Source organism: Girardinichthys multiradiatus, chromosome 4, assembly GCF_021462225.1.
Source record: "Girardinichthys multiradiatus isolate DD_20200921_A chromosome 4, DD_fGirMul_XY1, whole genome shotgun sequence".
Classification (NCBI taxonomy): domain Eukaryota; kingdom Metazoa; phylum Chordata; class Actinopteri; order Cyprinodontiformes; family Goodeidae; genus Girardinichthys; species Girardinichthys multiradiatus.
In genome coordinates, this window is record NC_061797.1 from 45,414,675 (window position 1) to 45,536,570 (window position 121,896).

General features: G+C 37.8%; 4 protein-coding genes across 5 annotated transcripts; 1 reads left to right on the plus strand and 3 right to left on the minus strand.

The window, feature by feature from the left end:
* Positions 1-15,566: 15,566 nt before the first annotated feature.
* hsd17b12b (hydroxysteroid (17-beta) dehydrogenase 12b) lies at positions 15,567-47,785 on the minus strand. Its single transcript, XM_047363124.1, has 11 exons — positions 47,463-47,785; positions 32,599-32,645; positions 32,201-32,276; positions 31,515-31,622; positions 29,486-29,550; positions 29,094-29,138; positions 28,196-28,230; positions 21,688-21,769; positions 20,725-20,790; positions 20,415-20,564; positions 15,567-16,771 (listed from the first exon to the last, which is right to left on the minus strand). The coding sequence occupies exons 1-11, from the start codon at positions 47,638-47,640 to the stop codon at positions 16,664-16,666; spliced, it is 960 nt and encodes a 319-aa protein (XP_047219080.1). The 5' UTR covers positions 47,641-47,785; the 3' UTR covers positions 15,567-16,663.
* Positions 47,786-64,482: 16,697 nt separating this feature from the next.
* On the minus strand, positions 64,483-84,654 carry ttc17 (tetratricopeptide repeat domain 17). Its single transcript, XM_047362744.1, has 25 exons — positions 84,444-84,654; positions 83,074-83,163; positions 82,784-82,953; positions 82,578-82,689; positions 81,663-81,794; positions 81,132-81,241; positions 80,890-81,037; positions 80,314-80,453; positions 79,711-79,871; positions 79,037-79,149; positions 78,052-78,204; positions 76,700-76,815; positions 75,896-76,052; positions 75,708-75,779; positions 75,211-75,435; positions 73,365-73,584; positions 69,652-69,771; positions 67,815-68,098; positions 67,557-67,710; positions 67,357-67,477; positions 66,942-67,101; positions 66,503-66,586; positions 65,882-66,001; positions 65,639-65,782; positions 64,483-65,482 (listed from the first exon to the last, which is right to left on the minus strand). Exons 1-25 carry the CDS (start codon positions 84,612-84,614, stop codon positions 65,351-65,353), a joined length of 3,609 nt encoding a protein of 1,202 aa, XP_047218700.1. The 5' UTR covers positions 84,615-84,654; the 3' UTR covers positions 64,483-65,350.
* Positions 84,655-84,700: 46 nt separating this feature from the next.
* Positions 84,701-92,881, plus strand: traf6 (TNF receptor-associated factor 6). 2 transcript variants are annotated; one of them, XM_047362743.1, is made up of 8 exons: positions 84,701-84,871; positions 87,268-87,598; positions 87,875-88,025; positions 88,584-88,742; positions 89,872-89,943; positions 90,229-90,306; positions 90,393-90,686; positions 91,494-92,881. In XM_047362743.1, exons 2-8 carry the CDS (start codon positions 87,297-87,299, stop codon positions 92,097-92,099), a joined length of 1,662 nt encoding a protein of 553 aa, XP_047218699.1. In that variant the 5' UTR covers positions 84,701-84,871; positions 87,268-87,296; the 3' UTR covers positions 92,100-92,881. The 2 variants fall into 2 exon arrangements, with proteins under 2 accessions (XP_047218699.1, XP_047218698.1); XM_047362742.1 differs by having other exon boundaries at positions 84,702-84,871; positions 90,393-90,710.
* Positions 92,882-95,378: 2,497 nt separating this feature from the next.
* trpm5 (transient receptor potential cation channel, subfamily M, member 5) lies at positions 95,379-120,637 on the minus strand. The gene is made up of 25 exons (XM_047362509.1): positions 120,579-120,637; positions 116,939-117,092; positions 116,641-116,821; positions 113,883-114,049; positions 113,582-113,759; positions 111,679-111,743; positions 111,145-111,330; positions 110,750-110,849; positions 110,500-110,618; positions 108,487-108,828; positions 107,689-107,832; positions 105,013-105,136; positions 104,645-104,790; positions 103,851-103,963; positions 103,658-103,759; positions 103,278-103,536; positions 101,970-102,088; positions 101,466-101,598; positions 101,175-101,349; positions 100,788-100,956; positions 97,214-97,392; positions 96,875-97,007; positions 96,607-96,679; positions 96,416-96,506; positions 95,379-96,316 (listed from the first exon to the last, which is right to left on the minus strand). The coding sequence occupies exons 1-25, from the start codon at positions 120,635-120,637 to the stop codon at positions 96,183-96,185; spliced, it is 3,645 nt and encodes a 1,214-aa protein (XP_047218465.1). The 3' UTR covers positions 95,379-96,182.
* Between the last annotated feature and the right edge of the window lie 1,259 nt (positions 120,638-121,896).

A 121,896-nucleotide genomic window follows, 5' to 3' on the forward strand; every position in this document is an offset into this window, starting at 1 on the left:
TGATGTTGAACATCTCCCATGGCCTGCACAGTCACCAGATCTAAATATTATTGAGCCACTTTGGGGTGTTTTGGAGGAGCGAGTCAGGAAACGTTTTCCTCCACCAGTATCACGTAGTGACCTGGTCACTATCCTGCAAGAAGAATGGCTTAAAATCACTCTGACCACTGTGCAGGACTTGTATATGTCATTCCCAAGACGAATTGAAGCCGTATTGGCCGCAAAAGGAGGCCCTACACCATACTAATAAATTATTGTGGTCTAAAACCAGGTGTTTCAGTTTCATTGTCCAACCCATGTATATTCACTGAGATCATCACATAGACAAATGTTTGGTAGACGGCCCAGCAGAGCCTGTACGTCTTGAGGCAACTCAAGAAGTACAACCTTCTACATGAGCTGCTGGTCATCTTCTACACTGCCATAATTCAGTCGGTCCTGTCTTTTTCAACCTCAGTGTGGTTTGGCTCATCCACAAAACAGCACATGCAACGGACAATCAGGCCTGCAGAGAGAATCATCAGGGCTGACCTTCCCTCCATCCAGGACTTATTCAGGTCTAGGGTCAGGAAAAGAGCAGCTAACATCTCTGCAGACCCCACACACCCTGCACACAAACTGTTTAGGCTTATTCCTTCAGGTCGGCGCTACAGAGTGCTGTCTGCTTAAACCAGCCGCCACAGAGATAGTTTCTTCCCCCAGGCTGTTTCTCTGATGAACACTTGACAGTCCAGAACAATACCATGAATACTTGGACTGATCTCACATTATATTCTGTTGTAAAGTCAATTGTGTATATATGTACATTTAAAATCCACTGTTATTTATACAAAAATTAAATACATAAAATCCTCACTGAGAGCAAAGGGTACTGGAGTGAAATTCCTTGTTTGTCTGTACAAACTTGGCAATAAAGCTGATTCTGATTCTGATTCTGAATTAACACGAAAGAAGAATTTAGTAGGCAAACATATACAAATTATCATTCAATTCAAAACTAATTGATTAATAGAATTTGATTATATAGTATATACATACAGTTGGTGGGGGTATTGCACAGCTTGAGGTTTTTCTGCTAACTGCCAATAAACTCCAGAAGAAGATCAACAACAAGGAAAGCAAAAATACATACACAAAAGAAAAAACAAATACACTAAAAACACAAACAGAATTGCTTTAAAATAAATGGCATCACATAACCACTTAGTGAAGAGTAAAAGAAAGGCTTGTTGAGTTATCATTTATATTCTCAGGAAAATTTTTAAATAAACTAAAATTCTGCCGGGGTATGTTAACTTATGAGTCCAGCTTTAACACTTAAAAACTGTTACTTGTACACACCAGTTTCCATGAAAATTCTTCTATAAATATGCTGACATTAAATGACTTTAATTGAGCTGGTGTTTGAAGCAAACATTCTCAAATGTAAATTTGGGGCTAGCATTTTAAAGTCACATTAAACAAACAGCAGGAAATGTGTGTCATTTGAATTGCGGTCCTTACTAAATTAATCTTCATTTGTGTTCGGTCACGGGTGCAAACATCACATACACCTATGAATACAACTCCAGCTGTGCAACATTAAACTTCAACTCAGTGCAGAGCTCAGCCTGGTGTATGAAACTATCCCCCTGACTGTGACCAATTGATCCTTTTGTCTTGATTTTCTCCTGTAGTTTTTCTTTTAATAACGTCACCTGTTGAGCTTAACTGCAGAGTCTGGAGTAAAAACAAACCCCTCTTAAAGGGACCCAGGAACAGTGCATTATTTTGGACATGCAGATTTGAGCGAGCCAATTTTTCCCTCCATATTTTATTTTTAAAAAGCTATCACTGTCTTTTGCATTATAAAACACAGAGACATATCATGGAACTTTCCATAGGAGAACAGACTAAGACAGATAATACTACCTACAAATATCTGACTTCAAAGCAGCTTTCTGAAGGTTAGAGTAACATGGTAAAACGTATGTACCTTTAATAATACATATGTTGTCAGGTTTTTTTATTCTCTTTTTGAGCCTTTTTTTCCTGTAAGCTTGCTTTTCTCCCACTGCTTTCTTCTAGCAAAGCAGAATGGATGATTACTCCTGGGCGGTCCAACTCCCACAGAGTAGCTCAATTATTGACTTTGCTAAGTCAAGCTGTAACGAACAAATCCTGCTCACACTCTTGTCCTTGTGGTGGCCGAGGGCCCACTGAAGGCATGCTCTCAGCCTGCGGTCCAGCAGACATTAATTCCTCTCAATCTTCACACTCAATTTAGTCTTGAATGTTGCTGCCAATATGACTGAGCCTTGGAATTAGAAGTAGTAAATTATACAAATAACCTGTAATAGCGTGCCAGGCCTAAATGAAGTGAACCTAACAACACACGAGTGATTTGCTGGTGAAATAGAAGGGTAAGTCCAATTATGTAGGTACAAACATACTGAGGCTGTGGAATAATGACAGATGCATATGATACCCAAGTACTCATTGTCTATTGGATTGATTTGAAGCATTGCATTTTGACAAAGCAACACCCAGTAAGGCTCAAGGCTCTATGCAGTAAGCACAACAAATAGACAAGAAATGTTGCTGGGTAACAAAAATCGATAAACACATAAAGGTGTTATTGTAGCTGGACAAAAGAGGCAGCAAACCAAAAAGCTAAGATGCAGGTCACACCTGAAGTTGCTTTAGTACATGAAAATGAGTATTCACAAACTGGGAGCATTACAAGGATTTATTTGAGAATATATATAAATTATTAAAAAGAATTTTGCTGCTCTCAGTGAAAGTGTGTATTTTATAATGTATCTACTTGTTTCTCTCAAGCACACATAGATCCAGTTCATTACATATGAAAAGGAGAATGCTGAGAACTGATATTTGCTGCTAGTTCCTTAGGTTGTCAGTCAGCACAAGCAGATACAAACCTCATCACAGCAACAACTTAACAGTGATGACAGTAAACACCCCCAGGAAAACTCAAAAGCCTAGAGGTGAATGCTATGCAATGCTTTATGCAGTGTTACAAGAAGGCAGCTGCAAGTTTTTGCAGTAGAGTAAGAACTAACGCCAGAGGCGTCAACCACCATGTGGCCATTCCCCCCTGCAGGGCACCTGAAACCATGAGAGGGAGAAACTTTTAGTGAAATGAAGAGGATAAATCTAAGCTCAGCAACCCATGTGATTGACAGCAGAGGCAGTCTGAGTCATAAAAGCTTCACAGAAACTAATTATGCATGTTTTCTTCAAATTCATAAGACCCAGAGCTCTAAGCAGACAGCTTCCTTTTATGAAATGCAACAATGAATAGGTGATGAGCAGATATTCTTGTACATAAAGCCTACAATAGGAGGGGTTAAACAGTCTTACTGTGTACAGTTTTAGTTGTGAGCAATCAAATAGCATGCAAGAAAGGTAAGCAAAGTTTTCTGTGAATATCTTTTGTGATGATAGTTTGTGCCCCCAAACTGATTCTATCCTCCAGTTTGAATAAAACCAGTATAAAAATTAACTGGATGTAAGCACGTAAATCAAGGGGGAAAATGTTCAAAAACGTATGCATACCATTGGGAAATTTAGATTTAAAATTATTGTCATTCAGCACTGAGTTTGTTTCTAATTGAAAATGGGACAGCCATCTGTTAAAAGGTAATCAAACAATGTAAAAGGGGTCCGTTTTGGAAAAGAACATTATTTCAAAATAATATATTGACAAAGTGGAAAAATCCTTATTGGCATCACAGTTACGAAATCCATTTTAATTTGACAATTTATCAAGTCTTTAAGCTTGGAAGGCCTCCTTGCCATTATTCTGATCTCTAGCCTCCTTTATATATTTTTTATTAGAAAACGGTTGTTTCTATGGCTGGGCATATCTAAAACATTAAAAGTATTTACTGTTAGAAGAAATATGTTGTTAAAATTAAAAGTTTCCTTTAAAAATGAATCTGCCAGGGTAATCAAAAATTTTGGACTTTTGTTAACTGTAAACTTAACTTAAATGTAAGATTAACTGTAAACTTTGACTACAGAACAAGTGTTAGACACAAACTACATGAGGACTTTCTTTATTTTGAACTGAACTTCATTAAATCATGATAAAAAGTTAAACATAGTTCTAATAACTCTCTGACATTTAATTTAGATTCTAAATGGTTGGCCAATCCCATGCCAAAAAAAGACTTTATGAAAAACAACAACTTCCTCCAATCCATTAAAACCACCAGCATTATCAAGAGGAAAACACAAATATAATTTATTTGCAAAGCCAAAGGCACATACGGTATTATAAGCCTACATCTGAAGGTTAAATAGGCTGACCTGGTGTCCATTTAGTGGCTTGTTTTTCGAGCGCTTGTTACTTTTAAAAGGATTGTGGGAAACAAACACAACAAAAGAAACAATAAGCTCTGAGCAGACCTCAAAAGAAACCTGAATTAAAGTTATCTCAAATCATTTCTGCTTGTCCAATGAAAAAATGAATTATATTTGGAGTAAGATAAACTTTGCAATCGTATAAATAAATTAAATCAATTTTTCTGTGACTGCCGGCAGTTTACTTTCAAATTTCAATATCAAACATACCAAAAACTAGCTTAGCAAAAATAGCTTAGCAAAAGTAGCTTTACATTTGATTGAAAACTTAGAACTGCACAGGGCAAAGTCTCCAATTTGTTATGTGGTTTAACATTAATGACCAATGCTTATCACATCTGTGTTTTTGTCTATAAATAAGACCTCTTTCAGTGAGCATTGATCAAAAATTCATTATTTCTTTCCAAATACATTGCAATCCATCTTCTATACCTGTGTAATCTTTGCAGGGCTGCAGGTGTCCAGTTCATCAAAATGAGACCATGAATGCACACTGAGAATAATCTAGAGTAGCCAAGTGATTTGAGTAGTGAAAGGAAGTATCTAGGCAAGAAAACACACACAAAAGACAGCACTTAAACACAACTGCACCAACATGCAGTCTGAAATTCTGCCTGTTATTTTTTATTTTATTCTTCTTAACCAACTAAATCCTCATTCAGTGCAAAAATGTTCAAACTACTTCATAATTTGGACATGGAAATACAATAAAATGTATTCTGTTTGATATGTTTCTGGGTGAAATAACAGAACCCCATTCAAAGTCTTATTTGCATTCTCATCTCACAATATTTACAAAGAAATATATCTTTACGTTAAAAAAAAAAAAAAACATCTAAGAAATGCTTTACCGCTTCACAGTAAAAAAAAAAAAAAACTCTTCTACAAATATTATCTGTACCGTTTTCTTTTAGTGTCTGTTGGGACCCCAGCCATGGATTACAACATTTAAAGGCCAGTTTGATCTTTTCTGGAATTTTCTAAATAAATCACAGTAACCTACTTCCAGCACAGCCAGCAACAGGAACCGGAGTAACAGCAGACTTCCCGTAACGTCACTGTTTAAATAAAAAGCCCGCGTTCCAACAAACAGACCACTTCCACACAGGTTCCCAGCAGAGCTGGAAGTAGAGACACACACGGTGCGCTAATGTCTCCTTGCTGGCAAGCAGACATAACTCTTCAACTTGGACCCAGAGTGACTACGATCACATGCAACAAAGTTAAGTAAAGATTTGCTGTTCGAGTATCTGGCATTCAGGCATTCATTCATATAAAGGGTGTAATAAGACATGCTTGACTTGGCTTTTATTCTGAGGCCTACAGACGCAGCCCTATATAAAGCAGATTTTCCCCAGGGTTCTGGAAAAGAATGAAGGGACTGCATTGAAGCTAGAGCTACCCCATCTCATCGCAGCCACTGAAGGAGCCAAACTTGCTTTTGGCTCCTCGGGCCAGCTAAAAGCCCTTCCCCACAGCTACAGATGTTAGCTGCAAGTTAAACCTTTGTTTACCCACAGTTGAATGTTTTTCCCAATGCCCAGGACAACTTCTCCTCGGCACAGTTCATGTAAGAGGTAGTGTTTGGGCAGAGAAGATTAGTTTAGAGTTAAATAATCTAAATAGTGTTTGTTTAATGAGGTTTGTTATGTGTTGATAAACTCAGCTACAGTAAGTGCTAGCAGACTTGCACTCAGCTAATGATGTGTTCTGTGTTGTGTTTTTAAAGTTAAGATAAGCTTTATTTAAAGGGTGGTTTTTAAACACAGACCGGCCATAACGCTCTGTTTCTCTTATGCATTTCAACCCTTTTATTAGTGGAATTTAAATGTATGTGTTTGATTCTGGTAACCAGCTATAAGCTTCTTTTGTTAGCCCCAACCACTAACAGCTAAGGACACGTGCTCACCCACTTTCTGAGTGAGCTGAAGATCATCTACACAGAAACGTTATTAGTTTCCAATCTAGGAAGTAATATTTCCCTAAATATTATTTTACTAAATGTGATAACTAATTAAACACAATTAAGACCATTTATCCAAAAGGTTTGGTTCTTATTCAAAATAATATTTTCATAAATAATATTTTTATAAATAAAGGTAGCTAATTAAACACCGTTGAGAATTGATCATCCAGAAGATTGATTTTATTCAGCAAATCATTCTTTAAAATGTTGTTTTATCAAAATAATGTTTTATCTGATCTTGCATTCTAAATGGTTGTTTGAAGGTACACCAATTATTGCCTAAGTTAGTTCCAAGACTAATGTAACTTAATTTCTTCAAGACAGGCATTGGTCCTCAAACATAAATAACATTGCATGGTAATGTTGCGTCACTCTTTTGGTCCTGGTTTTCAACCATCTTTGATTCACTTGTTCATATTGTACATAGCCCATTAGTCTTCCTTATTCTTTCATTGTGCTTGGTAGTTTAGTTGGGTTGTTTATGCATAGTAAAGAGTTTGTTGATTGAAATATGTTTGACTTTGAGTTGACTTATTTTTGAGAATAAATTCTAGTATTTTAAGAAATTGTGTGAGTTCATTCTGTGTGTGACTTTTGCTGTTCAATAATGCCAGAGCTAGGCTCATCCCTTTCAATTTTGTCTTAATACCACCGCCTTATTGGGCTGGTATTAACAGGACAATCCTTAACAGACCAAAATATTATTTAATAAAATTAAGTATTAATATTAAATAATATATTCATATTCATAATCACAACATCTCATTACTTTGAAACTTCCTATAAAAGAGAGTTTAAAGAACCCTGCATTTTTCTCTTTAGATCAGCGTGTTTCAAGCTGTCATGTCTGCAGCTGTCTTGTTAACTCACAAAACAACAGAGTTTGTGTGTTGGACTGCTTAAAGAAAAACATTTCAGAAATGCTTGAAAACCTTCAACATTTGCTGTGGAAATTTACATCAATTAGACTGCAAGTGAAAAAAAAAAAAAAAACCGCTGAGCATCCACATGAATGGATACTAATCTTGTAAAAAAGACTGCAGAAAATTAAATGTTCAAATTAAAACAAATCTACCGTTATAATTTGCATTGACAGTTTTTGAATTTCAGCAAATACATGCTTTTACTTGTAAAAATTTTGTTTTTTTTTTACAAAAAATTAATTTTTTTTATAAATTATGGCAAATTAAGTGGCGAGCCTTATTCTATTCAAAGGCAGAAAAAGAAACAAAATTTGCTGCAACTGCAACTCAGAGGTGATTACTTAAGTAGAAGTGAAAAAGTACTTTTCTAGCAGAAAATTAATCAGAGCAGGTATTTACCAAACAAGCAAATGTTAAACAGGTTCCAGATGGTGCTGAATATTTCTTACTGAATTGATTCGTGGAGCAGGCATCTGCAAACCTCTCTGGCTATTTTCTTAAAATTAGCAAGAAATGGGGAAATTGCAATCTAATATGTGCATGATTGGAGCAACATTCTTTCTATAATAACTTGTTCAGAATATTTTTGGGGATTTTATGATGGAAAGTATAATGTACAGATGTGATGCAAATGTGAAGCTAGGTTTTGCAGAAAACATGTTAGTCACGATGGGCCTTAAATTAGCCACATTATGAAAAAAAAGAAGAAATTGATTGTTTGAGACAAAAGGCAGCATTTTTGTCTCATTTAGAGGGTCACTATAAAAAGTGAATTACTATTGTAAACTTGTGCTTGCTCCTTTTGTTTGATAAGAATATCATCTAGCAAAAACAACAAAGGATTTAAAAAAAAAATTGAAAAAGGTGAGAAGTTTATTCGAACAATTGGAGAAGTTACTATGCAGTTTTGTTGTCCAGTAAACTAACACCTCCCTCCTACTTTCTTTTTCTGAGAGGATTGCTTAATCCAGATCTCCATGCAACGGGTCCGGACTTGATAGGTCTTACTAAACAGGTTTACTGAAAGATCTGTTTAAGCTGGGGTCGGGAAATGACAAGCCTAACCTCTAACAGCCTACATCCAGAAGTCTCACCTTTTTTGACAGGTGGTTTGGACAACCAAGTAGCCTGCAGCAGTCATTCAACACTCAACAGTCACTTCTGTTAACGGTTGCCCACTCCCTAATTAGGTTAGGTTAGGTTAGGTTAATAGGGTTAGGGTGTTGTTTGAACAAGTTTGGTTTAATGCAACATTTACCTCCTTAAACCTCCTAAAATCATTTAGAACCAGCCACCAATGCTTTTTATCACCAATGAAAAACCAAAAATAATGTGACTCCAATAATTGACCGTCTACAACTTATCTAGAGTTTTATATGCTTTCTTTAATTAGCAACACTTTTGCAGGGGTCAGTAACAACATAAAATAAAACAACACATAATGACTGAATAATTGAAATGAATCAGTCAACTTAAGCTATCTTTCATTGATGCTCAAACTGATGAGTTTGAAGAGGAGGTTTTGGAGACAGAGACTCATCCATTTACCCGATGGAGAAAAATTCTTCAGTTTTCTTCAGTTTTCTTCCTCTAAGCAGACAGGGACTGATGCTCCAGGTTATGATGGTCTGTCACTGAAGTCTTAGGTCAAGTATAGTCAGAAACACTGATGTCATACGTCTCTTTGGTCAGTAACTTTCAGAGGCTGAAGGGTTGAAGGAAACCCTTGAGGTATAACAGAGGTTGCTTCAGGACTTTAGATGCCCAAAACTCAGAGCAGTCAGTTGTTCGCTGTTGTTGGGACCTCAGCCATGGTTACATGAAAGTCCAGTACGAACCTTTCTGGAACTTTCAAAATAAATCGCATTAACCTACTTCCAGCACAACCAGGAAAAGGAGTAACAGCGGACTTCCCGTGACGTCACTGTCCAAATAAAATGACAGCTTTCGCTACATCTTGTCTCTTCTACGCGGGTCCACCAGGGGAACTGGACAGAGGGACACAGCGTGCTAATCTCTCTTTGCTGGCAAACAGACATAACTCTTCAAACTGGATCCGAGAGTGTCATACGATCACGCGATCATATGCACTAAGTTAAGTACGAATGAATTGCTGTTTGTGTATCCGGTATTCATTCATGAACGGGGGTAATTAAGGTACAAGCGTTGCTTGACTTTTCTCTCTGAGGTCTACAGAACCAAAATGTGTTACAGAGTTCCCAGCAGAGACCTTGTCTCTACGATGACGAGTGGAGCAGTTTTCCCGGTCTGAAGGAAGGACAACAGGACAAATCACCATGGTTACAGCAGTAACGTGCAGTTGGGCCGGCCGACAGAGCGAGCCGCCCCTACCCACAGCTACGGAGGTTAGCTGCAGCTAACCCTTTGTTCACTGTGGATGCCTTCTCCAACTTCGTCGCCCGGACGACTTTTCCTCAGCACGGTTCACATAACAGGTTAGGTTTGGGCAGAGAGAAGCAATTTAGAATGAAATAATCTAAACATTTTTTTCATTTGATGAAGTTTGGTATTGTTTCTGTTGAAACTCAGCTATCTTAGTGCTAGCAGATTAGCTGTTCAGCACACGTGCTCAGTTTGTGTTCTATGTTTGTGTTTTTTAAAGTTAAGACAAACTTCATTTAAAGGGTGATTTTAAACACAGAAGATCGACCACAACTCGCTGTCTGCGCTTATGCATTTTAACCCTTTTATTAATGGTATTTTATAGGTATGTGTTTGATTCTGATGATAAGCTATAAGCTTCTTTTGTTAGCTTTAACTGCTAACAACTAAGAACACGTGCTTGCTTGCTATAGATAATTTACCCAAAAGGGTTGTTAGTTTTCAATCCAGTAAAATATTTCCCTAAATATTGTTTTACTACACTTGATAACTAAGAAACACAATTAAGCCCCATTTCTCCAGAAATATTTGGTTATTTTTCAAAATAATATTTACTTAAATATTATTTTACTATTTCCTTAATATTTCTTTAAATATTATTTTAATAAATAAAGGCAGCTAATCAAACACCGTTGATAATTGGTCATCCAGAAGGTTGGTTTTATTTAGCAGATCATTCTTTAAAATATTATTTTATTAAAATAATATTTTATCTGATCTTGCATTGTGAATGGTTGTCTAAAGGTATGCTGATTACTGCCTAAGTTAGTTCCAAGACTAACTTAACTTCACTTCCAGATTCTTCAAGATAATCCTTGGTTCTCAAACATAAACATTGCATGGTAATGTTGCATCACTACTTCGGTCATGACTTTCAGTCATCTTTAATCAACTTGTTTATATTGTACATAGCCCATTAGTCTTCCTTATTATTTCATTCTGCTTGGTAGTTTAGTTGGATTGTCTTAGCATGGTAAAGAGTTTGTTGATTGAAATATGTTTGAATTATTTTTGTTAATAAATTCTTGTATTTTAAGAAATTGTGTGAATTCATTCCATGTGTGTACAGAGTTTTACTGTTCAATAATGTCAGAGCTCGTCTCATCCCTTTCGATTGTGTCCTATTACCACTGCCTTACTGGGCTGGTATTCACAGGACAACCCTTAACAGACCGAAATATTATTTAATAAAACATTAAAATATTAATATTACATATTAAATAATATAATATACATATTAAATAACAATGGAGCGGGAGATCGACAGACGGATCGGTGCGGCTGCCGCAGTAATTGGGGCACCGTGCCGATCCGTTGTGGTGAAGAGAGAGCTGAGCCGAAAAGCAAAGCTCTCGATTTACCGGTCGGTCTACGTTCCTACCCTCACCTATGGCCATGAACTTTGGTTCATGACCGAAAGAACGAGATCCCGGATACAAGCGGCAGAAATGAGCTTCCTCCGTAGGGTGGCCGGGCACTCCCTTAGAGGTAGGGTGAGGAGCTCGGCCATCCGTGAGGAGCTCGGAGTAGAGCCGCTACTCCTCCACATCGAGAGGAGCCAGTTGAGGTGGCTCGGGCATCTATACCGGATGCCTCCTGGACGCCTTCCTCGGGAGGTGTTCCAGGCACGTCCCACCGGGAGGAGGCCCAGGGGACGGCCCAGGACACGCTGGAGGGACTATGTCTCTCGGCTGGCCTGGGAACGCCTTGGGCTCCCCCCGGAGGAGCTGGAGGAGGTGTCTGGGGAGAAGGACGTCTGGGCGTCTGTGCTGAGTCTGTTGCCCCCGCGACCCGGTCCCGGATAAAGCGGAAGACGACGAGTACGAGTACATATTAAATAATATATTCATATTCATAATTACAACACTGACCAAGTTCTCTCAGTTCTATGGGTAAAATGCAACCGCTGGCACCAGATACTCAAATTGGAGCCACAGTCAAGGCACACAGGTTGATCTTCTTTTTAAAGCAGATTATCAGTGGGGCTGTGTCTCTGGTCCTTTGATTTATCTGAAGCATCTTTGTCCGATCTTGTTTGCTGGTCTTCTGCGAGGAAACAACCGACTAGTTCTTCTATTATTGCCTATTTAATAGACCATTTTTGGCAAACCTTTTTGTGCTAATTGACCAGTGGTTGTTGCCATGGCTGTCCCATTGGTCACCCATCACATAAAGTGATCTTTTTCTTGGAATTCCCAGAGTCATGTGCTTCACACCAGACATGCCATCTTCATCTCAGTCCTGAGCCGTCTGCTGAGCTCTCCCTTGATCTGCACCCTCGCCTCAGTCATCAGCCTTGTACTGTAAGCCATGGCTCTCATTTCCCCAATTCCTCAACATCTGCTCCATTCATGCCTCAGTCAACATTACACTTCCTCTCAAACAGTGGTTTTAATTCTTACATTGTTGCTGCTAAAACGTACACCATTTCCTCCACTTACAGTTTGAAACCATTACCTCAACTTCATCCTTTCTTATTTATACACCGCAAGTGATTATCAGTACTTTTCTTACACCTACAGTTTATTAACAAAATCCAGTATCACTTATTATTATAAAAAAACAAACATATTGAATTTCTATTCATCAATCATAAATGTGAGAATCATAATTCCATCCACAATCATTGATTTATGGTTAACATGATTTTTAAAGAAATCATCCTTCATTCTCCTTTTCATGACATCTTATCCATGTAGTATGATCATTATTCATTTGATACTCATTTCATCATGTATTTTTTTTATTGATTAGATTGTGAGGGTTTAATGAATTTCTGCAAGGATACATTGAAGGATCTCACCATTTTGACAACAGTTAAAAGAAGATATTTTGGCTTTTAAACACCAGAAAGTGTATCAATAGTGCCCCCAAATGGAAGGGCCAGACACATTTTAAGGGATTTTTACATGTCATTGAAACAAACTGTCCAGTAATGATAATAAATATTAATAAGACACAAAATATGTAAAAAGTGTTGCCTAAGCATTACATTTACCACCTTTCTGTTGCATATGCCCCAAGAGCAAAAATACAGAAAAACAAATAAATCTTAAAACATAAACTTTATGAAACTTAATACCATAATAGCATGCAATATAAACATTAACTTGTAGAGAAACCACACAAATCTTCATAATGTGAAGGTTATCAAATAAGGTGAAAGCATTGCTTTGCCAAAATTGACAGTACCACACAGCCAATTTACTTTGAACATACATCATATGCCGAATGCTAATAGTGCATTTTGAGTTGCTCTTTTAGGCACTCTGTTGATGTCAGGACTCATCAGTCTCATCTGTTGCCTCATAGTCAGTCCTTATCCAGTGATGGAAATTTGAGCACATCACAACTCCCAGAGTCCACTTTCTGACATTTGCTGGTTTCCAAACTGTTGTAGGCAAGCCAAAAAGGTTGAAGATGTCAGGGTAAACGTTTCTCTGGAGGAGTTCATCTAGTACTCCTTCTCAGCCTTTCCAGTGTCTGCAGGAATGAACGCTTGGCCTGGTCCTCCTCCAGGATGGAGTAATCCTCCTCCTCCTCCTCAATGATGCCGCACTGAACACAGCGGAGGCGGGGCTCATGTTGTCCAGCCCTGCAAACGCAAGCTGTGGCCAGAGAATGAGGGAACTCCTCCATCGCTAAAGGCAGCAGATGGGCAGGAACAGTGTCCATGCTGGTCGCCATGGAGAAAAGAGGGCCAAATGTAAGGATGATGAGCTGCAGACAGTAAAGCTCGAGAATGGATGCAGCAGAGGATGAAAGATGTAAAAATCTGATCAGCAGTCCTAACTGTTCTGAAACAAATGATGCAAAAAATGACAAAAAACTTGTGTAACAGTGTGATTGAATCAATGAGGGCTGTTGAAAAGATCCGTCGGGAATATGTTTGATAAGATAGCTTAAGAGATCCCGTTGAGCTCCTTTTCCAAATATTTTTTCCTTAAAAACAGGGAAAATTGCACAAGTCTGAGTGCGCTGCTGTGTCTGAGCACCACTGAGCTCTTCTTTTATACATTTCAGCAACCCACTCACTTCTTCCTTTGGGCATCCCTCCACGCACAGAGCGCCTTTCCCCTCCTACATCCTCACCGATGACACATTTCCGCAGCTTCCATACCAGTGCACCGGAATAACCTCCCAGAAACTGTTGGCATGGGAACCGGATTGGGATGTTTAGGAGGGAGTAGGCGGAACAGTGAAAAAAGCAACATACTGATACAGACTGTGAACATTTGTAATAATTGTACAATCACTTAAGACAGTTATGTGATTATGTGATTGATAGGCTACAAATACTACTCAGTAAAGGGTACAAAGAACATTTTTACAAGACACGAGTCCTGTAACAGTTTGACTGTAATAAATGAATTTATTAATTAAAAAATGTATTCTATTTATAAATCACAAAGAAAAGACTTGATGCCCTATTTTAATGGCCCAACCCAAAGCGTAATCCTTCGTTTGTTTAGGAACTTTACCGTGTAACTGTATAAATGAGTAAATCGCCAGCCTACTTCCTGTAAGTAGCTTTAATACACTTCTCACAGGTATGATTTTCAAATAGATTTTAGGCTTTTAATGATTTAACTGTTATTTTCCCAGGGTGGACTAATTGTACAATAACTTTATTTCAGGTTTTATATACAATGCATGAAGAACAGCTGCTAAAATAGCTATTTAACACATCAACCATTTCTTCAGTTTAAATATTTTTAATGGGGCCATAAATATCAAATTTCCACCAAATGTCTTCAACGACCCAAGTAAACCATACTCACCTCATGTTCAGATTCTTATCAAGAATGTCCAGGTATGTTTCTGGAGTGTTCATTGGTGATTCTGCATAGAAGCCATTGTGGTTGAATGCGTTATTTGTTTTTGAGGGGGAAAAAAAATGTTTCTACCATTTCCAGGTCTTTCTGAAGATCTCTGTGAGTGCCCCTTGCCTCTTGGACAACAAAATTATTCTATAGACTCCTTTCAGAAATTATGCGAGGGGCACCTACTCATGGCTGGTTTATAATGAAATTATGTCTGTTTCTCTTCCAGATTATGGCTTCAGCAGGGCTCACCCAGAAGTTTAGAAATGCAGCTGTACCCATTGCCATTCATGTATTTTGTAAAAGTAACACTGTTGAGAAGATCTCTTTGATTTTACCAATAGTACCACTTTGTACAATACTTTCTTAATGATAAAACGTTTAATGGGCCATCTGATTAAATTAGACCAGCTAATATTAAAGTGGTTGTAGCAGCAGCAATGTTTTCTTATTACTGAGAGATTTCAGCTAGTTTCTTGGCTTTTATGCCTTTTTGCACATCCTTTTCCTTACATGTTCAATACTTTTTCCATGTACCATTCCACCTCATTAAACATAACTTAATTTATGAACTGATTTGCTTTGATTTCTTTGTATGTGTTGATTACTTGGATTATTGCCAGAACCAAGTGCAAATTTGATGTCAATAGTTCCATTATAAATATTTAGGTAAATAAAAACATTGACATGTTCAATATGTTTTTACCTGCTGTTAATCATTAATAAAATTTATTTAATTAAAATTTTTCAACTGAAATTGAAGTATTTTAATTTACTGAGACGGACTGGTTTCTAGTAGAATCACTCCACCCTAAAAAAGAACCGTTCAAATAAATCATAAGACAAAGAGATTGTCAGTGATGAGATGAAAATCAAGCGTGAGAAAATAACCTGGGCTCTTTATAACTGGATTAGATATTTTTTTAGTACTAATCAAACTTGGAAAAAAACAGTTCAATTAAAAAATACTTTATTAATCCCAAAGGGTAATTAAATTAAGCTTTGCTCTGAATTTAAAATGTACACAATAGAAAATAAAGTTAAAACGAATGCAAAATGCAATATAACAGCAGATTGGACAAATTGATCTGAAAAGCATGTTTATTGATGGCAGGATGAACAAATGCAATCCAGGTTTCAACATTAAATCAATCATCCAGGGTAACTCCCAAAACTACATGGAGCTGCTACTGCTAGTTATTTAGTGACAGAAAGTAAATCGTGAATGCAGCGCTTATGTTTGAATGTTAGGTATACATTTCCCAGAGACAAACACAAAATAAGGTTAACTGAACTGAAATGGCAAATGTTAAATTGTATAAGAACACCCAATTTATATAAATCTGTATCAATAGTTTGGTAGAACAACCACCATTATACATGCAACAACTCAAAACACAGCAGGTTAAAATACATTTATGAAATTTCTGAGTAGATGGACACAAAACGAAATGTGTTGTAGGACGTTGGATGTTTAATTTTTAAACAAATCATACATTGCATATTTTCATACAATTTTATCTTTGCCGGTAATTAAAACAGATTATGTTCTATAACTTTCATTAACTGTTTGGCTCAACTGGACAAAAATCTTTGTCACAAACACTAAAACCACTGAGACATTACTCCAAATAAACCAAAAAAGCTAAAGCTGAGGAATGATTTTGTGTTAGTGCTTTATAGAAAAGATTTAAATCAATGTTCTGAAAACTAGACACTAAAAAAAAAAAAAAACTGGAAAGGTTAAAGGTTTTTTTAACCCAGACGGAAGTTACTCTTTCAGTGTTTTAGCAAACAGGAACCACAAAACACACGTTCAGAGACATCATGCATCTCACAATTCCAAATTTACATTACTTTCTCATACAAGATTAATTTGTTATTCCGTTTCTAAAACAGATGGTCTGGTTTTAGTTTTTTTATGTTTAATTTAAGCTGTTTACTGAACGCACCAATTAGTCCAATGATTTCTTTATAAAACTGTTTGGGTTGAGCACATGTAATGTGCATAGAGACTGGCTCATATCATCTATCACTTGCAGGAGGAAAACTGAGATGTTGCCCAGAAACTGTCACATTCTCTTTGCCTGGTCCATGATGATGATGGCAGTTGGACACGACATTAATACAGCTGGTCCCATCCGTCTCTTGCTGCGGCTCCCAGCGTCCATCTGATCCCCCTACCCCTGCTTCTGCTTCTTGAGGTAACGAGCACGCTGGGACAGATTCATCCCCATCACGTAGCTGTTGAGCATCTTGGCTGGGAGCAGAGCTGTAGTCACCCAACCCTACAGAGGGAAATTACATGGTCAGATGGTGGCATTTACAAATAACAGATTAGCATTCATTATTAATCTACAACCCGCAAGAGCAACAAACGTGGCAAGTGTGTTTGTACAAGGGCAAATTTAAGCAATTGTGCCATCTTATTGTATGTGCCCTTTTCAAATTGTGTCTGAACTACATGCAATTTGTTAAAGTCAGAGATCACAAAACTCATGTCCTTATTTGGGAAGTATTTGAACCTTCCTTAATGCCACTCTAAAAAGAAAAATACGTTTTTTGTTGTTAAAAGGTCACATTCTCTAGGGTTTATGGATAAATTTACATGCCTCTGCATTATTTAGTACTTCAACAACAATGGAAATTGCAGTACCAACGAGAGGTTTACATATTCTTCCAACAGCATGGTTGTCATCAATATGGGCCTTACTGATACTGATGCCTCTGAACCATTCATTCTTTCATAGTAGAAGTCTGATGAGCTTTTAAAAACAAGATTTCCTTGCACAAATATAAATTTATAATGGACTTTCTCTGGTCCACATAGAGTCAACATTGTACATACAGGTACTGCAGAACTGAATTACATGCTGACAAGGGAATTCAGCCAGTCCACAAATCTATACAACGTTGAGGCCAGGGCTTTAGGAAGGCCATTTCAGAAGCTAGATTTGTCCATTCATTAAAAGGCTTCTTGGACCTCTGGTACCATTGTTCTGTTGAAACACCCAATTATATCCAAATTTTAACCTTTCAACCAAAATCGTCACTCTGAACTGTAAGGGAATTGGTTAGGATGTTCAAGAACAACCCAGAAATAACAATGTTCAAGCTAATCATTTACTGGAAGATATGTGAACACAAGTGTATTGATCCATGGTGAAAGTAGCTTAACATCAACGTTGACTGAGTGGTGGCCAACCAAGAAAAAAGCCAGCCTTCTTGACTAAAATCTGCCAACTCCTGCCAACAACCTTCTGTTGAAAAAACGTACAGTCAGACCAGAAAAGGATTGACATATTTGGCAACAAAGACAAAAATAATGTGATGAGAGAAGGTAATGTGAGGCTTTCAAACCCTAAGAAAAGTGTGGTAAAGCATGGCATCGTCAGAATTATGGTGAGGGTCTGTTTCGCTGCCAGCGTTACTGTTTCATCACACAAAGTGGGTGAAATAATGTCAGAGGGTTTCCTCCATGTTTTTCAGCTTCTGAAGGCTAACATTAGGCTTCTGAAATGGACCCAAGGTCTATTAATAATTTGCGTACTTTGCTTAAATGCTCAGGAGAAAATCCAAAATAAACTCTCAAACATCATTGTAGTTATTTGTTGTGTAACTACTTCACCCTGAAAGAACAATGGTTTAAATACCTAACAAAAAACTCCAAATTAATGACATCCATGCTCATGGCATGTAAACTTTTTACCTGTCGTGTAAGTCAACTTTAATTTTAAAGTATCGTTTTAAAGAGATCTCAGCAAAATCAGATGACTGTATATAATATTTTAGTCATCTTTCTAAGTGAGGAGCAGGCTTATGCAGTCTAATCAGCAGTTTTACGCAGACTAACAGAACACATAATGAGCTCATTCTTCCAGCATGTTGAGAGCTGAGGAGAAGGTATGTGATTACTGCTGCTTATCTGTTTGCTGGCTTGATTATGCAAACAAAAAATACGGCCACGTTTAATCACATGGAACTTCACGGAGAGGCAGCAAAGAAAGAACCCATTAAATTTCTCTGTAGATCCGCTTTCTTTTAGCGTGTAAAAAGGGAAATTGGAATAGACTTTAAATTGCTTCTTTAACTTAAAACCCTCAAAGAATTTTATCTTATTTTTCATAACCCCAATTCATTTTGAGCATTTTTTTACCAGTACTTTGTTCTTTGACTAAAATGATGTATCACTCAACCTATCGTGGCTACAGTAATGGGACAAAAGTGGTTTACTGTGATGTTGTTAAAGACTACAAACCCAGTAAATGAGAAGCTGATTGGGTCCAGTTAAAGATGACCAAGATGTTCAGCACCATTGAAGTTTATTTACATCAACTGGTTGGTCAAAAACTGTAGGAACAGGATGGGATTTCACACTCCACTCACTTATCCATTTAGTTTTATTATTTGAAGTGTGTTACTATGTCATTCTAATTGCACAACAAAAGCAAAATAAGCTGCAGCACAGTTAACCGAACAGATGTTGTTTTTCCCCAGAAAGGTGCAGATTGCAGTTTTACAGCAGTCTAAATTAGATACAAGTGAACTGTGGCTTAAAACTGTGAAACGTGCAGAGCACTGAGACACAGCTGAACAGAGAGGGATTATCAGATAAACAGCAGCACTGCTTGTCCGCCGCTTATGGACTGTTGAAATACTGTGGCTAAGGGCAGACAAGATCTGTGCTGAATTGATGTTATCTGCACAAAACTCAGTGATTGCACAGGACTATTAAAAACCTTTTTATGATGAATATAATTCATTGACCACCAGTGTGCTGAAATAAATAGTGTTGTTACCTTAATGTATAATCAATAAACATGTTTGTTGATATTTAGGTCATATAGTCGTACGTTGACACTGACATATGTTTGTGACCTCTGATAAGTGAAGGCACACACTAGAAAATCGGGCCAGGCCTGGAGTTTCCGCCTCATTTCTGATAAGGTGTCATTAGGATGCAGATAATGCTGAAAGGCAGTGAAGCATCCCACTCCATTATTTTGGAGGATGTTTACTTCCAAACAGATGCTAGGAGCAGCTGTTGTACCAACATTACCTTAGTGGATAGAGGTGAGCTCGTAGGAGGCTCTTTTGTATAATGTCAAACCTGCGCAATATGAGCTTTTAATACAGTTGCCATGGCATACCTTCTCCATGCTGCGTATGTTTTATGCTGTCCCAGTTCTATAATGTTGACAAAGAAAGATTCATTAAAAAAAAAAAAAAAAAAAAAAAAAAGCTAGTTTAAACCCCTGTCTAGCTTATATTTTAGCTTTAATTGTATTTTTAAAAGAATTTTAGGTTTGAAAGAAACAAGGTGAGTTACTGCTGTGTGTGCAACCTAACTACAGATATTAACAAGTTATTGAGTTAATATTACACATTTTCTTAAAGGTTTAATTCTGTTTTAGAATGCAACTAATAGAAATAGAAAGACAGATTGAGGTTTGTGACTGTAAAATGTTTGTGATGCTGGTTGGACATCTCCTTCGTCTTTTCCATGCCTCAAATGTGAGTGAAAGCAGAAGTCTACATCAATGAAATACATTTAGAGCTTGTTACAGTTACACCTTGAATGGTATTGAAAGTGACTTGACATAAGTTAAAGTGCACCCGCTGTGAAAGAATAATCAGGTAGTTTCCTTGTTAAGAATCGTGGCTTTTTATTGTTACAGTAGAAGCCTTCCGTTTCCTCTCTTCCACTCTAGATGTTGGGAACTTTGCAATTAATTTAAAACATTTGAAAGTTACAAATTTCCACAAAGTCCAAGTGCTTTTAGAAATGTTTCAGACTGTAACTGTTGAGACCCGACAAGTGTGATGCTTTATCGGTCTGACTTCGCCACCACCACCACCACCACCACCGGAGGTAAGTCAATAAACAGGTTGTGGGTTTAATAGAGACTTCTTGTTCATCCCAAGACATACCATAATAGCGTGCGGCAGGTATCCATTGGTCTGTGTCTGCAGCCCCACAGTGTTGAGCTCAGCTGCAACATAGCGCTCTGGACTAGGCTTGTCCAGTGTAGGGCGACGAATTTTACTCAGCTTGGTGGCAACAAAAAACGGCAAAACGCTCTAAAAAAAAAAAAAAACAAACAAAAAAACATGATAAAAACAGCAATGTGACTAACCTTATTATCTTTGCCTAATTTCCTCTCACTCCACCCAACGTAAGTTGTTACCCAACAGCAACTGATATAAGCATATGAACCCTTAGATTAGATTAGTCAATTACCTGAATGATGATTCCTTTGCTCTTATATTCAGCTTGCAGTCCTCGGGAGAAGAAGTCCACAAATGCCTTTTTAAGCAAAAGAATGTAATTAAATACACCTTATCAAAATAGGTTATCCAAGTTCTTGCGGTCATATTAATGAAGTTAATAATAGTCTATTAGCAGGATTCCTACACATGTTGGTGTAAAAACACCTGACTTTTGCCGACTCAAAATTCTATAGAGTTCTCAATCATTTAAACAAATTAAATTTAAATAAAATTAATTAATCAAATAAACTGCCAAAAAACAGACAAACATGAAAGAAGGGAGGAATGACAGGAAAGACTGAAGGAAGGACACAAGAAAGAGTGGAACAAAAGGATGGAGTAGATAGAAAGAATTTAAAAGGTAGGATAGGAAGAAGGAAACTAATAAAACAAAGAACTTAAGGCAGGAAGGAAAGAAAGACAAGGGAGGAAGGAGATAATGGCAAGAAAACAAAGGAAGGACACAAGGAAAATGAAGACAATGGTATATGCAATAAAATCTATAAATACAACTACTTATCATATGTATTTTCTTTTTCCATTATTATCCAGACCTGGAAAATGCTAAATGTCTCTCCAGTTTCCAGTGGACTGATTATTTAGTTGAAAATTTAAACTGTGGATAATGGGATTTAGTGGAAAAGATGCCAAGAAACTTAACTGTAACAGTGAGGAACAGACTGTTTTCCAGCTACCAAAAGGAACATTAGACAGATAGACATTAATCCTGGTCTATTCCTACACATATCGATTAGGTTTTCCCTCAAGGAATGTTGGTCAATAAAACAATAATTCGTAAAATGAGAACACGGCGGCCCTCACCTCAAAGGCTACAGTGTATGTTAACAAATTGTTTATGAAGCCAAGATGCACCCACAGGTATTCCTTCAAGTAACATTTGATGTGAAGGTCATAGACCATGTACTGCAATTACCTTGGAGGCAGAATAGACGGTCAGGAGAGGAACCGGGTACATCCCACTGGCAGATGAGATGTTTAGGATGGCTCCCTTTTTCCTAGAAACCACATAAGATGACAAAAAATGTTCTTTTACACCAGAAAGAAGGGAAAAGAGGCTGGTAGGTGGGGGGCAGCAGACACTTCAGCCTGAAATCAATCCCGGCAAGATAAAAGAATACGGTATCACATGTATTCGCATGCTGAGCCAAAACTCCACTTGTAGTACATCAAAGTAAAGCTGGTGGATAATGATAAGATCAAAGATACAGCAACATCAATACTTAAATGTTTACATTCTGATGACATTTTTGCTTCAGCTCTTGGTACCTTAATTCAGATTTCCCCCCCTTCTGAGAATCAAAATTAGTGTTAGAAAAAAAAATTAGAAAGGCATAAATCCTTAGCATTGTAAAAATATTATAATATAATAATGTACAACAGTCAACAGCATGTTATACATAAATACAAAATCAGTTGTTGCAGAATATTAAGCGTCCTTACATCTCTATCAGTCTCAATTCTAATTGTATTTGATGCTGAATAAAAGAGTAAATCAAGATGAAAAAGTTGTCTTTTTCTATAGTTTTCCACATAATTTATTTCAAAATACTTCTATCTGATGGCTTCGGCGTCTTCAAGCTTCAAACAGAAAAAGCAACACTGTCTCCCCCTTTTGGCTGTAGGAGAGCTTACCCAATGCCACTGCCATTCGGTTGATGCCACATTTGTTGAAATGTGTTGGCCAACTGTCGCAGTTTAGTTGCTCCCCGAGCCACATCCTGGAACTTATTGAATTTATTGTTTTTTTTTAAAATGACCAATTACAGAAGAGCAGGAATTTTATCACAGGCAGGAAAATGTAAAGATTTGGTATGTGTGGATCAGAAATTAACCTAAGCTCAGGAATCTGATTATCATTGTGTGATACTGAAGGTACTAACCTGTTTTAAACTGATGTTCATTTATCAATAAATAAAATATACAAAATTATTTCTTCCATTAATCATGCCTAAAACAAATAAGGATGACTTGGATCTTGTTTGCATGCATTTGACTTAGTGTTGTAAGAAATGATTTGCCTACTTACAGATTTCTTGTTTGCTTTTTTGTTACACTAAAACATTTCAGAAAAAAATTAATTAAATGGAGATACCCAGAGTAAATAAAAAAAGTATTTCATTTATTAAAGGGAGAAAGGCTATCCAAAACAACCTGGCCTTTAGGATGTTGTACTGTGACATCTGGCATAAAGCCAAAACAATTTCAGAAAATAAAACATATATCAATAGTAAATCATGGTGGTGGTGGTAGGAGTAGGATTTTCTTGGTTACATCTGATTCTTCATCATTTGAGACAACATGCCATTATTAATGGACCATGACTTCTGCTCTCTACCAAAAGATTCTGAAGAAAATGGTCAATGTCAATAGTCAAAGGTAGAGCTGAAACCCGTTTCAGATGCTGTGGAATGACCTTAAACAGGCCGTTTCTGCTCAGGAACCTTTCAGTTTGGCTGAATTACAAGAATTCTGTAACAAAAGGTGGACCAAAACTCCTTCACATAAATGTAAAAGGTTCACTGCCAGCAATCACAAATGTTAATAAATAATTCTGCCGCCAAAGGTGGCCCAACCAGTTATCAGGTTTTGGGATCAACTACTTTTCACATAAGGCCAGTTAAGTTTGGAATGACAGATGTGAAATCAACACTGAGTTTTGTATTTACTGTGGTAATCTTTGTCTAATATTAAAAACAGTTTCAGGATTGGAAACATGCAAGTCTTTCACACTGACTAAATTATTATTGTCACATGGCAAATTGTGCTGTGTGAAAAACAATTGTGCAAAAACAGACTCAACCTGTATCGCTGACAGACGACGGAGGCGGGCCCTCCGTCTTGCGGCGGTGCCACAAAGCCAGTGTGAATTACTGGCATTGACTGGCATGGCTATTTGCAACAAACGGCAAAACGCACGATGATGGATTTATTTTCCGCACAGTGGAAAAATCTTGTATGATGGGTCTGATTTACTTCAGTAAGTGTGCACAAAAGAGAATACATTCACCGTTTTCTTAAAACTTCCGTAGCTTTGCACCTTCATCACATATCCTGCTGTTACTGTATAAACATCTTTCTCTTCTGCTCTCGGTGGGGTCAGACGCTTTTCCACTCTCTCCTTGATCCTCCCCCATTTTTTGACCCGCTTCAGCTTTTTGTCTATGTTTTTCTTAGTGCCTCTGTTCGCATATCCTCCTAATTTGGTCAGCTGGTCTCTCAACGCAATCGATCAAATTTTACTCGACGGGAAGACAAGGTAAACGGGAACCCTCTTGTCCAGACGGGACGTTTTTCTCCAGATACGCAATGGATTCCTGGTAGCAGTGGAAGATTGTGTGCCTGACAACAATGGCAGTTGAGGACGTGGACGATATGTACATAATTGGATTTCTGATAACAGGATATCTGGTTTTTGGAATTGGCGGTTACCTGGCTTATCGAAAGATTTGTAAAACATCGGCAGCTGTTCAAAGCACTCCAAAGCTGCCTGGGATGGTTGAAGGGATCTTTAGAGCTCTCAGCGCTCAGACTGATATGTTAAGAGAGCAGAATCGCAAGCTGGACACGATCCTTAAACAGAATCGCAGGCTGGCTGCGTTTCCCGGACTTAAAGGTGATATGATTTAATCTTGGAGAAAGTTGTTTGCTTAGGATCTACTAAAAAAAGTACCAGAAATTTGGCTATTTGGATTTGAAATTGAGAATGCCAGTAAGACTTTGAAGGCAGGTGGAAAATCACAGCCGGCCAGAACCAAAACATTTATTGTTTGTCTAACTCAGGCACCCCGATACGGCCTTCACAGGCTTCTCATCAAAACATTTCTCCTGGATGTTCTGTAAATACGACGCTCTGCCCCAGCAACCCCCCTCATCTGTGAACTGAACTGTATGGCCGTTTGATAAAACTTCCATCTCTTTTACAAGGACAATGGCACCTTCGTCAGTGTTGACAGTCTAATTCTTTACACACATGATCATACTTAAATATTGGCACCCTCACGAGTGCACCATGCCCCTGTAAAATATTTGCTTATGTGTGTTGCTTTCCCATTCTCCTTATTTTTACCTAAATGTGGATTTCATTTCTTCTCCTTTTCATAGATTTTTAGATTTACAGTGAAAGGAAAATAATACTAGTTTCTTAAACATTTTAACAAAAGCCGTTTTTACACCAGTGGCTCATCTTCCTTAGTTAGAACTCAGTGATTGCTTAGTTAAATTTCAATGGATGCAAATGACTGTTATTATGGGACTACAACTGGATTATACCAGCAAACCCAAGGATCTTTCCCTCTTAGCACAAGATGCTTTCCCCTACATAGGGGACTTGATATAATTACCTCTTTAGAAAGATTGGTTTAGAACCAGCTCTAACAAGTAAAACCCAAAGGATTATTAATGTTATCTGTATCATTGTAATGTTGGCCAGAGATTTTTAGATTTCTCAGAAGGATTCATAGATTTTTAGATTTTTTAGAAGGATTGTAGTATCATTGGATTTGTTTTTCTGTGTCTGTATCTGTGTTTATTTTCTTTGGGATTGTATTGTAATTGTATGTATAGCGCTTTGAGTGTCTCATTACTGAAAAGCGCTATATAAATAAACTTACCTTACCTTACAAATATGAGTAGTATCTAATTCTAAAATATATTTGAGTATTTTTTAAAGACCTACACATATTACTTCACAAGACAAAACATTTTTAGAAGGAAGAATATTTCTTTTTTTTGCCAAAGGTTGTTAGTCCAGCATTTCACAAGCATTTAATATTTTATTGAATACCTCTGGCAGCAACTCTCCTTGAAAATGGCTCTACAAACTTCGTACACCTATTTCAAGATGTTTTCTTCAATTCTTCTCAGCAAATCTTCTTATGCTCAGCAAAGTCAGATGAGCACCATCCATAATTTTAAGTCTTTCCAGAGATGTTCAATTGGATGTCAGTCCGAGCCCTGGCTGGGCCACTTAAGGAAATTCACATACTGCTCCTGACGCCACTCCTTGTTATCTTGGCTCTGTGTTGGAAGATGGAATTCTTGCCATAGCCCAAGTTCGAAAGGATTCTGGAGGAGGCATTATTGAACAACGTCTCCATATTAGCTGCTATCATCTTATCATTGTGAGCAGTGTGGACAAGTCGCCCAGTTTCTTCGCTGAAATATACCCCCGCAGCATGATGCTGTCCCCACCATGTGTAACTGCAGGAAAATTGTTGGTCAGGTAAAGAGCAGTACTAGTTTTTCTCCATAGATAGCCATTGGAGCTGGGGCCAATAATTCCTTTTTGGTTTCGTTAGACCAGAGATTTTATTTCCCATGGTCTGAAAAACTATAGTGTTTTTAGCTAAATTCAAGTGGGATGGCCTGTGCCTTGAAATGGCCACTTTACCATTAATAGGCCTAATTGGTAGCATTAGTTAAGAATGGACAAAGTTCTTGAAGATTATCTCTCCAAAAGAGAGCACTGGAAGACCACCTTGGTGACAAATGGGTTTGTGGTCATCTCTCTGACCCATATTTCCCAATTACACAGTTTGGTCAGGCAATCAGACCTAAAGAGGGTCCTGATAGTTCCAAAGATTTTTGTTTTCTGAATAATAAAGTACTTTTTGAGAAATTCAAGGGTCTGAAAAAGATCTGTTATTAATCGTATTTGTGCCTTAAAAAAATCCAATCTCTGAGCTCTACAGATAACTTTGACTTCATCGCTTTGTTTTTGCTCTGATAGAAACTGTCAACTGTTGTTGGACCATTGTTTGCTGAGTATTGGATTATCTGCACGTTGTTGGACGTCACTGTGCCCCTCCAATGGCATCGGCCATTTTGCACCCAGGACAGCCCGCACCTACATATCCCATCGAGCATTGCGACTGATATGACTGGGCGTCCCAAGTCTGACGTCACAGGGCGCTATATAGGAGGCGCTCATGTTTGAAAACTTGCCTTCTGCTAGAAACCGGTCTAGTGACTGAAGCGCACCACTTTAAGAGAAGAGCTCTTTGCAGAGTTCATTCATTCTCTCTCGTTGGACAACGAACAATTCATAACTGAGGTTTTTGGACTAAGAAGGCCAGAGATTTCACTTTGCCGATCGAAGACGTGAGTTGAACACGTAACTGAGAACACGGAGTTTCGGAGAGACGAACCGCTATCGTGTTCCATTTTCAAGTCGACTTTGATGGTCAGATCATATTTTTCCTTTTTGTCAAGTAGACCAAAGGACGAAGACTGACCGTTTCCCCTGAAGTTGATTGTGGACGCACAATTAACTTACCCCCACTTTTCCTCGCTCGAATTCCCTCGCTCAGGAAGAAGACGACACCAAGTAAAACCAATCTTTTTTTTATTTTATCTTTTATTTCTTTATTAGAAGGCCTGGGCAGGGTCAGAGGTTGTAGAAGCGATCAGAATCGCTGGTTAGGATCGCATGTGTTCTGAATAATATGTGCATGTAACCTTGCTTATTGAACTTTGATGTGTTATGTTGATATCGGGATCCGCCGTGTTCCCAGAGTTGTTTGTGTTTACTATCTGAACGCGGATGCGTTGCAAGACTGGACTGTTAAAACGACCTCATGGTAAAATCCTCCATTTCCCTTTTGTCTTCGATCTCACTGTGCTAGCTTGCCGCCAAAAGTTAGAATCCTTTGTGCTCAGGAGTTAGGGGGAAGTTTTATAATCAGAAGATCGTAAAGGACAGTCGGAGCTGCGCTCCAACCCCCCACCAGTCGCCACCACACCCCTTTTATATCCTCATTCCTTCTTCTGTTTTTGCCATAAACTGCTGGTTGACTCAATACATACCCACTACCGTTTTTTGATTTTTGCTTATTTAGATGTGTTACCCCTGTGTGTACACTTTTGCATGTTGAGTAGGTGAAAATTAATAAATATTCACATAGATAAAGAGAGAGCGTTTGGTGTTTCATTGTGTGCAAAAGGTGATTCATCAGTCAAAATAAGGTTCAAGTTCCACACGTTTCGGCAGAAACGGTCGATTAAACAGTAACATCTCCGGCAATAGTTATTAATTATTACGGAGTATTCAACGGTTGTAATTGTCAGAGGCGTTGAGCCACAATTACAACACCAGAAACATCTCTGGTCTCGATTCATAAACGAGGATTGTTGGTTAAGAAATTGATTTTGTCAGATTATGATTTGTAATTATAATTATTGATCAAGATTAATCAATCAATAATCATAAACCTAACACTGTGTAACCTAATACAGACAAGTGCGCTTCATTCCAAATCATGTTAAATCAAAAGACTTTCCCACAGGTGCTTTCAATTTGTCATTATACACTATTTAGTCAAGATTTCTTTTAAAAAATAAGTCTGCAAAGCAACACATTTTGAGAAAAGTAAAGAAGTGTTAATACTTTCTAGTTGCATTTTTGGTATGGAAAAAGAACTCACCTTTCTACCATTTGAGGTAAAACAAGACGAGTCATCTATGGAAGAAAACAATTAAAGGGAAGTCAGGGAGATGCTGAATAAAAACTGCAGACAGATAAAGAATGATTATTTTTTGTGGGTTTTGTGTGGCTGTGTGCCTGCAAACATACATCTGTGTGGGAGGTGTGTGAAGAGGTGGTCAGAGAGGCAACACAAAGAGAGGGAGGAAATGTTAATGATAGCACAGGGAGCCATTTGGAAAAATATTGAATGACCTAAATTAAGTGTTAAAAGAGTGGGAGGACTTTAGCTGCTTCTCTGGGTGCAGCTATATGCAGATAACAGGGAGAGAAGTGACTTACTGTGCTTTATGTCACTGTTTAACATGCATTTGTGTGTGTGTTTAAAGCTCTGTGTGACTAACTGATAATACATAGATCACAAACAATCCCAGCAATCTGAATCTACTTAGCCAAACATAATTACTCAGAGGTGGCTCAGACACCACAGGGGAAAACACATGATCACAACATAATTCAGACTTCATATAGTCTGTTGAACACAGACTGGGACTGAGCTAGTCATTTAACTTAATCTCTGTTCTAAACAAACGTACATAAGAGAACATTTAAGTTCTGGGTTTCATTCCCTTTTTTATTCCTTACAACTTGAGTGTTTTAGGAAAAAGTCAAAACAAAATGCAGGACTGTCAGTTCAATAGCAGATCTACCCATCAATCAACACAAGAGTCAAGTCTGTAATTACAGCTAAAAGCACATTGTCTAAATATCACTGGTAGGCAGAGAAATTTACACAACCATCCATTTTAAATGATTGGTTTCTTTTCATGCTGGCATTTAAAAAATATTTCCTCCCCTTTTAGTTGCTGTAATCAAAAAAACTTGCTCTGCATACTCACCTGGCACACTGATGTTATGTTAATGTTGATCATTGTGTCAATAAACTGAAATAAGAAGACGAGCATTGATGCAGTTAATAATCTTTAATAGTTGAAGAATTCATTTCTGACAAAGTAAGAAAGTTAAACGTTGTATAGTTTATATGGTTATATCTTGCAAATCTGGATGATTTAATGAATTATGAGTAGGGACTTTCAGGTTTTCTTCTTTGGTTCAACAGTTTTAAAAAGCCTATGACTGATATAAGCAAAGCAAAGCAGTCCACTTACAAAATATTGATTTACTCTGAAGAGGACCTATATTGATCACACTCTGACCTCTGCACAACATAAGTGATCTGACCAAACACAGATCTTTAAATACATATATTTCAAACATCTGGAAGACTTACAGTGTCCAGATTGGGAACATTGAGGAAGAATTCAGGGTAGGCATAGGATGTGCCCACGTTGTTTACTGAAAAAATAACAGTGGAAAAAAAAAGCAGTGATGGGACACTGAAAATACACTGAAAACCAACCCCATAAACCAGGAAAAGAAACTCAAATGTTTTCCAAAAAACGTGTAAAACTAAAAGTGCTATTCCTTTTTTGGTCTTTTGGGGGCAGCAAAGGGTTGCTAAACCAGCACTATGACAAATGCATTAACAAAAATTATTGAGATGAACCTTTACAGAGGCTTTTATTGAAAGCGACTTACAAGTGATATTATAAAAATAAAAGGTAATATCAAAATTAACAAGTTTAGAAACTTATAATATCAATGAGGTGATTTATCTCAGTTAAAAAATGAAACTCATTCAAAGTAACTGCACAGACGTTAATATTTTTCACACATTTTTTATTTATTTAGATGATTATGGCTTTCAGCTAATGAAAATCCAACATGTCACAGAAAAATATTCAACAATAACAATCAGAAAATGAAGACATAAGTTGTGCCGTATAGGGCCGCACGATATGATCGAACATTTATTGCCACGGCAATATTGTTGTGTTCAAATAAATCTTGCAAATAACTGCTTTGACTGAAATAAGTATTAGCTCATTAGTACCATGAATTCATGTTCTCTATGCCAGTTAGATATTTAGTGCTTGTGGTTTGATTTAAGATGTTCAAGTGGAAGGTCATTAAGAAACTTCAACTAAGTTGTTTTACAGCGAAAACAGCAACCTGACAGTGTTGCTAGGAATATGATGGAAATAATTACTTTTTTTTTCCAATCATTATCTGGAGACTATGTTTGCTATGAACCCAAAGAAGACAGCTCCCATTTTTAAAGAATTTCTTAATTTATCACAAGTCGTTCCATCATTATGTCGATCAACATTATTGCATGTAATTGCTTTTCTGATCTTGTGCAGCTCTTGTGCAGTATATGCACTCAATACTTAGTCAGGGCTCTTTGTGGATGAATTACAGAATCAATAGAGCTTTGCATGGAGGTGATCAGTGTGTGGCATTCCTGATCTGTTCAAAAAGCCCGAGTTGCTTTAATGAAGACCTTTAGCTCTTTGTTGGGTCTGGTGTCTTATCTTGACAATATCCCATTGATTCTTTATGACATTTTGGTCAGTAGAGTTTGCTGGCAAATCAAGCTCAGTGACACCAAAGTTGTTAAAACATGTACTGCTAACTCTGGCATCGTAGGGAGGTGCCACGTCCTGCTGAAACTGAAATCAGCATCTTTGGAAACCATGTAAGCAGAGAGAAGCATGAAGTGCTCAAAAATGTCCTGGTAGGCTGCTGCTCCGAATTTGGAGAAGAGAAAACTGTGTGGGGTAACAACATAGTTCCCAGATCATGAATGACTGGAAAAATTACATTGGACCTTAAGCAACTTGGATCATGTGCCACTACACTTCACGGCATTCTGTTTTTAACCCCTGTAAAGCATTTTGTGTTTTAAACTGTGTTTTATTTAAAACAATTTGATCAATTATTTAATATTTTGGTTAATTTTCTTCATTTTTTAACTACAATTTTTCCTTCCACTCACTTTTCCATAAACATGCTTGCATAGAGCACTCTCAACAGCCAACTGCTTTAGTAAAACAAGGTTTGCAATGACTGCTGGGCAACCATCTAGTCAGCCTTCTGTTTTTTGCTGGCTTTCTGTAAGATTCAAATTTTGTAAGAAACCAAATTTTGGGTTTTCATCCATTGTTAGTCAGAAACATTACAATTAACAGAAACAAATGCTTGAAATATACCACTATTTATTAAATGAGTTTCACATTTTGAACTGAATTTCTAATACAAATGTAACTTTTGAATTATATTCCAACTTACTGAGATGTACATGCAAAACTTACATTCATTAGAGTGGAACTAAAATAAGTTCACCTAAAAAAAAAAAAATTCAGATAACTAATTCCTACATAAATCTTAGGTGAGACGATCACCTGTTTGAGACTTACCCAGCACTCCAATCTCCAGTCCCGTTAGCCCTTCTTCAATCTTGGTATAAATATCTATGGCACTGAAGTCTGCTGCAATTGTTTTGGTCTCCACGCCACATTTGCTCGCTGTGGGCATAATCATGCATAGGAGCTTAGTAAATAGGGATATCACAAACAGTAAAAGGGTTAATTCAAATATTGAATACACATGTTCCTACAGTGAAAAAAAGAAGAGCATAGAAAAAAATTCAACTCTCAAATCATCATCATGGAATGGATCCCCTTTATTTAATTGTATGGATTCACAGGCTTCACTTCTCCAAAATAAAGTCCGTGCTGCATCTCTAGGATCATATGCAAGACTCTGAAATCAGTGCTCTATCATTTAGTCACTTGTCAATTAAGGCAATTAATTGGATGATAAAACACTTAAGGTTGAGGATAAATGACGCTATACAGCTGCAGGGATCCTGATGTTAGACCCTAGACCAGCAGCCGTTTGCCTTAATGCATCACCTATATTAGTCTTTTTCTTTGGAAGACATGTAGTATTGATTTAACGTGACACAGAAATGTAAGTCTCCTTTTAATAATTAATACCATAATATTCTGCCATCTTTAATATATTTTATTCTGGTGTGCCATGTTAGAGTGAAAATAAAAATCAAAGATGATGTCAAAACATAAAAGTGAACATATCTTACCGATTGCCTTAGACACATCATCGAGTTTTTCCTGAGAGCGGCTAATCAGAATGATGGCAAAGCCTCTGCGGGCAAGCTGTGTAGAAGCGAAGGGAAAAAAATCAAAGACAACAAACAAAGCATAATGCTGAAATCACACTAAATAGGACAAAATAAGATAAGAGTGTAAAAAACTGTTGTATGACTAATTTTAACTTGATTGTCCTCCACATTTAATGTTTTACAATTTTTCAGTGTTGGCTAATTGAAACCAGAGGAAAACATTTAAGGCATGAATTATATGAGGAACTACAGAACTAAAGCCACACTGCACATGTTTACAAGCTTGAAATAATTCACATTAAGGCAACTTTGATGCAAGCTTTGAATCTGAATAAACATTTTCCATGGCATCCTACCTCCTCTGCATATGCTTTCCCAATCCCATCTGTGGCTCCTGTAACAACTGAAAGTGGGAAAAAAGGACATGCAGACAGAATTAGCATTGTTCCTATGAATTTGGTATAATTAAACAGAAAGGGGTGACAATAGCATGGCTGTGCGGTTTAAATTGTTCATATGCTCAACTGTAAATACTTGATTGTCATTTGTAGAACCAAATGATGATTTTAATCTGCTACTGTAACATCATCCTATTCTGGGGTGGCTGTCAGCCAAATTTTGGATCTTATGCACAGAAGTTGTTCTGATTCAGCCTTATAAGATGGGTCTATGATGTGGGCAACTCAGACTTGGCTTACAGTGCCATGCAAAAGTGCACATATGATTTGAACTTTTTCCTATTTCATTATGTTACAACTAAAAACTACAGATTTTTAGAAAAGCATAGAATATAATTATTCTTTATTGTCCGTCGCTGTGGAAATTCAGGTGTATCAGCGGCTAAGTGATAAATGGAAGCACACAGATGCACACAGACTGTACAGTAAGCTCAAATGTACAACGTAAGAAAAAAGCAGAACTACGAAAAATAGCATACCCCAATTCTAAGAAATGTGCAACTGTTTAAGATCATTTTTACAAAAATGCACTAACTGTGTTCTGTAGATTTGTGCAAAAATAACAATGCTATTGATAAGTGTTGGGACCTACAGCCATGGATTTCAACATTAAAACTCCGAAGGGGGAAGGGGGGGTAGCAGAGGATTCCCACGATGACACTGCCGCATATAAGCCCCCACCATTCCACAAGTCTTTCTCTTCCACACCGATGACCATCGGGATAGGAGGGAACAAAGCGCGCTGATGTCTTTTGCTGGCAAAAAGACATAAATTCAACTGGATCCAAAGCCATATGATCATTGATCATATGCAAAGTTAAGTAGAATGAAATACTGTCTGTGTATCCGGTATTTTCATTCATGAACGGGGATAATTAAGGTACAAGCATTGCTGACTGTCTCTCCGATGTCCCGCAGACGCAAACGGTGTTCGAGAGAGACCCCGGCAAGGACGCAGTCTCTCAGCCTGAAGGAAGACGGCAGAAACCGCAGCGGACAGGCCGAGCCGCCAGCTCTCCGGAGCCAACTCTTTTGTTCACAGAGCGAACGCAGAGGTTAGCTACCGAGCCAACCGCTTGTTGACTGGATACCTTCTTCAAACTTCGCCCTTGGACAACATACCCTCAACATGGTCAGAGGTTAGGTTTGGGCAGATTAACAGATAGGTTTAGGATGAAATGATCTAAACGTTTTCATGTTATGAAGTTTTGTTTTGTGGAACCTGGCTATCTTTAGTGCTAGTAGGCTAGCTACGGCACGCGCCGGTTCTGTGTTCTTTGTATGTTTTAAAGTTAAGATAAACTTTATTTAAAGGGTGATTTTAAACAGAACATTGCTCATAACGCGCCGTCCGCGCTTATGCATTTTAACCCTTTTATTGACCCTGGTATTTTAAAGGTATGTGTTGATTCTGGTGCTAAGCTCTCCGCTTCTTTGTTAGCTCAACGGCTAGCCGGTAAGGACACGTGGTAGCACTAAGACTATTAAACAGAAAGGTAGTTGGTTTTCAAGCTAGTGAATAATCGTCCCTGAACATCATTTACTAGATTTGATAACTAAGTAAACACCATTAGGCCCCATTTCTCCAGAAAGATTTGGCTCTTTTCCAAAATACCCCTTTTATAATCTTTCTTTGAATATTATTTCAATAACTAAAGGCAGCTAATTAGACACCGTTGAGAATTAGTCATCCAGAAGGTTGGTTTTATTCAGCAGATCATTATTTAAAACATTATTTTATTAAAATAATATTTTATCCGATCTTGCATTGTGAAGGGTTGTCTAAACGTTTGCTGATTACTGCCTAAGTTAGTTCCAAGACTAACTTAACTTCACTTCCAGATTCTTCAAGATAATCCTTGGTTCTCAAACATAAACATTGCATGGTAATGTTGCATCACTCTTTTGGTCATAATTTCCAATCATCTTTAACCAACTTGTTTATATTGTACATAGCCTATCAGTCTTTATTCTTTAATTCTGCTTGGTAGTTTAGTTGAATTGTTTTAGCATAGTAAAGAGTTTGTTGATTGAAATATGTTTGACTTTGAGTTAACTTATTTTTGTTTATAAATTCTTGTATTTTAAGAAATTGTGTGAATTCATTCCATATATGTGCAGAGTTTATGCTGTTCAATAATGTCAGAGCTCGTCTCACACCTTTCTATTCTGTCCTAATACCATCGCCTTATTGGGCTGGTATTCACAGGACAACCCTTAACAGACCGAAATATTATTTGATAAAATATTAATATTAAAATATTAATATTAAATATTAAATAATATTCTCATATTCATATTAACAACATAAGAATATGGAAAAGTGTGCAAATAGCAGCCGGGATGTCAACAACTTATTGAGTTTGTCAGGAGCAGTGATAGTTACAGATAGAGTCATATAGACGCTGGGAGGAAGAAGCTACAGAAGCTCCAGGAGCTCTCCAGTTCTGCAACAGCTTCATGCATGGGGTGGGAAACATTGTCCTAGAGCAGGAGTTTGAGATTTTAAGTGACAGACCAATGCAAGTAGTGCATAGTATGAAGGAAATGTTACATGCTTTTCAAATGTTATTAACAATTAAATTCTGAAAAGTTTGACGAATGTTTTCAGAACTCCGAGTCAATACATTATAGAACCTTTTTGCATCTACAGACTGAAAGTATTTGTCAATTCGGCTTCGCTAAATAGCTTAAGCTCAAACAGAATGGAGAGTGAGCATCTATGAACATCAAATTTAGAGTTTGACCAAAAAGTCCTAATTGGTTTTTATTCTGGATTTTCACTGGCCCATTCCAACACACACATAAGCTTTGATCTAAACTTCAACCATCTAAACATTATAGCTCTGACTTATTGTTCAACTGGAAGCTGAACCTTCAACCCAGTCTCATCATTGGCAGCCTCAAACATTTTTGTCTTCCAGGATTAGCTTGCATCTAGTTCCTGCCATTTTCCTATTAACTGACAAATTGTACTGTCCCAAAAGAAGGAAAGTATCCCCACAGTCTGATGCTGCCATCACCAGCTTTCATCATGGGAAATGTGTGTTTAGGGTAATGCCAGGTGTTAGTTTCCACCACACAGCGTTTTGCATTCCAAACTCTTTTCATATTCACGTAATCAATTGAACCGTTCTCTGTGAGACGTTCACAACTTAGAATATTGTTTTATAACCTAACCCCAATTTAAACTCCGAACCTTTATCCAAGCCTGTGAGGCCTTCAAAATACAAATGCATTTATATGTATATTAAACAATGCACATATGAACTCCTCGCTGGACCTTCTTTAGGGGTGTCAAGGTAAAAGGGTACTAAATACAAATGCAGGCCACATCAGAAATGTGCACTACTGTGTATTTATCCATCACACAAAATCCCAATGAAATATATTGAGGTTTGTGGTTCCAATGTATAAAAAAGTCTTGTATGACTGAATAAATGTCTGCAAGGTACTATTACTATACCATTATAATCTACGTTTCAAACAATCCTTGATGATGTTGAGCTCACAACTAGGTTACACCTGGCCAGTGTCCTCTATTCTAAACTGCCACAAGCTATTGCAATAAAGATGTGAAAATATGTGCAAGCAACAGCAGTGGGTCTCTGTGTAGTCTTATTTCAAGCACACCTGATAAACACAGACTGGCCAAGCCCAAGCAAGACAAGTGGAAATCCTTTTGAATGGAGGAAGGGCAGGAGCAAATAAAACAAAAGCTTTCAGAAATATCTGGCTCCCAGTTCAGTGGTTTAACAAAAAAAACGTTTTCACAAACAAAAAAAAACAACACATGGAGAACCACTAAAGCAAACTACAATGATAGAACAGAAAAAGAAAGAAGCATCAATACACAGACAAACAGTGCCACCTACAGAAACTTCTGAGACATCTTGGATATGCTGTGCAGAAACGGCAACAATGGCCAAACGCAAACAGCCTGACAAAAACACACCAATTCATTTTCAAGGCTAAAAAACCGTGTCAATTCAGACAGATGTTCTGCAGAACGATGCATGGAGGGCTGCAAATGTGACGGAGGAGGACAAAGAGAAGAGAGCAAGGTTCTCTCTGGCATAGGCAGCAGCAGTGTGAGCAGATGCCCTGGAAATGCCTGGCACAAACAGCAGCAGCAGTAGCAGGCTATTTTTAGTCGTCCTCATCTTTCAAAAAGAACGATTCATCACATCCTTTACTAAATATAACAAAACGTGGATGGAGACAGGAAGGGTTACGATATGTCCCTGTATAACCTAAAAAAACCTTCCTTAAAGAGGAAAAAGTCATATCCATGGGTAAAACCCACTCATCTTCTATCATTTTTTGTTTTCACTTATGGATTTTTGTCAAGCCATTTCTCTGTCGCAGCTTAGAAAAGAGTAAAGTGCACTTAAAATAAAAATACTAGTCTGTTGGTTATATGCACTAAGGAGAACAGTCTCTGAAGTCTCCTTGCAATGACAATATACACTTCAGCTTAGTGAATACTACATAAGAAGGTAGAGTCTAAAGATACAGAAATAAAAAATCTTCAGTGTTCGAGCATTTTTGTCAAAATATTAACCTATCTGATTGAAATGGACTAGCATTGGCCAATATATGACGAACAACTAATTTTTACTTATTGCCATGTTATAAAAAACACAAACCTCAATGTATGTTATTAAGATTTCATGCAAGACATTTACAAATGCTTTTTATTAGGGGTGCACCGATTGCAGTCTTTGGGTCGATCACCGATCTTTAAAAAGCCTGACTGCTCGATTCCGATTTTGACAGATATTGATGTTTAGTATAGCTGACACTGTTGAGTGTTTGAGATCACCATACACCTTCAATGTTCCAATTTAATTTTATTGAAAAAACAATGTCCGAACAATATCCGTGAAATACAAACTGGTTTTAACTGCACACGAAAATGTTCGAATTTGTATTCAGCCCTCTACTCTGATAACTCTTCTGAAGTCACCTAATAAGTATGTAAAGTATGCCTGTGTGTAATTCGATCTTGGTATAAATCAAAATGGTCGGTGAAGGGCTAAGACGTTCAGAAGAAAACAGTCAAACACACCAAACATACGAAAGTTGAGGGGCTCCTGCCATGTGAGACCATCATATAACTTTTTTGGCTTCCTTACAAAATGCTATATGTGGCAAAAAAGCAAACCCTGCACATCATTTTGAATACACCATCCCTACAGTAATAAATGGTGGTGACAGCATCATGTGAGGAAGTTTTTCTTCAGCTGGGAGAGCAACGCTGATCAGAGTTTATGGGAAAAAGGGTGGAGATAAAGGCAGGGCGATTCAGTTAAAACTATTCTTTTTTTTCCCCACTTTACAATTATTACTTTATGTTCGTGCATCGCATAAAATCCCACCAAAAACAATACATATATTTATGATAGTAATCTGACAAAATGGGGAAAACTTTGGAGGGATTGAAGATTATTGTGAGGCACAGTGCACTGCACAATCAGTTACCTAAGCAAAATTCTCTAAATTGTTTTTCAATGCCTTATCTAAAGTGTGGTCGACAACATCACAAACCACTGACCTTTTTAATGTTTTCAACCCAATAAGTCTAAACTCTTAGTAAGAGCAATAACATTGGCACCGAAGTTTATGATACAACATCAATTGTGTTTTCATTCAATCTGTGATATTTCTGCAATATCCAATATTTCTTCCATAATTATTAGGTTTATCTAAAGCACAGATTTTGTTTTTTATTTTACACAATTTATTCTCTTCCTGCCTCCACTCATCATCTCTCTTATTGTGCCCATCTTCCTTTGGTGTGATATTCTTGAGTGCAGATGATACCAAGCATCCTCTAGGGCTACAGGAGTGCCAAACAGAAGGGAGAGGCCGAGGAAAAGAGAAAAGAAAATGACAAACAAACATGGGGGATCCTGGGGGCAACTAAAAATAGTACAGAGAGAGGAGAGTGGGGGTATGGGAGAGTCTGTAGGCAAAATGATGAGGGAAACAGAGGCTGGTTTATTTTTAACCATTTTAAGAATCAACAGTTTTTCATGCAGGACAGGAATGAAGATTTTACAGCTGAGTGCATGTTCCCTTCAGTCAAATAAATAAAAGGTCTATTTTTGGAGCTGCTGTTGTCTCCTGCAAAACTAGGTCAGACTGGATGAGTATCCTGAATGATACTGCTACTATGTGCATGTGAACCCCTGTTATCAACACACACACTAATTTCTCAGGTCTCCATCAACATCAGTTAAATTTAGGCCTTGTTCATGAGGTAATGATCATCCCTGAAAACAACCAGAGACCAACAAACATAAGACTAAATCAATAAGTCGCCGGTTCTAAAAGTAAAAATAGCCCCTTAACAACACACACTAGTTCACAGTTAAAACTGATTTTATGATAATACGTTGCTTCACATACAAAAATGTGAAGCTTCTGCACTTTATCTCAGCACAAATTTGATCACCCAGATTGTTGGTTTCATAAGTAAGCCCTTGTTCAATGTGAAAATAATGTCACACAAAAGAATAAAACAATCTAAATTATGTAATGTCAAAACTGGTACATACAATTTTTACCTTTAGAACTACCTCTCACCAGTGCAATTAAATTAATCTTGCAGGTAACCACCAGCAGAGGGAGGCACAGAGTTCCACTCTGCTAATGCAAGACTGGAAATCTAATGGCTGCCAAGAGAACAGAATGCAAAAATGTCACATTTCTAATCAAGGCAGGAGGAGGGTGCATAGAGGAGTACGGACAGGAAACAGACCCTGGAGAGGTCAGAAACATTTGAAAGCTTAGGTAAGGGCTCCGGTTGTTGCACCAGATAATGCAGATAACAAAACCACAAGCACTATAATATGCATTTAAATGTTCAGTCGATACAAAAATATTGATGGAGAAAAGGAAATAATTTTCACATTTCAAGTTCCCTCCACACAAAAATGAATATTTGTTCCCTTATATTCTTGTTGATCAATCTTGGTGTTATGACTGTACTTTATGTTCAGCCATACAATACATGACAGCTGTGAAACAAAATGCAAATCCCTCTGACACATTAAAGCTTCAGCTTATCTGAACACAATACAATAAGAAAAGAAAGTGGACAAAAAACACGGCCCAAAAAAACATTATAAAATTTGGTAAATGCAAGAAATTAGTTGGGAGGAATGAGGTCATTTTTTTTTTTAAATGGGAACAATTTATTCTTACAGTGAGAAAGATCATTCACAAGTGAAAAAACATTTAAGACAGCTGTGCATCTTCAGAGCAGTGGACATCTCAGCATGTTCACCCCTAGGGTCAGGCCATGCAGTGCTCAAACTACAAAGAAAAAAAAAAGAAACAAGAAAAGCAACCTCCCAAGCTTTACATGCTTCAGATAGCAAATAAAATGTGAAATATTATGACCGCATGATTAAAAGACGACTAAATAATTCCAGCTTGATTCAAGAGAAAATGGCCGCATATCTTAGGTTATTAAATTAAACCACAACAAAACAGTTTTGCCCCTTAAGAGTCGTTTGTACAGGTAAGACAAAAGTGGTGATGAATAGCACATCTTATGGTGCAGTCAGACTGACCGTGGTGTCAGCAAATGTTTCGCCTTATATGTGTGCTGTCGCTCGCCTGACATTTCGACAGCAATTAGTGTGGCCAACTGCCGACAACGCACCACTCCCTTCCCAGCGTCATCAATTAGGAGGAGCTTCTAACTGCTGCTTGCCGGTTTCAACTCATCAACTCAACATGGCGGAACTGGATTTTATGGAGCGAGTCACGGCTTGATTTATGGAAAGCCGAACAACTTCGTTGACGTCTCTGGATTCACCAGATTCTCCAGAGACGGAACCAGTTTGGAGAGTACCACCACCTACTCCAGGTGCAGCGTCTGGATGACAGTCGCTTTCAGCGGTACTTCCGTCTTACCAGGATCCACTTTGAGGACCTGCAGCTCCACGTTGGGGGACGAATCAGCCTCCGGGACACCAACTACAGGCGCTGTAACCCCCCTGCAGAACACCTGTCCATCTGCCTTCGGTTAGTAAATAAATCTCAGCTCAATAGAAAGCTGTGTGCTAAGGCCACGTGTGCTTTACAACTTAATGCATGCCTTATTAACCAGTCCTTTTTAAGACTAAATTTCAACGCCTTTTTTTAAAGCCACCCACAAACCTCTCAGAGCAAACCTTCCTTCATCCTATGTGTACATGAATATTTCTGTCTTTTTTTATATATGTGATGTTTGCGGATTGTAGGTATTGTTTTCCCTTATTCCTTTGCAAGGACTGCACTGACTGACTGGCGACGCGAATTGACAGAAAAGTCTCCAGCGGAATTCGCTTCGCTCTATTCGCCCTAACCGTTCCAGTTGCATCGCAACCTTCGCATCGCTTCGCTCCTGAATGCGCCTCTACATAGGGTTAACATGTAAATCACTCGCTTCTATCGCGTCATTCGTGGTCAGTCTGAATGCACCATTGCCAATTTTCAACCATAGTGGAAGAGGCCTCATGATTTTATTTTATTTTTTATTTATTTATATTTTCTTTTTTAGCCCACAAAACCTTGGCGCCTGTCAGACGACAGGTATGCCAAGGTATTCTAGAGTCATTGGTTTCGCTAAAATTTGTATATGCAAGGGGACACCAAGTCAAGGTTCAACAATAAAGCTGCAACGAAATAGGTAAGAAATTTAAATAAAAGGTAGTTCAAGGGCGCAGTGAAAGTAAATGCTTCACCTGAAATGCTTCGATGTGGCAATAAAATGCTTGCTTGATCAACTTTCTGCAAGGCTCACTTAAAGGAAAAACTGTTGTCAAAAAGAGACTCATAAGCTCATACAGAAGACAATCAATTATTGACGCTGTGGGTTTTTGTACAAACCAATGAATAATAGAATATACCTGCTTTTTTTCACACTGCTTCTCTGTTTTATTTAAGTTTTGGTTGAATAAATAAGTCCAAGGTAAAGACAGTCTCTTCCAAATTACATTTGGACAATAAAACTCAAGTACCTACATACAGTGCCTTGAAATCTTCAACCTCTTGCCACATTTCAGGCTTCAAACATAAAGATATAAAATTAAAAATTTTTGTGCAGAATCAACAAGTGGGACACAATCGTGAAGTGGAATGAAATTTATTGGATGTGTCAAACTTGTTTAACAAATAAAAAACTGAAAAGTGGGGCGTGCAATATTATTCGGCCCCTTGCGTTAATACTTTGTAGCTCCACCCTTTGCTGCAATTACAGTGGCAAGTCACTTGGGGTTTGTCTCTATCAGTTTTGTACATCGAGAGACTGAAATTCTTGCTCATTCTTCCTTGCAAAACAGCTCGAGCTCAGTGAGGTTGGATGGAGAGCGTTCGTGAACAGCAGTCTTCAGCTCTTTACACAGATTCTCAATTGGATTCAGGTCTGGACTTTGACTTGGCCATTGCAACACCTGGATACGTTTATTTGTGAACCATTCCATTGTAGATTTGGCTTTATGTTTTGGATCATTGTCTTGTTGGAAGATAAATCTCCGTCCCAGTCTCAGGTCTCTTACAGACTCCAACAGGTTTTCTTCCAGAATGGTCCTGTATTTGGCTCCATCCATCTTCCCATCAATTTTGACCATCTTTCCTGTCCCTGCTGACAAAAAGCAAGCCCAAACCATGATGCTGCCACCACCATGTTTGTCAGTGGGGATGGTGTGTTCAGGGTGATGAGCTGTGTTGCTTTTACGCCAAACATATCGTTTTGCATTGTGGCCAAACAGTTCGATTTTGGTTTCATCTGACCAGAGCACCTTCTTCCACATGTTTGGTGTGTCTCCCAGGTGGCTTGTGGCAAACTTTAAACGAGACTTTTTATGGATATCTTTGAGAAATGGCTTTCTTCTTGCCACTCTTCCATAAAGGCCAGATTTGTGCAGTGTACGACTGATTGTTGTCCTATGGACAGACTCTCCCACCTCAGCTGTAGATCTCTGCAGTTCATCTAGAGTGATCATGGGCCTCCTGGCTGCATCTCTGATCAGTCTTCTCCTTGTTCGAGGTGAAAGTTTAGAGGGACGGCCGGGTCTTGGTAGATTTGCAGTGGTCTGATACTCCTTCCATGTCAATATGATTGCTTGCACAGTGCTCCTTGGGATGTTTAAAGCTTGGGAAATATTTTTGTATCCATATCCAGCTTTAAACGTCTCCACAACAGTATCTTGGTCTCGCCTGGTGTGTTCCTCGGTCTTCATGATGCTCTCTGCGCTTTGAACAGAACCCTGAGACTATCACAGAGCAGGTGCATTTATACGGAGACTTGATTACACACAGGCGGATTCTATTTATCATCATCAGTCATTTGGGACAACATTGGATCATTCAGAGATCCTCACTGAACTTCTGGAGTGAGTTTGCTGCACTGAAAGTAAAGGGGCCGAAAAATATTACATGCCCCACTTTTCAGTTTTTTATTTGTTAAACAAGTTTGACACATCCAATAAATGTCATTCCACTTCACGATTGTGTCCCACTTGTTGTTGATTCTTCACAAAACATTAGAATTTTATATCCTTATGTTTTAAGCCTGAAATGTGGCAAGAGGTTGAAAAGTTCAAGGGGGACAAATACTTTCACAAGGCACTGTAAATTTCATCTTTTTAGTCTTTTCCTACATGTCCCTAGAAAGCTCAGACATGGCTGGTTCTGACTACTAATTATGTGTTTAAATATACAATATAAGCAGAAATAATGCAAGATAACATGGGGTTAATGCTGAACTTTTTAGGAGTAAAAATGTAAAACATTTCAACTAACATGATTTTACTTGAACATATTCCTAAAAATGTTTAATCTATGGTGAACCAAATGCAAATAATAATGCTGGGATTTAGATTTTTTACTGATAAACTGGGTAATTATATTACGTATGTTGGACCATTTGTTTGCTGAATATTGGACCATCTGTACGTTGCTGGACGCCACTATGCTGTTCAGCGTCATCGGCCATTTTGTACCCCAGGATAGTCCGCTACTACAAATCCCAGCGGGCACCGCAGCCCCCCCCCCCCCCCATCTCTCTCTTTTTTGAGCTTCTTTTTTCCTTTTCATTTCAGTCTCCGTGTTCGTAACAATGGAAATATTCCCAAAGAAGTTTATAATAAAATTTATTTTATAAATATCAAGCAGAGCTTTAAAGCATTAGCTGTGATGCTCCGCTTGTGAAAGTAAATCTGTTGGACAATTTATTGGCACTCAGACAACAATTGTGAGCGATACTCTGCCGGACAGGACACGGTAAAATAAAATTAAAATAAAACTGAACTGCTATAATAACCTTATGGTGAAAATCAACCATTTTATTTGTCTTCAACTCCAGGTTTTATTAGTTGCCGCCAAAAGTTTTATAATGCTTTGTGTGCGCGGACTCCCCAGCGTGGAGGGATGTTTTATGACTTACAGTAACTAAGCTACATTGTGGGAGTGGCCTCCCGGAGCTTCGTTCAACCATATTCCTTTTGCATTTTGCCATAACTGCCGGTTTAATTTCATACACAATCAATGCCGTTTTATTTTGTTTAGTTAGATATTTTAGCTGTTGTCTAGAACTTTGCATGTTTGGTTAGGTGAAGATTATTGAATCGGAAGAGCGAGGTGGATCAGGCTGTTGATTTAATAAATATTCACGTAGATAAAGAGAAGGCGTTTGTGTTTATTTTGTGCAAGAGTGATTTGTCAGTCAAAATAAGGTTAACGTTCCCCACATTTCAGCAGAAACGGTTGATTAAACAGTGACATCTAATAATAGTTATCAACTATTACTGAGAATTTAATAATTGTAATTATCAAAGGCTTTGGGTCACAATTACAACACCAGAAGACATCTCTGGTTTCGATTCATAAATGAGGATTTTTGGTTAAGAAATACATTTTCTCAAATTATGATTTTTAATTATAATTCTTGATAAATATTAATTAATCAATTATCATAATCCCAACACGTAACAAAATTAAAATTTCATTAAACAAATCCATAATATTTGTATGTATTAAATACATGTATGTAAATATCTAATAATCCACACACGGTTAATATTGCTGCAAGCAGATGTATTGGTTAGATTCCACAGGTAAGTAAAACAAAATGAGTGAAATCTTCCATTTAGATTTTGTTTATGTGCTTTACAATATCTAAGGATTTTGTATAGCTTCTATACCACCATTAACTCAGAGGCTTTTGTCTAGCAAGTGTACTTCATTAGGATGTAACTACAACAGACCACTAATATTTTCACAGCTGCTTCCTTCTTTTGCTCAATCGCTCTACATCTCTTTTACACACACACACACACACACACACACACTTGTGAAATGTGGGAACCACTGAACCAGAATCTTGAGGTTCTGTCTCATGTGTGCCTCATTTATGAATGACTCTGAAGTTGTTATATAATCAGGCTGTCCTCCCAATCAAGTCTACTTCACAGAGACGAGGTTTGTGAATGAAAGTAACAGACGAGGCCAGCAGGCACCTTTTGCCTCATTGCATATTCTGAATCATTTTTGCACAAATGATCCAAAAATAAATTCCCTCTGATGAGTTTCCATTTAAAGCCAAACGCAAAAAAAAAAAGATTAAAAGCCACTTCAGTTCCCGAGTTCAAAACATTCGACTCTCATTGGCAGACTGATGAGACTGTGCAGGTAAAAAGAGATTGAGAGCTTTCCATTAAATCCATCCCTGCTCTTAGATTTAACTGTTAGTCTTTTCTTTACAATGTAAATTACCAACAACAGCCCAAAACCGATTACTTTCACTTTTAGATCCCCCATAAGATCTGTGGGGAATCTGCATTTCTAATACACATACGGCCTTTCAGCCTCTATGTTGAAATATGAACTTTGAACTCCACGCTTACACTTAATGAGTAACATCAGGTAGCCTGTTCAAATTTCAAGGTTCAGTCAGTGAACAGCTTGGACAGATGGACAGTCTTCAATCTGATTTGATAATCCTTTCAAACCATAATCCATTCACAAGATTTACTACAGTTTACAACCAAAGGAGACTGGTCATTCCATGCTTACTCTTCTTCAATGTACCAGAAGGTGGTACCCCGCATTTACTGTTAAAGCAAACAAGATGGGATAGGAGATGTGTATTCACTGTTGCAAAACAGGAAGGAGAATTACCATAGATTCAACAGATGGGAACTAATAACAGTGGAACAGTGTTAGGAAACATGGTTTATGGCAGTGCCACAATCTCAAAGCACAATTTTACTTTTCATCTAATAAAACTACCTTCAGACATTTAAGGGTATGGATTATAGGATTTTGATACTCTTTGATTAGAGGTAACAATTTATTTTTCCTTCCCGTTTTCAAACTTGACAAATTCAGCACACTGTCAACAAAGATCAATACATTGCTTATACAAACTAGATACATTGAGCGCTGGAACAAAGAAGGTCATCACAAACTTTAAACACAGAACCGAACAACAACTGCATGTTGTTTGCTATAGTAAAATGGCATACATTGTCCTCGTGCCGACAGCCTCTGGTATTTTCCTCATTCCCAAGGCCACCGTCGGTCTGATAGACAAAGCACAATCTAGTAAGATACTCTTTTTACTCTTAAAACTATCTCCCCCTGAAGCCAGTAATGAAAAGGGGAAAATGGTACAAATTTACACTTCTCTTTCTGTTTGCAGAGATCTGCAACATTATGACACTCTAGCTGAAAAAGCTAAAAAACCTTACTGGTCACAACGAGGTTTAAACGTAACGTTACGACTGATTTTGACCGATTTTGCATCAAATGTGCATACATTCTGCTAACTACATTTTCAGACTATTCTTGACTTTCTTCCTTTACTATTGACGTCAAAACTTAGTTTGAAAAAAAAAAAGTTAAACTAAACTTTAGATATTTTTTTGTTTGGTAACACCCTACAAAGTAACTGCATGCAATTATGTTTTGAAACATTTGATTTACTTAACATAAAAGTCTCACAAACAAGAGAAATTTGTTGTCAAGATGTCACAGCAAACAAAAATCTAATGGAGACTGAGGAAATTCAACTGTTAAAGCTGAGAAGATGGAAAAATCATCTAAAGCAATTTCCTTTAAGGTCTGACCTGCTGATTCCAATTTTACAATTCTGTTTCTTTTACCCCTGGGACTATAAATAGAGAAAAATAGTGGGCAGCAAATTATTTGATGAGGGTAGTGGTTGTAAATTAATTAGAAAATGAACCAATTCCAAAATTATCAAAATGTATGCATCGAAGTGCATACATAAAGTCCCAATATGTTATGTGTCATGTTTTAACCTGCCTTGTCGCCTTTACTATAGTCCTTAGACGGAAAATGCTCCGAGTTACTTCTTTTGAAGCCTTTAATAAATAAGGGAAACGTTTTCAGTTTTGCATTAATGGAACTGACGATCGCCTGTCCCTCTAATCCACATAACAAATAAGAAGTGTAAATGAAATATGAACGAGAACTTAAGATTCGTTTCTGGAAAGCAGACCGAGAGTTTACTTATTTTGTAGCATCTTTGTTTTTTTTTTTAGTTTAGTTTATTAAGTTTAGTTCATTTTCTAAAGTGGTGTTATCAAAACAAAATGTTGGATCAATAAATAAAACAATATGTGAGAAACGAATGACACCAGTGGCAACTTCATGTCTGATAGTTTGTGCAGCTTTAGATTTAGTTTCAGCTGTGATAACATTTATTAAATATTAGAGTTTCAAACTTCGTAGACTCTCACCTGCCCACTTTCCTAGTTTGTTGGGCGATACCAGGCTTCCGTTGCCCAGCACCCACACCCTGAAGCCAGACAGTAGGCGGTACACGGTGCACACCGACAACCAGGCCGCGGTCAGAGCACCGAGCCAGAACAGCGGAACTTCTATGGCCCGAAACACGGTTTCTCCGCTGAGCGACATACCCGCACCGGTCACTCCTCTGTCTGTACTCTATGGCGACACTGACGCTTTAACTTCCAACCTCGTTATTAAACTCCAGTTGCTCAAAGTGCTGTGTCAGGCACTTCCGCATCTGTATTTGGCTGCTGCTGATTGGGCCCTGCTTCTTCTTTGTCTTCCTTTGTGCGTTTCTCAGCATTAGCACCATCTACCGTTGAGAAAAACCAGGTCAAGAATTCAAATTGTTCGATGATTGAAATGAGAACGCATAGATTAATACGACATTTCAGTCTTTTTTCTGTGAACAAAAGAGTTTCTATGTTGCATAGATTTTACCTGATTGGTATTTTTGATTTATATTTTGTTTTCTACAGCCAGTTATATGCCATTTCATTGCAGCTGCTTTAACAAGGAAAATTTCAACAGACTTGATCATAAAAGCTTGTTTATTTCTTGTATGATCAAGTGATAGAGTGTATATAGAACACCTGGTATGTTAATGGGATTTTGTTCCACATTTAATTAACGCTACAGCTCTGTCTTTGTCTATTGTTTTCATTCCAGATTGATTTATACAGGTACATCTTATTGAGATGAGATGTCTCATTTTCAAGATCAACCTGTCTTAAATATAAATGCAAATCAACAATATGTAAAGACAGACTAGTCAGTACAGCTCATACAACAAATAACTAAAAATACACTCAATCTAAGCCATTACAAACCCTTCATTCTATGTAGTCTTTGTGTCTCCCATCTCATTGTTTTTATGTCTTAAAGTATTTTAAAAAATCTCTATAATTCTCAAGTACACTGAGAGTTATTTTATTTGTCTTTAATAATTTTTTGTCATTCTTTAGGACTTTTACACTCATGATTTCTTTATTAAAAAAGCATGCCCTACAGCTGCAATTCAAACAGAACCTCTTTGATTTGCAATTATACAACATATTTACGTTCATTGATTTTACTTCATGTTAAGTTAATTTTAATATTTGGTCATTTTAAAACAGTACAGTCACATTTGCAGGTTGTTTGTTTTTTGCAGTGTAATAAAATATATGAATATTAGACCTTTGCTTGGTTAAACATGCATATATAAAACTAAATATTTAGTTTTAGTTATTTGTTTTGAACATAATTTATATCGTAGACTATTTTGTGCTTGATTTTTTATGTTAAGACGACAAAATATGTAAAATTTTAAAAAATGATGGCTCAAGTAAAATAACCAACATGTACTCTTATTATATTTTCTCTTTTTGATGTTGAATTTTTTTGCCTCAAATGCTGATCATTGAATTCCCTTCAGTTAGATGTTTTGATAACAATGTTATAATAGACTACTAGTTTAATTTTTATCTTTCGTTTAAGCTTTTCTGCTTTCATGCATTTAGGGTTAATGTTAGATTTGTTGACTAAAATTTTAGAGAACCTGGTTATCCGTGTTGTTAAAAATAAATAATCCTAATTCATCACTGAAAAAATTTTCAAATGGACAGAATGTAAACATGTTTAAAAAAAATGCTCTATGAACACCATAATATGTATAATTTGTGTGACAGATGCTTAATGCTAAATAATTTCCTTTCCTTGTTTTTGTTTATGCCTCACAGGCATTACAATACATTATTTTGTGCAAGTTAGTGTACAGATGCAAACACGTACAGTCACCCATATGTAGAACACAGTTTAGTCAAGTGGAGCAGACGTCAGTGGTCTATAATTTTATTGTGTTACATAAGTGCATTGCTACTCAAAATAGAAATGTACCGATTGTAAACATGGGTCTAAACTGTGGACTGTGGACTTTCAATGGCCTCTGAATGAAAAATTAAATCAGAGCATTGTCTTGGTTGCAGATGGAACGGCAGCTGATCTTCACGATGAATGCCCTCAGGCAAGTCCTGTGAGTCTGATGCTCATTCCTTTGTGAGTGAGTTGGCTGGAGAGAATGAGAAGTGTTGGTGTCAACTGTTGCACTGATTGGTTCATGAAAAAAGTGCCAATGCTGTTAACATATGTGTACTAAAAAGGTTTGCTTGTAAGGTATAATAGCACCCCAAGCTGATGATCACTTTACTTTATTGTATTACACCTTTTCTTTGTTTAATGCTCATTAAACTCTACTTGTTATTCATTTTTGTTACTTTGCAGGGCTTTAAATGGCAACAATGCACTCATGTTTATGTATCCTCTTTATTGCATACATCTGATTCAAATTAGAATAAAATTTATAAAATAAACACATAATTTCCACTGGCTTTGGTTGTTATTTATTTCTATGTACAATCTCACAGCAGAGTATCACAAAAGCACATGCAGATTATTATATCTTCAAAGAATTGAGAAATTGTTTGATAAAAATGTAAAATGCTCTCACTGAGTTGGATCTTCTTCTGTTTTTATTATCAATCAGAATTCCAGTGAACAATGATTAAGACTAGTAGCAGTGGTTAATCTATGACATCTGGGCATTCATAAATTAAAAGTTAAGAAAGCAAACTCACCAAACATACAAAAGCCGTTTTATAACTTTTTTATTTTAAATTGTCATACAATCTACACACAGTTGTACACATCTACATAATAACAATAATAATCATAGGTTAAAAAAAACATGACAGAGTGAGTTAAAAATTTCAAATCAAATTTATTTGAACAGAGTCATCAATGGGAGCTTATTCATGCTTTGAGATTAAAAACTTTGTTAAAAATATGCTTTCCATACATGTAGATCTCAAAACAAAGATGCACATTTTCATAACTTCTGACTCATATTATAATGGTTTCATGTATCTGTCTGTTCTTGAACTGAGCAAATTAGACAAAAAAAGTCACATTGAGATTCATGCTACAACAAAGCCTAAGATTGTGCCTATCTCTTGCGGTCAATGGGCTAGACGTGGGATACACCCTGGACAGATCGCCAGTTTGTCACGGTGCAACACAGGCACACACAGGTATACACATGACACACACTCTCTCCTGAGGACATTTTTGAGGGACCAATTAGACACATGCATGCCTGAGTTTTAAAAAAAATAGACTGCTGCTTGTGACTAACTATGATGATCAGAATGTTTAATTTCCAGATTCTTGTACACTCCTACATGTGCAGCACTGTCACTCATCTTCAAATTAAAACAAAAGCTCACACTCAAAAGTAAAAAAAAAAATCTGGAAAAAGAAGATAAAATATTGGATAATGTCAGAGGTCATCACTGTTTTTAATAGGGATTTATTTTTCTTGTTTTCATTTATGAAGATTTAAAACACATGTTCTGATGGACAGTTGTATTTTTCATAAGGAGCATACATGGAAATACAGTTTAACTCTGCAGAAAAACAACAGAAAAGAAAAAAAAAATATGTTCAGCTTCTAGTTGCTGTTAATTTCCCAAGACAAGAGTTTAAAATCCATTCAAGTTGCCTTCCCCTCTTTTCTTTCAAGGTATTGTGACTAACTTCAAGCCTAACCTAATCAAAAAATACCAAACACACACCCACATCTAATGGATGTTTGTATTACTGGTATGGGATGGAAAATTGCAAAGAAAGGGACAATTCGCAAACAGGGCAGGGCGCCCCTTAGTTTGTGAGGGACTGGAAAACTTGATCATTGCTATAAAAAAGCATAGGGGAGTTTAAGGCTTGCTTTTTGATGTGGGTAAAATCTCAGACTCAAAGCTATTAAACCAGCATTAAGATTAAAGAAGAAAAAAAAATCATTACCCTATTTGTAATGTTCAGTGCTAAAAACGAGTCTATGTTTAAGGTGTGTGCAGATTACAAGTCATAATAAGACATTTTATGTGTGGAGATTCTAAGAAAAAAAAACATGGTAGTGTGTGAATGGTAAAAGAGCACTAAAAATTAAATCAGTTGTGTCTGAATATTTAATAGCCAACATAATGTGCTGAGACGTGTTTTCCTTGATATAGTGCATGAGTACCACTCTGACGGCCTAGACTGGGAACCTAATCATAGCCTGCAAAAATCAGAAAACACAAAGGAGCTTACATTTTAATGGTATTTTTATCATTTACATTATTTATATATAGCTAGAAAAAAAAAAGAGAAGGACAAACTGTTAAGGTATGCTAAGAGATTCAATTCAAATGCAGTTTGTTTATAGAGAAGAGGGACAACCTTTGTGGATGGACATTTTTAATAAAAAAAAAAATCGAACATAGGGAAATTATGTTTGTTTACATTTTTTACAGGTATTCCCACTCACTGTGTAGATTCCATTTGCTGACCTAGCTGTTGTTTGGTCACTGCTGCTGTCTCCAAGTGTTGTGTACTGTATTTGCGTGCGAAGTGGGAACCCTGGTAGTTAACGGGGTAAAAGATAAGAAAGTGAACACAACATGAGGGAGCAGAAACTGACATTAAAATTAAATTAATGTTCCTTTTCTTCAACTGCTACATCAAACAGGACACAGATTTGAAAATACGCACACACTGGCATGTGACGGAGGATATATGACTAACATGAATAGATTAAATAAAAAACGTACCCAAAATCCATCTATTTTCAGACTATATGTATGCCATAGTAAATTTTATGAATTGTACATATTACCAAGAGCAAAGTGGTTTGAAAAACAATATAGCTTTTCTATGAAGGTCTTAAAGTACAAAAAACAAAAATGATACCAGGTTTCAGATAACACATCACATTGTAAAATCTGGGCATTAAAAAATAATCATCCTTAGTTTCTTAAAAAATGCTGTAATGTAATTTTACCCACAGCTGACTCAGCCTTTAACATGCCCTGTTTACATCCTAGATATAGCAATAGAAGAAGATAGATAGATAGATAGATAGATAGATAGATAGATAGATAGATAGATAGATAGATAGATAGATAGATAGATAGATAGATAGATAGATAGATAGATAGATAGATAGATAGATAGATAGATAGATAGATAGATAGATAGATAGATAGATAGATAGATAGATAGATAGATAGATAGATAGATAGATAGATAGATAGATAGATAGATAGATAGATAGATAGATAGATAGATAGATAGATAGATAGATAGATAGATAGATAGATAGATAGATAGATAGATAGATAGATAGATAGATAGATAGATAGATAGAAAGTTTGTAGTGTGCAGAATTAGTGTAATCAACAAATTATTTTTAAAAATTGTAAAAAAAAAATTGGTGTACACAATAATTTCATAACTGTTTCAAGAATTTTTCAAATGATGATACTCTGCACAGCAATAAGCAAACATTTTGTGTAAATGTGCATACGAACTGCTGAATAGTGAACTGTGTGAGATGTGGATGCATCTTGGTTTTTGCTCGTTCAGATTTAAGCAGTAGATGTAGATAAATAATAACTGCATTCAAGTTTCCAACCAAACATCTCTGTTACATTCGAACATTGTCTGTGTGTGTTGAAGCACTTTAAGGGTCCAGCTCTCGGTATTACAACACACCAGAGAACCAGTGTGACTCCTCCATCCAAAACAACACGAGCGACGTTAACATCCTCCACGAATGCTTTTTGGGGTAAGGGCTTCCCAGATTCATGTATGCACAGCAAGCCCAGACCGCAAAAAGATTCGTGACGGACAGCTGCTATTCAATCTCCAATCCTCGACTCCTCGGGGGTCCTTATCCTGAAAGTGTCTTCGGCTTTTGAACTGTCATTTGACTTGTTTATTGGCTGCGTTGTATCTAATCTGAACACTGGTCTAAATGCTCTTGGCTTTGCAGCCTGGTATTAAAAAGAGCGGCGATGAGGAGAGGCAGTATCTTATCGCCGTTATAGACTTTAACACGCAGCAGAGGAATGCTCGTGGTCTGATTGGACAGGGTACCCAGTCATCCACCAATAGGGATGCAAAGAAAAAGAGCACCTAAAAGCAGGAGGCCAAAGCACCTGACAGTTTCTTGACTACCTCTGCTTTCATGGACATCAGAACGGCTTAAAACAATCAAGCTGCAGCTGGAAACGCACGACTCTTCATCTTGATCTGGTGTGTGGATCCAAATTGGACGTGTGACTCAGAACGCATTCAGTTTAAATAAACATAAAGTTTTTATTATTTGCAAAGGGTTAATTTTGGCTCCAAATCCCCAGCTGCTAATGTAGGGGCCCCACCCTCGTTTCGTTTTCATTGGACCGCCCAGTCTTTCAGTCGAGGACGCGTCTCCCCAGCCTGTCACGATTCTCCCCATCTGTCTCGAGCGCACCGGAGCCAGACGCCACTGACGCAGCACGCGCCTTATTCACTTTAAGCAGTCACGACTCGAGGCTCATGGTGCACAAATGGAAGGAGAGATGAAAAAAATCTGCAAACAGTTTCAAATTGTAAATGTAGTGCTTTATGTTTGGCATCGAACTGCTCTCTCTTCAGTATCTGCATGGAAAGAAAATCACTCATGCATGTGATCTCAGGGCAGTATTGCAAATGCGTGAAGATCAAAACACATCAAAAAGCATTAACCCTGGTGCATGAAACTAATCAGACATACCCACAGTGGTTTCTGTATTTGCGCTGGCTGCAAACCAGCAACCACTACCCGAAACAGTTCAGCACCACAACCAAAAGGACAGCTCCCAATACACTTCTTGGCTGAAAACCGGGCAGCAAATCTCAGAATGGAGATCACAAAGTAACAGCAGCAAGATTGATATTGGCAATTTTATCTCGTACGAACAGGTGGAAGACTTATCCACCCATTTTAATAACCATAACTGAGGGTGATCCCCGTGTAGCTGCAAACACACACCGGTTGATGTCCCCTCCAGTAAGCTGTAAAAATAGCAGCATTTCCTACAAAAAAACAATCATTCAATGCGATTTGTTCAAGCAGGCATCCCATCTTAATCAAACAGATGCAAAGCCGAAAAAGAGAACAAAAAATGCATAATACTGATGCACAATACTGGGATAAAAAGACACTGGTGCATTCAGAGAACGGCTAAAACAACTCACCGTTGTAGCAGTAGAGCCTCTGTTGAAAACACGAAAAGTAGCTCTAAAAAACCTGACTGAACACCCTGTTTGTCATTAAATCTGCTCCGGTTTTTCTCTTCTCTCACTGTACTCTTGAATGGTATGCCTTTTATAGGAGTGATGCCCCCTATCTATTTCTGGATCACGATCCAACCCCGTTTCTATTTTTAGCTCGCGCGTGATGAAAAAAGAAAATCTCGCAGAGGTTCCTTGGAGGAATTTCGAGCGTGCGGCGTTTGAGAGCAAGCCCGAGCCCTCTTTGCACGGTGGGCTGCACGTTCAAGCCTGCCCGCATGATCAAGACTGCCAGCAAGAGACCGCTCGGGCCGGGTTTGGTAATGTTAGATAATGTGCACAATTTTAGCATTTAATAAAAATGAATTCATGATTTTTCGCTGCACGGTGGCACCCTCATTTCCCAGCGTGCGCGTGCCCAGCTGCGCGCAGAGACGCACCCAATCTGTGCAAAGAAAACAATTAATAAATAGGGGCTAAAATACTCCAACGAATCTAAAATTGTAGAGCTTCGAGGTGGGTCACTGGGTGTGCTTTTTATTTTAAACGCTTGAACAAATGAATAACTACAACAGACGTCCTTTTGCTCCGGGCTGCGTCAGTCACACAGACATTGACGTCAGGTAGAGAATCTCCCACTTTGAAGGTGGAAGCAAAGCCTGTTTTTTCCTTTAATGTGAATAAACACAGTCGAGGGTCCAATTAGCCAGTAGAAATGTATAAGAGTAGAGGATGAGCAAAAAGACTACACGTCTTTCACTAAACCGAATAGGCCACGGTTTGGTGATTGTCAAACGTCTGTTTTATTTACAGAGAGCAAGCGAGTAACATCAGGAGCACAGCGGTGAGTAATGTGAGAATAAACTCGTATAAAGCAGGAAAATGTGCTTAAAATGGAGTTCAGGTTGGGCTTACTCCTGAACAACCACAAGTGACCCTCAAAGTAATAATGCGGAGCTACACAAAAAGGAGGATGGCTGCCGCGGTCTCAGTCCTGCAGACTCCCCCCTGCACAGGGCAGAATGCTGAAACGCGTAGTAACGGAGCGGCGCTTGGCCGACCGATGATGCTATTTTTAACTCCCGTACTCAACACGCCTGGCGCTGCGGGTTTCTCTGCTCAAGATGCTATTGTGCAAGAGGCGGAACATAAACCCGCGGTAGCTTTCATCTGACAAATTACAGACTTTCCAGAGTAAAGATATAAATTAACACAAAATCCTCTAATATAAAAAGACGTGTCTCTTTAAGAATGGAGATACTGTCTCATTCATTAAAGCTGCAACCTGCAGGATTTTCATGGCATTGCATTTGCAGGAGACTGAACTTTAGTTTATTTTTAATGTTTTTATTAATATGTTTTCTGATTACACTGCAGCCACGATGTGCATTGTTGTCTAAATGTGCTTCAACATATGTTAATGTCAACATATGTCGTCAACATAGTAATATATCACAAACATGAATACACAGACCAATCCTTCATAGTTAATGCTGACACACACACAACATAAGCAAAAGAGTGACATCTGATGTGATGAGTCTGATTCGCCCTGTAGAAGGGGGTGTATATATATATATATATATATATATATATATATATATATATATATATATATATATATATATATATATATATATATATATATATATATATATATATATATATATGATTTCAGAGGGAAAAAAATCATACAGTGCTTGTTCTTGATTACCTATTTACCATGAAAACTTTTAATATAAAGTAGTGATCTATCAAACATGCACTTATGTGTTTTTGTCTGTGTGAGCCAATTTTCTTGAGCAATGTTAATAAAACCGATTGGCATTATTAACATGTTAAACTAAATTATATGAGCTTATTGACTTCACCGCTATCCTTTTTCCTGGGTTGATTGATACAAGTCATTTGCTTTGCTATTCAATCCAGTATCCTCCAGTACCTTTTCTTAGGTTTGCCTAGTTTCTCCTGAAAATAACAGTGGGATATCAAACTATCAGGTGGTGGTGTAATGAAGAACACTAAAACATATGAAGGAAAAGTTTTGTGGTTAAAAGTCAGATACATGGCATGTCTTTGGTAGGAATACCTAAGCTTATTTGTGCACTCAACAAGAACGTGGCTAGACATGCAGCCCCTGATGTGATGTTTAATTTGTCTGGTGCATTTTTGGTTAAAACATGTTTGTTCTTCATTCAAAACTAGAAGTGGGTTAAGTAGCCAGAAATGACTCAGAAAAGAATAATATTACTTTTAAAATATTATTACTTGAGTAGAAGTAAATATATGGTACTGTAAAACTGTGCCTAGAAATACATTTTATTCTCTAAATTACTCAAATAAATGTGAGTGAGTGAATGTAACTAGGTACAATTTGGCCTTGCAGTTTTTCCTAATTTTATCATATTTAAACCTTTAACTTCACTCTATTTTGTTAGGAATTTATGTGATAGACCAACACCAGGTGCTGAAAAATAGTGAAGTGGAAAGAACAGGACAGAGTATTTTCAACATTGTTTACACAATCAATTCTGAATGGTGTGGCATGCAAATACATACAGGCCCCTTAACTCTGATCTACCTAAATAAATTCTAATGCAACCAATTGCCTTCAGAAATCACCTAATTAGTCAATAAAGTCCAACTGTGAGTAACGCATCTCAGTATAAATGCAGCTGTTTTTTGAAGGCCTCAAAGGTTTGATAGAGAACTTCAATAAACAAAAACCATCATAATGGCCAACGCACACACCAGACAGGTCGGGGATAATTTGTGGAGAAATTTAAGCAAAATTAAGTTATTAAACAATTTTCAAAAGTTTTAAACATCTCACAAAGCACCAGGCAACCCATCATGCAACAATGGAAATAGTGTTGCAAAACTGCAAACCTACCAAGACATGGCTGTCCACATAAAATGACTATTTGGCAATGAATACACCAAAGATTCCTAACCTTCATTGCACAAAAACACAAAACAGATTTAACACTCATTATTAACATTATTTCTAAAAGGTAAGGTACAGTAAGGTATGTTTATTTATAAAGTGCTTTTCAGTAACGAGACACTCAAAGCGCTGTTCATACAATTACAATACAATCACAAAGAAAATAAACAGAGATACAGACACAGAAAAACAAATCAAATGATACTACAATCCTTCTGAGAAATCTAAAAATTAATAACAGTCATTTGCATCCATTGAAATTTAACTAAGCAATCACTGAGTTCTAACTAAGGAAGCTGAGTCACTGGTGTAAAAACAGCTTTTGTTCAAATTTTTAAGAGACTAGTATTATTTTCCCTTCACTGGTGAATCTAAAAATCTATGACAATGAGAAGAAATGAAGAAATGAAATCCACATTTAGGTAAAAATAAGGAGCATGAGAAAGCAACACACATAAGCAAAGATTTTGCAGTGGCATGGTGGACACGTGAGGGTGCCAATATGTAAATATGATCATGTGTGCAAAGAATTAGACTGTCTAAAACAAAATCAAGCCAACAGAAAAGCTGACCCAGCGGCGCTGATGGTGTTGGGGTTAAGTGTGCGACCATGTACAGAGGCTGCAGTCCTTGAAGCGGCCGTCCCGGGTTCCAGTCCCGGACCCGGCGACATTTGCCAAATGTCTCCCCCTCTCTCTACCCCTCTTTCCTGTCTGCCTACTGTCAAAAAAAATAAATTAAAAAAAAGGCGACTAGTGCTGAAAAAAAAGAAAAATCTTTAAAAAAAAAACAAAAGCTGTCCCAATGAACAAAATGGTTGTATAATCACCTTCAGCTGTAATTTTCTGTATGGTTTTACATAGTGTCTTGCTTTGCTGTGATAAAATGTCTGAATAACTATTTTTTGCAGACAGAGATCATGGTTGACTCTTTACTTGTAAAGTGAACAGATCATGAAGCTACAAAACAAGCCCAAATCAACACCCCTCCACCACAATGCTTGACAACTGGTATGAGTTGTCCGTGGTAATTTTATATTTGATTTTTTCAGACATGTAAATGTCTGTCAAGGGAAAATATTTATACTTTGGCTTTCTCTTTTATAGAGGCATATATTGTTACAGATATATTCTGGTTTATTCAGATGCAACCTTCCAAACCCAAGGTGTAATGGCATACTATTGAGGAGAGAAGAGGATTTTCTCCAGCAACCCTACCAAATAAACAAAGGGTGTTTAGTCTTTTTCTAAAATCCTTCCATTAATTCCAACATTTAACATGTTAAATAATATTTAGAGTCTGTGATGATTTGTTGGGTTGATTGCATTTTCTTTGAACATTGCATGGTCAGACCTTTGAGTGAATTTGTCAGAAGGTCCTGGGTAGAATAACAAAAGCCCTAAATGTCTTTCACTTTTCTCACTGTAGAATGATAGACTTCAGTTTGTTTGGAAAAGTGTCTATTATCAACCATTGCCAGGTTGATAAGCAGTGTCAACATAATCTCTGAGGTCATTGCTGGTGTCTCTCCTCTTTGGCGTTGTGTTAACACACACCTGTATGCTTTGGACTGTAAAACATGTGCTTGTAAAGATGTGATCTCACTTGGTGATGATTATGTAATCAAAAGCATTTGATTAACGATTCATGGCAGCTGTTTTTCCTGTGGAAGTCAGTGGAAGCAGCAATTATGTCCTTAGTTTTTACCAGTGTTTTTCTAGACATGAGAACTTGGTAAAGACCAGATGATTTTTGTTATGCTGATAATTTATGCCCTGATGTGCAAAGCCAGTGTTTTCTCCACCTATCTGTATAATCATCTTTGAGATGACAGTGGTATTCTGAATGAAGTGTGATGGAATCACTGGAGAACTGTCCATGGTGCTGAATCAAAAGAACTATTCAGATTGTCTTGTCTTTCTTTGAATCTTATTACATTAGGTTTAAAACGATGTATACAAGGCTGCAGGACGTTTGTGAAGACATATTAAATCTAAACAAAATTAACAAAAAAGATAAATGTTTTTGAGTAAAAGCAGAAATCTTCCTGTTCCCTGTCTTTACAATGTGATCTTTGTATCTTCTTTGTAAATTTATTGACTGGAGCACAATTAGGGATACACACTACTTGTGAAAATAATCAGAAGATGAATCGATGATAAACGTATTGTATTCCTGCATTACTTAGTCTTAATAAGAGAGAGAGAAAAAGTCCCATGCAGTAAGAAATATTGAGCATTGAATATATTGTTTATGTACAAATGTGATTAAGTACAAAAGTAATATCCAGAAAATCCATTGTGGATACAATCATCCATCTATTTATTTCAAATAGCTGCTTAATCCTTGCAAAGTCACTGAGAGGCTGGTGCCTTTAGCAGTCAATGGGTTAGTGGGTTTGTCAGTGTTACAGGTTGTTGCCCAAAAGCATAATTGTTTCTTTCTTTTTGGAATGTGACTGAAACTTGTGTCATATTTCCTCCAGTTTTGTTTTTAAGCAGCTGTAATTTGTTGTCCAAAACTTTGCTCTGTTTGGAAGTAAGAAAGGTCAAACATTTAAATCTTTGATTTGAGTGCATGTATTCACTCTAAAGAAAAATAAATTCATACAACAATCAAAATTAGTGGCAGTCATAACAATCTCTATAAATTAAATCTTAGGTGAAACATCTTTTTTATGTATACACTACTTTTTTGATTAGAAGATCAAGTTACTTTCAATTAGTAACATATGACTTTGTTTTTTCTTGTGTTATACATATGATGCAACAAACAAGCCCATATCCAGTAGTTACTCTTTAAAATGGAAAAAATGAGGGAACATATGATTTTTTTGCTTGGTGTGTTTATCTTCATAATTAAGGAAAGGGCTTTAAAAAGGACCAAAATTGTCCTTATCTAAAGTCATAGCAATGTCTATTTTATTTTTAAACTAGAACTGTGACAAACAAGGCTGGAAGAAGACCCACGTTTATATGCCACACATATTAAGGGAGGTTGTGAGAGAGGTAAAAATAAAATAATCTAATCTTTGTAAAATTATGCTACTGCAATAAAAGATTTATTTATGGCTTTTCACACATTTTTACCAGGGGTGCCAATAAGTAAGCATTGCTTTTACTATTTTTCCTCAACTAATAAACTGTAAAGTACAAAGGAATTCTAGATAAATCATTGTGTTTGATGGGTATTTTTACAACTCTTTATGGACAAACAAACAAAATTGAAATTGAAACAAAGATTCTGGCTATGTTTGAAATCCTAGTGCACTTTATCTCCGTGCCTTTAAAAATAGTCTTTCATGTCCATGCAGGGAACTGACAATTATTACATAATGTCTTGCATCACTTTCATTCAGTGTTTCTAAATTAAGCCATGCTGAGCTAAATATACATTACTTGCTTACGCTGAACAAATTCCAACATGCCTATAAGCATAAAAATTTTGTGTAATGACAAATTATTAAAGAGTAAAAGAAAAATACTTTCGAGAATCTATAAAGCTGCTTCATTAAGAAGTAAATATGGATTATTTTCCATCCCCAAAAAGTGTCATGAATATGCATTTTTAAACTCGAAATAGGTTTCTCCCACAGTATTATTATTACTAACATAGAAATAAAAACTATCATAACAAAAAACAAATATCCTAAACTTGAACAGCTTAAATGTAGCTCATCATTTGGAAAAAAAGAGCAATTTTTTGTATTCATACAACAGTATAAGCTGCTCAAATTGTAAATTGAAATGCAGGTATTTGGATATTGGTGGTCGTAGTGTTGGGGGATAATATTTTAAATGAAATGTAAAATAATTTCAATATAATGTATGCAGATAAGTACCTATGTGTTTATATAAGATGCACAAGTCCTGTTTAAAATTAGCTGCCTCAGCTTCAAAAGACTTCCCGTGACTCCCAGTGAGTATACAATTGTGCTGAAAACACTGAATGGGAACAGAGCTTCTAGACTCACCCATTCAATGCAGTATTTCTGTGGCGTGCCAACTCACATGCTTATTACATAACAGAGCTCCTACTCCCAGGCCTAACATCCCTGACAAATCCATGCACACTTTGCAGCACATGAGCTATTTATACACCGCACCCAAGATAGGGGTGGTCAAAAATACATTTTCAGTCAATTATTCATTGAGAAACATTCCAAAACAGAGCGGAGAAGAGGTTTGACTGCACAGAAATAGACAGCGGGGATGACAATAAATACAATCCATTTGCAAAGCAGAAGGTTTTGTCCACAGTGGATCTAAAGGAGAGGGGAGGGCTCTATAGCAGCATTTGTTTCTTTTGCACGTGCTTTTCTTTTATTTAAAAGATTCCGTGCATACACTTCAGCTCCTCTGCAACCATGATGTTACTTCAGAGGATTCTAAAAATAGAATACTGTTGTGTGCTTAAGCCATTTTTAGAATGAGTATTTTCAGGGCGAATAAAGCCAGAAGGAAAGAAAAGTGAATTTATACATGAATACTATGTGGTTGTCCCTTCTTATGTGAATGAACATAGTGTTCCATCTTTAGTTCATGAGTCTTCATGCTGCATAAGCAGCATCACATTCCCATACAGAACTCTAAACAGCCAGGGGATAATAAATATCCCAGGTATGTACTGTTTTACACACATTTTCTGTTTCAAGGCTAACCTTTTTAATAATTACTTGGCATTTTATCATTATTTGGCTGGCCACATTCATCTCTTGGTATATTCTGAAGCTAGGCTTTGTTTGTGGTAAACCCATCCTTTTCTAAGGCAAACAAAGAAACCAAAATAAGTTAATTATAGCACTAATTGATTTAAAAAAATGACAGCTAAAATTCACATCCAATCTCAAAATGAAAGTAAACTCCACAGGACATTTATATTGGTCATTTGTTGTTAACTCAAGGGAAACATATTTCAATGTTTACTTGCACAATTAAGAAATATATTTTAAGAGGCACAGCAAAAATAATTTAGAAATAACCTTGGAAACAGTATAACATATAATGAAGATCAGAAAAATGTTTAAACAATGTTGTAATCCAAACATTTAAGAATCTGGACATGGACAAACAAGGACAAGTTGAGTGACAATAAAACTTTAGAAAACAGCTTATGCTTAAATATGCAAAGACACCAATTCAAAACATAAGGTCTTAAGGCCTAATATTAAAAAATATTCTGGAAAGTAAATTACTTCAGGAGCTCAGGGATAATTCCAAAAACCATGATTGGTAAGCATGTTCATTATTGCATTCAATTGAGATCTACATTTCAAAAATGAATGCTCCACCTTCTCTGAGCCCAACCACATAGCAGTCTTATGACAACTGATGAAAAACAAAAATGAACTTTAATGATATTCATGATGCAAACTATTTAATAGGATATGGCCCACACAGCTATCATAGCCTCAACTCCACTGGGCAGGCTGTCTACAAGGTTAGAAATGTGTTTAAGTTTGACCACTACTTCCACCGTTCATGAGGTCAGCGACAAGAAAGGCTCAGTCTCGGCTCTAATTCATCCGAAACATGTTCTATCAGGTCAGGACCCTGTGCAGGCCGACCAGGTTTTTCTTCAGCAACCTTGCGTGTCCACATCAGTATGGATCTTGCATCATGTAGGAGGAGGATGGGTTAATCCCAGACTTTTCCCAAAAGGTTAGGAGGGTAAAACTGCCCAAAATGTATTTGCCTGTGCTAGGTTAGCCCTGGTTTCTGCGGGAAAACATTTAGTTTGTTCCACTATGGTTTTAAAGATATTAATGAAACTCTTAAGGGTATATCTTCAAAGGTAAAACAGGCTCCTTTGCGTTACCGAACTCAAAAAAAGAAATCATGTTAATCATATTTGCTCTTTTTGACCAGCTTCCTGTTCATGTTGAAAAAAGGAATATCCACAGCATGATGCTACAACCACCAGATTTTAAATGTGGCGATGGTTTTCAGGTTGCTGTGCCATGCTACTTTCCCATCACATACAGCATTTAGCATGTTATTAAAGAGTTTAGTTTCATCTGACCAAAGCACCTCCTTACACATTTGTGTCTTACATGGCATGTGGCAACTGCAAACAGGACTTCTTATTGCTCTCTTTGTGGTAGTCTTGTGTAAACTGTGGCGTGCATGGTTAAAAGCTTTCCTGTAAAAGGATTCTGCCAACTGAGCAGCAGATCTCTGGAGATCTTGCAGAGTTAGTATCCTATACTATACTTCTCTAATGAACTTTTGAGGCCTTAACAGAAGTTTAATTTATACTATAAAATTATATGGTTAAATTACACTTAAGTGGACTCTACTTACTCTGGTAACAGGGCTGCTGATTGCACTCGATTTTGTTTAGGGCTATCACAGTAAAGGGGGTTAAATACAACTGCTAGACATTTAAAGTTTTAACACAACTTTATAACTAAATGGTCCAGAGCCTGAAATCACCCCTTCATTGCTGTCAGGACTTAGAACCCACTTCTGAAACGTACAGGAAATGATGAAGCCTAGCTCTAGAAATCTCCCTTTCTGAACTTGAATAAAAATGAATACAAATCAAACTGCATGTTCTAAAATGAAAAATGTATTTTCCCCAAAAATATTATAAATGCTGCCTTGTCTTTTGAAAATTTGTGTTAACAATACCTAAAAGATAAAGTTTTAACTGAAATAAAATGAAACTGGTGCAATCATACTGAAAGGGAGATGATGAAGGAGCTGATAACTGGTGTCTGGCAAAAAGTCCAGCAGCGCCACCTACTGCTAAGTAGGTGTTATATTTATTTATGGTTTTGTCTGAAAAGTATTTATACTTATAAGCAGAAGAAATATTATGTCTAAAGCTTTCACAGGAAGTGAAAGCTACTGCTTTCACTTCCTGTGGACACCAAAAGGTAACATTGAGAAAAAAAATCCACACACTGCCTTTAATACTGTACATTTAATACAGATTTGATTTTGTTTTATAGGCTGTCAGTGACAAATGCTTTTCTGCCAGGTAATTTCCACATGTTGAGAAGCAAACAAAACCGCATGTCATTTTCACTCTTTCAGATTTAAATTAACTTGTAGTAAAATCAATTCGTAGGTCCCATATAAATAGGAATGATAAAAGAAAAAAAGTGCATACACTGAAAATTCCCATTCCTTTTTAAGAAGCATAAAGAGGGCATTAATCGCTCAATTAAAACTCGTTTAACTTCTGAGTTGAGAAGCACATTCCCTATCATCTCAGCAAAAGATTTTTGCTAAATACTTTATATCTTTCTGAGTTAGAATTTTAGGTTACATTTAAATCTGGCACCTCCTTCAGGAGATTATATGTCATTATTCTTGAGAACAGTGGAGCAAAACATGTTTATGTTTGAAGTTATTTTCTATTATTAAAATGCCTTCATAAAGAACAATAATAAAGTCTTCTGGTTGGCCCAGGTTGAATTTAAAGTTACATCAGAAGTCGACTTTAAAAGCATAACTCACTTTGATCCTCCTTTTATTTTTAAAAGTGAATCAAACAGAAACAACATTATAAGAGCATCACACGCTCTCTGTTGTTGAATAGCAAAGGTCTTGCAGCTGTGGGGCTAACTTATGTACATTTCAACCTAATTAATAGGGGTAGGTTTGACCACCAATGAAGAAAGAAAGGCCTGGATTACACAAAATGATGACTGTTGACTCAACTTTCCAATATTTTCAATGTATTTGAATAATTCTGTAGGAGAGAATGTCTGAATGTGTCTGATGCGTTTATGAATGCTGGGTTGGCCCTGAGGTCAGGCTGAGTGGTTTAGGGCTGTCGACGCTCCCTCTTGGTGAGCAGGTAACACTGAATGGTTCTCAGTCGATCTTTGGCAGGGGCAAACTCTGGCTGCAGCTTCAAAGTGGACTCATACCAGTGCATAGCCTTCTCAAACTCCTCCTGTTATCAAGAAAAGAAAACAGTGATCTTAATGGAGAAGTGTCTTAAGGTGCTTTTACAGCTCAGGCTAAACAACAAGACCTGAGCAACAGGGTATTTTACCACAAAAATACATGCGAACAAACAGTAACAAATGATTTGATTTAGTATTGTTACCATTGCAAAATAGACGTTGGCAAGGGTAAAGTGATTCACAACAAAGTGCGGTGCAATCTCTACAGCCATGCGGGCAACTGTAAGGGCATCCTCCCATAACCTAGCGTTCTGAAAGATGTTGGCCAAGCTGATAAGTGGTACATCCTGTTCCATTTCGAGAGCAGAAAAAGTACAATAAATATGTTTTATTTATTAATCTATCAGTAAAAAAAAAAAAAGACAAAATAATTGTATCTAACTTGCCTTCATGTGATGAGGGGCATAGTTGAGGGCTTGGCGCAGGCAGTCGATAGCTCTCTTGCCTTGACCTTTCACCCTCCAGTACAGTGCAGCCATGCTGGATAATACCCAAGATGTTTGATTCTAATTGGTGAAAATAAGTTAAAATGAACTGAGTTTAAAAAGTTTTAGGACCATTTCAGTTAGCCGATTACTTGCTGCGGACTTGTTTGTACCTTTTCCTGACACAACTCAAAATGAAAAACACATCGTAGAACAGCTGCAAAACATGAAACTGTCAAGAACTCAATCTCTCAAGCCATCCAGCGATGACGTTTAGCTTATTTTTCCTCAAAACAGAAAACTTTAATGTTAGACTATCTGAAGATAGTTTTACTTCGTTCATGAAACAAAAATAACAATCAGTGTCAACATAGCTCTCAACAGATGGCCAATTAGTAATGTTCAAATTAAAACTTAACTTCAAAGAAAATTTTGTTTGTACTGCATGCCGTTTGTTAAATTACATACAGACGGTATATGAAAAACTGTAAGAAAAACTAAATAAACTTTGCCATAGAAAATGAAGAACAAATTTAACAAAAATTACTCTTAAAATCTCCTGGATCACCTGAGGGGACTCACCTTCTCCAAGACTTTAGCAATGCGAGTTCCCACCTGCTCAAATGACTGGGGGGGGGACTTATCCTTACCAAGGTTCTGCAGGACCTTCAGAAGTGACAAAGAAGACTCCAGTGAGGCTTAAAGTGAAATCTGAAAGTTGGGCATTTGATTCGTTGCAATTTTAACCTCTAGAAGGAGCAACATCTCAGACAAAGGACCTTTGACATGTAAGCCTTAAATTATCTGTACTTTATGGAATTTGTGAAACAGAACAACTTTAAATAAGAATGGTAGAATTTTTAACAATTTTAGTTAATGTGATTCTGTTTGTTTCATTTTGCTTTAATAATAACAGCAAACAGCTTTCTTAAGGCCATCATGTTTTTTCTATCTCACACATTCTTCTCAAGCTTATTTTGTTTATTAGTTTGTGTAATAATTGATCTCAGCCTCAGTGTACCTCTCGCAGCTGGGCTTCCCCTGTGTAGTGGATAGAGGCGCGGTTGGCTACACCTGCCAGGTGGTCAAGGGTGTGCATACTGGCAGCTAGGTTGGCATTGCATAAAGGTTCAGCTGCAGGCTCTTGGAGTGGGGTGGCAAAGTCTATGTGCTCTGTGATGCTACACAGAAGTGGTGATAGGAAACACAAAACGAAGGAAAAAACACTTGTTTTACATGATGCTAATTTAACATGACAAACATACATGTGGTTTTGTTGCTTTATTTCCATTCCTACTTTCACCATCAACAAAAAGTATTTTTTACTTTTTTTACATTTCTCCTTGAGGTGACTAATGCCATGAATTGGTAATGTGTCTAAATAAATACATAATTAATGTATTTTTTTATTGTACGTATTATATCAGCAGACTTACTCAATATTCTTGGCAGAAACAGCCAACCAAGTACTAGCTACAGTAGTGAGGTCAACCCTCCGTGTACGCTGGCACTCCTCTGGTCCAGGCCAGCCAAGGCTTGTATAGTCTCTCCAGCGACCTGCTCAAAAGGCACAAAAAGATGCTGTTTTCCCATATTCATGCTGTTGTAGGCATATAAAATGCAGGTGTTTTGTTACCTGAAGGACCAGGAGATGGAATAGTTGGACCACTGATTTCCAGTACAGAGCTCCCTTCAGGTAGCGACTCCTCGTTTTGATTGTCATCAGAGATGGTAACACTTTCTGATCCATCTGCCTTAGTTTTCCGAACCCGTTTTACCTGGAAGGTGATCTAAAAAACATACAACAAAAAGAAATAACACATTCAGCTTATCAGTCACATTTGTCCAACTTACTTTTAATAATTAAGAACAAAAGCTCAGTTTCCACACTTACCCACTCTGCTCCATCATCATCCTCACAGTTTCCAAAACATGGTCCACTTCCAGCACGAGCCCCCAGGACACGGTCGTTCTTGAGCACTCTTATACCTTGCAGGTCCCCACGTTTTCCTCCCACGTCCAGTGCTCCCTCAAATGCTCCCATCAGGTCCTCCCTTAGCTGCCACTCATCCTCTTTTTCCACTCCTCCATCTCCAAAGGATGATGACATTTTAGAGGCTCCTGCGGTGGAAGGAGATGCCTGTTGCTGTGTCGTTGCTTCACCTGAGCCATTACTGTCTACAATAACATGTGAATGATCGGGGACAAAGGCAGGATTACAGAAGGGAGAGAAATTGTGTTTGACAACAAATCAAAAGTGATGAGGACCAAAACGTCATCTGCAGCCTACCTTTGTTGTCACTGCAGATCATTAAGGAAACAAACACAGCATCATTACAAGATTAAACTAACTAAACAAAACAGTCTCTGCTCTGGGAATCAGAAAAGCAGAGTATAATTAATTTCTCTATAAAACTTTATGACGTTTGTTTGTTCCTTTGTCTTAAAAATAGAAAAAGTGACATATCCAACTGAACTGAATTGGCAGGAACAGGATCATACTAATGGTTGTAATGCGACAAAACGTGGAAAAAGTTTAAATACTTGGAAAGGCTTTAATACTTGTGGACCTGAAGAAGGCATTCGACTGTGTCCCTTGTGGTGCTCCAGGAGTACGGAGTCGGGGGCCCTTTATTAGGGGCCATCCGGTCCCTGTACGAGCGGAGCAGGAGTTTGGTTCGCATTGCCGGCACTAAGTCGGACCTGTTCCCGGTGCATGTTGGACTCCGGTCCTATTCATAACTTTTATGGACAGGATTTCTAGACGCAGCCAAGGGCCGGAGGGGGTCTGGTTTGGGGACCAGTGGATTTCGTCTCTTCTTTTTGCAGATGACGTGGTCCTGCTGGCCCCATCTAGCCAAGACCTACAGCATGCGCTGTGGCGGTTCACAGCTGAGTGTGAAGCGGCTGGGATGAGGATCAGCGCCTCCAAGTCCGAGGCCATGGTTCTCGAGCAGGAAAGGGTGGCTTGTCCTCTTCAGGTTGGAGGGGAGTTCCTGCCTCAAGTGGAGGAGTTCAAGTATCTCTGGGTCTTGTTCACGAGTGAGGGAAGAATGGAGCGGGAGATCGACAGTTGGATTGGTGCGGCTGCTGCAGTAATGGGGGCGTTGTGCCGGTCCGTTGTGGTGAAGAGAGAGTTGAGCCGAAAAGCAAAGCTCTCGATTTACTGGTCGGTCTACGTTCCTACCCTCACCTATGGCCATGAACTTTGGGTCATGACCGAAAGAACGAGATCCCGGATACAAGCGGCTGAAATGAGCTTCCTCCGTAGGGTGGCCGGGCACTCCCTTAGAGATAGGGTGAGGAGCTCGGACATCTGGGAGGGGCTCGGAGTAGAGCTGCTGCTCCTCCACATCCTTCCTCGGGAGGTGTTCCAGGAGGAGGCCCAGGACACGCTGGAGGGACTATGTCTCTCGGCTGGCCTGGGAACGCCTTGGGCTCCACCCAGAGGAGCTGGAGGAGGTGTCTGGGGAGAGGGACGTCTGGGTGTCTCTACTGAGTCTGCTGCCCCCACGACCCGGTCCCAGATCAAGCGGAAGACGACGAGTACGAGTACTTGGAAAGGCATTATATGTTGAAGCTTAATTTATTTGTAAAACCTCAACAAACTGAAGAGTAATTTCTTAATATTTCTTTGGAACCAAACTATTTGCTACAGGACTTTGGTCTTTTTTTTAATTTATTTACCGTTTTACAGTTTAATGAAGGCATCACAGAAAATCTGTGCTTACTCTCAAAGAGCAACGTGTCTTCAATGGCCGAGTTAGCAGTTCCATCCTGCGTCACTTCACGGTCTTCCCATTCCTCCAGCTGTATGCCAGAGTGTTCCTCAGTCATGCAGGTTCCATCCTCTGGATCACCACAAACAAAGCTTCAGTTACTATTCAAACCTTTACTTTTTCCATTTAAATCCACATGAATGTTTTTTTTAAAACACACTAATAGGAAATGGCATGTTCACTTCAATTTAGATGTTCAGTTCTGATTATATGGCAATCAATGCAATCATAATTTTGCTTCAGCCACTGGGTAAGACAAAGTAATTTGTACAAAAGCTCAGGAAGACACAGTATGCCTGGTTTTACATGTGCAAAGAACCCTGCAAACAATTTCACAACAGAATTCAATGCATTTAATATTTAAGAAACAGCAACCATGCTGCTTTTTATTATATTTCTCAGTCTTTTGCACTCGAACTCTGTTGACTCATAAGAGGCATGTTTACGTGGACAAGTATTCGGAGTAAAGGGCTTATTGGAATGAAACCAACACACTTTCCTGTTTGTTGTTTTCTTTTTTTACAGCACAGGTGGAAGTACGACTTCTTCTGTGGTTGGTTTAGGGAAATCCAACAACTTTGCACGTATCAAAGTGCTTCTATTATGAATAAAGCATAGTGCATGTTGACACACGTCGTGATTAGATTATTTGGTTTTTGCTCTATCATAAAACTTTGTGCATGTAAACATAGCTACTGGGAAATCAACACCTTTGTTACAATTCCTTCAAGGCTCAGGATTGCATTTGAAAACTGACTCAATCCACATACACTGGAGAAATTAAATTGTTGAGTTTTGCTTTGTTTATTATCTTTTAAACTGAGCCAGAGATTCCTTACTTAAGCAAACACATTCCTGTTCAAGCAGCAAGGAGACATTTTATAATCTTTAAAAGGTTCTTTACTAATGAAACACAAAAAATAGAAAATAAATCAGTTTTAAAGCTGACTGTGACTTGAACATTTGCTTAACGGTAGGTGTGTTTTGTCAGAGCTTGTTTGACTTCAAGCACTTGTTTTCCCGCACTAATATTTAGCTTTAGAGGGTAAAATATAGTTTTATCTGAAGTTACTATTAGCTATTTTCAGCTGCTTAAATTATTGAGTAGCAGAATTTCTTCACTTCAAGGCACTTTTCTCCTCAGCTACACTAAAAAAAGAAAATGTGGTTTTAGTTCAAACAGAGAACCCATCATACAGTACAGCATTTTTTTCAGCAACTCTCACAGCTCTGAGAAAGGAGCTCATATCAGACCTAAAAAACCTTTTGGTTTCTCTTTTCAGCAGAAAGCTGGGATGATATAGATGTTTTACATTCTGGGAAATTTCCTTGTTAAACTTTTTCCCCAGAGTGCAAAAGTTTGGTGTCACCACTGTGTGACCGAGGTAAATGTATACAGTGGGGAATATAAGTATTTGAAACAAGGCCCACTTACAAAGGCTGGAGAGGTCTGTAATAATCATTGTAGGTACACTTCAACTGTGAGAAACCCAATCTAAAAGAAATTCCTGAAAATCACATTGTATGACAAATAATTTGTTGCAGTTGGCAAACAACTTGGTGGGTTATAATGCCACCTTGTGGTACTGTTACAAGCACATTACTAGTTACAAGGCTTGGACAATGAAACTGAAACTCCTGGTTTTAGACCACAATAATTTATTAGTATGGTGTAGGGCCTCCTTTTGCGGCCAATACAACATCAATTCATCTTGGGAATGACATATACAAGTCCTGCACAGTGGTCAGAGGGATTTTAAGCCATTCTTCTTGCAGGATAGTGGCCAGGTCACTACGTGGTACTGGTGGAGGAAAACGTTTCCTGACTCGCTCCTCCAAAACACCCCAAAGTGGCTCAATAATATTTAGATCTGGTGACTGTGCAGGCCATGGGAGATGTTCAACTTCACTTTCATGTTCATCAAACCAATCTTTCACCAGTCTTGCTGTGTGTATTGGTGCATTGTCATCCTGATACACGGCACCGCCTTCAGGATACCATTGAACCATTGGATGCACATGGTCCTCAAGAATGGTTCGGTAGTCCTTGGCAGTGACGCGCCCATCTAGCACAAGTATTGGGCCAAGGGAATGCCATGATATGGCAGCCCAAACCATGACTGATCCACCCCCATGCTTCACTCTGGGCATGCAACAGTCTGGGTGGTACGCTTCTTTGGGGCTTCTCCACACCGTAACTCTCCCGGATGTGGGGAAAACAGTAAAGGTGGACTCATCAGAGAACAATACATGTTTCACATTGTCCACAGCCCAAGATTAGCACCCGAACATCCCTTTCAGACAGCTTCCTCTTGCGTCCACAGTTAATCCTGTTAGGTGTGGTTCGTCCTTCTTGGTGGTATGCTGACGTTACCCTGGATACCGTGGCTCTTGATACATCACAAAGACTTGCTGTCTTGGTCACAGATGCACCAGCAAGACATGCACCAACAATTTGTCCTCTTTTGAACTCTGGTATGTCACCCATAATGTTGTGTGCATTTCAATATTTTGAGCAAAACTGTGCTCTTACCCTGCTAATAAAACCTTCACACTCTGCTCTTACTGGTGCAATGTGTAATCAATGAAGACTGGCTACCAGGCTGGTCCAATTTAGCCATGAAACCTCCAACACTAAAATGACAGGTGCTTCAGTTTCATTGTCCAACCCTTGTAACTGGTGCTTATCAAAATGAAAGCTCCATAATCTATTCGGATCAGTAAATCTTAGTAATTGTTTAAAAATTAAGGGCTCATTACTAAGGCTGATAGATTGTATTTCGCTTTGAAAAAATTAATTAAATATGTTGTGTGTACAATGTGTTAAAAAAAATGAAAATCCATTTGAATTAGTCTGACGTGATTTTGTATCTTTACTGTTAAACTAGTGTTCTTAGAAAAAAATACGTAACAAAATTTAAAAACTAGGCTGTAACTTTAACGCAAGAATTCAATTTAATTCATCTAAACAATCATACATATAAAAATCATTTTAAAACAAATTTACTCATTTAATCGTACTTGAATTGTAAGCATCTATCCCATCTGAAATGGTCTTTAAAGAAGTATATATAAGATGTCCAAGTGTAAGTGAACGCATCACAAAATGATCTACGACCTACAAGCATAGAGCACCGCTCTCGCATGTGTTTGACCGGTGGCATGGAGCACCGTGGGGTGTTGTGTGGTATTCGGACTGGGTAGAGAGGCACATTAAGAAAACACATTTTATTTTAAAGAATATTGACTTTTCAAGTCACATTTAAAAAAAATAAAAAATAAAGTGCTTGTAACGACGATGCAAAGTTAAATGGCTTTTACTCAAGGCTCCATATTAAAAAGTACATTTTCCCTCACAGCAGTATGACTTAGAACAGAGACATGTAAAGCTGCTTGTTTACTTGAGGCAAATCATTTTAAATGTAACTGCATCTGATTCAGCAAGGTGGGATGAACCACGCCATGAAGGCATAAACACAACATTCCATTTTTGGGAGCACATCATCACAATACGAATCATGTACGTCTATTGCTGACACATCAAACTAAACTTATTTAAAGTTTGTCAAACATTGTTATATTTATCACAATGTCTCATTTGTTTTGATTTTTTATCATGAACTACCAGTAAAAAATATCTTATTTACTTTGCTCAAGTTACTTACGTGAACAAGGCTGTCGATGGGAAAGATTGTAAAGGGAAGGGTAGAACTGAAGACAGCGTAGTAAAGGCAGGCTGGTGCGACACTGTTCGCAGCCAGCAAAGGATGAAAAGCAAGAAGACGAGGACAGGGCTGTCTCCAGAATGTGGCGGAACAAGCCCAGAGCACCTGTCACATTGCTCTGGGCCAAATGCACGTTCACCAAACTGAGCAGGGCGTGGGGCTGAGGGAAGAAAACAAAACAAGACAGAGAGAGAAATTACCTCATGTAAAAACTGACAGGAGATTAAACAGACATTGGTACGTCGTACATTGATGGATAGAAAAAGGTATACAACAGTATGAACATGGATGTTCCCAAACTGCAGTGTTCAATGTGACAACGGTATTAACTTTAAGGGCCTACTGCACCTTTCTTATGTCAAGCTGTGTATTTGCAAGCACTTCTATTTTTTTTCTATGTATACAATAATAGCTAACATTGCTGCTATTAAACTTTAATCAAGGAGCATACATGTACAACTTCAACATTTATTTGCAGTTCCAAACTCACAACATTCAGATATTAAATTTGTATCAAGGTCAGGTTATCATCAGTGAAATGTTTGCACTGAATTGAGTTCAAAAATTATGATCTGTTCAAAATTAAGAAGAATAAACGTAGGTTTAACACTTTTCAGTGTCTGTTTTCTGTCTTATATAGAAGTAGCAGGGGTGTAATGGCACTTAAAAATCACGTATTCAGGTTTTAAAGTCACAGCTTGGTAGGTTTCAGTACACTTCAATCACAAAAACAAATAATAATTAGGTTTTTTTTACTTTGGTTAGCAATAAACAAATAACTGTTTTGAATTTCTGAAATTAATTAGATTTTGAATTGTTCTGAAATTTTTAAAAAAATATGGAAAGTATTTAACTGACTGGAACCTTGACTGGATGTTTTTCAATGAATAAAGTAGTATAAACAGGCAAAGCCAATGGGTGTAAAGAAATGTCTACATGATTTCACAATATTATCAGAACACAATATATCCCATCAAAGGGAAGTCAGGTCAAATAAGTGTAAGCTATTATTATGAGGTCTAGATATGAAGGTGTGTTATTGCTGGGCCGGCAAAAAACACCCCCTTACATAAGCATTGAAGGACACAACCTCTTTAAAACTGCTCATTTGACAGCATTTTGGGTTCTTGGTAGAACAAAGTACTGTGACTGAGTAACAGACAAGATGCAAATGACTTATAGAACTGTGTGAATACCACAACATGCTTACTGATAGCTTTGACAATGAATTTGGTATTTTCTTCTGAGCTTTGCATTGCCCTAAAAGCGATATTGTATAGTTTTTAAATCAGTCTATACTGCATTAGATAATCTCTAGTTCCAAAGTTTTAATTCTTAGACTGATCAAATTTGAACCTGATAAATATACTAAACAGAGATTCTTAAAAACATAGTTTGATATTTATTAAACATTTATTCTATCTGTAAAACAAATTGAAATGCCCATTTTTGGCATTAAAACAAGTACAAAAAGTACAAATAAGGGTTGGGAAAATCTGGACCGGATTTTCTACACTGATTCTAGTTTCCTTGAGACCCATTTCATGATTTGTGAAATCCGTATTTCAACAACAAATAAAAATTCAGTTGTCCCGATAATATTACAATAACTCATCTCAATCATGAGCTGGCTGTATAGTTAAACCCTTATTTGCTTATATTTACTATCTCAGTTTCTGAAGATACACACCTAGATTCAATCAGCTTTTCTTCTTTTAACATTTCTTGTTTGGTTCTGTACATACTGAGCTTTAAAATGCTTCATGTTTTTTTTTGACTTTTTTACCTCAGATGTATTGAGCGCCAAGGCATGATCCAGCAGCATCTGTGCATGGGGGCTCAAACCGTAGTGCAGCAGGAGGTTAGCAGCATTGGTGAGGGCCAAGTGATGGTGGGAAGGTGGAGCAGAGTTCAACACTTGGCGCAGGCACTGCAAGGCATGGCTGCCGTTGCCTTTGGCCTGCCAAAATAAAGCTGCTTCAAAGTGGACCAGCCAGTCGGGTATAGTGGCCTACACAAACAAACCGCTGTTAGCTCGAAATAGAAAGACTTGGTACGTTGTAGAACAAATTAAATTAGAAGCATGTATATATGCATACCTTTCATCTACCAGACAATAACTTAGGCGTATGAGCAACAAATGAGCATGCAAACTCTGTTTCAGTTGTTAAACATAAAGTTACGTGTTATTTTGACATTTTTAAGTATATTACCCCAAGATTGCATTCATTATTGGATGCAATATGCTGTTGTGAGGAAATGAAAATGAGAAGCTTTGTTTACTTCTTTCATAGCTTGTGCTATTCTGTCGCCAATTTGCTCCAGTGTAAATCCTCCACTGCGTAACTGTAGCATCTGTAAACAGAAATATTCAAATGTATTATTTGATTTCATTTTGAAACGAGAACAGAAATAAAACAGCAGTTCAAAAAAGCCACACAGTCATAAATAATCAATGAATAAATTGATACCTGAAATGCAAAGGAATCTGGCAGCTCCTTTTCTTCCAGAGGCCAGTCTAATGAGGCAGGCAGGAAAGCTGGATATGGTTGAGGGACTGGGCTACATTCAGGAGGACTGTCAGCTGGAAAGGGATAATTGCTGCCATACAGGAGAGCCGCTACTGATCTGAAAAAAAAAGAAAAAAAAAAAGAATTCAAATATGTTTACTGAGACTTTGCTTTTAATTTGGAGTCAATTTTTTTGTTTCATGCTTAGTCTAGTTCCTCAAAAAAAACCGAAAAAACAGCACAGACCAAAGTGCGGTCTATGTAAATCTGTGAGCAATGGAAAATGTTTCACCAAAACGTATAAATTATACACCCATAAGTCCTGTTGCCAGTTACATTTCTGTGCCTCACTGTGGCGTGTCTTAGTGTGTTTCAAACAAGTACAGCTGAAAACAGAAGTTCCCAGAGGCAATTTTGAATAGTGACAACTTAATTAACTCTGACTGGTCTAGCAGGTTGCTTCTCAATTTTTAAACCATCACAGCAAAGAAGTTTTTCACAAAATAACTTTCTAATTTACAGGCGGCATCAAGCAAATAACGCAGATGATAAGCTTATGAAGCTAACTAAATCTGGCTAAGATAAAAACCAATGTATTAAACCTGGATGGACACAACTGATTGACCTGTACCAGCTCTAGACCTAAACTAGAATTACAAAGAGGATCTTTTGGAAGAGCTAACAATAGATCACTTTCAGACCGTTAATTTAGTATCTTGGCAACAGGAATGATCATCAAAAGTCAGTCCAGGAGTGTGCACTAACCCAAGACCCTGTGTCTCAGGTGAAACGTAGTAGGTTGGCAGCAGGTGAGCAGGTGGTATGCTTGGGTACTGGTGGGCACAGTCTGACCTCTGAGGCCACAACATCCTCTGTGTGTCCTAAAAACAAAACCACATTTTCAGTCACTCTTCCTCAAAAACAACTGCATTAGCATAAATAAATCCCACGTTAAACATCAGATCTACCGCCAGTCAGTTCTTCAGTCTATTTGTGACCTTTTGATATCAATAGGTGTAGTGCCTACTTATTTTCTCAACATTTGCATTATAAAATGCAGTTAAAACATAAGTATGTAAACACAGGCAATTGAGGAAAAAAATTAAAGTATAATTCAGAATCATGGAATATTGAAAACGTCCAGAACTAAATTATCTGCCCGGAAATCACTACTTCTGATTTTACATGTAATAGTATAACATTCCCAAAATAAAGTTATGATATCAGCTCTGCATGTGTGTTTTTTAAGTAGGTTATCAGTTATGTGTTCCCTGATGCTGTCGGAATAATACTAATTTCTTATCATAGTATCTCCGTTTGTTTTCATTTATCTGCAATTTAACAAGTACTTATTAATTAGTTGGTTTTATTCTTATTTAATTTGCTGTCCTGGCTACAAGAATAGAGCCATCTACCATTTATCTCAATGAAGCAAATCTTGACAGATATCAGAAAGGTGAGTCAAAACATTGTATTATATTTAGCTAATCCCCAAAAAAGTCAATAAAAACTGGTAGTTTATTTGTATCCACATCTTTATAACATTCAAGTTCACTGTTATCTAGGTTTTCTGCATTAACAGTGCAGATGTTTCATCTGACTCATGGGGTTCCTCAAGGCTCCATTCTCATGCCACTTTTTTTCAATATATACTATTTGCTACTCCTCACTCAAATTGCAGAGTACTACAACATCTCTCACAATATGTATGCTGATGACACATAATATTTCAGTGTCACTACATGACCACAAACTCTTATGGTCACTGAGAGTGTGGGTACCTAATAGCAATAAATTGATTGGTTCAATTTTCTCTAACTTAATTCAGGGAATGAGCAAAATTGCCAGGTTAGAAATCAGCAATAAACTTGACTCAATCAGTTCAAAGAACATAAAAAACATAGTTGTCGTCACATATATTTTAACAACCCCATAAAGTCTATTACAAAATCAGTCCACTACGATTTCAAAACAATGTCATAACAAAGGGGTTTCTTTCAAAACAGGACACAGAAAAACTGGTGTATTCCTTCATTTTTGATAGGTCGGATTATTTTAATAGCCTCTGTAAAAACAAAAAATATATATATATATTTCAGTTACAGTGTTCATCTTGCCTGTGTGTGATCCTGATGGCTGCCCCAGAGGGCTGCAGCAGGGTCCTGATCACCGGACACAGTAGGACGGAGCTGGGGGCTGGAAGCTGTCTGGTTAGAACTGTGTTCTGATACAAGTGCCACACTGGAAGCAACAGACATGGCCTCTCCAAACTTTTATCCAACAGAGAAAAAGAAGTTTTGATTCATCCAGCAGCTGCTTCAGCTTTTTATTTACAGTGCTGTTAAATTTGTCCTCAAACATTTCTTTAGGTCATACAGTGAAGTACTCTCATTTTGGTAAAAAACATTCAAACCTTTTTTTGATGTGTTCAGCTGTCACATTAGAAAACATACATAGTTTACTCTATCAAACAAAATAGCTTGGATTGGTATAGAATGTCTTGATAAATATATGATTTAAGACTTTATTCATTCTTTGTTTGAAACATGTAAACAGTAATTTAAGATCAATAGTTTTCTGTGAAAAGCTTTAAATAGTATAGTAGAGCTTTAAATAGTATTCACATTGACCCCCCCCTTAGTGGTAATACTATAGGCTCTTGAATGTCAGAAGAGAGCCTAATGCAGCTTTGGATTTGGGAAGCTGGGAGGTTTCCTAAGAATGGTAACATTAATAAACATATTATTAGTAGAGAGATATTCTGAGTGATTCTTGAAGGGGTGGAAAGATTTTGAACTTTATCACTTATACTACCTTGTCATGTTTAAAAGTTCCTGAAATTTTCTTGGCTTTTCTGCTCGTGTATATTGAGGCAGAGTGGGAGTGTCATTTCTCTCAACTCACTTTTATGGTTTTTGCTATACTGAAGACTTTACAACTGGGTAGGGTCGTTTGTAATTTTCCAAGCCTTACTTACATCGAATTCACAAATACCTTTATTAAAAACAAAGATACAATCATAATAATAAAAAATAAGAAGGACTGCTTGTGTCTACACTTTTGACTTGCACTACTTCTTTTTTTTCTATCCCAAAAACTCACTTGGACATAGTGGACATGCTCAAAAAGGTCACCCCGGTGATAGCGCACAGGGAGGTCAAAGGGGCAGTACAAACGGCGCTGCTGCTGACCCAGCGGGCACATTTGATGATTTCCTGAAACAAACCAAACATAACACAATCAGATGTGAAGCTCAACACTGTTGCACCATCTGTGTCTTACAGTGTATGCACAATTACTAGGAAAGCAAACACTGACTTTACGATTAAGTAAATAGCTGTTGTCCTGTTTCAAAACAAAGAAATCTGTATTGTTGTCTGATTTAATCCCTTTCAAGGGTGTGGCTCATAGTTAAACTACTAAGATGTGACAAACAGATAATACAATGCTTTGCTGTAAATAGATGACAACATGGTATAGAAAACCTAAAATTATATAGTTTTTCCACACATTTTGTATAATAAATCTCGAGATTTATGCATTCCCATTTTTTCCCTGCTGTCCTAATATATAACTTACTTGTGCATATAATAATAATTTGCATATGTTTACCAAGTAATGAGTGAAATGACTATCAGCAACAATTTTAAAAATGCCTTCCAGACACTTAATTTAATATGCTTTAAAAAGTGAAAACCCTTATTTTAGTATTTAAATATTGTTATTTTTCTCAGCTCTTTCATGGCCCTGTTTAGTTAACGGGAGTTGGATCTGACCAAGTTGAGCTTCTTTGGCCATTTGGGTTTCATGGATAATATTGCATAGAATCTGCTCCTCCTGCAGCAGCTTGTGTTTTTCCAGTGCCTCCTGCTGGCGGAGGTAGTGGTCATGCTGCTTCTGGTACTCCTTCAGTTCATTCAGTGTCCTCTGCAGGGATCTACAACCACACAAGTAAAAAAGGGAAAACACATGACAGTTTTAAGAAATACATATATATATATATATATATGCATACAAGCAAAAATAACAAACAACTGACAGTTTGTCAACTTTCTGCATTTTTCAAATCCAAGTACCCCTAACTCCTAATCAAAGTAAGCATGATTTTGCTATAGATACATATGTACACACTGTTACTTCTAACAGGAATTTTTACAGAAAAGAGATTTGCAAGGGGCTAAAAAGAAAAAAAATATGCTTTGTAGACATACCAAACAGTCTGATTGTACCAAAGGCTACAGTTAAATAATTGAGTATTTCAAAATCATGCAGTGCACCCAAATTATATGGAGCCGTGTTGTTTTGTGTATAAAATATATAAGGGGTATCAAATAAAGAACAAAAATGCTTCTAGAGCATGTGCACAAGCATTGGCCTACCTGTGCTGGGCTTCTAGGCGTTGTTCCAGCTTTTGCTGACAGAGCACAGCGTGTTTGCTCCTCAGGGCCGGCTCAAAGCCTGGCTGGGCCTGTAGTGCCTGCTCGTAGCACAGCACTGAGTGGTTGTATTCCCCAAGCATCTGGTGAAACAGCAAGAGAAGAGTATAAATCAAGACCATGGATGCGGCACAGGTCACACTATTATTTTTTTTTCATGTAGACATTAAAACAGGCTAAAAATATGTAGAGAACTGTGCACTGGCTCAAACCTTTGGGAACTCAGTTCAAGTGTTACACAAAATTATGTTGTGATCAAATACGTTTGATTTAATGTACAAATCTCTTTTCTATAAACAACGATTCCTGAAAAATGAAATTCCTCAAATCCAAAATATGTGTATGAAGGCAAAATAATCATCAAATATCCACCATTGCAGGAATATGCAATGGTGGATTATTTAATTTTTAAAATATCTTTTTTATCTTATTTTAAGTCATTTACTACATATAGAGCACAACTCTTTAATAGAAACATGTGAGCCAACAATGAAGCTGACAGGTTTCCCATTTACTTACAGCATAAATGTTGCCCAATGTGTAATGAGTAGTAAAGAGATCAGAGGTAAGATCAAGGGCAGCATGGGCAAGAATAGCAGCATCAGCTGAGAAATGGGCACGGTGCAGGATGTTGGCCATGTTTATCAGTGCTACATCCTTATGCTGCCTGTAAGTAAAAACACACACATAGACACACCTGTGAGTACACTCACAATACACAGTGTAGTACCACAGAGGCCTTTTGGCCCACCTGGTATTACCTTGGGGAGAAATGCAAAGCACGCACTATACAGTCCACTGCCCTCTGAGGCTCATTTTTCATACGCCAGTAAAATGATGCCATGTTATACAACACCCAGGAAGATGAATTCTGAAAAACAAAAATCATAAAATGATACCATTTTTAAAGCTCTTCAAAGGGCATTTAAGGAATTCTGATTTTTTCATCAGCAAACTTAAGCTGAGTTGAACAATGAATCTCAGATGCCTATGAAGATGCAGACTGTAAACAGAATAAATGCCGCAAAGAGCTTTTGTATCATTAACCTACTTTCAAAAGTACAGACATTTTCACATGTGGACTCGACCTAATAAAGTCACATGTCATATATAAATAGTAATCTCAAAAACACTTCACATGTTATGCATTTTTTCAAAACATTATTCTGTAATAGCAGCCAAAAGATTTTTTCATAAACAGAATTTGTTTTTTGCAAAGATTGTCACAGGTATAAAACCTATTTGTAAGCATCTGTACACTTAAAGAAGCAAAGTTGTTCAGGAAGCTTTACCTTCAGCAGGCTCTGATGGATGCGGTGGCCCACTTCATCAATAGTGCGACCAAACTTTTTAGACAAAGAACTAAAAATGGGATCATCCTTAGAAAGAAGTGGGGAGGTCAAGTTTGCCCTCTCCTGTATGCCCTACAGAGAACCAAATGAAAATACCCTTTACACTAAATGTTGTACAATTAGCACGTGAAAAAAAATTCATTCACGATAAATATCTACCCCAGGGAACTTATTTATAAATGTTGTTGGACCAAAATTGAAATCTTAAGATTTTGATTTTATTTTATGATTCTCTGAATCAATCCCTAATATATCCTTTAGCTTCTATTTTAAAACACAAACAAGGCGAGTGACCCATCTGTCTGCATTAATGCTATTAAAATGTTTAAAATGTACATGGTTGCCTTTAGCTGACAGTTTGCATAGTTCCAATAAGAAACAAGACGACTGTGTTCAGTGTCTTACAAATAAATAAATATTATATTATAAAAAATAACTGACAACATAATCAGAGCTGCACTGATTGCGCAGTGATCCCAAAGACAGTTCAGAAAATAAATGTCAGCTAATAATTCATTAAAGATCATTAAATGTGCCTTATATAGTACACTAAAACGTGAAATGAAATTAAATGAAATTGAATAAAATACTGCACCAAAATATGTAACAATTAAAGTTTTTTTTTTCAGAAATATCTGTTCTTCCATGACCTCACAGATGACTCAGCAAACACAGTTGTTTGAATATTGTAGCTAAAGGCTAAAAGTCACAGGGTAAAAGGTTGAAAGCTTACTGGATGATTGTGCACAATGACAAACAGACTCTAAGCATTCCTCTTAAATACCTTTGCTCAGATTGTAAAAGCATGCTACAAATTACTGGGTGTAATCAAACTGGGTTTCAACAACTACTCACCCTGAGATGCTGGAAAGCATGGATACTATAAGGTAGTTCAATTACTTTAGCACAGTCTGGCTTTTCTAGATCTGGCGGCAGAGCAGATTGTGAAACGACATAATCTTCAGGGCTGCAATGACAGGAGGAGAATTTGATTATTTCATAGGGTGCCATTTCTATTGTCATAGCACAACTACTTGCTTTGGCATTTTACTAAAGCTTACCTTATGTCTTTACTCTCCAAGGAGATATAAGTGCCATCATACAGATCCAGGTCTCCCAGTGGCACCTTAGCCATTAGACAGTCTGAATCCTCTTTGTAGTGTCGCTGCTCCAAACCTGTGTCACGGTCTTCATTCTCCTCAATGTGAATCTTTTGTGCTACTAACTGCTTCTGCTCAGATAATATAAACCACAAAAAGTATTGGAAATTGGTAAGCACACAAAAATAAAATGCAAATGTTCAACTGTCAACACCTTGTTTACAGTAAAATTTAAAGAGAAATCCACACACTTCTAGCGTCTTGAGGTAGTTTACACGGGTTTCTTGTCTCATGAAGATTACCACATCATGAGGATGTTTTAGATTCAAAGGAGAGTCCACCTGAATTGAAAACAGAGTTAAGGAGTGGATTAATCCTTGGATGTTAGGAACACACCTGCCTTTTTCACATAAACTGTTTGATTTGTAATTGCACTACTGGCTGCGGCCTTCACTCATAAAACGGTTTTTAATTTTGCTGTTGCGGTATGCAGTTTTGAGAATTTCTGTTAATAACATAAACAGACCCAGAATATCATTGTATTATTCAATTCAATTCAGTTTATTTATAAAGTTCAATTCACAAGACATGTCGTCTCAAGGCACTTCACAAAAGTCAGGTTCATACATTCCAATTAATCCTAATCATTGAACAGTGCAGTAAGATTCAGTTATTTATTCAAATTGGATAAAAAGTTTTCCATCTAAAGAAATTATCTATATTTTCATTCCTGTTAACAATGTATCTGAAGAAAGGGCAGAATTTGATTTGATATGTGAGCATATTCTTATAGAAACCATGCAGAAGGTACAGATTCCAAATAAAACTGGAAGTTATTTACCTCAGAAATTCAGGAAGTAACTAAGTGTTGTTTTATTCAAGAAATATTGCCTTTTTGGTTCAAAGCAGAATATTTTGTGTCTCTGGTGAAAATATCATATCCTACAGTAACGCCCACATTTGGGTGAATAAAGGGACTGTTACAAGTCAATTAATTGACTATTCTATTATTTTGGGCCCATCTTTTCATAGGTTTAAATGTTAATTAAGAGCATAAATTACCCCATAAATTCATATTTAAATAGCTGTAGCTGCCTTATTATTATTATTTTTTTACCCCAAATGAATGATTCTGGAATACCTTTAAGAGTCCTTTAAGCTAACATACCTTCACAGTATACTTATTTTTCTTTACTCTTGCAAAAACGTCGACCCTACTCTTAGTCTGATGCTTACTTATCCTGTCAGACCCAAAAGCTTGACACTTAAAACATGAACTGTCTGCCACACACAAGCTGACTGGTTCTTAGCTGTTGGCACCAAACAACGTCGTCTCATATCGCTTTGAAATAATGTGGTCATCATCTTGAACAGGACTTCCATAACCTGCTGACAAAGTATCTTACTTAAACAAATCAAGATATATGCTTGAACATATTTTTTTTTTTAAAACCAACGCTTGCACCCAAAACATTACCGGAGCTTGTAAGTCTTAGCAGGTTTCAATAAATATTATGTTACAGCATAACAAAGAAAGGCGTTATTACTAATTTGTATACTTAGCTGTACAGGCTAACCACATAACATAAGCGTTAGCAGGTGAGTAAGCTAACTGGCATACTTGCTGTTGAATTTTCCCGTCCTCTGTGACGACCCAATGCGTCGTGGCTCCTCCGGAATCCACTATAAGCATACAAAGAAAGACGAAAAGCTTCCCCTGGTACGACGTTTTCTGCGTGAGGTTGACACGGCAGGGCAAAGACTCAGGACAGAGCTTCCAGATGTCCGCCATTTTTCTGTCTCCTGCTGCTCAGCATCAACCCCAGTGTCCTGCCGCGGGAGGGCGCTCGCGTGCCCAGCGAGCGAAAATCAAGTAAATCAAGTCGTCTTCGGTGACGTAGGAAAAGAGAAACAGGAAATCTGAAACTAAAAATTCGAAGCTTTTCAAGGAAACGGTGGCTAATCTTCGAGGATAAAACACCGGCTTCCACCGACACAACATTATTTCTGCTGTCGAGGAGGCGCATGTGTGTGCTGTCAGCGGCTTTGGTCAGTATATGTCTCATTTATCTTTCTTTTTGTATATCCCTAGTGCTGCTAGGTTCGAGGTTGCAGTTCCGCATCTAGGGGCATGACTGTCAGGTGAAATAGTTGCTAACACGTCTGTGAGTAGAAGGTAATGTATATCTTGAGAAAAGTCTTTGACTTTGGATCACTTTATGAACATATATATTACTCGAGAAGTTCGGTCACAGCAGCTAATAAACATTTCAAACTTAGCTGTAAGTCACGTATATATAACTTTAGCCATAAGAAGTGTTAACGCATTTTTATTAAACAATCTATTAGAACTTAGAGGTGATTAATATGTGTGTGTGTGTGTGTGTATACACATCTTGAAGGAGTTCCCAGAAATGCTTAGCACTTGTTGGCCCTTTTGCCTTCACTCTGCGGTCCAGCTCACCCCAAACCGTCTCGATTGGGTTCAGGTCCGGTGACTGTGGAGGCCAGGTCATCTGGTGCAGCACCCCATCACTCTCCTTCTTGGTCAAATAGCCCTTACACAGCCTGGAGGAGTGTTTGGGGTCATTGTCCTGTTGAAAAATAAATGATGGTCCAACTAAACGCAAACCAGATGGAATAACATGCCGCTGCAAGATGCTGTGGTAGCCATGCTGGTTCAGTATGCCTTCAATTTTGAATAAATCCCCAACAGTGTCATCAGCAAAGCAACCCCACACCATCACACCTCCTCCTCCATGCTTCACGGTGGGAACCAGGCATGTAGAGTCCATCCGTTCACCTCTTCTGCGCCGCACAAAGACACGGTGGTTGGAACCAAAGATCTCAAACTTGGACTCATCAGACCAAAGCACAGATTTCCACTGATCTAATATCCATTCCTTGTGTTCTTTAGCCCAAACAAGTCTCTTCTGCTTGTTGCCTGTCCTCAGCAGTGGTTTCCTAGCAGCTATTTTACCATGAAGGCCTGATTCACACAGTCTCCTCTTAACAGTTGTTCTAGAAATGTGTCTGCTGCTAGAACTCTGTGTGGCATTGACCTGTTCTCTAATCTGAGCTGCTGTTAACCTGCGATTTCTGAGGCTGGTGACTTGGATGAACTTATCGTCCGCAGCAGAGGTGACTCTTGGTCTTCCTTTCCTGGGGCGGTCCTCATGTGAGCCAGTTTCTTTGTAGCGCTTGATGGTTTTTGCGACTGCACTTGGGGACACTTTCAAAGTTTTCCCAATTGTTCGGACTGACTGACCTTCATTTCTTAAAGTAATGATGGCCACTCGTTTTTCTTTACTTAGCTGCTTTTTTCTTGCAATAATACAAATTCTAACAGTCTATTCAGTCGGACTGTCAGCTGTGTACTGTATCCACCTCCTGCACAACACAACTGATGGTCCCAACCCCATTTATAAGGCTTGAAATTCCACTTATTAAACCTGACAGGGCACACCTGTGAAGTGAAAACTATTTCAGGTGACTACCTCTTGAAGCTCATCAACAGAATGCCAAGAGTGTAGATAGCAGTAATCAAATCCAAAGGTGGCTACTTTGAAGAACCTAGAATATAAGACATATTTTCAGTTGTTTCACACTTTTTGTTCAGTATATAAATCCACATGTGTTAATTCGTAGTTTTGATGCCTTCAGTGTGAAGCTACAATATTCATAGTCATGAAAATAAAGAAAACTCTTTGAATGAGAAGGTGTGTCCAAACTTTTGGTCTGTATTGTATATATAACAATTTAAAAGTATAGGTCACAAAACATTTTTTTGGAATTCATTTGTGATATTCTCCTTTAATTATCGTTGTGGGGTGATTATCATTGACCAAAACAAATTAATAATTTATTTTTTGAATTACTCGAGTCTTTAATGCTTTCTGAATATGACGATATATACTGTATACTTTGGCATATAATGAAATGGCTACTTAGAAAACAGACCAATTGGCTATTAAGAAAAGTATTTCTGCAAACAGCTCAAACTCAAAACAGGGATGTTTAAATGTTGGCATTCATTGTTTTAGCTGTGTTAATTAAAGGAGGAAGTTCAAAAATTGCTGTGTTAATGTGAGGAAGTTAAAATGGGACGTTAAAAAAAAAGGACATGAGAATAGTAGATGTGTTTAACTCTTTTAGGCAATAGATTGATGGATAAATGAATTCATTCCTTCTTTTTGTCTTGTCATGTGGGTTTAAATAATGGGAAGCCATCCAGTTGATAAAAAATAATTATGCTTTAATAGCTGCATTATTGAATCATATAATCAACATGTAAAAAAATCTGTTTGTGTGATTGGATTTAATTGACATCTGTTTGGTAAATTTCTTTCTGACAAGTTGGAGAGGAATTATTTGCTGAGATGTATTTAAATATATATATTTGTGTAATTATACATTTTTTGTGTGTTTTTTTTTTTTTTTTTTAGCTTTTGTTTGGCACCCCCAAACACTACAGATGGCTTGCTTTGAAAGCAATAAGGGGAGCTTGGAGGAGGACAGCTATGAAGGAGCAGTTGGTGGAGAGCTGTCCGAATGTGCCTTGGCAATGCTGGAAAAAGAAAAGGAATCCCCTTTAAGCCCGTCAGAGAGTCCTAGCACCTTAATTAACAGTTCATCCCTTCAGGGCTATGATGTGGAGTTTGACCCACCCCTCGAGAGCAAATATGAGTGCCCTATCTGCCTGATGGCGTTGAGGAATGCCATTCAAACGCGCTGTGGTCACCGGTTTTGCAAGAGCTGCATTGAGAAGTCCATTCGGTAAGTTATTTTGCTGTGCTTTAGATAACACCAAACAGCGGACCAAACAACTAACCCGTTTGTTAATGCAAAGCAAATAGTTTGTTGCCGAAGGATTTTTTTCCCCTTTTTTATTAGCAGTACAGCCATCTGCGAATTACTTAGTTCTAAATCTCCACTTTGTGAATATTATGAAACATTTCAATCGTTTTCATGCCCAAATATAAAACCCTATGTGGATGCTGATTATGTTAATTCCCTGCCTAATTAATTGCTATTCTTCCTCTTGCAAAACAGTGATACAGGACAGCGGTGCCCTGTGGACAATGAAATGCTGTCAGAAGACCAACTGTTTCCTGATAACTTTGCCAAAAGGGAGATTCTATCGCTGACTGTTCGCTGTCCAAACTCTGGCTGTGCCGACAAAATGGAGCTCCGGCATTTAGAGGTTAGCATTTTAATAACAGAAAAAAATGATTTCCAATGCAGTTCATCCAAGAGAATGGAAACAACAGTCCCAGCAGGCATGTGTTGTGAAATGACATTGAATTCCTATTTTAAAGAGATTTAGATGCTTGTGCTGCTAAAGTCTATTTATTATACCATACAGGACCAAGATGGATTCGTGGCATACAAAGATAATACTTTTTACTCAGTCTAATTCATCACAGCAGCAAACACATTTCTCTGATTGTTCCGGCTTACCCTAATAGTATTTGGTCTCAATCAACCATGGATGGAAGGTGTTAATATTATTTACATTTTGCAAACAGTATATTTTACTGTTATACCATCTGTTTAAATTTCATTCAGATATTTCTGATCTATGATCTATGTTGAATTTCATATTTGGACTGTTTCTGTCGCCATCTTATTTTTACCTAAAGGTGACTTGAAGTAAATAGGTCAGGTAAAGTCAGTGACCGACTGACGACTGACTGATGACTGACTGACATAACAGTTATGTAATTAAGTTAATTCTTTTATTGTGGTATTTTCCTTCCAGAATCATTTGGCCATGTGTGAGTTCGCCACTGTGCCTTGTTCGCAGTGCCAGCAGCCTGTGAGAAAGAGCTACCTAGAGGAGCACAAAACTGATGAGTGCCAAAGAAGGCCTATGTCATGCCCAGACTGTGTGGCATCCTTTGTGTTTGAGGAGAAAGAGGTACTTCTGTCTCAGTGCTAGGCATTGGCTGGTATGAATTTTTGAGCATGATAATCTTGAGTTAAAAATATAAAAAGTTTTTTAAATTTGAAAAAGAAGCAAAAAGATTATTAAAGGTAAAATCCTGTTCTTGATAATCATTCTGCTCTTTATAGAAGTAAATTAAGTGTTACAGGCTGATACTTGGGTAATTAGTTGGGCTATCTTTGGGTGTAGCCACCCTACAGTCAACTGCTCAGCAGACATGTTGGTCTTATCTTGCCAACTGATAATTAAAACTAAAAATCAATCCATTGTTTTTGAATATTTTTTCTTGTTATATTAGCTTATTTCTTGCAGAGTTAAAGGGTAGTTGGAAAATGTCATTACCTTTTGGGATTGATTGGTTGCCTTCCTTTAGTTTTCACAAGGACTTTAACTAGTACCCAGCCATAAAACCATTACAACATTTTATACAAGACCAGAAAATGACAATAAAAATGACAAAGGGAGGCTTTAAAATTCAATAAGACAGACAATACATGTGGCCTAACATGGTGCCACTGGTGTTTAGGTACTTTTACAAGGTGAAGAAAAGATGGCAACCAGTGGTGTAAACCTGATTTGTATTATTTTATGCTTGTGTAAACCTATTTGTACTGCAGATGGGTTTTGTACATAACGCTACTTGAGAAAGTGTTTTTTTTGTTTTGTTTCTTACCTATTCACTTTGTAACCCATAATGCCCCACAATGCCTCAGGAAATTTTGTGTTTTTATAGTAATTTTTCAAAATAAGTTTCATTAGCCATTAATACAGTTTAAAAGTAATTTTTTCTTCTAGTTTGTATTGAAACAGATGCTGTCCTAGAAACAGGGTCATTAATTTAAAACAGTATTATGATCATTTTTGAAATCGCCTAAATCATAAAAAACTGATCTAATTAATATTTTTTCATCCATATCATATTGTAATATTGTTCATCTCGAGTTAGAAACTGTAGAAACAAAATGACATACAATTTCAGTGTTGTTTTAACATATTAACATCTTGGTATACTTTGATACCAGTAACCAGCCCATGTCTAATCATCACTATTTAACAGTACAGAGAATCACAAGTATTGATCTTATTCTGGTTTCTTGCTTAGCTACATGAGCAGCAGTGCCCGTTTGCCAGCGTGAGGTGCCAATACTGTGAGTTGGATCTTATCAGAGAGCAGGTGAGAGCCCCATTTCTGTCTGGCACAGGAAATGAGCTGTGAACTGTTAAGCTTACTTACTACTAAGAGCTTCCCCTTTTTTGAAGCTTTAGGGAACTGTTCCACACTCAGTAACAACACACATACAGTCTGAATTAAGACTTAGTGGTTTAATTGTAATAAGTTAATGTTCAGGCATCTTTTTACGGTCCTCCAAAGTTATACATGTGTAGCTGATTTTGTTAAATGCTTTTCTTTAAACCTTGATTCACATTAATGTTTTTTTGGGGTTTTTTTTCTTAATAGATGGAATCCCATTATGATACAGATTGTCCAAAAGCACCCATTGCCTGTAACTTTAGCATGTTTGGATGTAAGGAAAAGGTATAATTTGTTATTACACAATTTAAAAAATCTATTTATCGAGAACAGTTAGTTGCCACATTAACCAAATTGCTTCAACTTTGCAGATGCAGCGCTATGACCTGGCTCAGCACATGCAGGACTTCACTCAGATGCATATGCGCTACATGGCAGAGTTTTTGCGTAGCCTCAGCCTCAACGGCACCTCACCTAAACCCCACCGAACACTAGGGCCTTCCATTTCCTCTGAGGATATTGGTGCTGCAGCATCAATGCCGGCCTACGGTGGGCTCAGAGCAGCTGTGAGCTGCAGCCCAGCTGCATGTCAGCCCAGTGAGGTGATGCAGATGCTCAGAGAGATGGATGGCCGTTTGGTGAAGCAGAATCACCTGCTGTGTGAGGTGACCATATTACAAAGGACCCAAGTAAGAGCTGACAGGTGCACTGATATGGGACAAACCAGCTCATTATCATGTCTGTAAAGTGTCTCTAATATGATGGAAAAGATTAATTTATTGCATTGCACATTGATTTGAGACATAGTATTGGAATGACTTATCAGCACACCACTGAGGAATAACTTATATATATATTTTTCTCATTAAATGTAAGTGTTCTTTTTCAGTAAGATTAGCTATACTTAATACACTTAATAATTTATACATTTCAGTCTCTTACTCTAGAAGGGTTGGTAGATTTTTGTCTGTCCAGTCCTTTTATTCCTCCTGTCTGTGCACAGTGCATCTTTATTTTTTAATTTACTATTTCAAGTTTGCATGTAGGTCAACAAACAATGTTTTCCATAAAATTTTGGTTGATTCTGGAAGCCAAAAACTATATTCAGTATGTTTCTTTTTTTTACGTTCTCTGCTAATATGTAAGTCATTTCTTTCAGAAAGTATATGTGTTTTTGCATGGGTTCACCTTCTGCATTCTTGTCTTAGCTTACTGCTTACCCATCTTAGAAATCTGTGACTATGGTGGTCTAGATGGCTCGCACATTGCTATCTCCACATAAAAAAAGACTTTAGTCTCCTCATGTGTCAATTTTTCCAAATAAAGAGAGGGGATTATAATGGGTTATAACTCTAGACTTGCAGAACAATTGTTCTAATCTATTAGTATAAACATAATATGGCCTTCAATGCAGTGTATTATGTATTTTTGAAGCCTTTTAAAATTCACCTTATGCCCCATTTCATTTGCAGACAGGGCACCTTGCGGAGCTCCGGCGTAGGGTCTCAATGCTGGAGGAAACCATAAAGGAGCTGGAGGCCGAGCAGTGCCACGGTATTTTCATCTGGCGCCTCAAAGGTTTCTCTGCCCTCATGCGCAACCAAGAAGCAGGCCTGCCAGTGGTTGAGCACAGCCCCGGCTTCTACACGGGCCGTCCCGGCTACAAGCTGTGTCTCCGCTTACATCTGCAGACACCCAACGCCCCACGCTGTTCCAACTATATCTCCCTTTTTGTCCACACTATGCAAGGAGCTTTCGATGGTCAGCTGACTTGGCCCTTTCAAGGGACGATCCGGCTTGCCATAATAGACCAGGGACCTGAGAGTCAGCATCACATGGAGGTCATGGAGACAAAGCCAGACCTGCAAGCCTTCCAGAAACCCATAAATCCACGCAATCCCAAAGGATTTGGCTACGTCACCTTTATGCACCTGCAACAGCTGAATCAGAGAGCTTATATAAAAGATGACACTCTGCTGATCCGCTGTGAGGTTACACCGCGCTTTGATAGCTCGTTTCATAGGGAGGGACCAGTCGTACAGCCAAGAGGGCCTGAAGCATCGCTTTCAAGAGAATAAGGTCAAGCTTCTTTGTATGGGATTGTTGTCATGCCAGTTGTATACAGCACAACTACCACCGTTTAAGTATTGCCTGTTTATTATGAAGCATTCACTGTAGAAATGCGAAAACCAAACCCCACTTTCATTCATCAAAGTGAATCTTCTGATATTTATTTGTTTTCCAATGTCTGAATATTTGTTGTTTTCATGAATGTCTTTTAGAGCCATCTGTGTAGTCCTCTTAAAACCTGATCTGATTTAATCTGGGGGTTTGTTTGATGCTTGTGAGCAGGTATGGTACGATTTGGGACTGATGTGTTTTTGGTTAACGGTTAAAAAAATGATTTGATTACCACTATGCCGCCGTTTTTAACTATGGATCTCGGGCATACATTAATTTGTGGAAATATTTCTAGGTAACATATTTTATCGCAGCGCTAATAATTGCATCACATATGAACAACTGTCACTATCAATATGTATTGACCTCTGATTCTAATCAGTGCTTTATAAACTGTAACGATAACAGATTGTTTTACAGTTGTTAGAACATGTTAGGACTGAAAATATCTTTGTCACAAGTTACAACTAAGAGCATATTTTGGATCTAAATCTAAATATAATGACAATTTACTTGGAATGTGGAGTCTGCCCACTACGTTCAACACATTTAAAGTTATCATGTGGACCTGATGAATTTTAAGACTATCTACCTGTGTAAGATGCATTTTAATCAATCCTTAGTTTTAAAAATAAATGTTTTTTTGGCAAAGTACTGAAATAAAGTTGTTCAATTAAAATTGGGTTCTTGGTCTAATTAGTTGAAATCCATAAAGTATACAGTGTAGTAAAATGCTCCTAGCTAATTCGGAATTACATTTGCTTGCTTAGTTATGACCAGCCTGCAGTCTGAAGTAAGAGAAATTGCTGAAATTATTGTGCAAGTGTAGAATTTTTCCCAAGGCAACTCGCTGTATGTGTTCTGAAGCCATCAAACATTAACCCATACTGGGGTCCATGTGAATGCAGATAAAATGCAGAAAACATAGAAGATTGCAAACAAATTCAAAAAACTAGCGAGTCTGCAGAAACTGCACTGGGCTGTGTGGAAATTATTTTGAGTCCACAGTTGGTATTCTGACATCATATGAAATTATCAAACAAATGCTGCATAACATCAGGAGAAACACATATGGTATAATCTCAATTTAGACTTCAGCAAGAAAGAAAATCCCCAAGTGTTTCGAAATGAAGGAACTAAGGTCTAGCAATAAGCCATTGTCCTATAAGGAATAAACGACTATCACAAACATGACATTTGGAGACGGGCTTTGCCAAGTTGAATGAGAAACTAATATCCACATGGTCCGCAGTATACTGGATATTTAATGGAGGTGGATGTAAAGTTTTTAAATCTGCATGTCTGAAGATATCTGAGCAAAGTTCGTTTTCAGAAGATGGAACAAAATTATTATTACTCTTAGCTGTGTTTAAATTACAATGTCACAGCAGTATTTCATAAAGTCATTGCAAAGAACAACTTGTTAAACTTGGTGTACTGTCTAAAATCTGTGTTGAGTCCTGTTTGTCAAGCTTCAAATCCTCAGCAAATTGCCTTTAAAATCACTAATCACAATCAGAACATTTGAAAGAAAAGCCTGGGTAGAAGATATGGGTTTCTTCAGTTTATTTCTGCTGTTTTGGCTGCAGAAAGTTGATTTTAGTATAATTGTTGCTAGAGTTGTTAGATTTGTTTTATACCTGTTCCAGGGTAATGTGATCATGGTCCATATAAATTAAACATACAGAAATGTAATGTAACAACTCAGATTTTTTCTGACAAGCAATATGCTGCTTGTTTGAGCCTTTAAATGCTCCAAGTGTTCACTTTTGTTTATGGTTACTGCTTTGCAATGATGTCATATGATTTGACCCTATAATCAATGTTTGTTTTAAAGCTAACAATGTCATGGGTTAGCTTCTTAAAAATCTTATTTGTTACTTGTTCAAATGTTCCTTATCCTCTATTATACACAAGTAGCATGTTTGGAAATTATTTCATTTCCTGTTTTATGACAACCTGCTCAGATAAAAACATGATATTCCATTTTATTAACTTGGACTTTATGTGAATTACTCACTCCTGTTTTTCTGTTCTATGAAGGGTATCCTCCATTAATTGTACTATTTTATTTGGTTTTCTTAGGGTATATGGCGGACATTTCTAATAAAAAAACAGTCATACAAATGAGGATAAACCAAGTGACCAGAACTTCAGTACTCCTACTCGTCGTCTTCCGCTTTATCCAGGACCGGGTCGCGGGGGCAGCAGACTCAGCAGAGACGCCCAGACGTCCCTCTCCCCAGACACCTCCTCCAGCTCCTCCGGGGGGAGCCCAAGGCGTTCCCAGGCCAGCCGAGAGACATAGTCCCTCCAGCGTGTCCTGGGTCGTCCCCTGGACCTCCTCCCGGTGGGACGTGCCTGGAACACCTCCCGAGGAAGGCGTCCAGGAGACATCCGGTATAGATGCCCGAGCCACCTCAACTGGCTCCTCTCGATGTGGAGGAGCAGCGGCTCTACTCCGAGCTCCTCACCCTATCTCTAAGGGAGCGCCCGGAGGAAGCTCATTTCAGCCGCTTGTATCCGGGATCTCGTTCTTTCGGCCATAACCCAAAGTTCATGGCCATAAGTGAGGGTAGGAACGTAGACCGACCGGTAAATTGAGAGCTTGGCTTTTCGGCTCAGCTCTCTCTTCACCACAACGGACCGGCACAGTGCCCCCATTACTGTGGCAGCCGCACCGATCCGTCTGTCGATCTCCCGCTCCATTCTTCCCTCACTCATGAACAAGACCCCGAGATACTTAAACTCCTCCACCTGAGGCAGGAACTCCCCTCCAACCTGAACAGAACTTCAGGATCATTGTTAAAAAGACCGTACTACTGAAACTTTAGGATGAAAATCAGGGCACGTATTCACGAAGATACTCAAAGTCCTCTCAGAGAGCTCCTATCTTAACCTAAAAATGCTTGGCAAAGACTCCTAGCTAGAGTGATTCAGTTCGCTGCTGAGAGCAACTTTGACCAAGGAGAGGACACAAATTCCTATCTTAGAGAGGTGTGGTTGACCCCGTTGTTAGGTATGACTCTGTCTTCTAATAGCTGTGATTGGTTAATAAAAAAACAACAACAAAAACAAATGCACTCCTAATAATCAGTGGAGAGAAATCAGATGTGTTGGCGCAGCTGGTGGAGGAGAAGAGAGGGGTGTTGGTGGAAACAAACAGGCATTTCCGAGCAGATCAATGAGCTTTACTTCTCCTTTCATACACCAGCCTGGAATGTGGAAGCATTGTAGATGACGATTTAGGCTTAGACTACTGAGACCATCATGTACAATACAGCAAATACTTATTCACCTCATTTACATCTTCCTTCAATGTATATAGTGTTTAGATTGTTAGACTTTTGTCTAGAGTTTGTCTTTATATTGTTGAAAGCATTTTACAGTCTGTAAATATTTAAATAATTCTGTACTATATTGTTTGTAATTTTGTTCACTTTTTATTCATTGTTATTTATTATTGTTTCCATTATTTATCTACCCATCCTAATATTACCTGACTAGAGGTGCACCTTTAACCTGTTCCTGCTGCTGAAACTATTTAATTTCCCCCTAGAGGGATGATAAGGTTAATCTTATCTCTATATTAATAATTGTATGATTGTTATAGAAGTTTATGTGTTCATTTACTGGACTGTTTAGGGGGTGGATTCCTGCTCAATCGAGTCGGTAGCGTTTTATTAATTTACTGTTTATTGTACGGAGAATATCTCTACTTGGTCTTTGCGCCATCTTCTCTGCTTTAGACACTTTTAAGCTCACTAAAGGTCGTCCTAAAAAACATCTGTTCAGTATAGGAACTCTCTTAATGCCTTAATATGCTTCATGAATAACTATTTTCTTACTGAGGGAACATTCTAAGATTTTTCTTAGAATGACGTCACTAGGAGCTACTTTTAGTCTTAGGATTCTTTGTGAATATGGGTTTAGAGGTGTAAGGGGAAGAGGCCATCTGTTACAAGTTAGTGTTGTGAACATTATTCATCAATGTAAGGAAATTTCTTGTTGGCTCCATATCCTGAGTGACCAGGTTTGGATTCTTGCTCTTCTTGTCTGGCTTCTGGCTCCAGGTAACTTTGAGGTGTGTCTGCACTACTGTCTGCCTTGATGCCTGTTAGAGATGTTGACATTTTAATGCAGTATTAGTACAAAACTCATAGTTGTCTTGTATCATTTCTGTCAGCTCATAGGTCTCTGATATTTGACTGACTTGGAGCTTTTGGAGCATCCTTTCCACATTTGAGTGTGCTTTGACTGAAGCACTCCGCCATCCAGGACAGCACCTCTCCACAATATCTAACCTATAGACAAACACAGAAATGACAGAGGATTATCCAGTCTCTCAGGACATGCACAGTGAAAGCAGCCATGCAATGCGTTTCTACCATGCTGCGGTTCTACCTGAGCTTCCACTGATACCAGTCGCTTCTCTTGGTCTTTAAATCCACCAACAATCTTTAACAAGCTCTGAACCCTGAACAAGAACACAAAAGTTAAAAAGAATCTAAAAACAATACTACCTAATTAATTAAACTAGAGCTTACAAATTTTGGCTTTGGACATGTGTGCATGTAGGTTTAAAAGGAAAAGAAAAATCAGACTAGCTGATAATGATGTGACAGATTGAAAGTTCATGAATTCCCACTCCTTAAAACTGCAAACTATTTACTTCGAGGAGGTATTCCTGAGTCTCTCCTCACTGCTCTCCCAGTGCTGGCGCTCCACTTTTGCCAGGTAATTTTCTTTCTGCACCGTCTCCCATGTTATGAGCCTCTGGTCTAGTCCTGCTGGCAGCTCCCTCTCTGCCAACACAAGAAAACAAGCACTCAGGCACATGCAGGCAGAGGCAATGAAACACTCAAACTAACAGAATTCCCTTGAAGATAAAAGGTAAGGCAAAGGGAAAGCACACTGTGCTTTGAAGTACTACATCTTTTATAAATTAGCCAAAAAAAACAACCGAGAATGGCCCAAAAGTTCCAAATGGAAATATGATTAACCTGCATACCAAGATGTTCCTGCTTAGACTCTGGCCGTTTGACCAGGCAGAGGACAAGCTGAGAGATGTGGCTGATGATGATGAAGGGTGGGGCCAGTGCTGGACGGCTGTGGTATTCCACAATCAAGTTATATCTCTGGAACTTCCAGAAGATGTCTGTATTACCCTGCACCACTTGGAAGGTGTAACTGCAAATTGGGGAACAAATAGTAAACAGTATTATCGTGGTGTTTTTTTTAAACAGTGACTTGCAGAAGGATGCATACCCTTTGAAATGTTTAACATTTTGTCACTTTACAACTACAAACTTCCATGGTTTTTACTAGTATTTTATTTGGTATACCAAAATAAATTAGTATCTATTAACAGGAATGAACAAGAGACATGTCACACTCAGAAAAGTGTGGCATGCATTTTTATTCAGCCTTAATAACTAAATACTTCTAGTAGATCTACAATCTCACTTTTTCCTTTCACTTAATTTTCAATATATATACTTTAACTTTTTCACAATATTCTAATTTTATGAAACACAGAATTTTGGGTTTTCATCATCTGTAAGCCATAATCATCAAACCCTCAAGAAATAAAGGCTGGAAATATTTCACTCTATGTGTAATGAATGTTTAATCCATTATTCATTCATTCCTGCTTGCTAAAACTCTTTGATCTGGTAGAATCTCAAACCTCACAATTAATAAATAAAGCTAGAAATAGACAGCTACCAGACAGCATACAAAAGCCTTTTGTTGAGAGAGAGGGAGGATATAATCAGGGATAACCTGATCTAATGTGCTCGAACAAACATGAAAGAATGTACGATACATTTCAATAAGTGGTGTGAAAGTATGGAACAAACTCAGTGTTTAATTAAAACAATGTCCAACTATGAGACTGTTTAGGAAAAGGCTGAAACTGGTTTTCTTAGAAAGATATGAGACGGAAGAAGGGCAGTGAACGTCAATGTGTACTCACTATAGATGGGTGTAAACATACTTTTGCAATGGTTGTGGTTGTGTGGGCTTTGGGCTATAGGTCATAAGTGTATGAATGAAGATGTGTGATGTACATGTGAAAGTTTATATGTGTGTTTAAATGGACAATAAATTAATTTATTTGCTCAATGAATGAACTTCGGAGTAGTATGAACTTATAAGTAAGTAGGAATCAGGAAGATTGTTGGTGTTAAGGACTAAAGGAAGGAGAAGGGGTATGATTAAATAAGTTTCACTTCTTCATACCCCTTTTTTAGACAATCACTAAATTATAGTCAGTCAGTCTGTCGGTCAGTCATTTTCTACTGCTTATTCCATAGTGGGTTGCGGGGGAGCTGGTGCCTATCTCCAGCAGTCTATGGGCGAGAGGCAGGGTACACCCTGGACAGATCGCCAGTTCATCGCAGGGCAACACACATACAACCATGCACACACTCATTCATACACCTAAGGCTTTTTAGTGTGGGAGGTTTCATGGCTAAATTGGAGCAGCCTGGTAGCCAGTCTTCATTGATTGCACATTGCACCAGTAAGAGCAGAGTGTGAAGGTTCAATTAGCAGGGTAAGAGCACAGTTTTGCTCAAAATATTGAAATGCACACAACATTATGGGTGACATACCAGAGTTCAAAAGAGGACAAATTGTTGGTGCACGTCTTGCTGGCGCATCTGTGACCAAGACAGCAAGTCTTTGTGATGCATCAAGAGCCACGGTATCCAGGGTAATGTCAGGATACCACCAAGAAGGACGAACCACATCCAACAGGATTAACTGTGGATGCAAGAGGAAGCTGACTGAAAGGGATGTTCGGGTGCTAACCCGGATTGTATCCAAAAAACATAAAACCACGGCTGCCCAAATCACGGCAGAATTAAATGTGCACCTCAACTCTCCTGTTTCCACCAGAACTATCCATCAGGAGCTCCACAGGGTCAATATACACGGCCGGGCTGCTATAGCCAAACCTTTGGTCAATCATGCCAATGCCAAACATCGGTTTCAATGGTGCAAGGAGCGCAAATCTCGGGCTGTGGACAATGTGAAACATGTATTGTTCTCTGATGAGTCCACCTTTACTGTTTTCCCCACATCCGGGAGAGTTACGGTGTGGAGAAGCCCCAAAGAAGCGTACCACCCAGACTGTTGGATGCCCAGAGTGAAGCATGGGGGTGGATGAGTGATGGTTTGGGCTGCCATATCATGGCATTCCCTTGGCCCAATACTTGTGCTAGATGGGCTGCCAAGGACTACCGAACCATTCTTGAGGACCATGTGCATCTAATGGTTCAAACATTGTATCCTGAAGGCGGTGCCGTGTATCAGGATGACAATGCACCAATACACACAGCAAGACTGGTGAAAGATTGGTTTGATGAACATGAAAGTGAAGTTGAACATCTCCCATGGCCTCCACAGTCACCAGATCTAAATATTATTGAGCCACTTTGGGGTGTTTTGGAGGAGCGAGTCAGGAAACGTTTTCCTCCACCAGTATCACGTAGTGACCTGGCCACTATCCTGCAAGAAGAATGGCTTAAAATCCCTCTGACCACTGTGCAGGACTTGTATATGTCATTCCCAAGACGAATTGATGCTGTATTGGCCGCAAAAGGAGGCCCTACACCATACTAATACATTATTGTGGTCTAAAACCAGGTGTTTCAGTTTCATTGTCCAACCCCTGTATCGATTTAGATATATAATTAATTATACATAATGCTCGTTTGTATGTGTTAAATTTATAATTTTACTGGATTGTCTGAAATAAAATCATTCATTAATTCATTCCAGTTTCACATTCTAAAATGAGTGAAAATCTTTTTATTTTTTTCATGATATTCCACTTTTGACATGTTTGCCCATTCTTCTTTGCAAAATAGCTGAAACTCAGTGAGATTGCATAAAACGCTTCCCTTAACTGCAATTTTAAGTATTACCTAAAAGTTTCAGTTGGGTCAGATTGCAGACCTAAATCTGGAATATGATTTGGTAATTTTAGCTCTGGCTGTATGTTTTGTCCTGCTGGAAGGTAAACATCCATCACAGTCTTCGCAGCCTGTTACAACTTTTCTTCTAGGGTTGTCCTGCATTCAACTCCATCTGTCTTCTTATCATTTGTGACCAGTTTCTCCAACGCTGCTGAAGAAAAGCCACCTTACAGCATGATGCTGGAACCATCATGTTTTACAGTGGAAATGGTATATTCAGAGCTGATATGCAGTGTTAGTTTTCTGTCACACTTAGCATTTTGCATGTAGTTCAACAAGTTAAATTTTGGTCTCAACTGGCCAGATCACCTTCTTCTACATGTTTGTTTTGTTGCCACTATGTACTTTTCACATTTCTATTTCCTTATAACCATGTATGACGCTCTTGTCACTTCCCAGTTATACATGCTTATATAGATCTGACGTAAAACTTAAATAAAACACAAGAATGTTTGTGGTTGTGACAAAATTACAGATTGTCAAAAAGGTCAAACAGTTGCATGGCACTCTAATTCACAAAGAAGAAACTAGTTTTGATGATATAAATAGCAGTTATGCATATAAACAGCTTCTTGCATGCATTCTGAGCCCTTGACTGACCTAAACATGGCGATAAGGAGGTTGAGCAGAAGCACATTGGTGACAAGAAGGAAGATAACTAGCAGCAGAATGACCAGCCAGTTGGCATAGACGTTGGGGCACGGTGGTCGCAGACCCATGATAATTTCCTCTGAGTCATTGGTGCAGTTAATGTCTGGCATTCGAGCCGCTGGAGCAAATTTCAGGAGAGAAGAAAGAAACAGCAAAATTAGAAACTTAGACACTTGAAAGGTTGAAAGAAAGTAATCTTTTCTTGGATGCACCACTGCGATATTACAGTAAGGATATAAGTTACAGTATATTTTTCATTAATAAAAAAATCACATTTTTTGTTTTTCAAAGTTATTAAATGGCATCCTTCAACATGGTGTATTTGTTATTCTTTACCATCTATTTCGTCCAGGGGGATTTGGCCAAATATGTGCAGATATGGGCGATATAAGGCTCTACGAAACACCCAGTCAATCCTTGGGTCATTGGGGTGAAGAAGAGCCTGTGTAGCTACACCATAAGCAATTAGCCACACACTCAGAAAAAACAGGAAGAAGAAAACATCCTTCATCTGTAAGACACAAATATTTGACCTCTTAATGGCTAAATTAGTTGAAAAATGTTTTAATTCATTACTTAAATTTTGAGAATTGAAATGTCACAGCAGAAGCATTTGATGTTGGTCACCATTCTCTCCACGATGATGATCTTGGGCCCCAGCTGTTTATGAATGGCAAAGATGTGTATCAGACGTAGAGTAAATACCATGAAATCTATGGCCAGAACTGTCCGTCCCGCTTCATAGGTGTCATTCGACATTCTGCAAAATCAGAGACAAACACTGACTCCAAACGGTATTTCATTCCCCAATTTACATATTTATTTTAATACTCTAGTTCTGGGTTTTTCAACCCTGGTCCTCAATGCACACTGGCTCGGCAGGTTTTTAGGTGTCTCTCTGTTTCAGCACACCTGATTTCAGTTGAAGGTTGCTTAACAGACTTTTGCTGAACGGTGATCACCTGAATCAGATGTGTCAAAGCAGAGAAACATCTAAAACCTACAAGGCAGTGTGCCTTGAGGACCAAGGTTCTAAAACACTGCCCTAGCTTACACTATCATGGCAAGAAATCACCAGAACCTCTACACATTTTTCAGATTGTTCTTTTCATTGACATTATTGTTAAGTACCGGCAGGAAACCCCAACAACAAAGAGTGAGATGGCCACCATGTCACACTTGTTCCAGTTGTCCTCCACGTAGAGCTTGAACTTCTTTAGGATGTTCATCTCCTCGTCAGTGAAGAAACTCTGTCATAGAAAATAATTATTGTCGTAATATATTGTTTTTTCAGATCTTTTTCAATAATCGAGAACATTAGCGATTTTAACTATGGTGTCATCTGCAAAAGCATACCAGGTCCTTGTTTAATAAGCATAGCTTTTTGAACAATAATGTCATTGTACCTGCTAATTCAAATATGTTTGTATGTATGTATGTATGTATGTATGTATGTATGTATGTATGCATGTATGTACGTATGTATGTATGTATGTATGTATGTATGTATGTATGTATGTATGTATGTATGTATATATGTATGTATGTATGTATGTATGTATGTATGTATGTATGTATGTATGTATGTATGTGTGTATGTATGTATGTATATATGTATGTATGTATGTATGTATGTATGTATGTATGTATGTATATATGTTTGTATGTATGTATGTATGTATGTATGTATGTATGTATGTATGTATGTATGTATGTATGTATGTATGTATATATGTATGTATGTATGTATGTATGTATGTATGTATGTATGTATGTATGTATGTATGTATGTATATATGTTTGTATGTATGTATGTATGTATGTATGTATGTATGTATGTATGTATGTATGTATGTATGTATGTATGTATGTATATATGTATGTATGTATGTATGTATGTGTGTATATATGTATGTATGTATGTATGTATGTGTGTATGTATGTATGTATATATGTATGTATGTATGTATGTATATATGTTTGTATGTATGTATGTATGTATGTATGTATGTATGTATGTTGGAATAGCCAAATAATGGAACAGAGGTGTAGTTTTGTCTTATATGGGTCTTCTGCACCCAGGGGAGGAAAGCTCCAAGGGATCACTGCAAGAAGCAATCATGCCTATCTGACCAGGCTCCCAGAGAGCGAGTAATACAGAGAGGTGAGAGGCTCATGAATCCTCGAATTCCCAGCAGAGAATGAGCTTACTCTAGAAAATCACATCATCGCCTAGTCAGATGTGTCTGACTTGTCAGGACTGAATGCTGTAGCACATCCCTTAAAAGTACTGCTATTTCACAAAAGGTGTGATGTCCCTGCATAAGATAACTGAATATTCCTGACAAATTATGACAAAAAGGATGTGTTAGGTTAAAACTCCTTTGAAATATTAGAGAGATTATTTAGGGATCATGTGTGTTTCTGTATATATGTCACCTGTCGAATTTCTTCCAGCACCAAGGTGAACACCCAGAAGTAGAGCATTATCTCTGGAGCTCCAGGACCATCGGGGGGTGGTGGGCGGAAGTCTAGAAGGAGCACATAAGTGAAGAGGCAGAGGAAGGCAAAGTACATGATGACATTGCCGAGGAAAACTGTGACAGGAGCACTCCAGAAGCGACGCCAGCGGCGGAGAAAGAAGCGCCACCAAACAGTGGCATAGCTCTGAGATGTCTGACCTCCAGGTGAAGCATCCCTGAAAAAACAAAAAACAAAACCACAAATACATTGAAACATACATATTGCATATACAATGTTGTACCACACATAGATAAGATTATGATTTACAGAAAAAACACTGTTGAAGGCAAACTCACAAAGGGTCATCGTTGTTCGTTAACAGTAAAGCCTTTTCTGTATCAAGGCTGTCCAGCTCCACAAATTCCTTCTTCCCATCACGGTTATCCAGCTCCTCGTCACTAAGACACAAACCAGATTGTCAGTGCACATAAAAAGTACATATACATTTCACCTGCATTATTTAAATTTTGTTAGTAAAACACTTGTCACCTAAACTTAATGAGGTTGGTCCAGATGAGGGGTGGGCAGAAAAATGAGACCACAAGTTTGGAGATGGCAGTGTCTGTCGTCATAGCCCCCCACCACAGCTTTGTGAGGAGAGCCTGTGGTGAGAGTTGTCGTTAGGATTATTTCTAAGAGGTTACCTTGCATGAAAAGAGTTTACCACAAGGGGGCAATATAGGTCTATCTATTTTGACACCATACAGCTTTGAAACTAGTTCTTAGACGACACATATTAAGAGTTATGCCAACAATGAAAAGAAAAAAAAAAAAAGATCCAACATGTGAATTATGTTCAAACCAACAGCTGAAGTTTGAGTTAGGGACTCTCACATGTAGAGGCACCTGATGCTCAGCCGCAACTATGTCCACCCTAATAAAATATTGTTGTCTCTCATATGTTTTTAAATAATACACATTTACTGAATCACAATTAACTGCTTCCAAGAAAAAAAGATTACATATTCCAACTGCGTCCTTTAAATAAAAGATGTTATTTGCTGCGCGCTAACTTTTCCTGCTGGTACTGAATACCAATTAACTCATTGATGACTTTCTAATGACAAGGACATATCTCAGAGGGAAATTTAGGAAGAAAACAAATATGCTGTCTGAAGTATCTAATACAATACTATGCACTGATTAAAAACTGTAATGAGATAGCAACAAAGTAACCTAAATACTTTGTCAGTTTTCTCAACATTGTCATGCAACACAATGACAGGCTGAATAAGAAAACCTGACCTCCAATCTCAGGAGGCCAAATGTTATCTTCTTGTTACCTGAACTCCATCATGGGCAAAGAAAGATTTGGCATCAGCCTCGGTTGCCAAGTTGAGAACCGTGGATTTACTCCAACAGTGTGTTCTTCTCACTAATAAAGCATAGGCCCTGTCTTCGCTGTTGGAATAACATTCTCCAAAGACATCTGACAAAATGACAAAAATGGTCAGTAAAGTGTGTACTGATTAAATCCTTTATGTTAGAAAATTTACCACATTCAGATTTAGATTTAGATATCCTCTTCTAATGTGATTTGTTTGTGTTTCTCTGAAGATAATGCTGGTTTGAGTTAAATAAGGGTATGCTTGACCTTTGGGTTCTATAACCTCATTGTCAGTTCTTATCATCAAACAGTTTCAGAACTCACCAAGGGCAAACTGCTCGTACTTGGCCTCCTTCATACTGCGTGCAGACTCAGCCTCAGATTCCAGGCGTGCCATCTCTTTCAGAATCTTACATCCTGCCAGTGCTGCTGCAACTGCCTCAGGGCCCTGAAGGATTAAAATAAAGCTGGTTTCAAGAAATGGGTCTGGAAGAAACATCTAGTGAATTTGAAAATGATTTATTTTTGCATCTCAATCACTGTGTATGCTGTGTCTGCCATGTTTTTAACAAATGATTTCAGGGATAAGTAATAGAATTGACCCTTTAGACTTAGGCTATACACACAGTGTTAAATGTACTTGGTAGAGAAACAAACAGCTGTTTTAAAAGCATGGTTCTGGATTTTTTAAGTGAGATTCTGTTAAAACGTACAAAGCAGTCAATACCATACCTTTATACATAACTCTCATAATTTTGTATAAAAAGCAAAAGCTAATGGCCAAGACCACAGTGGACTTAAAAAAATAAATAAAATAAAGTAATGCAAATTCTTTTAAGTTAATGCAGATCAATCATATTTGCATTGGAAGGTGGACGACCACTTGTGATTTTCCTGTCTAAAACACGTACTAAAAAGGGAACAAGTAAATAATTCACAGTTAGAATAACTAAGGCAGATTAGAAATGATTCCTGTGTTCCATTTCAAGTGCATGTTTCATATAGATCATTTGTGGCATCTTGGCATCTTCTGTTCTGTTATCTAAGAACAAGAACATAACCTGTTCTGTTCTCTAAAGGGATGTTTGACTATTCACCACTAAATCTACATTTCATTCAGGTTTCCTTTCCCTCCTCCCAGATATCAATTTCAATTCATTTTTGTGAACTGAAAGAACCAGAAGTTCTTAATAACAGAGAACTTAATTTACAACAGGTTACATGTTCTGATTGAAAGTACAGATGTGCTTCAAAATATTAATTGCCATCTTTGTCTGATTATTTTAATGACTTATCAGAATAAACTGAAACCAGTGGCTGTCTGGACCTGAATGTTAAAGGTTTGGTGGTTTTATAATCTAAATGTTTTGTGAATGAGACACAAAGATGTCAAACAATCCCTCATAACAAAACATTTCAAATATTATGCTCATGTGTTTCTATACTCCGACAGGGGAAATTGGCCCTGGGCACCCTGAGATAATAAAAAATAGCTGTAAAAGTTAGCACACCTAGCAACAATACCAAGGATTGTCATTGTCACACTGTTTAATGAACAGGGTGTGATTTCCCCATGTAGTTCTTTTTTTGGTGACTGGAGGAGATGTACATAACAGTCTCCAACTTGTATAGGGTAATAATTTCTCTCTGTATGTGAGTTCTGGCCTCAGGGGAACCATCAGCAGAATATTAGACCTAGTCATCTTGTATGAAGAGAGTTACCTGGATTCATTTTGTTTAATAAACCTTAATGTGTTTCAAGAAGCCTGGGTGATTTCACTTCCTTTAAATATCTGAAGAACGTCATGGTAAAACAAATTATTATGAGCATTACCCTCCGTCTCTCAGAGAGATGACAAAAGTGAACATTTCTCTCTGAAATATCTGAAATATACTGGCATATTTGCCTGAAAGTGAGAAAGACCATGACCCATAGGAGCATACCAGTTAAAGGATGTTCGCATAATCCAATTTTTCTCACAACCCTGCCTGTTCGAAATACACAATATATATGTCTTGAACACCTTTGAACACCTTTGGTATGAATCAGATCGGAGGCTGCAATTCTGGTTTTCTCATCTAGCTATGAACACACTCCTAAACATTGTGAAAGATGCTTACAGAATAGTTAAGGTTGCTATTGCTGGGAACTGGTCCATTAACACACTGGACCTTATAGATTAAGAATAGGATGTCATCAAAGTTCCTGTACATGCAAAAGCAGACAGACAAGTATGTTTTGTAATATAGTGCATATATGCTATGTACTGACTATATGAGCTGACTTGCAAGGATTATTTTGATGAGGCTTTCAGTGAGACCATTCAAACAATCAAATTATGAATGCTGGTATCCATGCCACAGTGTGAGAGGCAAAACGACTTGCAGTGGGGATGTGCACACGCTGCATGCAATTACTAGACTTTCAGATAATATTTGAAATAAGACGCCAGGAAGGAGCACATTAAGGTGACCACTTTTGAGATTACAATAATTGGTTGCTTTACTACAGGGAAGGCTGGAGGAGGCAAAAAAAAGGGGCCTTGAAAATTTGTTAAAAAAAGAAGGGATCCTCATTGATTTGTGTTATTCAAACTATTCAAAGAGCATCAATCCCATGTCAGGATATATTTCTAATTAACTTCATCAGCACTTTAGATATGCCTTCCCTATCTCACCACGGGTTGATTGCCTCAGCAAGCAACATGACCTTCATTTCAATAATGTTCTTTAAGATAAGATTGCTTTTTAGTTCACCTAGTCACAGGGTTCTTTTATCTAGAGTGACATTTGCATATGGCAGGATTGACCTACACCTGCTCTGTGCTTGGTGTCATGCCTCTTGTCACCCTTCATTTGAAGTTACACTCTGTGTATAAGTCAGACTGCCCTGCGGTTTTGGTTGAGTAGACTTTTCTAGTGCCAGACATATTTAGGGTGCTACTGATTGATATACAACAAGCTGGAGCTGAAATAAGCAAAGAAGCTGATAAGACTGACCATGGCCCAAAAGTAGTTAGCCATCTGCTGTCGGTTCTGGAGGACAGCCCAGAGGAAGAGATCTCGCCAAGGATGTTCACAGTGCTCCTCTAACTCAGGCAGGTTCTTCTGGCTTTGGAACAGTCGGCCCTTTGCTGGCTTCTCCTGGGTGCATAGATAGTACACTGTATGTATTAAACATGTTAGTAAATGGGGCAGCCGCAGACTGTCTGCTCAACATTCAGTGCCTAAATGAGGTGAACAATTTACTGAAAAACACATTCTATGACTGCAAAGGAGGTAATTTTTTAAGGACTGTTTCTTTGCTGTCTGATACGAACCTAACAACACCAAAAAGACAATTTGGGTGCAAAAGACATTACAGAACATGGAATATAACAATAACTAAAAGGTGATTTGCCTTAATAATCTGTCTCTTTCCTTCTGATATTATGGTGAGAACAGGTGATGTGAATGGAGATAGAAAGAGGGGTGACCAATGCAAAACTATTGCCATTATACTGGTTAAATTTTATGTTTTACTCCTACCAGTGAGGAATGAGTTAGCATGAAATTGTCAATTAAAGATTTAATATCCTCCGTCAATTAAGCGCACCAAGAACTTTGTATTTTATCAGATTCTTTGAAATTCCTGATGTTTCAAATGATCTAATCTGAGAGACTAAGAAAACAAAATTACACACAAGTCAGATGCAAACTATGATTAAAATATCCACTAAGCTTTAGAACATATCCCAAATTTAAAGTTGCATCAGCTAAAATCAATTTCACATGAGTCACAGTCAGTGCATCACTCACTGCTGGCATCTTTTGGTAAAAGCCTTTGCAAGAGTCGTGCAGAAAGTCCTTCAGGACTTTGGCAACCTCAAAAAGGGTGAAGCGGGGTTTCCCTTGTTCAGTAGGGTGGTGTCCTGGTGGACCAGGTGTCCTTGCCGCCCCAAGCAAGAGCTGCTTCTCCTCATACTTTTTCAGAAGCAGGTTGTGAAGGAGGCTCTTCTCAGACACGGACCAGTAAAGTTCCTGTAGGCGACCGTAGGTAAGGAACTCCCCCAGGTTCACCCCATTGTCCACAAAGAGGCGTACAAAGTCTGGTTTGTCATTGATGAGGGCATCCATCATCACTTCTTCAAGATCACAAGCCTGCAATAATTACATGGGGTTTTGTAACAAGTCAGTCATAAAGTAATTTTAAGAAATGTTTTATGGTGAGTATTTACAGCTCACACTGGAGGTCTTACTCTTATGCAACCTTAAGAGGAATAGAGTCAAGAAATACAATTTTTAGCATGTTGAAGAGATTTACAGCGATCCTAACTGCACAGCTCTATGGAGAGAATTACTTGCTATATCACAAAATGTGTGTTGTGTAGGATGTTCTTATTGGTAAATCTAGAGCTCCATTGATGACAAAAGTAGTTATTTTGTGATTATTAGCAAATGTTACAAGTATGACGTGACAAACTAACAAAATAAGGTGTGACAGAGTACATCAAAGACTGATGTGGTGAATCATGAATTTACTGTCACACAGACATCAACTTTTCTCTGTGTGAAAGCCTGTATGTTCTGTACCTCCTATCAGCCCAGGGTAAATAAAGTATTTGATTATCTGATCGGAACTAAAAGCTTGTGGTTTGATCGGTTTTACTGTGCATCAACATTCCACAATAATGCATACAAATGTAACTTACCATGAACTAATAAAACTTCTAATTTGGCAGGATGCTTAGATACCCCTACAACAATATTGCATTATCTGCTCTGTATTTCAATGGTGTCAAAAGATACAGAGCTTTGAGTAAATAACTCCCCAGCATCGGATTTCTATACATATGACACTATATTATACAAATTTGATTACAAGCCAAACAAGTCAGCCACAGATTGTTTTGGACACGTCCAAATATTCTGCTACATGAGCATCACAAGTTTGAGATTTATGAATAGATATTTAAATGTTGCCATTGGCAATTCCAGCATCAAATGCACCATGGGCAAGCCCGTTCTTCCCTTACAACAAGACATGGCAGATATTTTCTGGACTACGTATGAAAACAGTTAAATAAACTATGAATCAAAAGTTACACATTAGATACCAAATTCTGTGTTGTTAGCCAGGCATGGTGTAATATGTTTTCACAGCGTACATAACAACACACATAGGAAGCACACACTTTCCATGGATAAACAAATATGGACTGGATATGCAAATAATCAATTGAAAACACCAGCTGCAAAAGGTTACTTATTTTGGAAGTTCTTCTGCTTCTACCATGGCCATGCTGCCCTGGGAATTGAGCTGTATCGCCCATATTAAAAATTGCCATTTGATGTTGCAACTGTGACCCAGTCATAATATTACCAATACCATTACAATTTAAGGCAGAAGCTCTGCTTGCATTGATGAAGATTTAGTCTCCTCTGCATACTGAATGTTTGGAGCAGCTTCGTACTACGCTCTGAATATTTTAGCTAATAATAATTTGAACACTCACAGAACATTAAATCTTTATCCCAGAATGGTCAGTTGATTCTTAAATTTGAAAAAAAAAAAAAAAAACCACCATGGTAATATAGTAATGTATCTTTATGGAGTACAATACTGAATTTTACTTCATCACAATACACACACATTATACAGAACAGGGGTGCATCAAAAGTGACACACAAACATTAAAAAACACAACAGGGCTTGATGTTCTACAAAATGAGCTTAATACCATCATATTTAGAGTGGTGTAACTTATTTGATGCACCAACATTCATGGCAAGATAGGAAACAGACTAACAGAAGCTTTAGTATTTACCAACCTTCCACTCCACATCTCCATTAAAGATGTCACTCTTGGCGATATCTACTCTGTTCCAGGCCACGGCCAGCTTCAGCTCATCCAGAAAGTCTTGAGCTTCTTGACTTTGACTCTTACAAGCTGATACACACACAGACACATAAAATGCCAACAAGTCCACAGACAATGGAGAACTCAAAATGTCATGGCTATTTCAAGACAGAAATCCAGAAATTCTGCAACGGCAAGAATTTCCTCTGTAAGAACTTTACCCTTGACAAGAGCTTTGAGAATGACAGTATCCAGCGCGGAGCTTTCCTGTTCAGGGTCATGGACGGTCAGAAGATGCCCATGATCAAGTATCTTTTGGATCTGATAGACAGGTTGGAAGTCAGTTAACAGAGTGTATTATTTACATACATATATTTCTTTTTAATTCCATAAAATTGTAACAAAACATTTAATACATGAAACAATAAATCTGGCTCTAGCCTGTCATGTTATAATGTGGTAATATTATACAACTTCTTAAGATAAGTATGAAATCCACACACTAGCTTGTCGCACTCTGTTTCCCAGTGTGCCCCACTTTTATGCCAGTGTTCAATACTTGACAAGTACATATCTTTGTAAGTGTCTGCCTCCCTGCTGTGCAGATGGCTCTCACCAGCTTGACCCAGTTACTGATGTCTGTGCTGTGGTGGGCATTGGGAAAGGTGTCCAACAGCAGCTCATGAACACTGTCTGTGTCCCAGCAGCCTCTGTTCATCAGCGTGACTAGGATGTCAGCCACACCTCCAGAGCCTGCCAGAATCAGCCACGGCGTGGAATTTCCAATGCCCTTATACATCCTCTTCAAGAAGAAAAACAATTTTATCAGCAGGCATCCACATTGTTTAGATAATGCTGTAGTCTTCCATCTCCTCAGTTATCGACATATTTATGAGAAATAATTGTTTGTCAGGCTTTTTTTGGTTGAAGAGATCAGGTTTGTGATAACATGAAGTGCTTGTTCTTTGTCTTCCTTTGGTTTGCTACTTTAGGAGATGTCACACAGCCTGATTCTCAAGCCTAAATAAGTGAGTTCAGTTATTTTCTCAAACAGTAGACATCAAAAAACAAAATCAGATTTTCTGGGAGACAGTTTATCTTTACCATTGTTGAATAACTTACTGCATAAGGAATTTAAAAAAAAGATTACCTTTAGGATTCTGGGCTCCCCATGGACCAGTAGACACAGAACAGGGATCTCAAAACTTCCTGTTCCTGCAATGCACGTTTATGTCTTTTAGCAAATATACAGTTTCTCTAATTGTCGTTGCATAGTTTAATTTTGTGTACCATAATTTGCAGGAGAGAATTATTTCTGGTTGTTTGCATCTCTTTTAAGTGGAACTACTCTTGTTATTTACAAGTACATTAAATAAACTAGGAAGGTCAGAAATGTTTGCTGCCACATTTATACTAATGGAAAACATAACACAGCACTTTGCAACAGTATTCAGACCTTGAAAGTAGCCCGTCCTTTGATGTTTTTTTTAGGTGTTTGCAATGCTACCACCACAAGCTTCAATGTATTCTTGGGGGATTTTAGAGCAACTCAAAATAGTTCATTATTGTAAAGTGGAAGGAAAAATACACATGCTTGCTTTGCTTAAAATCTTTTCAAACAATTTGAAAATTGTGCAATGTATTTGTGTTTAGTCCACTTTACTCATGCTGTGGGCATGCTTTTTTCATCAGGGACACGGACTCCCTGATGAACAGTGAGCTCAACATAAAAACATATCACCCTTTTAGGTTATTTGTAAAGAATTATAAAAAAACGATGTATTCTGTTTCCCTCTACTTTACTTTGTATCATCTATAATATATAAGATCTCTAGCAATTGTATGGTTTCACTTTGACAAAAGGTGAAAAAGTTCAATAGGTATAAATACCTTTGGAAGGCACTGTGTGCTCAATTAGGCCTTCTCCCTACAATGGTCTAAACATGGATATAATTAAATGAAAACGTACTTAATGTTGATCTTTTTTTTGGCAACTTTTAAAGAATATGGATGGTGTCTGTAGAGTGCATATCATGCCTGATGAGTTAAGCTAGTACATGATGTTATTTCATGCTTAATGTTTAGGGACCACTGCAAAAATGTGTTTCACACAGTCTGAGCGGTCATATCTGTATAATTTAAAACAGTGATAATGTATGCAGGATTGCAGAAAAATCTGTTTTATAAAAGTTTGTCACGGTGAGTTGTGTTCTACACTTTCTAGTATTTCTAAAACATATAGACTATGAAAAGTGTTTTTCATTACATCTTTACAGAGAATGAACTTGCAGCAAAAGCTTAAACAATGTACTACATTGTTATCTGTAAAATATACTGTAAAGATATGAATATTTTAATGAGAAGGGTTAATATATGATGTCAAATGTGTTTTCCCATGGGTTAGAGCCAACTTGATTTCATCCTTGAAAATAGGTAATGTTAAAAATATGGTAGACATCATCATATTTCAAAGTACACTGTGAGATAGATGTACACACTTTGTTTGTTTTGGTCTGAATGATCTCTGAATAATGGAAAGGAGAACAGCAGAGTGTCCTCAAATGGCCCAATGCTGCCACTTCTTGGCATTTCTGGTTGCTTTTCTTTTAACTTTGCAAGGTGATGGCGTTGAATATTGAACATTAAGGTTTAGTGACTTGAAAAGAAAACTTAACTTGACTGCTGCACTTTTTTACAATGCATTGGAGAAAAGGCATTTTGATTTTAGCACATCATACCAAAATGTCATAACATTTGAAACATGGTTTCCTTTAAGGTATTCCAATTGTACATAAGGCACAATGATTTATTATGTACAGCATTACAATACAACAAAGTTTAACGCATGCATAATTTAAAGCAATGACAGCTGCAAATTTGTTATTTCAATAATCACCTCTTTTTATGTTTTAATAAAAAAATACACCCTAAAGATATCAGATTTATAGCTAACTTTCAACTTTTTGCAATGATAAAATTATGATTAAAACTGTGAAATTTTAACCCTGGTCCACATAAAAGATTATCTCTGGCCAGGACCTGAAAGATTTTACCTCCATAACCGGTGCGCTGAAGGGAGATGTGTTTGAGCAGCTTCACTCTCATTTCACTGGTGGCTCCTGGTCTGTTGGGATCCTCCTCAACAAGCACAAAGTGAGAATGGTGGCTGTCCAGGGAATACACTGAGCCATGGGGCAAGTCCTGTGGTTTGTATGCTGCAGGCTCATCCACCTTATAAAAATCATTGTAAGAATGCACAAAGACTGAGGAAAGCACAAATGCATTGAATTTGCTCAGGGATGACAGTGTGGCCTTTAGTGGCAATGTATTGTGTATCTGAGTGAGAGTGGAAACCTTGGCAGTGAGCAGTGCTTCTCGGTTGTGGATCATGTTCCAGGGAGCGATGCCAATGGCAACTACACGAACTTTAGAGGAGGTGCTGGCCAAGGAGTGATCCCTCACTGCCTGGCCCAAGTGCTTGGTGATGCCAAAACGAAGGCCATTAGTTAAAATCCATGCCCCTAGAGAACAGAGAAGCAGTTGCACAAGAAATGCTGCTCAGAAGTTTACATATACTAACCAAAGGCATGAGTGTCATGTATGATGAATATATCTATATATCTATTGTGTTACTGTGTCACATCAATAATTTACATTCATCCCGACTCATATTTGGTTAAAGTGCCATACCAAGTTGTAAACTGCATGCCTTTGGTTGTCTTTCTGACACTGACCCAGCTTTTCAATGTGATGCTAGATTGCATTATCATTTCTATTATTAATGATAAGAAGTCTACTTTGAGGATCCAAGGTGATGCTTTCAAACCTGAAAACAGTCAAGCATGTGAATAATAGCATCATACCGTGAGGCTGTCCTGCTTCCAGCAGTACTCGTGAATTGCAAAGAGAGGGTGGAATAATGAAAAAGTGTGACCATCTCCAAATTCTTGAACTTTACCCCCAATCAACAGCAAGTTAGTTAAAACATAGACAGAAATTGGTGTCCTAACTGGACAGTGATCCCAAATACAGTGCCTTGCGAAAGTACTCGGCCCCCTTGAACTGGTCAACCTTTTGCCACATTTCAGGCTTCAAACATAAAGAAATAAAATTATAATTTTTTGTGAAGAATCAAGAAGTGGGACACAATCGGGAAGTGGAATGAAATTTATTGGATGTGTCAAACCTTTTTAACAAATAAAAATCTGAAAAGTGGGGCGTGCAATATTATTCAGCCCCTTTACTTTCAGTGCAGCAAACTCACTCCAGAAGTTCAGTGAGGATCTCTGAATGATCCAATGTTGTCCCAAATGACTGATGATGATAAATAGAATCCATCTGTGTAATCAATGCAGCCAAGAGGCCCATGATCACTCTGGATGAACTGCAGAGATCTACAGTTGAGGTGGGAGAGTCTGTCCATAGGACAACAATCAGTCGTACACTGCACAAATCTGGCCTTTATGGAAGAGTGGCAAGAAGAAAGCCATTTCTCAAAGATATCCATAAAAAGTCTCGTTTAAAGTTTGCCACAAGCCACCTGGGAGACACCAAACATGTGGAAGAAGGTGCTCTGGTCAGATGAAACCAAAATCAAACTGTTTGGCCACAATGCAAAACGATATGTTTGGCGTAAAAGCAACACAGCTCATCACCCTGAACACACCATCCCCACTGTCAAACATGGTGGTGGCAGCATCATGGTTTGGGCCTGCTTTTCGTCAGCAGGGACAGGGAAGATGTTCAAAATTGATGGGAAGATGGATGGGGCCAACTACAGGACCATTCTGGAAGAAAACCTGTTGGAGTCTGCAAGAGACCTGAGACTGGGACGGAGATTTATCTTCCAACAAGACAATGATCCAAAACATAAAGCCAAATCTACAATGGAATGGTTCACAAATAAACGTATCCAGGTGTTGGAATGGCCAAGTCAAAGTCCAGACCTGAATCCAATCAAGAATCTGTGGAAAGAGCTGAAGACTGCTGTTCACGAACGCTCTCCATCCAACCTCACTGAGCTCGAGCTGTTTTGCACGGAAGAATGGGCAAGAATTTCAGTCTCTCGATGTGCAAAACTGATAGAGACATACCCCAAGCGACTTGCAACTGTAATTGCAGCAAAGGGTGGCGCTACAAAGTATTAACGCAAGGGGGCCGAATAATATTGTACGCCCCACTTTTCAGTTTTTTATTTGTTAAAAGGTTTTAAACATTCAATAAATTTCATTCCACTTCATGATTGTGTCCCACTTGTTGATTCTTCACAAAAAATTTGAATTTTATATCTATGTTTGAAGCCTGAAATGTGGCAAGAGGTTGAAAAGTTCAAGGGGGCCAAATACTTTCGCAAGGCACTGTACATTAAAACTAGTACTGCTATTGATTATACAGGCAAACAGTTTCTGGGATGTCCCTGACCTAGACCCTATTGAAAATTTGGGGACTATGCTCAAAACCAGAAACTGACTATTGCAAGTAAAGTCAAATTTTCCATTAGAGTAGTGGCTGAAAACAGAGCTTTTTTCATGACTACAAAAAGTGTGTGGTGTATCTTTAACTTTCCAAGGAACATTTAACCAAGTATTAGTTGGGTGCATGTAATGATCACAGAATATGCACAATTAATTAAAATGTGTAAATCCAGTTCTTGTCATTAAAGTGTATCATTATACTGACCTAAATAACAAATAATGGTTTAAATGCATAATTAAAAGACCCAAATTAATGCCAGTGATGAGTGTATGCAAACCTCTGACTTCTAGTATTGGCATTTCTTGCTAATTCAGACAGAAACTATAGAGATTCTAAGAGATGTTAGACAAGAAAGTTCTTTCTCAAATTACATAAGAGCAGTCATTGCAAATTAGATTTATCCCCAATTGATCATAAATAATATTATCCAGGTTCTTCTAAAAGTGAGTGATGCAATTTTGTATTGTACATAAAAAACATAAATAGTTGCAAACAAGAAAATTGATTTAAAATTGAAATATCTGATATAAAAAATAATATACTGTACTACTACTGCTGATAACTCAGCAGAAGGCTAGAAACATGTTATCCCTTTGGTGTAAAAAGCCAAGGCCAGCTTTGGCCCATTGATTATAACCTGTGCTCTGTGCAGCTTTCACAAGTCCTTTTCTAAGAGTGTCCCTGAGCCAGGGCTTCATCTGAGCCAGCTCATCTCCTCCCACCAATGCCACTACCAAGTGTGGAGGAGAGAGGCCCCACTCCTCTGTCAGCATCTTGTAAATCAAAACTGGGTCTGTGTTGCTGCACACCCTCACAAACTGCATAAAGGAAGAGAAATACGATGTCAGGATCATCTTTTGTTAAATCAATTTCTACAAGGTTGAAATGAGACTTTCTGCAGCTTTTTCTTATTTTTTGGAATTATTTAATCTTACCTTTCCTTTAGTCTTCGTAGGTCCAATAAAGTCAATGTCACCCACCCTTCCAGCTGCCCAGTAAGTTTTCTCCTTCATTTTGTTGGCGAGGCCTCTGGCAACATTTGTAATAGTCTCATCCACTGTAGAACAACATGAGCAGCCAAGGAGGACACTACAAAGGCACAGATAATTGTTCTGTGTCATAAAGTCATCTTTAGCACACAACAGGAAACATTTAATTCCGAATGACCCCGACTCAACTCTTCAAAACAATATACCAAGCTATAATCTCTCCTGTAACCTGTAACTGTCATAATCTGCCTGTGTTTGGGGTTTTGAGTTTGAGTTCGGTTTATTTTCTCTGAATTGCCATGTTCTCACTTGCCTTCTTTCAATTAATTCAGAATTATTAAATTTCATCCTTATGTTTAGAATACATCCTGGGATTTCTGAGTTAGATGTTTTAGTTTATATATTCCTTATAGATCTGGTTCCCTCTTGTTAATGTTCTTTATTTAGTTTCATTGTTTACTTGCCTCAGTTAATTTAGATGTTTTTCTGTTACACCCCTGCACTCCCTGCTCATTTGTGTTAGTAAGTCATTCTCCCTCAGTATTCTTTAGGATCTCTTCCACCAGCTGCTCCTGATTCCCTTCCTAATTAACCTCCTCAGTTCATTGGTCCATTCTCCACTCCCATCAGTATTAATCCACTCTGGTATTCAATGTTTGCCACTGGTTTTTCCTGATTTTCTACTTGATGTCAACCCAGCTTGATGCCTGATCCCATTTCTGCTGTTCCCATGCTCCTGTTATCATTCTGCTCATGTCACTCACTTGCATGTTCTTTCACCTGGTCAAATTATAAGTTTGTTTACAATTAAATCCTTCTCATCTGCTCCATTACACTCTGCATTTAGGTCCTACCTTAACACAGCATGACACTAACACAGTATTATCTACCAAGGATGTTGTGCTATGCACTTTGTAGTAAAAGATTTGAAAAGCTGCTCACATGTTGGTGGAACTTGCAGGTAAGTTAAGCATTTTTAGAGAAGACAGGAGGAAGAAGACCCTGTCTACTTTTAAGGCTAAGCTTAAAGTGTTCCTTTTTGATAAAGCTTATAGTTAGAGTGGCTTAGTTTATCCTGAGCCATCTCTGTAGTTATGCTGCTATAGGCTTAGGCTGCTGGAGGACATAATGGCCACTTTCCCTAACACTGCTACATTCTTCTAGTACACTCCAATTTTGTGCTATTTGCTATTATTATTATTTTGGTCTCAGGAGCTACATCTGACTTTGCATGCTGTTTAGCAGTGACACCTTACCGGAGGGGGGTATTGGCTTAGCTACTACAGCCAACAACTTTGCTTTCCTTCTATTATACACCCAGCCCTGTTTTCAGTGTTTAACCCTTTTTCTGTGACTAACTGTATGTGCTCTTTTTTTTTTTTTTTTTTTGCGTACTCTGTCTTATATACCCAGCCCGTCATGGCAGATGACCGCTCACACTGAATCGGGTTCTGTTGGTTTCTTCCTGTTCAAAGCTACATGCATGCTCAATGAGAGATTGCTGCAAAGTCAACAGTGTTGGAGTCATCCATTTTGGTCGCACAGTTTGACATGCGCAGCTCAACAGACATCGCAGCTCTGACGTCACCGGGATTACGACGCAACGGCGGCCCATATCTGGAGAGACAAAGCTTGCAGGCAAACTTTTGCTCCACAAGGCCATTTCCGGAAGAGCTTGAAAGCTGGAAATCTGTCTGATACAAGAAGGTCAGAATATTCATATACCAACCGAAGACCACGCCGACACCTGGCCCAGGTGAAAACCCACAGAGGTTTTATTTCCAAGGAGACGAGTTTCCTCCTTGTTGATTCAGTCGACTAAACGGTTCTTTGTATTTTCCCCTCCTGGACGGATAAGAAGTTTAGTTTCTTATTATTTTTTTTTTCAGGCGATCACGGACATGTGGTCCCCTAACCTCGTTTTTCTTCAGACCTGACCCATCCTCAACTGGTGGAGAGAATAAATCAACGTCAAAGAAATAAATTTTGTTCTTTTTTATATTAAACCGGATAGGTGCATTTAGAGGTCTGGGCAGGATGAGGCATAGTTAAGGTGATTTAGAATCACCAGTAGTTAATCTAAGGTATCAACTTGTTGTATCCAATACTGATTGAAGTGTTTTATGCTGAGCTGTGTTTTGATTTGCTGCGCTAGCGCTGCTGAATCATGTGTGTTCATGTTTTTGTCAGCCTGATCCCGAATCAGCCAGGGGTTAGAAGTTGGACTTTTAAAAGTTTTTCATTCAAATCAACTGCGGTCTGGGACTTGCCTGACCATTCCTTTTGTTCCAGTTTTATTACTGGAGTTTTTCCACTGAGTTCCCGCCTCAGACTTTTATGACTCTTTGTTCGAGATTTAGGGCAATCAGCTGTACGGCTAAATGGGCGTGGCCCCACCATTTTATCAGCTGATCACTGCAATCAAGACATCAGAACACCAGAAGGATTTCTCTTTCCATTTAACCCAAATTGCACTATTTGTCCATAAAATTGCTGGTTTGATCTTCATAGACACTAAATGTGCATATATTTTGTTTTATTATGATTTTTAGGTAGTCATTTTCATCCAATTTGTGTAGAATAGTGCTTGTTAGTTAGGTGAAGGTTTTGGACCAGAATAATGGTAATGATTTTTGGTTAAGAAATACATTTTTTTTCAAATTATGATTTTAAATTAGAATTGTTGATAAATATTAATTAATCAACTATCATAATTCTTACAACACGATTATGCAAGTGACAGTCCACTGTTGCTACATGCTTGACCAGGAGTACATTCTGCAAGTCAGTGACTCTAAGCAATCTGCTGGATATCCTTTTTGTATAGAAAACTTAACCAATCTAAAATAAACCGAACCTGACTGCACTTTTTGATAACTAAAAAAGTATGTCAAGTGCCTTGAGATGATGTGTTGTGAAATGGCGTTATATAATTTAAATTGAATTTAACCTACATCTAGTAACATTAATTCCTGTGGCATCAGGGCATTTAAAAAGGTATTAGAACAACATCTAAAATGTATTTTGTGTGTGTATAGTGATTTGAAATGTATTTTCTCTTTTGAAAATTGGTTTTCTATTTGCTTTTGTTTGAGACTTCAGTGTTTTCTTACCATTGAACAAATTGTTATATCTGACAAAGATACCTACAGTGAATACAAAAAACATGTTTCAAATCATTTCATGTATTAAGTAATTCAAGAAAAGATGAAAAATGAAGTCTAAGTCATGGAACAGTGGTGAACCTTAGGAGTGGCCAGTCTGCCAAAATTGTTCCAAGAGTGTATCAGCGACTCATTCTGGAGGTCATAAAAATCCCAGAACGTTTTAAACACTGCAGGCCTCACTTATCAATTAAGGTGTGTGTTCTGCTTCATCCACAAAATGACAAGGCAAAAAAAAAAAAACACATCCCTGTGAGATCCCTGTTCAAGACCATTGCTGAACAAAAAATAAAAGGGTTTTCCACACTTAAATCTGGCTTAAAAACGGGTTTCTGAAAAAGATTATATCAACATGGTAGTGGAAGATTGTCTGGGGCTACTTTACAGCTTCAGGAACTGGACAACTTACTGTTTAATCATACCTTGCCTTGTTTTCTGCTCGATACTCTGCATACTTCATGTATATGACAGATGAAGCCATGAACTCTGCTCCCTACCAGAAAATCCTAATGGACAATGTTTGGCCATCAGTTTGTGAATTTTATATGAAGTGCACGTTCGTCATGCAGTAGGGCAAAAACCCTAAAGCACACCAGCAATGCCACCTCTAGAGGGTTTAAAAAAAGGAAGGTTTTACATTGGCCTAATCAAGTCTGAAAAATCAAATTGCCATGCTGTGACATGATCTTAAACAGGTTGTTCATGTGGCTGAAGATAATTCTGCAAAGAATAGATGAAAACCTTTCCACATAAAAGTAAATGATTTATGGTTATCACAAAATGAAGTTATATGTTAATTTTGGTTTGGTAGCAGGCCCACTCCTCAGCCACACCTCTAATTACCCAGTTCACCAATCCTTCACAGTCCATGTTCTTTCAGCCCCATCCTCCATCAACCAGATCTCACCTCATATCTCATTCTCCTCTTCATCCCATCACCCTGATCATTTTCCCTAGTTTCAACTCTCATTTTTCATCTTTATCCACTCTTTGTTCGATGTGCAGGGTCCTAAGTGGGTTCTGACAAAACCATTTGAATACACCGCCACGCTGAGTCTCCTCCTCCCAGGCTTTCCTAGATGACCCATTCTCACACCCAGTCCATCCATCCCCTCGACCCATTCCTTTAATAGACCTTTAAATGCATACCTTTGTGACTGGGTTCTTTCTAGTTAGACACTTGATAGCAGTTGTTTATGGTGCCATTACTTCTTTACAAAGGCCAGGTTGGTTTGGTCTGCTTTTTTCCCTTTAATAAATTGAATAACCAACTGAAAACCTAATTTAGCATTTTCTCAGGTTATCTTTTTCTGAAATAAAATTTAGTTGACTAATGGTGAACTTAAATAGGACACAGAGCAGGTGCAGGGAATGGACTGGATGAGGTGGAGCAGAAGAACAGAATATACCTGATTACATGATGGCAGTGGCTGAGAGTGGAAACTAAGAAACATGAATTGAGCTCAATAGAGCTGCTGGGAATAATCTTACAGAGAATATTAACAGTAATATCTGTATAAAGAACACAAGTGTAAACTAGAAAGTGCATTTCTCTATATTTAGCTAACATGAAAAAGCACCTCCCTAAAATGAGCATTTGAGAATGAGAATTTAATTTATATGGCAAAACCCGAATATGGCAAGACCTATAAGAACAAGGAAAATGCTGAAAAACATGAACACAATTGAAAATCATAACATAATACCTCAGAGTTGTGACAATAACAGAGCATCAATGAT

What these genes read in the sequence shown, in the direction of transcription:
- hsd17b12b (XM_047363124.1), bottom strand. Translation starts at nt 47,640, where the DNA reads ATGTCGCTCAGCGGAGAAACCGTGTTTCGGGCCATAGAAGTTCCGCTG. An exon ending in CAAACTAGGAAAGTGGGCAG is followed by an intron (nt 32,646 to 47,462) that starts GTGAGAGTCTAC and finishes TCCCACTTTCAG; the next exon opens with TTGTTACAGGAGCCACAGAT. An exon ending in ACCTGCCGCACGCTATTATG is followed by an intron (nt 16,772 to 20,414) that starts GTATGTCTTGGG and finishes TTCCCTCTGTAG; the next exon opens with GGTTGGGTGACTACAGCTCT.
- ttc17 (XM_047362744.1), bottom strand. Translation starts at nt 84,614, where the DNA reads ATGGCGGACATCTGGAAGCTCTGTCCTGAGTCTTTGCCCTGCCGTGTC. An exon ending in CATTGGGCAACATTTATGCT is followed by an intron (nt 80,454 to 80,889) that starts GTAAGTAAATGG and finishes CTGTTTCACCAG; the next exon opens with ATGCTTGGGGAATACAACCA. An exon ending in AGACACGTTGCTCTTTGAGA is followed by an intron (nt 68,099 to 69,651) that starts GTAAGCACAGAT and finishes ATGTTATTGTAG; the next exon opens with ACAGTAATGGCTCAGGTGAA.
- traf6 (XM_047362742.1), top strand. Translation starts at nt 87,297, where the DNA reads ATGGCTTGCTTTGAAAGCAATAAGGGGAGCTTGGAGGAGGACAGCTAT. An exon ending in TGCATTGAGAAGTCCATTCG is followed by an intron (nt 87,599 to 87,874) that starts GTAAGTTATTTT and finishes CTTGCAAAACAG; the next exon opens with TGATACAGGACAGCGGTGCC. An exon ending in CCATATTACAAAGGACCCAA is followed by an intron (nt 90,711 to 91,493) that starts GTAAGAGCTGAC and finishes TTTCATTTGCAG; the next exon opens with ACAGGGCACCTTGCGGAGCT.
- trpm5 (XM_047362509.1), bottom strand. Translation starts at nt 120,637, where the DNA reads ATGGCTTCATCTGTCATATACATGAAGTATGCAGAGTATCGAGCAGAA. An exon ending in TCAGCGCACCGGTTATGGAG is followed by an intron (nt 111,744 to 113,581) that starts GTAAAATCTTTC and finishes CGTGCATTGCAG; the next exon opens with GAACAGGAAGTTTTGAGATC. An exon ending in GTACGAGCAGTTTGCCCTTG is followed by an intron (nt 104,791 to 105,012) that starts GTGAGTTCTGAA and finishes TCATTTTGTCAG; the next exon opens with ATGTCTTTGGAGAATGTTAT.